Source organism: Melospiza georgiana, chromosome 7 (genome assembly GCF_028018845.1).
Source record: "Melospiza georgiana isolate bMelGeo1 chromosome 7, bMelGeo1.pri, whole genome shotgun sequence".
Taxonomy (NCBI): domain Eukaryota; kingdom Metazoa; phylum Chordata; class Aves; order Passeriformes; family Passerellidae; genus Melospiza; species Melospiza georgiana.
This window is the reverse complement of record NC_080436.1, coordinates 778,573-916,994: the sequence shown is the minus strand read 5'-3', so window position 1 is coordinate 916,994 and position 138,422 is coordinate 778,573. Positions and strand designations below refer to the sequence as shown.

At 55.4% G+C, this 138,422-nt stretch overlaps 3 protein-coding genes across 16 annotated transcripts; 2 read left to right on the top strand and 1 right to left on the bottom strand.

Moving 5' to 3' along the window:
• The first annotated feature begins 34,234 nt into the window (after positions 1-34,234).
• Positions 34,235-70,687, top strand: COL18A1 (collagen type XVIII alpha 1 chain). The gene is made up of 43 exons (XM_058028153.1): positions 34,235-34,281; positions 34,706-34,773; positions 56,622-57,166; positions 59,802-59,882; positions 59,975-60,034; positions 60,216-60,354; positions 60,456-60,559; positions 60,647-60,673; positions 60,771-60,941; positions 61,029-61,055; positions 61,147-61,209; positions 61,288-61,374; positions 61,514-61,567; positions 61,646-61,795; positions 61,915-61,977; positions 62,129-62,173; positions 63,084-63,224; positions 63,531-63,593; positions 63,706-63,732; positions 63,826-63,870; positions 63,992-64,054; positions 64,406-64,441; positions 64,512-64,601; positions 64,742-64,771; positions 64,881-64,907; positions 65,068-65,130; positions 65,274-65,348; positions 65,441-65,476; positions 65,595-65,648; positions 65,845-65,910; positions 66,075-66,146; positions 66,343-66,376; positions 66,509-66,571; positions 66,660-66,703; positions 66,798-66,920; positions 67,017-67,161; positions 67,314-67,387; positions 67,467-67,595; positions 67,760-67,795; positions 68,121-68,381; positions 68,465-68,662; positions 68,945-69,060; positions 69,143-70,687. Exons 1-43 carry the CDS (start codon positions 34,271-34,273, stop codon positions 69,354-69,356), a joined length of 4,020 nt encoding a protein of 1,339 aa, XP_057884136.1. The 5' UTR covers positions 34,235-34,270; the 3' UTR covers positions 69,357-70,687.
• Positions 70,302-75,905, bottom strand: SLC19A1 (solute carrier family 19 member 1). Of its 2 annotated transcripts, none has more exons than XM_058028155.1 (6): positions 75,869-75,905; positions 73,194-73,492; positions 71,756-72,503; positions 71,309-71,501; positions 71,084-71,225; positions 70,302-70,984 (listed from the first exon to the last, which is right to left on the bottom strand). In XM_058028155.1, the coding sequence occupies exons 2-6, from the start codon at positions 73,404-73,406 to the stop codon at positions 70,796-70,798; spliced, it is 1,485 nt and encodes a 494-aa protein (XP_057884138.1). In that variant the 5' UTR covers positions 73,407-73,492; positions 75,869-75,905; the 3' UTR covers positions 70,302-70,795. The 2 variants fall into 2 exon arrangements, with proteins under 2 accessions (XP_057884138.1, XP_057884137.1); XM_058028154.1 differs by lacking the exon at positions 75,869-75,905 and adding an exon at positions 75,721-75,813.
• An 11,612-nt stretch (positions 75,906-87,517) lies between these two features.
• Positions 87,518-131,475, top strand: PCBP3 (poly(rC) binding protein 3). Of its 13 annotated transcripts, none has more exons than XM_058028185.1 (15): positions 87,518-87,594; positions 91,870-91,960; positions 103,618-103,759; positions 104,038-104,061; positions 104,867-104,899; positions 105,432-105,548; positions 106,054-106,185; positions 106,457-106,585; positions 108,830-108,904; positions 111,351-111,392; positions 115,327-115,402; positions 116,087-116,146; positions 119,279-119,331; positions 122,017-122,186; positions 131,190-131,475. In XM_058028185.1, the coding sequence occupies exons 3-15, from the start codon at positions 103,691-103,693 to the stop codon at positions 131,233-131,235; spliced, it is 1,026 nt and encodes a 341-aa protein (XP_057884168.1). In that variant the 5' UTR covers positions 87,518-87,594; positions 91,870-91,960; positions 103,618-103,690; the 3' UTR covers positions 131,236-131,475. The 13 variants fall into 13 exon arrangements, with proteins under 13 accessions (XP_057884168.1, XP_057884166.1, XP_057884161.1 ...); XM_058028183.1 differs by having other exon boundaries at positions 115,324-115,402; XM_058028178.1 differs by having other exon boundaries at positions 108,830-108,973.
• Positions 131,476-138,422: the final 6,947 nt, after the last annotated feature.

Below are 138,422 nucleotides of genomic sequence, written 5' to 3'. Positions count from 1 at the left end.
TGCACTGGCAGAATTCCAGCACCATGTCACAGGGGAATGCTGAATGGTGACAATACCTCGACTTCCCTTCTGCCTTTGGTTCTGTACTGGGAGTTCTTCCACTTTCAAGTTCTAGAGAGGAAGGGGACTCAAAGGCACAGTTTTCTCAGCAGTATTTATCAGGGAGTTTGACTGCATTCCCTGTCTTCCCTCTTCCCATGACTCAAAAGGAGCAACCAAACCCTCCATCCTTTCTTCATTCTCTTTATATTTAAACACCTTTGTAATATGGAACATGCAGAACAACACCTTCTTAGTCCTGCCTTTCCTTTTGTTTTGCAATCTTTTTCCAGAGCCAAGGCAGAAGGATCCCTTGGGGCCAAATTAAAGCCACATTCCTGCTGCAATTCAGGGTGATCCTTCAGATAAACAAAACATATTTAGGTACACAGCTTCATCTTCTTTTCATTCTTTCCACAAAAATAATAGTAACCACAACATGGTACAAGAACTCAGGGTTGCGTTTATTGCCTTCTTCTCCCTGTCTTCAAATATATAAAGGGGCCACTATTGATCAGAGTATTTATTGAGTGTTTTCTTAGTCTCTATGCCCGCAGGGCCTCTCTTACCTTCTTCCATTGTTTCAATAGGCATCCCAGGGGGTTTGGATTTATTGGCTTGCTGGCTGACACCCTCTCTTGGACACCCACCCTGGTCCTTTCTTTATCTCCTCTTACACTCTGTTGATTTTTAATGATATTTCAATTCCCAAACTGAAATGTTATTTTTTTCTCTCCTCTCCTTGCTCTTATTATTTTTACATCAGAATTGGTACACACAGGGCGTCTTTGGGCTCCCCTGCACCAATATTCTCTCCTGCAGCTGTGGCAATGTATATAAACAAAAGGACTACACCCCTACACAAGAAACAAGGGATCAGAGTCCTTGCAGTCCTGCAGCCTTCCTGAGGCTTCTGTGTCACAGGTGCCTTCAAGGCCCAACTGCAGGACTTGTTAACTTGGCGCTTTCCTGAGGCATCTCTCTTTAGGGTGCCCTCGAGGCCAGACTCTGGCATTGTTGTGGTGTGCTTTGTGTCTTTACTTGTTGAGTTAGTTACTGTACTGGATTTTCTAAGTTTGAATAGGTTCATTCTATGTGGCCCCATATTATTTCCCAAATGGTTTCCCCCTAAGTTTTATACTCCCCCTTTCCCTATCAATCACCCTTGTGCCTACCCCTATTTCCAGACCCTTCTCTGTCACTCCAGTTCTTAGCCTGTCCCTTTCTCAAGCTGGTACTGGCCATGTGTGGGAGACAGCCATAGAGAAGACGAATCTGGAATTCCATGGGAGGACACCACTGTTTAAGTTACACTGAGAGACTGGCACAATTCCCCATGGTTCTTTGCTTGTTAATGTTAATGTGCTGTTGTCAATTGACTGCTGTTCATTCCCCAGTTACAGAAAGTTCTGTACTCCCCCTTCCTCCATTGGCTTTCTCTGAGAGACCCCTGCCACTCCACTCCCCCATTGGTGTATCCTGTGTCACCTCACCTCAACTCCACCCCTGATTCCCTTCCCCATTGGATAATTTGTACCCTGACCTCTCCTACCTTCCCCCAGTTATATACCCTGGCCCCCCTGCTCCTGGCTCTTCTCCCCTGGTTCCCTTCAGTGGAGGTTGTGTTCCTTCTTGTTCCTGTTTCTCTCCTCACCTTTGCCCCACCCGGACCTCTGGATCTTCCCCCAATAAACCCTGCTGGATCTGCCATGCAAAGAGTCCTCTCATTTTCTCTGGTGAGGCTTTGATTACACCATCCGGGCTCAGGCATCTGGTGGGTTGGGGGAATTGTCGAGGCAGCCCGAAATGGAAACGCTTTTGGTACTGCAGGCACCCCGACAGCACCTTCCTGGGGAAGCTACTCTGGCCACCCACAGCCATGTCAGGCTGGGCTCGAACCAAACCCCAATATTTACACTGCTTTATCCTGAACTACCATTAACTTCTATTGGACAAGATGGCACGGGCCACATGGCCGGATCTCTCATTTTGAATGCTGCGGTGCGAGATTCTCCTGCCTTGGCCACTCAAAAAGGCATCTGGGATGGTCCTCCTCCATTCCTTTCCTCACCCCAACCTCCAAGCCCTACCCCTGCAGTGGGTGCTGCCTCTGCGTGTCACAGACATCTTTTCATGAAAATCCTTTCCTTAGGATTTTTCCTCCTGAGAAGCTGTGAGGCCTCAGGAACAAAATGTAAATAGTGGTTATCTGCTGCTGTGGAATGCAACAGGCGGGTCTGTGATTGGTCTCATGTGGATGTTTGGAATTAATGGCCAATCACAGCCCAGCTGGCTCAGACTCTCTGTCCCAGCCACAAACCTTTGTTATTCATTCCATTCTATTCTTAGCTTAGCTGGCCTTCTGAGATGAAACCTTTTCTTCTATCCTTTTAGTATAGTTTTAATGTAATATATATAATAAAATAATAAATCAAGCCTTCTGAAATATGGAGTCAAATCCTCGTCTCTTCCTTCAACAGAACACCCCCGTGACCACCGTCACATCCGCGCTCTCCAGGCCTTCTGGGAAATGTTGCACTGTTCAGCCAGATTCCTGCACAGGAGGGATCTCCAAAGGAAGCTGCGGCTGGATCAGACCTGGAGGTTCCGTGTTGTAAGGACGGCCTGCAAGCCCCAGCCTCAGGCTGGAGCAGCCCCCTGAACGCGCTGCTCATTGTGTGTGGCCGGCAGCTGCAGCCCCACCCAAGCCGTTCTCTTCCCTGGGCCACGCGGGCTCTGCTCCAGGCTCCTGTGGGCCCCAGCTGGATGCCCATGGAGCCCTGGCCAGCAGGTGCCACACGGGGATTTTGTCAGTGAAAATGTTCATTGGCAAGTGAATGGAAAAGAGGTTTGGCAAAGGGAAGATTTGAATGGTTGTTTTTACAAACTCAGTCCTAACAAATCCGTGTAGGATGGGTTAAAAGCCATGTGCACTATCAGATTTTTTAAATACCGTAGAATGATAAAGTGGAGCAGCTGACAAAAGTCAGAAGGATAAAAATTGATCCATAGCACAGAATTTGATCCATGGTTACATTGTGAATTAGGGCACAATGGAAATTCTTTTTTGCAGCACAAACCTGAGGCTGGCAATTGCCCTGAAAGACGTGGAACGGTATTTTCACACAGTGTTCCCTGTGCCAGCTGAGGCTTAAACAAAACCATCCTGGCCTGACATGATCCCTACGTGTCAAAAGTAACAAAACACTCTGGTCAACTGATCAGAAACTAAATAAGCTTAGCTGCAACCTGGGGAGTAACAGCTCTATACTTTTACCATCAATGTTTTTGGCTGAGGTATCAGTGAACGGGACATCTCCAGGTTCAGAGATGGCAGTAAATGCAGGGTTATTTCTTATAGGGTTAGCTTTTGTAATGTTAACGTGCCTGGAGTGGGGAGAGGGATGAGTGTGTGTTCTTCCCTACCCTCCTCCCCATTTGTTCTTTCCCACAGGTGTTCAGTGGGGTTTCTTCCAATAGATTGGTCAGCAGAGGGAGTGAGACTGCTTTTAAAATGTTTTGCAAGAGTTGCAATCCAAATTAAGGAGTTGAGTTGCTTTTAGTTCAGGGTTTTAGCAGGCTTTTGCTACTCACCCTGGAGCAGTTCACCTTAGCAGTTTGCTCCTTTTTTTTCCAGTGATTTTCCTTTTGGACATGATCAAGTTCTGCAGCAAGCAATGCCACTGCCTAGAGCCTTTCTTAACAAGAAATCACTTTTTTAATAACCAATCATCTTTTTAGTGGCTAATTTCTCCTTATCCTTTTTTTTTTTCATCAAGTGCACCCCAGAGGTAGGGAGGCAACTACTAGATTAACCGAGGAAGAATACCAAAATATCTTCCCCAAAGTTTTCCTATAGCCCCCAGAGAGGAAGCTGCATGATAAATACCTAGGCTTGCATAGGGACAACGCCATCTCCACAAGGCAGCCGCTGCAGAATTGGCCTCATGATTAAAACTGCCAATTCTAGTTCTCCACAACAGACCACAGACTGGTGGAGCTGCAGAATTGGTTTCAGGACTGAAACCCGCCATGTCTGGCTTTTAACAACAAAACACACAAAGCACGGGGGCATGGGTCCCCTCCAAACAGGAGCTTTTCAGCTTTGCACAAAACCCCACATAGACAAAGAATTAAATCCCTAAACCCATTACCCATGATATCCACAATTCCTTCAGAGAAAGATGCTCTCAGACTTCCAAGCCTACAGAATAAACTGCAGTTCCCACAACTCCTTGAATAATTGAAGATATTTTTGACAATTCTCCCATCTTAGGGATAAAATGTAAGGTGGATGGAGAGGCCCTGTGTTTAATAGGAAACACACCTCCTCTCCATCTGAACTCACCTGAAAAGTTAACAAGGGCTCCGGTGTGGTGTGGTGTGTCCCTGCTGCAATGGGAGCCCCTGACACATCTAATAGTCCATCTCCATTATCCCCTGGACTTCCTCCTCCTGAGGGTCCAGCTGTTTTTGTGAACATTCCCACTTCCAGTGTCCCTCTGCCCGGCACAGAGCACACTGATTGTTTCCCAGCTGCTGTTTGGCTTGGCTCTCCCCTGCTGCGGAGGGAATGCTTCTGCCACTTCCTTGTAGCCGACCCTGTCCCTTCTATTATGGGGGACCACTTGGGTCCTGGGGCCCTCGGGGGCTGTAAAAATTCTGCCATCGCCTTTGTCTTTGCTTTCTCCCTTTCAGCATCCCTTTTTACATACCCTTGTTGTATCTTTCTAAGCACTTCATCCAGGGACATATTCTGCCCTTCCTCTAGTCCTCCCTGATACTGCCAGGGGGTACTCATTTTCTGCAGCTCAAAGCCATTCGTCTTTCCAGTGAACCAAAGAAAATCCTTAAAAGAACATCCTAATCTTTCCACCAACAATCTGCATTTCCTGGGTCTTCTTTCCTCCTTGTTCTCAGTCTCTTTATTACACACCTTATACCAGAGCCAGTCCTTGTCCTGCCAAAGGGTCCAAACGTGGCCCCCAGGTCGTGATTCTCCTGCAGGGAACAAGAGGGCAGAGCTGTTCTTTATTGGCCACTAAGTTATCTCTGCCAGGGGGAGGACTGACCTTTTTGGAATCTACTCATTTGTTCAGTTTCCTTTTGTAACACTGACTGGACTTTGATTCCATGAGGGCTTTTATTCCTTTAGAATTAGGGTGTTATCATCCATTCACAGAAAAACATTTGCAAACCAACGGATGGCCATTTTTTTGCTTCTGTGTTACGTTTTCTAAAGTGACTCTCAGTGGTTAGTGGTTGACATTAAGGCAAATGAGTTACTGCTTTGAGTTGGAAGCAAACTTGAAAATCTTTCAGGTTGTTATAAATGAAGAAGGGGATAGTTGGCTCTCACAATTAAGAGATGAATATTATGTGTATGTTAAGAGAATTTTTATAGCTGTATAGTTGTGTTATTTTTGTGAGTTCTCTCCATAGTACTCTTTCTCTTCCCCCATTATTGCTGTCACTGGTTGGGCACTTAGGGGAGGGAGAGCTTGATACCAGGAGGCAGAGCATGGCAACACCTGACCTCCAATCAAAATGTAAGAAAGTGACTTCCACCATTGGATGGCAGAGAAAGAGTTGACTGACAAAACTTTGGGAGGGGCTAAGGGTATAAAAGGCAGAGCATCCACTTTGTAGATGAGCACGTGGGCTTTTGGCCATGGAGACTCTCAGTCCTGTAATTTTTCCTTATTCATTCTTTGATGTATTTTTGTTAAGGTTTAATAAGCCTTTGAAATTTTAAAAGTGAGCCTGATTTCTCACAATGTTCTTAGGGCATCTCAATTAATTTGGGAATTATGCAGCTTTTTTGAACCGACTCGAGTTGAGCAATGAGAGGTAAAGGTTTCCTGAAGTGAGGATACTTTATTGCCTGATTCTTCTGTGTTTTCAAGGTAAAGATGTTTTTGTGCTGCGGCAAATTCCTTCAATGAGAAAATCATTCCAGCATTGGGGAAGAGCTTCTGACAGAGACCAAGTGTTGCCAGCAGTTGCTCCAGGTGCTCCGGCCATCAGCCCCTGCAGGAAGGAGCACAGCCCCCAATGCACGTGGGCTTTGGCTCCCTGTGGCATAGAAGCCCCCCGGGGGCACAGGTCTCTGGGGCAGGAGACGGGCACCAGCGCTGCCAGGGCTCGGGGGGTGGCAGCTCTGCTTGGGCAGGGACTCTGCCCCAGCTGCTGATGGCAGCGCTGCCCGGGCCCCAGGGCTCAGAGCAGCATTGGTGCCCGGGCCCACACGTTCCTTGTGCGAGTCACACCCGCGGGTTTAGGACGGCCACGGGCCGGGACGTGTCCCAAGGAGGCCGTGCCAGCGTCCCTGGAAGGGCCCGTGCCCTTCCCAGCGCGGCTGCGTCGGCAGCCCTGGGGGCTCCTTCTGCTGCCCTGAGCCCGCAGAGCAGGGCAGCGTTTGCTGATGCTCTGAGCCCTTCCTAAAGATCCTGTGGGGCTGCCTTAGACACCTGGGGCCAGGCATTCCTTCCAGCCTGGGCCGCTTTGGCTGGGCTGGGGGCGGCCCCAGGGAGGGCGGCAGTGTGTGCAAGGGCCCTTGGTGACAGGGTGCAGCACGGTCACCGTGGCATGGAATGGAACCCGGTGTCCAAGGGCCCTTTGTGACACGTGGGAAATAGAAGCTTGCCCGGGTGCTTGGAGGACACAACGAAACAGGATGGGACAGAGCAGTGCCGTGAGGAGCCCCCGCACAGCACCCTTGTTCCCGTCTCCTCCGGAGCTTTTCCGTGGCGTTATTCCTGCAGCTGACCTAGAGGCCAGACTGCAGGACTTGGACACTCGGAACTTTTCCAGGCATCTCCCTTTACTGCGGCCAGTGCCATCAAGTCCAGACCGTGGGATTTGGTCACCTGAATCGTTAATGAAGAGGCTCCTGTGATTTTGGCAGGAGTCCTCAACACCAGAGTGCAGGACTTACTGTCCTGCAGCCTTTCTGGTGCTTCTTTGTTGCAGGTGCCTTGAAGGCACAACTGCAATTGTTGACTTGGCGATATCCTGGGGCATCTCTCTAGAAGGTACCGTCAAGGCCGAGTGGTGGAATGGCGGGCAGATTCCTTGGCCTGTTCAAAGTTTCAAGAGGGAACAAAAAGAAAGACCGTGGAGCTGCCCCAGCACAACAGACTGAAGATCCGGAGCAGATCCAGACACTACAGGATGGTGAGTGTCAGCGCTGGGCCACAGGGCTGATGGCTGTAGCCAGCTTGGCCGCATCCCATCCCATCCCATCCTATCCCATCCCGTCCCCTGGGCACATGCCCATGGACAGGATGGAACAGGGGCAGGGCAGACACACCGCAGGGGCCGTGCTCCATCCCCTGGGCCATCCCGGGGCTCTCCCTGCCTGGGCAGCACAGGGCTGGGCTGTGCTCTCCGGCCTCTCCCGCAGCCCCTCAGCTCTGGCCGCGCTCGCTCTTTGCCAGGTGCAGCCCTGGACAAGACACAAGAGCAGGAACCCGGCCGTGGCCGCTTGCGCAAAACCCTGAAGGTACCTGCAGCCACCCTGACCTGGGCTGGGCCTGCTGTCCCTGCTCAGCCCAGCACCATGCTTGGAGCATGCCATGGAGCATCCCTGCCTTCTCTGTGCTTTGTTGTCCTGCAGAGATTCCTGAAATTCCTGCGCATTCGGCGCACAAAGACCAGCACTGCAGCAGCTGAGGGCACAGCCGAGCCTGACTCGGGGCTGACCAAGCTCCAGGCAGAGCCTGATGATGTCAGCCCAGATTTGGTGGAGCATTCTCAAGACTTTGACACCTCAGTGACTGAAAACTGGGCAAAGGCTCTTCTCACAGCAATGACCGAGGATGTGGTCATCAGAAACACTGGCAATGAAGAGACTGAGGACATCTCAAAAACTGACAGCACACCCACTCCCACTGGGATTCCTGCTCCCACTATGGATTTTTGTGACGACAGTGCTGTTCCTTCTCCGCAGCAGGTAAGCAGCCTGGGGCCAGGCCTGGGGGATTACCAGGATTGTGTGTCCCCTCAAGCCATGGTCACTGGGGAGCCTCAGCCATTGAGGCCAGCACAGTGTGGGGGCAAGGGAAGCAGTTCCTGGGGGAAGCTGGGGAAGTTGCTCCCTTGGACAGCACTCGAAATCTCCCCCATGGCTCCTCCAGGTGCCAGCCATTGTAAGGAGCATCCACCAGAGTCTACTGTCCAATGTCACTGTGGATGCCAGGCTGCAAAGTGACATTCTGAGGATGGCTGAAGAACACCCTTCTGATGTGGTGCTGACCCTCCTGCGCTGTGCCCCAACATGTGACAGGTACCGGGCCCACGTGCCTGCACGGCTCAGGGCCCACCAGCATTTGGGGCCCATGGCCCTGCGCAGGCTGTGCTATGGGCTCTGCCAGACAGACACAGAGGTCCAGGACCCTGGGGCCCCTCTGTTCCCCAAGCCTGCTGCCAATGCTCCCTCCCTGCCCCTCAGGGCACCGGGGTCTGTCACCTGGGCCCCCACAGCTGCACAGGGCATGGTCCAGGGACTGAGATGCCCCTGACACAGAGCTCTGATCCCACAGAGCTGCTGCAATGATTTGGAGAACCATAAAGTCATCGGGACCAGCCATGGAGAAAGTGCTGCCAACACTGCTCTGCGTGATGGAGGACTGGCCACTGCACAGCGCATGCACCTCTGATGGGGACAACAAGGACGTTTTTTCCCTGGCTGTGAGTTTCTGGATTTGGCCTCTGCTTTTCCCTCGGTCACTTCACCGGCAGCTCTCCATCCTCTCCATGCCTCAGGCGCTGAGCTGAACCCTGGGCTAGGGGCAGGCTCAGGGGGCACCAGGCCCGCTGCTCCTCCTGCATCTGCCCTTGGGCCCTGCCCCACAGACACCTCGGCACTGAGCGCTGTCTTGGGCTGCTTCTTTTGCAGGCAACTCTGGTGATCTGGGTCATTGTGCCTGTGTGCCACAAGTCAATGATTCCTTATTCTGGGCACCTCTTTGTGGCTCTGCTTTTCCATGTTGTCATCACCACACAGCAGATGCCACCAGAGGAAGTTGATCACTTCTGGAGAGCATGCCAGGAGGAACACCGCCTTCCCAGCAAGCCCAACAGGTCCCAGTCCTCCTGTCCTTCCCATGCCCCTGTGGCCAGTGCCAGCGCTCCCAGTGTGACCTGGGCTTTGCTCTGCACACAGGTTTGCAGTGCAGGCCATGAAGGCTCTGCTCTGCCGACTGCGATGTTACAATGAGGTGGTGGCTATGGAGCGCAAGCGTGGCTGGGACACGATGCTGTGTGCTGACACCCAGCACTATGCCATGGGTCTGCTGGCCAGGTGAGACCCCCTTCTCCCCACTGCCCCCGGCATTTGTGCCCTGTGCCCCACTCAGTCCGTGTAGTCCTGGGCCAGAGAGCCTTGTCACTGAGGGACAGCCAAGGAGACTGGAAAAGTCTGGGAGGGGAAGGTGCCCAGACTGAGCTGCCTCATAAAGGGCCAACATGCCTTCCAGGGATGCTGGGGAAAGACCAGAAATCTGGGAGTCATTCCTGCGAGAGGTTTAGCACCCTCACCTCAGGGTCTTGGTGTCTTTTTTTCCCCCTTCCAGGGAGATGTTCCGTATCTTTATCCCGTTGTGTTCCCTCATTGCAATCCATCTAGTCAAGCAGCTGCACAGGGAGGAGCCACATTGGGATCTGCCCTTTCTGGCATTCCTTGTGGAGGTGAGCCTGGTTCCAGGGCTGCCTGGCTGAGCTGCCTCCCAGCTCCCTGCCCTCTCACAGCCACAGCTGCCTGGGACGGTGCCCACGCCCTGTGCTGCTGCCTGGGCCCAGCCCTGTGCGCTTCTGGGCTCCTGCTGGCCGGCTCCCCTGTCACTGCCCTGTGCCTTTCAGGTCTTTCAGAGCCTAGATTTGATGAAATGTGGTGACAGCATACTGGAGATCATGTCAAGGTACCTGCAGAGTGAGTGCAGGGAGCGGCGTCGCCTGGCGCTCAGAGGCCTCATGGTGCTCAGCAAGGATCCCTTGAGGGTGAGAAGGGGGCAGTGGCTGAAGTTGTATGAGCAGTATGGGGTTGGGGAATGCAGTTCATTTGCCTTGGCTGGGCTTAAGGAGCTGAGGCAGCTGCTCCCAGCTCTCCGGCCTCACCTGCCCCAGTGCTTTGGGGCAGGCCTGTTGGCCTGTGGGCCCTGCAGCAGCAGGGTGGCCTTGCAGTGCCAGGGCGGTGTTGGCAGTGCAGCCGTCCACGGCTTCCCAGCACAGCCTTGTGTTCCACACAGGCCAGAAGAATGTGCAGTCTGTCTAAAAACCTTGTGGAGCTGCTGGGTGATGCCGATATTTATGTTGTCACCATGACTCTCTCTGTGCTCACAAATATACTTGAGAACGAACATATCCTGATATCCTGCACCACTGCCCTGAAGCTGGCTGAGGCACTCCTGCCGCTCTTTGACTGCGTAAGGCTCTGTGCCCCCCGCCATGGGCACTGGTTGCTGCCCAGAAATTTTGTGGACTTTTAGGATTTGCCCAGATGGGCTTGGAGAAATTGGTGCTGAGGTATTTTCCTTTTTTCCAGGACGACATCCATATGCAGCTGCTCTCCCTGAATCTCTTCTTCAAGGTGATGGACTTGGTAGTCAATACAGGACAAAAATCTCTGAAGAAGATTGTGAGCCAGAGCCTTCTGCCACTCTTCTTTCATTGCCATGATGAGAACAAGCGTGTGGCAATGGTGAGGTTTTGAGTTACACTGGTGCCCCCCTGGAAAGGGTCTCAGATATCTCCTGGTTGGCTTCTCCCAGGCTCCAGCCTCTGGCTCCTGGCCTTGGCACAGGGACGCAAGTCCTTTTCTTTGGGCTGTGGTAGCAGCTCCGCATCTGTGCATCTGTTCCCCTTCAGGCCTCTCGGGAAACGCTGCTTCGTGTGGTAAAGTTCCTGAGGAGAAGGAAGCTCAAGCAGCTACTTGAGAGGGAGAAGATGTTGAAGTTTGCCAACTGCCTGGTAAGGAGGGCCTGAAGCCCCAGGCTCAGGCCGGAGAAGGCCCCTGAGGGCGGTGCTCAGTGTGCGGGCCGGGCAGCTGTGCCCCTGCCCGCTGCTGCAGCCAGAGGCCGCCCGGGCTCTTCTCCAGGCTCCCGTGGGCCCGAGCCGGGTGCCCACGGAGCCCCGGCCCGGTGGGGCTTCGGGCCGGCACCGTGGCTCCCCGGGCAGCAGCCGGCCATCTGCCCCCTGCCCTCGGGAGCCCTTGGCCAGCGGCTGCTGGCCGCGCCTCAGGGCTGTGCGGCCAGGGGAGGCCGGGGCTGGGCGCAGGCAGCGCCCGGCCCAGGGGCTGAGCCCGCGCCAACCCTTCCCTCCTGCCGCTCTCTGCAGCTGGCAGAGGACAGGAGCAGAGCGGCCGAGCACCTGCGCCAGGCCCTGCGCTACCTGCAGAGCCCACAGGGGCCCCTGCGAGAGGCGGCCATCACGTTCATGGGTGAGCCCCGAGCCCTGGCTCCCTCCTCGGCCCGGCCCGACGCAGCTCGGCCCCAGCCCCGCCTGCTGCCCCGGCAGTGCCGCCGGCACGGAGCTGTGCCGCTGGGGCCGTGACAGGCTCTGTGTTCACAGGATCCGCCCAGGTACTCATGAGAGGCCAGAAGGAAGAGCTCGAGGTCCTCAGGGAGGGTGAGTGTCGGAGCGGGCTGACAGCGGCGGCTGGCGAGGGGGCTGCAAGCCCTTGCCCGGCTGCGGCAGGCTTTGCTCCCTGTACGGACGAGGGGTGGCATGGGCAGAGCACACAGAGGTTTCAGGGACACGGGCCAGGGACTTTGTGGGCAGCCCTTTGCTGCTGATCCTGCTGGCCCCTCTTCTCTTGTGGCCGATCCAAGAGCTGCCTTGGACAATCTTGGCGTGAGGTTCTCCTAGAATTCCTGCAGATGGGGGCCCTGACTGTGGCCATCCTCCTCTCTGTTCCAGCCATTCACACCCAGAAGAAAGGCAGTTTATCCCATAGTAGCAGGAATATTCAAGCCCAGTTTACTAGCCGAGCTGAAGAATTAACTTCAGCTTAAGGATCCAGGGAATCAGTGACCTAAGAACAGCACCAGAAGACACTGAAGAGGACGTCATCTCCCATTGCCACTGGAGTTCCAGACACAGCTGACGATTGGCAGAGCTGAGCTTGTGGGACACTTGTGTGGCTTCAGCCCTCCCCCTGCCTCTAGATAGCTCCCTCCCTCCAGCTCTCACACCATGTCCATCCCCTTTTGTTCCATTCTAGTTCATCCCTTTGCTTCGCCTTCCATTAATAAACAGTTTGGCTTCTTCACTTTGCCTGCATCCTGTGTGTCAGGACCAGAGTCGTGTCTAAGGCCCTGCCGTATTTGGTCCCCTGTTGTGCACATCAACAAGATAATGAATAAAACCAGGTTCAAAAACGCTCCCGGAAATGCGAGATCCCAATTTTAGCAGCTTTTTTCAACTCCACGTTGCAGGAATTCATGGGTCTGCTGGACAGGGAGTGTTCATTCCAAATTTTCTGCCCACTTGTGTAGGAACACTCTAGTGACAGTGCTGATGTGGTGATTCAGTCTTGTGAGGTTTTTTGGGATATTTTTGGGGGGTTTCAGGGGGCTGGGACGGGAGGAGAGAACAGGACACAATCCAGATCCGGAAAATCCATATAGCACTGGAAATGAGGAGAACTCAGTGGAAAGAAGCACAAAGGAACTGGAAGAAAAAGAGTTTTTAAGAAGGAAAAATGGGAAAAATAAGGATAACATTCTAAATGAATCCACTTGTTAAGAATAACCTCAAGGTGCAATAGGAGAAATTCCAACACAACAGGTTACCAGGGCCTGGGAGGGCCCAACTTTTTTTATTTAATTTAGGAACATTTTAGAGGTGTTTTTTAAATGATACTGAATTTTTTTCTAAGAGAATCCTACTTTTCCTTTCTGTGGAGAGTTAGGGATATGCGTGCAGAAGAAATCGGGCTGGACGGTCCGTCAGGACATCCTCCCCCTGCAGTCAGAGCTTTGCTCCGTACCTGGCTGCACCCAGCCGGACGTGAGCAGAAGGAAATGACACTGACTGCCCAAGCTATAAAAACCCTTGTGACCCCTCACAAGGGGTGACGCCACTTGCTGCTCACCACGTTGGTGTCAGGAGTGCCCTGGGGTTAGGGCCACCGTGCCAGACTAAGAACCAGGTCGCCATGCCTTGAGAAGGCAACACTTTCTGAATGGACTGGAAGTTGCCTCCTGTTTATGCTGTGCTGGTTTTGCCCATCTTCATTTCTGAAATAAAAAAAAAAAAAAAAAAAAACAGGTAAAGGATTTTTTAAAAAAGAGAAATATTAATAATATTATCAATAATATTAAAAATATTATTAACAATAAAATAGTAATAACAATTGTAATAAATAAGTTTTAAAGAATCTGAATATTTCTTCTTTGTAGATTTTTTGGTGAATAGAAGTTTAGGGTTTTTCTTTACAACCCAAGAGATGTTATTTTGCTATGCGTTATCCTGGAGAAAAAAACTGTTTGGTTTCTTGGGTTCTTTGGGTTTGTTCCCTTGAGTTGCTGGGAATTTTTCTGGTTGAAAATTAAAAGGTGTAGAAAGCTTTTATAAAAGGGGGAGAGAAAGAAAAAAAGGCGGAAAAGCAGGGAATAAAGTAAAAAACAAGGGGAAAATCTCTTAAAAATATAAAAAGCAAACAAAAGAAAGAACACTTTGTTTCCAATGTGTGCCTGAGTGCCTTGATTTTTCCATGTTTTTTGGTGTAGTCCTGAGTTGTAAAGTTCTCCAGGCAGGATGCTGAGCTTGGTGGAGATTGCGGAGCCGCCGGAGGCATTCCCGGTTTTCCTTGCCACCTGTAGTATCCGATGTCATCACACGTGTGTCCATCTTGGAGCACCAAAGATGCCATTTTAATAAATTCCCAATGCCCAGAACAACATGATTCCATGGGAATTTATGACGAGAACTGGAAGATTTGATCTTCCCCATGCCCGGAATGCTGTTATTCCATGGATTGCCAGTGTTGATGGGAAGTTGTGAGGGGAAGCAGATGATTCTAAACTCCCAAACCCTAGAGTGTTGTTATTCCATGGTATTCCAGTGTTGCCCACCACATGCAACCGTGGATCATGAAATCGAACTTTTCATCAATAAATCCAATTGTTTACCACCAAATCCAACCTTGGACCTTCAAGTCCAAACTGGTCAAATTCAAACTTTGACCACCAGGGATGGGATGGGATGGGATGGGATGGGATGGGATGGGATGGGATGGGATGGGATGGGATGGGATGGGATGGGATGGGATGGGACCAAGCTGGCTGCAGCCATCAGCCCCTTGGCCCAGCTCTGCCACTCACCATCCTGCAGTGGCTCAATGGCACCACCTCTTCAGTCTCCAGTTCTGGGTCATGTTCAGGCTCTTCTTCCTGCTCCTCCACCCAGGCCAACTTGGGCACTCTCAGGGGACTCTGCTTCCTGACTTTTTAATCGCTGTTCCATTCTGTCGATGGGAATGTCCCTAGGGGATGGGAAGGGATAGGTCTCAGTAGGTGTCAATGGCACTAAACTGGCTGCAGGCACCAGCCCTGTGGCCAAGCCCTGCCACTCACGGTCCTGCAGCAGCTGGATTGGCACAACCTCCTCGGTCTGCAGTGCTGCGTCAGGGTCAGGCTCTTCTTCCTCCTCCTCCACCCAGGCCAACTTGAAACCTCAGGAGTCTCTGCTCCATGTCACTGCTTGGGATAATGGCTAATTGCAAGACAAATGCCTCTGGAAGTTGACAAGACACCAAGGCCTGCAATCTTGCCATGAGATCACCTGTAGGAATAACGTCTTGGAACAACTCCAGGTAGGACATGAACGAGCGCGCTGTGCGGGGGCTCCTCACGGCACCGCTCTGTCCTGTCCTGTCCTGTCGCGTGCTCCGAGTACTGTGGCCTGCTCCTGTCACCGCCAGCTCCTTTGTCACCACGTGTCACAAAGGGCCCTTGGACACCCGTGCCATGTCACGGTGACTGTGCGGCACCGTGTCACCCAGGGCCCTTGCACACACTGCCGCCCTCGCTGGGGCCGCCCCCAGCTCAGCCAAAGCGGCCCAGGCTGGAAGGAATGCCTGGCCCCAGGTGTCCAGGGCAGCCCCACAGGATCTTTAGGAAGGGCTCAGAGCATCAGCAAACGCTGCCCTGCTCTGCGGGCTCAGGGCAGCAGAAGGAGCCCCCAGGGCTGCCGACGCAGCCGCGCTGGGAAGGGCACGGGCCCTTCCAGGGACGCTGGCATGGCCTCCTTGGGACACGTCCCGGCCCGTGGCCATCCTAAACCCGCGGGTGTGACTCACACAAGGAACGTGTGGGCCCGGGCACCAATGCTGCTCTGAGCCCTGGGGCCCGGGCAGCGCTGCCATCAGCAGCTGGGGCAGAGTCCCTGCCCAAGCAGAGCTGCCACCCCCCGAGCCCTGGCAGCGCTGGTGCCCGTCTCCTGCCCCAGAGACCTGTGCCCCCGGGGGGCTTCTGTGCCACAGGGAGCCAAAGCCCACGTGCATTGGGGGCTGTGCTCCTTCCTGCAGGGGCTGATGGCCGGAGCACCTGGAGCAACTGCTGGCAGCACTTGGTCTCTGTCAGCGGGCAGAAGCTGTTAGTCAGTCCTGAAAGGATTTTCACATGGAAGGGATTGGCAGTAGCACCACAACACCATCAGCTGCTGAGTTTCCCTGGACGATTTGATTGCACAGAGGCACTGTCATGTTTCATGTGATCTTCTGTCAGTTCTTCTGGGAACAACACTAGCCCAGTCTGCGATGTTCAACGCTCCAGTTGCTGCCCTTCTATCTGTGTCGTAGCTGATGCAAGGCAATTATTTCCTCCAGACCCAAAGAGTTGGGCGTGAAAAGTCACAGGGCTACATCTCTTTTTGATTTTTTATTTAATGTTTTCCAGAGCCTGCTGAGCGTTTTCGAGGAGTTCTCCCTATCCCTAGGGCACCTTCTCCAGAAGTTCTGCTGTTCCATCCTTTTGCATTTAGTGAAAGCTACCTGCAGTGACCAGTCCATCAAAGCCCTGGGAATACCTGAACTCCTGGGTGAAGCCGGGCAAAACATTTTTCTCCCAGATCTGAAGCCATTAAGTGCCAAACACTGTCCCCAGTGTCATACCCTGTCCCTTGGAAGTGTGCTGCTGCCATTTAAGTGGGGGTGCCAATGAAAACTACTTGTAACAGTTTTGTCATTTCTGCATAAGCATTCAAATCCTTGACCAGATGAATCACATGTCAACGTTTTTGAGGCTGCCAGCCCTGCCATTTCTGGGATTCTTAAATATCAAAGCTGTCATTTTTACATTGGATTTCGGAGTCTCTGAACAGTCACATAAGGCTTTAGTTTTAAACAATACCGAAAAATTCCCTGGTGTTCAGCTATAATTTTTACATTGGAAATATACACCTTATGACTACTTTAGGCAAGAGCAGCAATCGCAAGAGTAAGCCAAAGAGGCGATTCCTGTGTTCTAATGTGCTGCACAGAGCTAACAGGGAATTCAAGAATGGATTTGTGACACTGTTGAGTATGGCACGGATAAACAAGTGACACACTCCATGCATTTTAAGATGGCATAAATGCTTCCTTTATTACAATCTCCCGATACTTATAACCAACATTGTTCACCCAGAAGCTGATTGGCTCTTAACCTGTCACCCGTTGATTTATTAGGGACCACCCTTTGGTAAACCATCTGATGAGAAAACAACTGTTTCAAACTGCAGCTGCAAGATTGTTCTCATTCTTTCTCTCCGCCTTCTCAAAACTTGCTAGAACCATTTCTGGGAAAGTTTATCTGGCTTTTGCTCTGACCAGGCTTTCAGCCTCCACAGGATTCAGGAGTCTCAGGGTGCACAGGAAGCCCCAAAGACTTTGGGATGCTGAAATGGACCAGCCTGCTGCCTGTGCCTGGGCTGCACAGGGCTGAGCTCCATCTGGATGTTCTAACAAAGGCTGAATGGACATACCATGGCCCACTGGAGAATCCAGATCCTGTGAGCTGCATAATTCAGCTGTAACCAGCTGAACTTTTCATGTTAGCTTGAAATCCAGGGTAGAAAAAGGTAAACATGGAAAAGTGTTCTTGCAGTTCTAGTGACAGCTGTGCCTGCACAGCACCTGTGCCCACGGCAGGGTGGTGGTGGGAACCGCAAAGTATCTTTGTGATACTTTCCCATGCAAAGTGTTCTTGCATTCTGTGACTCCCCAAGTGGAGAGGAAAAGTGACCCATGGAAGTGCCAGGTTTTCCCCAGCACCTCTTTTGTTCCAGGCAAGTCCAGGATTTCATTTCAGAGCTGATGCATGTGTCTTTAAGGTGCCTGCACAGAGGAGAGGGAGGGCAGGTGCAGTGCAGGGCTGGTGCCCCATCAGAGTGTCTCTCTGCCCATGGCACCAATGCCGCTGCCTTGGGACGCCGCCTATGGGAGGCGAGTCTGCCCTCATGCTCTGCCACGGAAGTCATTCAGGGGCACAGGCAGCAGCTGAAGCAGCCAAGCGTTGCTGTGAGGATGGCAAGTCAAGAGAGAGCCATTGTGGCCAACTCTGCTGAGCCTTTTGCCAAAGCAGGGCCCATTGTGCCCCCGGGCTCCCCCCGTCTGGCATCCCGGCGGGTGCGGACGCCTGGCAAGCAGGTGCCGCCGTTCGGGGTGCTGCTGTTGCTGAGCCTGCTCTGGTGCTGTTTCTGTGGGGCCCAGAGCCACCGGGGCAGCAGCCACTGCGCAGCCCTGCTGGAGGAGACGCGGCCGCCCTCCCCATGGTGGCAGCAGCTCTGCGGGCCCAGAGCTCTGGGTCAGGGGGGCCTCGGTCACGGCACTGTGGCCTGGGCAGCCGCCAGGGCCCGGGATGGCCGCCAGCCCTGCCTCTGCCCCCGGCCCCTTATTGGCAGCACCCAGTGGCCGTGCCCTGGCAGCAGCCCCCTGCCGTCCCTGTGCCCAGCCAGCCCAGCCTGGGCACCTCAGGGGTGCCCCCACCCTCCTGCTGAGGCCCGGCCTTGAGGGCTTCTGCCGCAGGCCTGGGAGATGCTCTGGGGAAGCGCCAGAGCAGCCGGATGCCAGGGACAAGGCGGCTGCCTGGGGGCTGCTTGTGCCCTCTGACACCCAATTCCTCAGGCATTCCCAGCACCCTGGCTCCTCAGGGGCCTCCTGCCCCCTTGGAGCTTCCTGCCACCCACTCCCTCACACATGCCCCTTGTTCCTTCCCACTGCCTCATCCTGTCAGGCCTTCCGCAGCACCGCATCCCTTTGTGGCCCCATCCCCTCAGGGGCTGCCCCAGCCCGGCCAAGCTGCCCGGCAGCAGCGCTGCAGCCCCACAGCAGCTCCAGAGCAGCCCCATCCAGAGGCACCTGGGAGCCCTCAGCAATCCAGCCAGCAGCACATGGGCAGGAGGACACGGATGGCGCTTCCTGCCTGGCACAGGGCTTGTGGCCATCTCCAGGCTCCGCTCTCTCAGGGATCCCTGCAGCTCCGGCCCCTGCCCAGCCGCTCTGTGGGCAGCCCAAAGGCTTCAGCAGAATCACCAAAGGCCAAGGGGCTTCTGGCCATTTCCCCTGCAGCACTGCACGCCTGGGCAGTTGGCTGAGCACATGCACCCTCCCCCCTGCCTTCCCTGATGCCCAGTGGCCACTGGGCAGCAAAAGAAAGATCCTGGACTTCTGTGCATGACAACAAAGATTTCCTATTTCCTTGTTGAGCTGAGGTCTTCTCTGCAGCTCAGGTGTCCTGAGCAGATGGTTCTCCTGAGATTAGTTGCTCATAGGCTTCCACATGCTGCCCTACAGAGGTGGCTTCCTACCCCTCACCCTTCTGGAAATGGTCTTGCACCTTCTGAAACCTGGAGAATATGGAGCTCTCTGTGCAGCTCTTAAGAGTTGCAGGGTTTGAGCTGCCAAGCTCGAGATGGCAGGGCTGATGTCATCAGTCATGTCCTTAAGGGCTGAAACAGAGGAACAGAGCCATCTGCCACCAGGTGTCAGACCCTAGGTCTGCAGGGCCCTGAGGAGGCCTCTCCTGCAAGGGCCATCCCAGCCGGCTCTTGCCATGGCCAGGAGGGAGCAGGGAGCAAGGGGATCAGCCTGAAGCTGCTGGCCACCAATGGCCCACGTGGCCCTGAAATGTCAGTGCGCTCTGCCCACGGGAGCAGAGCCCTCCACAGCCGGGGCAGGGCTTGCAGCTCTCCCTGGCAGCCCCTGCTGTCAGCCCTCACCCTTGCAGATGAGCTCGGTCTCTTCCTGCTGCCTCCTCAAGTACCGGCCTGCAACCCCTATGAACACAGAGCCTGTTGTGGACCCTGCCCCAGATCCTGCTATGACAGGACAGGGAAGCGAGCCCAGGCTCGTGGCTCACCCATGAACCTGACGGCTGCCTCTCGCAGGGGCTCCTGTGGGCTCTCCACGTAGCGCAGGGCCCGGTGCAGGTGCTCGGCCGCTCTGCTCCGGTCCTCTGCCAGCTGCAGAGAGTGGCAGGAGGGAAGGGTTGGTGTGGGCACACTGAGCACCACCCTCACAGGCCTTCTCCAGGCTCATGCTGGGGCTTGCAGGCCGTCCTTACCAGGCACTCACCAAACCTCCATGGCTGCTCCTTCTTCACCAGCTGCTTCAGACGCCTTCTCTTCAGGAACTTCACCGCACAAAGCAGCGTTTCCTGAGAAGCCTGCAGAGCAGCAGAGACATGGAGATGGCCCCGCAGCCCAGGGCACAGGACCCGTGTCCCTGTGCCAAGGCCTGGAGGAGGCTGCAGTCCAGCAGGCACAGGGCAGGAGGCAGTCAAGCCCCCTGCCAGCAGGACAGCAGCAGCCCACAAGTCCTCACCTCTGCCACACGCTGATTCTCATCATGACAGTGGAAGAAGAGTGGGAGAAGGCTGTTGCTCACATGTTTCTTCAGGGGCTTTTTTCCATTGTCCATTACTAGCTCAATCACCTCTTGGAAGAGGCGAGTCGAGAGCAGCTGCACATGGCTGTTGTCCTGTTGGAAAAGAAGAGGAAAAGAACCAGCAATGGTTTCTCTGGGCCCACTGGGCACAGGCCTGAAAATCCTATGGGTGCAAAGTGTCTGGGCAGCAGCCACTGCCCATGGCTGGGGGCACAGAGCCTTACATTGTCAATGAGTGGCTGAAGCACCTCGGCCAGCTGCAGGGCGGTGGGACTGGATATTAGGGTGGCTCTGTCCTGGAGCTCATTCAGGAATACAGAGAGGATCAATGTAACCACTTCTCCATCTGCATCCTGCAGTAGGTCCATGAGGCTCTGTGTCAGACTCCGGATGCCTTCAGCCTGTGCAGGACACAATGCTGCACTGTGACAACCATGAACTGTGGAATCATAGCATACCCTGAGTTGGAAGGGACCCACAAGGATTATCCAGTCCAACGCTTGGCCCTGCACACACAATCTCAGTCTGTGCCTGAGAGTGCTGTCCAAACACTCCTGGAACTCTGGCAGCCTTGGGGCTGTGCCCATTCCCTGGGGACCCTGTTCAGTGCTCCACCATCCTCTGGGGGAAGTACCTTTGTCTAATATCCAGCCTCAACCTCTCCTGACAGAGCTCCAGCTGTTCCCTTGAGTGCTGTCACTGGTCACCAGAGAGCAGAGATTGGTGGTGCCCTTCCACTTCCCTTGCAGGGAAGCTGCAGACTGCAGTGAGGTCTCCCCTCAGTCTCCTCCAGGCAGAACAGGTCAAATGCACTCAGTCACACCACCTATGGCTTCCCCTGTAGACCCTTCACTATTTTTAATATCCTCCTTTGGACAAACTCTAATAGTTTCATAGGTTTTTTATATGATGGTGCCCAAAATTGCACTCAGCACTTGAGGAGAGGGCATGCCAGCCCAGAGCAGATCAGGACATTCCTATCTGTTGCCCAGCTGAAGATCCTGTGCCTGATGCATTCCAGATATCCTTCCTGGCTACCAGGGCACTGATGACTCCTACTCGCCATCACAGGATCCCCACATGTCTCTTTCCACAGTTCTCCAGTCTCTCATTCCCTGCTCTAGCCACACAGCCATGCGGCCCATGCCAGATGCAGCATCTGGCACCTGCCCTTGTTCAGCTTCGTATGGTTGGTGATTGTCCAGCCTGCAAATCTGTCTCTACAGGCCCTCTACCCTCAAGGAAGTCAACAGGTCCTCCCAATGTAGTATTGTCAGCAAACTTATTTAGTATTTCTTCCAGTGCTGTGTCCAAGTCATTTATGAATGGCTGCACCACCAATGCCACTCTGGCGCTGCAACCCCACCCTGCTGCCACAGGGCCAGAGGCCAAAGACCTGTCCCGAAGCACGGGGGCAGCTGAAGCGGGAGGCAGGAGAGCTGGGAGCAGCTGCTCCGGTGCCCGAAGCCCCACGCTGACTGCACGGCTTCAGCCACTGCCCCCTTCTCACCACTGAGGGATCTTTGCTGAGAACCACAAGGCCTCTGAGTGCCAAGCGACGCTTTTCCCTGGATTTGCTCTGCAGGCGCCTTGAAATGATCTCCAGGGCACTGTCACTCCATTCCCTCATGTCAGGGCACTCGAGGACCTGCAAGGCACAGGGCAGTGACAGGGAGCCGGCCGGCAGGAGCCCGGAGCCGCACAGGGCCGGGCCCAGGCAGCAGCACAGGGCACGGGCACCGTCCCAGGCAGCTGTGGCTGTGAGAGGGCAGAGAGCTGGGAGGCAGCTCAGCCAGGCAGCGCTGGCCTTGAGGCTCACCTCCACAAGGAATGCCAGGGCAGGGAGATCCCAGTGTGGCTCCTGTGTGCTGAGCAGCCCCAGCAAGCGGAGTGCAATGCAGGAACACAAGGGGTTCAAAGTACGGTGCAACTCCCTGGAAGGTGGAAAAGCCACCAAAACCCTGAGCCAGCAGGAGGAAGCCTCTCCCAGCACTGACTCACACAGTTCTTGTCTTTCCCTACCACCCTGCAAGGAGACCCGTGCCCTTTGGGAGGCAGCTACTCTTGGGCGCCCTCCTCTCCCAGCCTTTTCCAGTGTGTTTGGCCGTCCCTCAGTGACAACCTCCTCAGGCCCCTGGCCACAGGGACTTTGTGGGACACCCTGGGCAGAGAGCACAAATGTCAGAGGCAGTGGGGAGAAGGGGGTCTCACCTGGCCAGCAGAGCCACGGCATAGTGGTGGGTGTCAGCACACAGCAGTTCGTCCCAGCCACGCTTGCGTTCCATTGACACCAGTAAATCCAGATACCGCAGATGGCGGAACAGAGCCTTCATAGTCTGCACTGCAAACCTGTGTGCACAGCAAAGCCCAGGTCACACTGGGAATGATGGTGCCTGCCCTGAGGACATGAAGAAATGGGATGGAGCACCTGTTGGGGCTGGTGGGAATGCTGACTTGCTCCTCACATTCCTTCCAGAAGGTGTTGACCTCCTCTGGCATCCCTTTTGTGCTGAAGAACACTTGGAGGAGCAGAGCCACAAGGAGGCGGGGAGAATATTCCATAAATGGTGCTGGGCACCAGGGCAGGCGGAGAATCTCCCAAACCACCCTCGTTGCCTGCAAAGGACAAAGCCCCCCGAGACAGCGCTCTGTGCCAAGGTGTCCGTGTGGCAGGGCCCGAGCGTGGCAGGGAGAGGCCGGCAGAGAGGCAGGGGGAGCACGGGGCCTGGTGGGCCTGAAGCTGCCCCTGGGCACGGTTTCAGGGCAGCGCCTGAGGCAGGCAGATGCAGTGGGGGAAGGAGGATGGAGAGCTGCTGGAGGGGCGGCCTTGGGGCCAGCAAAGGCCAGTTGCAGAAACTCACAGCCAGGGCAAAGACACTCGTTTCATCCCCATCAGAGGTGGACACTCTATGCAGCGGCCAGTCCTCCAGCACACTGAGCAGTGTTGGCAGCACCTTGTCCACTGCCATTCCTGATGAAGCTATGGTCCTCCACATGATTTTAGCAGCCCTGTGCGATCAGAGCTGTGTGTCAGGAGGATCTTAGCCACAGCATCATGGACTGAGCAGCTGTGGGCGCCCAGGTGACAGAGCCCTGGAGGGAGCACGGCAGCAGACTGGGTGGCTGACATGGCATGACTGGGAAACAGAGAGCCTGGTGGGTCCTGGAACTCTCTGCCTGTCTGTCAGAACCACTGGACTGTCTGTACAGGGTGATGGGCCCTAAGGGCCAGTGAGCCCTGAGACCAGAAGGAAGGTGGCTCCCGTACCTGTCACATGATGGGGCACAGCGCAGGAGGGTGACTGCGACATCTGTGGGGTGGGCCTCGGTCAGCCTCAGGATGTCCATGAACGGCTTGTCATCTGGAGGTGCACTGGACACAAATCTCTGGTGCATGTTCCTCACGAAATCTGGCACCTGGAGGAGGCACAGGGAGAGCTGCCAGAACAGCAACTTCCCCAGCTTCCTCTGAGAAGTGGTTCCCTTTTCCACCACACTCTGATGGCTTCAAAAGCTGAGGGGGGCCCAGCAGACCCGGCTTGAGGAGCCCCCAGTTCCTGGGGACATCCAGCCCTGGCCACAGGCTGCTTACTTCATTTGGGTGGGAAACAATTCTCTCCCCAAAAATGTCCAGGTCGGGAGCAGAAGCCTTCATGTTTGCCATGCTCTGAGTCGCTGTGATATCAGTGTTGGCCGTGTGGTCAGTGTAATGTCAGGGTTGCAACTTCCTCCTTCTCCTTCCTTGTCCCAGCGAGATCTGTCCCTAAGGGCACATGGAAAAAAAGTTGTTAAAACCTGGGGACAACAAGGAACAAGCTGGCTGCACAGAGCCTCCCTGCAGCACCACTCTGTACCATTGCCTCCTCTGAACACTGGCCACCAGCAGCCACGTGTCCAAGGGCCCTGTGACACACAGCCACATTCCTTCCACAGTGACCACCGTCATAAAGGGCCCTTGCACACAGTGCCCTGGGGCCTCCCCCAGCCCAGCCAACTCGCCTTGCTGTGGGGCAGCTCCAAAGGAGCTCCACATGAATAAAAGACACGCTGATGTCTCCTGAGCCCACTGGGATGCACGACTGGCACAGATGGTCTTCTTACCCTCCATTACCTTGGGGGACATATGGGAGCCCCAAAATCAGAGTGTTCTGCCTTAACAGATTCCAAAGGGTGATGATTCTGTACCAAGCAATGAAAAGGATCCACTGTCACTGAGGTTGCCCACAGGCCAACCCATCTTGGTGTTGTGCCCATGACCTAGGCAGATCTAGTGTTGGTTATTACTGCCTGCTTGTTTGCCCTTGTTGTTGATTGGTACATCTCTTTGTCTCTTTCTGCTGGAGAGAGGTTGCAGTCTGACCCTTGGGGACAAAAATAAAACCCTGAAGAAGAGTAGACTGAGGGGAGACCTCATCGGGGTCTGCATTCTCTCCTCATAAAGAGCAGTGAAGGGACAGCTCCAAGCTCTGCTCTCTGACCAGTGACAGCACCCAAGTGAATGCCTGGATGTGTGCCAGGGGAGGTTTAGGATGGATATCAAGAAAAGGTTGTTCCCCCAGAGGGTGGTAGGGCACTGAACAGGCTCCCCAGGGAATGGGCACAGCCCCAAGGGTGCCAGAGCTCAGGGATTATTTGGACAGTGCTCTCAGACACAGGGTGAGATGGTTGGGGTGTCTGTGCAGGGCCATCCTCAAAACAATGCATCCCCACAATCCACATTCCTTTGGATAAACATGATCTCTCCATCAGTAAACTCATGTTCATGGCCACTGCCTCTCCAGGACCAGACTCTGACTTTTCAGTCTTATTAAAATTCACATAAAGTTTTGCTATGGATATTTTCCCCCTCCTTTTAAATCACAAACGGACACTCCCCACAGTGTGCCTCAGTGCTGGCTCCAGGTGAGCACTGACAACACTACAGATGCAGCTCATTAGAGCACGGGCAGCAGGGTGATGATCCCGCTGTGCATTCTACTGGGAAAATCTCCTATTTTACAGCTTAGACTGGCTTTCAAACAAGCGGGGCGTGCTCTGGATCCAGTCCTGACTCCAGACTATGCCAACGAGGTTGTCTGTGTGAGGATCCCTGGGAAACTCGTCCTTGGAGATGGCCACATTCTCCCAGCCAGGGACCGCCGTCTCTGTCCTGCCTATGTGTTGAAAGATCGGCAGAGGGCAGGGCAATCCCACCGAAAGATGGATGAGGACAATTCCCAGGAGGCGGTATTCTACTGCAATGCTGTGGGCGGCGCATACGATGAAGAGGAGGCCTGGGCGTCCAGTCGACCTCCTCCCCAGGGAGGGTGCAGAGAGCTGGGCAGGGTCCCTGGCAGAAGATAGCCAGGGTACCAGTGAAAGTGCTCTCGGAGGTGCCAGAGTTCTTCTCTCGGCATCCTTTGGGAGACGGGGAGCAAGCTGTCTACCGCAGCAGTGTGAGGCCCAGCCAGGAAGCAGCAGCTGAGATAAGCTACCTGTTGCCCAGGTGCAAGGTCCACCTGAGACACAGCCATCAAAACACACCCTCCCAGAGCTCAGCCGGGACTCAGCCTGGGGCTGCTGTGACTGGAGGATGTGTGGGTGGGGACCCCAGGTGAGGCCAGCGAGACCCCTTAGTGCTCTCAGGGGTCCAGCACATGGGGCAGCCCAGGGTTTGAGAGGGGAGCAATGAGTGCCTTGAGGGCACAGCTCTGCTGGGGGCTGCTCCTCGGGATGGGGGCTGAGGGGAGCTGCATGGTGGTGCCCATCCCCATGGTTGGTCGTGATCAGCTTCCCGTAATCTTTTCCTGTGTAGATGGGAGTTTACAGATTCTTTTGGGGGTGACCTGCTGGTTCAGAAAAGCGGAAAGAGCTGGGCACTGTGTTTGTAAAGAGGTTCTGCCAGAGCCCAGAGTACCCCCAACAGTTGGTACCTTTGCTTCTGTGAAATCGCAGGAGCACCTGGGTCATTGAGCTTTGCAAAGGGTCACTGGCTGCCCAAGGCTGACTTGCTCGTGTTCTCCTGGGCACTTGGCTTTCAGGAGTCCTCCTTGGCACTTGGAATGTGAATGTGTGCGGAGCGGCCTCATCCCCTGGAGATGCTCTTTGCCCTTCCCAGCAGATGGGCAGCAGAGAAAAGCCCCAACTTTCCTGTCCAAGAATTGTAGGCAGAGAAATGAAGCACATGAGCATCCAGCTGTGCTGCTGTGGTGATGCGCCTGAAAGCTAATTTCTGCCAGGGGCTGGGGGCCAGACAGGGGTGGAGGAGCTGCACCTTCTGCAGCAGCCTTGGGGAAGGGGAGTGGAAGGCAGAAGCATTGTGAACCCACAGCCCAGATCAGCAGCCTCCTTCCTGCAGCAACAGCCGTGCTCGTACATAGCAGGAAGTATGGAGAAGCAATGAAAAAATACATAACTCACAGGAGGCCACTGGCCAAGAATCGCCAGCCCTGTGGAGCACATCGGGAGCAGAGAGGTGCCCACTGCCCAGCAAGCACTGTGAGAGGAGCACAGGGAGCTGCAAACCCACACCCGTGTTTCCTACCTGCTGCATTTGGACAGAACTCTGACACCTTGAGTTCTCTTTGGCACAGAACCAGCCCTTTCCCTTCTACACTCAACCACAGCATGGGAGGGGAGTGGAGAGGGCCCCTTCCTCCCCACCTCCAGCAGACAGCAAGGGCAGAAGTGGAAGAGAACAGAAAGCCTCCAGGGGCCAAATTTGCACCTTGTTTCGCTGCTGGGGGCTTGGGGGGGGTGGGAATTTGGCAGCTTTCCTTCTTTGGAAAGGGTCCAGCTGCCTTAGGAGAGAAATTCCTTGCATAGCTTTGCTGTGAAGAAAGTGCTGACCTGTTCGGGGGCGTTTGCTGAGCAAGTGAAGACGAGCCAAAGGCAGCTTGTAAGTGCTGGAAGAAAATGGCCCAGTTTGCTCATCCCCGGGGTGAGGCAGCAGGTCAGGCTCTCTGGGGGGAGCGGTGCCTGGGGACAGCAGCTTTGTGCGCCTAAGGGAGCCCAGGAGGGTGTCCCAATGCCCACTGGCTCCACACACCTGCAGAGAGATGACCCGACTGCAGCACAGCGCCTGCAGTGCCACGCCATGTGAGCATCGGAGGTGACATGGCAGCTACATCCAGACACTGGGGCCCAGGAAAACCCCACCATTCCCAGGGGTGAGACCCAGGGGACACCTGGAGAGCTGGAATCTCAGGGTGGGGATGAGACAATGGGTCAGGGAGGGGGCATTTAGCTACGGTTTGGCTCAGAGTACATCTGGGGATGCAAGGGACTCGTACAGGACACTGATCACTGCGGTGTCAAAGGGGATTTAAACTAGCAGCAGATGGCTGGGGGAGAGGGCATGGACAGACTGGGGTGGGAAATGCACCTCACATTCACTTCTGAAAATGCCAGCAGGAAAACGGTGTAACTGCTATAAATATGGGAAGCAAATCCAACCTCTTGCAGTACCAGGAGAGCGCTAAAGTGCATAACTAAAAGAGCGTCAATTTAGTTAAGAAGTAAGGCAGCATCTTTTTAGGATGAGGGTGGTGGAACACTGGCACAACTTGCCCGGGGAGGTGGTGGATGCTCTATCCCTGGGGACATTGAAGGTTGGGATGGACAGGGCTCTGAGAAACCTGGTCCAGGGAAAGGTTCCCCTGCCCATGAGATGCTGTTTAAATGTCCCTGCTAACACAAACCATTCTGGAATTCTATGATTCCATTACTCCATGCTCCTTTGCCTGGACAAGAGAGCAAGGGCAAACCTAAATGTGCTTCCACATCAACATCAGACACCTAAACCAGCTACTCACAGATTTTAGGGGAGGCTGTAATAAGGGGACACTTCAACTTGCAGACCGGATTGAAATGTTGGGGATAAGACATAGGGATATAAGTTTTGAATGCAGTACATGGCGCCCTTCCCCCAGAAACAGTCTGAGAGCCACCAGGAAAAGGTGCTACTCTGGATCTGCTCTGAAAATGAGGAAATGTGTCCCAAAAATACCCCTAAAAACAACAAACCCGGCCAATCCCAGACAAAAAGAAAAAAAAAATAAGAGTACAAGGAAAACTGATGCTGGGGAGTAGAAGGACTCCCAGAAGAACAGGAAATCTGAAAAAAACACATCAAGTCAGATATAAATAGGGAAGAAAGACGACTAGGAGCAAGCCGGAGGCTTGTCCTGCTAAGTGTGCTCAAACCAGTGGTGACCAGCTCAGCCAGTCTTCTGCAGGGACTGGGAGGTGGGAAGGGTGCACAAGGATGAGATGGACACAGTGACAGGGCTTTCCCCTGGGAGCATTCACACTCCCACCCATTTTTTTCCCTCAGGGTGGGAAAGTCTCTTAAATTGGAATAAAAATCCTGGTGGGGTTATCCTGGAGAGACAAGCTAAATGTCCTGGACAGTTTGGAAGTGGCCAGCACCAGGATGGGGACACGGATGGGTCAGCAGGAGCACGGTCAGCTCCTCCTGACCTAGGGGACCACGAGGATTCTCACAGGAGCAGTCCTTCCTTGGGGACACTCCCCCTCCCTAGGAGGGAGCCTGTGCATCCCAGCACACGGAACTGGGGCAGAACCTCGGCGTATCCAGCTGCTGAGGAGCCTCGAGCAGCCCAGTTCTCAGTGGGGAGCTGCAAGTTTCCTTTTCCCAGGAAGGAAACAGCTCCTATTTTGAGTCTTGCTAGAGCAAAAGGCATTGATTTCTTTTTTTCTCTTTTAATTTTTTTTCTCTTTCTTTTTTCTCTTTTTTTTTTCCCAAATGAGTCAAAATTGACCATTCTTCTGCAGAGGAGATGCCGAGTGCAGCCTGGGAGAGAAGAAGTGACAGCCTTGAGGCTGCTGGGACAATCCCCAAGGAAGCAGCGAGAACATGCCAGGATCTTTCATTTTGGGGCTGTTTCCTCTGTGTTACCTGCACACTGGGAAAGCATCCCTAGGGCGCTGCTGCTCCCTCGTGTGCAGCCACCACCCTGCACTGCAGCCTGTATCCTGTCCACATCCAGCTCCCTGTGCGGCCAGAGACAGCCACATCAGCGCTGTGCCTGCCGAGGGGACAGGGATGCTTTCAGGTGACAGCCTGGGCTCAGGCCCATTACTCTCTCCTGGAGGTCCTTGTCTTGCCTGGCTGGGTTTCAGAGCTCTCCCTTGACCAAACACCTGTCTGGCAAGGTAGGAAGGAAGGGGAACATGTTCTTTTGCTCCAGCTAAAAATGAACTGCTTTTCAAGTGGTCCCTCTGGAAGGGCTGGTGAGGGGAAGCAGGAATCCAGATGAGTTTCCTTGCTTTGTGGCTGCTGGCCTCAGTTCACACCCAGCAGGGAAGGCAGTCAGCGATGATTTGAATTGAGTTGAATTGAATTGAATTGAATTGAATTGAACTGAATTGAACTGAATTGAATTGAACTGCACTTCGTGGAGAAAACAGGAAGGGGCACAGTCTGCGGAAAGGAGGGAGATCCTGGGAAACCCATCCCAGCCAGGACTTGGAGGCTGTGGATAGCTCCCACTGGCCGTAGGAGGGATGTGGAGGGGTTGGAGATGGCAGCCGGGATGTTCTAGTGTGGGAGGAGGACTCCTCCCTTGGATGAGCAATTCAGGCATCACAGAAGGTTTTGGGACCTCTCCCAGCCTTCCTGAGTTTGGCAGAGGTGCGGAACAGCTCTTGTTAGCAGCGAGCCCCAGCCCTGCAGAGGGATGGGAGGTTTGGGCAGGATGTGCAGTGGGATGGGGGAAAGGGGCGATCTCTCCATTCTCTCCAATGGATCCCTCGGAAGCTTTGGGGGGACTAAACCCAGCCCCTGCACCTGTGGCGTGGATGCCCCGAGGTCTGAGGTGGCTGCAGAGCTCTGCCCTCCTCCTGTTGCGGTGCTGGCCCGCGCCTGCAGAGCGGGAAGGGAAACAAGTGCCATTTCCCACAGCCAGCCGAGAGGCAGGGACCCGAGGGCGAGCCGCTGGGATGAGGCATGCGAGAAGCATCCGCCGCGTCCCCTTTCCCATGGAATGCTTCTCCCGGTCCTTGCTGTGATGTGTGCTGAAGGATTGGTTTTCCTCTGGAGCGGATGAGTCACGGAGAAAGTCGGGAGGGAGCGGGGGCCGCCCGGACATCCCAGGTGCCCTGTCCGGCTGTGTGGGAGGCAGTAGGCGCTGCCCAGGGGTGTGGGCAGAGGGCACGAAACATGCGTGTGAACCGAGAAGCTGGGGCTGGCTCTGTCTCTGCGGACACCACACAGGGCTCCCCGGTTCTGGGAAAGGAAGGGGGATCCCTCCTTTGTCCCTCTCACCCTTCCCCGGGGAGGAGGTCACTGTGCGTAGGGGTGAGCTCCCAGCTGTCCCTCTGCTGAGGGAGTGGCTGTGTCTCTGCTGGCTTCTCAGAGCTCTCGCTTGCCCTTCTCTCGCAGCAATTTCATTGACAATGTCCAGCTTGGGAACGCGCCAGGCTAGCTCTGTCACGTTAGGATTCCGCCAGATGGGAGCTCTCCGCAGCGGCTGCAGGACGTGGCCAGGCCTGGGGTGCCCTGCCCAGCAGCTCTATGTGCAGGGCTCAGGGCTGTGCCGCCTGGAACCTGTGCAGCCCCTGCTGCGCCAGGAGCTGATGGTGTGCTGGTTCCCTGGCCCCGCTCACCTCCCTGCAGAGCCTCAGCAATCCGTGCTGTCCCATCCCATCCTCTTCCCATCCATGGGTGGGCTCCAGATGCCGCAGCATTTCTGCTGCCAGCAGGTCTGCAGCCGCCCCTGGAACACCTCGTGCTCTCTGCAGCCCCTCTCTGAAACACTCACCAGCTCCGGCTGCCGGGGCCAGGCGTGGCGCTGCCGCACTCCCAGCCCCAGCAACCCGGCCCGGCTGAGCTCATCCTCCGCCTACATGGGCAGGTAGCTGTGCTCCCGACTCAGCCAAGCCCTTGCGCCCGCCAACTTTCCTCACTGAGGGATTATCGGGATTTCCAGTTGTTTCCACGCCCTGCCTGCACTGCCTGGGTCCTTCCCAAACGCCCACCTTTGTGGCTGTGCGTGCTTCACCTCTGGAAAGGAGGAATGGTTTTCACTCGCCACATCCTCTCCAGAGGTGTCAGCTGAAGGCAGGGCATGATGCTGCCCTTTCCTGAGGACATCCTGGCAGGTCCTGGGCCATCAGCAGACACCGAGCTCCGAGCCAGAGCAACAGATGTGGCAGCAAGACTCAAAACCAGCAGTTCCCAGTGGTGCCGAGCGCCCACACCCGGAGGCTGCCCCGGGAGGAAGCGGCTTTAACACGGACAAATGGCACATCAAAGTGGCAGCACCAGCCACAGCTTCCCCATGGGGGTTGGCCCAGATGGGACAGCCCTGCCTGGCGGTGGTTTTCTGCTTCCTCTCTCTGCTTCAGCCTTTGTTTTTCTGCGGGGACACTCGCCAAATATTGTCCTCCGCCTTCTTGTCCTTTATTGCCCCCCTGACCCAATTCCTATGTCCCCCCACTGCTCCCCAGCCTCCTCACTCGGCGTGCTGGCAAGCCGGACTGAGCAGGTCGAAGGAGCCTCCGAAGACAGCCGTGTACGAGCCGCGTTTCTGGGCCCCGGGGTCGCTCTCGGTGCCCGCTGGCAGCCCCGCCGCCCCCGCGGCTCCCGGGACACGCCACCCCCCCAGCGCCGGAGCAGCCGGGAGGGGGACACGGGCCCTGGGAACGCATGCCAGCCCCGGAGCCGCTGCCGGGGACGCGCCTGGGCCGCAGCAGACGGGTTTCCAACCCCTCCTCTTTGCCCGAAGGAGGGAAAACAGGCCAGTGTCCCGCGAGGGTGCCGGGGTGACATTTCTTGGCGGCCGCGCTGTCGCGGTTGCGGAGCTGGCAGGGGCTGTGCGCTGGGAGCTGGGGCAGCGCCTCTGTCCTCGCACCGGGGTGACCGTGCCCGGGGCCACCCAGCACGGGATGCGGGACCACCGGCCGCGGGATGCAGGTGGGAGCCAGGCACAGGGGTGGGGCGACAGCGGGACGCTGTGGGATCCACACAGAGATGAAAAAATGCCAAAGCTTTGCTGGAGCTGGCAGCCTGCGGGGTAGGAGAGCCTTTTTGGCTGGGGCTTGGGAAGTCTGGTCTGCAAGAGCCACCATCGGAGCATCGCTGTTTTCCATTTGGTCGGCTTTCGAAAGAGCTGCCTCCACTGGCAGCGTGGGTGTCCCTCCTCCCGCGGCGGGCAGTGTTTGTTTGCTTGGGAAAAGATGAGCCTCATTATCTGTCCTCCGTGGCTCTTGCACTTTAAAGCTCAGCAGGAGGAGATTTTGCGATGGGAAACTGCCCTGGTGTCAGGGGGGCTTTGCATGGAGCTCTGCTGCGGGGGACCACGGCCCCGCTGGGGCAGTGGGGACAGCACCGGGGCAGTGGGGACAGCACCGGGGCAATGGGGACAGCACCGGGGCAGTGGGGACAGCACCGGGGCAATGGGGACAGCACCGGGGCAGTGGGGACAGCATTGGGGCAGTGGGGACAGCACTGGGGCAGTGGGGACAGCACCGGGGCAATGGGGACAGCACCGGGGCAGTGGGGACAGCACCGGGGCTGAGACACAGGCGAGACAGGAGGGTGGCAGAAGGTGATGCGCTCGAACAAATGCAGCTGGGTCAGGTGGAGTCCGGAGGTGCAGCAAGGAGGAAGTGTGGGATGTAATCCAGCTCCACATTCACCTGCAGCAGCGATAACATCGCTGTGCTCCGCGTGTGGGAAGGTCCGGGCAGGCAGTCAGGGGAGCCCCGAGTGTTTGCACCTCCCGGCCCCGGCAGCGAAGATAACATTGGAAGGGCCAGAATTCCCCCGTGGAGCCAAAGCAGCCTTCCCAGAGCTCCCAACAGGCTCTCCCGCCCCACGGGAGCACTTATCCACTTGTTTTGATCCAGCCCACACAAAGCCAGGTCACTCCAAACAGGTCTCTTCTATCGGGCAGGATTCTTCTCCATTTTCAAGGAGATTTATTTTCCAAGCATCATCCTTGTCCCAGGACTCTCCTCCCCCTTGCTCCAGGCCCTGCAGCCCATCCACCCCTCCAAAATCCCTTTGGGAAATGCAGCCCTGTGACTCAGGACTGCCAACATGTTGCCTTTTGTGCAGCTCAGGTATTCCAACCTCTACCTGGAAGGAAGGAATCCAGCTGTGGGAGAAGAAAGGGCTGGTAAATCACTCAGCATCCAGCTGGTAAAGCATAAATTCCAGAGTCCTGAGCACGTGAAAACATTCTGCAGCCAAACAAGAGGCAGCTTCGGTGTGTGTTCATGGCCCCCAGACGGGGGTTGTGCTGAGGGGCTGCCTGCCTTTGATGCCATTGAAAGATTTATGGCCAAAATTCGGAGAGCGCTAGCGTGCCCCTGTGCGAGCGCAGAGCCGAGCAGCTGGATGTCATGGTTTATCCTGCTAGATCCAAACCCTGCCTTAGACTAAACACGCCTCTGCCATCATTAGTGAATCACTTCTACATCCCCTCGAACCTTCCAGGACTTGGATTTCAGAAGCTTTTTGCTGCCGCGGGGCACTAAAATGCTACGGAAGACAAAGCAAGGTGTGGCAGCAGGTTTTGTGGGGATTATCCCGCTGGGATAATCCTGGGGCTGTAGGAAGATGAAAGCGGGGGTACGGGGAGGAGTGAAAGCGGCAGCAGCCTCAGCTTTAACTCCTTTCCCGCCGCGGGCAGGGTGAGGTGCGGGGCGCTGCCGCCGTGGCTCTGGCATCGCAGCCCGCAGCCAGAGCTGCCCCGGGAGGGTGTCCGGGAACCCCCCGGCTCCACACCCTGCCGGGCCGGGCCGGGCCGGGCTCACGGCACCATGAGGGAGGCAGGACCGTGGAGCTGCCGAGCCCCGTGCACGCAGTGAGGGCGAGCAAAGGGCCAGGAAGGGAGAACGGCGGTGCCATGCCGAGAGCGCCCAGCCCTGCTCCGTGCCCCGGGGCTCGGATAAGTGCTGGGAGAGGCAATGATCTCAGCTCGCTGATTCACTCCCTCCTTCAAGACCAGACCTGGCCTGCAGGCCGAAGCCCAGGGCTTGGTGGAGTAGGAGGTGCCCGGGCAGGTCCTGCGGGCAGTGGGTGCCCTTTGGGGGCGAGGGTGCTCTCCGCGCCCCGGGCAGAGCTGGGATGCTCCTCGGGGAGGGATGTTCCTCGGCAGGGATGCTCCTCGGCGAGAAGAGCTGTGCCTCTCCCACTCATCCATCCCTGGAGAGTGTCCCCGACTCCTGCCGGAGACGCCGGCTGTGAGAGTCCCGGCCCCGGGGGCTGGGGGCGGGCAGAGCCCCGGCCTCGGCTCACCCGCCCGGGGCGGGCCGGCCCTGCCGCCCCTCCCCTCCCCGCCCCCCGGGCCGTGCCGATCCCGCCGCTCCGAGCCGAGGCGAGCCGCGCTGCGCTGCCGGCGCCGAGCGGGCACCATGCGCACGGGGTGAGCGCCGGGGCTGCGGGGGCAGCGGGCCGGTGGAACCAGCGGGGATGGGGAGGGCACAGGTAGTGCGGGAAGCACGGAGCCGCCGTGCAGAGGCGGCGCCGGGAATCGGGAGCCGCCGGGGAGGGAGACACCGGGACCCTGGAGGGCGGGGGCACCTCGGTGTGAGCGTGGCGGGAGCCCAGGGGCAGCGGTACCGCGGGGACCCCGGGGAAGGCCGGCACCAGGCCCGGGAAGCCGCCGGGGGCAGGGGTAGCGCGGGGAGCCGGTGCCCCGACACACGGGCGGCCGGGGGGTACGGGAGCCCCGAGGCCGCCGGGGCTGGGGGTCCCGGCTGTGACCGCGGGCTGGGGCTGGGGGCTGGGGGGCGCCTCGCACCCGGCAGGAGGGTGAGTGACCTCTCTGTGCCCTTCCCTCCCCGCAGGTGCCCCCCGCCGCGGCTGCTGCTCGGGCTCTTTGTCCTGCTGGTCCCCGCTGCTTCCCCGGAGCCGGGTAACGTGCACGGGATGCTGCGGGATGCTGGGGAGGGGAGCGCCTGCCGCCCTGCTCGGGCTCCCATACCTCCTCCCTGTCCTGACGCCCCCCATCGCCTGGGAGGCTCTCCCCAGCAGGAATGGGGGCTGGAGTCTCCCCTCGAGCAAATGCTGCGCCCAGTCGCGCTTCCCGAAGCTGGGGCTGATTCCTTCAATGGCCACGTCCCTTGCGGCTCCCGAGCCCGGGGGTCCCGTGTGCTCCATCCCATCAGCGGCCAGGGATGCTGGGGAAATCCTTGACTGCAGTTCCCTGGGAGGAGAGGTCCGTGCTGGCTGTGGCACAGGCAGGATGGCGTTGCCCCAAAGTGGCCGTGCTCTATGTGTTAGCTTTTCTCCACAAATCCTCCCTGTAGCTGCATGTCCTTGGAAGTGTTGTGAGTGGTCGGGAGCCTCGAGCCTATGCCCTGGGGATGCAACACCTCCCACACGCTTCTGGGCTTTTCCCTGCCTTCGGGGCTCCCTGTAACATCCCAGTTCTCAAGGTACTGGCGCGCCGGGAGAGGGGAATTCAGTGCTGACTCAGCTCGCCAGCCCTTTTTTCCCCAGGAGCCGGTTCTCCCACTGCCTGTGTTCCTGGTGAACTTTACCTCCCCGACAGGGCAGCTTCCTGCCGGCTGCCAGGCGGGATGAAAGCCCTCCTCCCCTCGCAGCCCGTCTCTGGATGTGTGCCCAGTGCCCGGAGGCGGGAACAGCCACGGCTGACACGGGGAGCCCCCGCCTGGATGCCGGGAACCCCAACTGCCAAAGCAGCTGAGCTGCAACTGACGATCCAAAAACAAGGACACGGTGGATTTTCTCTGGGCTAGTGGTCTGGTCTTTGGCTTGTGCCAGCATGGTGTGAAGCATCACTCGTGTCCCTTTCTGCTGTCCCAGGCTAGGCACAACGTTTCTGTTAGTGGCATCCTCAGGTGTAGGCGAACTGGAAGTCAGCCATGAAATTGGTGGATTATTTACTGGGGCAAGGCTTTGTGTCATCTAGGAACAGCTCTGGCACTGCTCTGTGGGCAGCGGGATCAGCTCTGGAGGGGCAGTGGGGATGCCCAGCACTCCCAGAGCACGTCTGGGAACACTGGGAGAAGCTCTCCAAGTGCCCCGGGCTGTATTTATGATGCTGCTTTCAGTGGCGTGGGTGCCTCCCCAGGGGCCAAGGGAACAAAGCTCCCCTTGGAGATCTGCAGAGTTGGGAACATCGTTCCCATGTGAAATCCTGAATTGGCTATTTTAGGTCCCTGGAGACTGTCCAGTGCAGCCAAGCTGAGCTGGAGGGCTGGGCACTGCTCTTACAGTGGGTACTCAGAGTTATCCATGCCCTTCTCATCCTCTGCATCAGCATCCTTGGGCACTCAGGGCTCAGCCTCTGCTGAGCTGCAGGTGCATCCCTCAGCTTTGGGCAGCCGAGCTGGGGCCCCCAGGAGGTTCCCCAGGGCGTGCAGGGGGGATGAGTGCCGGGGGAGTGCGGCCAGCGCTGGTCACCACTGGCAGGAGGCGCCCGTCTCACCCAGCTGACTTGGCCGTCTCCCAAAGGCAGCCTGCAGATCGGGTTTTAAAGGAATTCAGCGAGTTGGTGTGGCTTTTTTTCCTTCTTTTCTTTTTTTCTTCCCCCCCTTCCCTTGGTTCAATGTCCAAGGACTGCAGGGCCTGTTCTGCCAGCCTGCCTTTGTGATGGCTTCTGGGGAATGTTTGCTCCAAAGGCTGTCCTGGCATGGAGATAACCTTTCTGTTTATCTGCCTGCCTTGCAAATTTGGGGGCTTAGCTGCCCCAAGCTGGGCTGGCCTCTTATCACTGGATCTCTGGGATTCCTCAGAAAGGGCACGTAGCCATGAGGAATAGCGTGGGGATGCTGCCACACTGCCACACGTCTGGTCTGGCGAGTGTGGGGGGAATCACAGATAGGGCTGTGAGTGACCTCAAGCATGGGCTGGGTCAGACACTGGGAAAATCCCCATTCCCAGGGGGCAATCCTGTCCCAGGTCCCTGGATGGGGGCGATCTGCTGGCCAGACCACGCCCATCTGGTGGTAGAAACAACCATGCATTGGAACAGACTGCCCAGGGAAGTGATGGAATCACCATCCCTGGAAGTGTTTGAAAAATGTGTAGATGTGGCTCTTTGGGACATGGTTTAATGGTGGAACTGGCTGTGCTGGGTTAGTAGTTGGATGTGATGACCTCGGAGGTCTTTTCCAACTGTAGTGCTTCCATGATTCTGTTATCTTCTCTCACACTGAATTTCTGTGCTTTAGTTTGGGGCTGGGAAGAACCCCAAAAGCAGCCCCAGCTCTCTGCCGTGCTGCTGCTGAGGGTGCAGGCAGCACCTGGGAATCCAAGCTGCCTCCTCCCACTGTTATGGACAACAGGTGCTGGAACTGCAGGTTGAGAGGCTCATTCCTGATAATTTCCATCCCCAGGGGGCTGTGGGTCCTTCTGTCTGGGATTCCTCACATGGAATTGCTGTGCAAAGCGATTTACAGCCTGTGACACAACTGCTCTGCTGTCAGCACCTGGGGGGGGTTTGACAGGGGCATCAGAGCTTCCCTAGCATTATTTTAGGGATGTCCAAAAGACGGGGAATTGGCTGTGGGCAGCACCCAGCATCGTGGGTTTGGCTCACGCAGGGCTGGCGCCTCTTAGCTCTGGCAGCGTCGTTTGACCGCTGAGGTTCCCAGCAGGGGCTGGAGGAACTGGGGAGGATGCTGTGCTCCAGAAGCTCCTCAGGCTCTTCAGCTCCTTATCAGCTGGCAGGACTGCTGTTTGCAAAACCTTATCTGTGCCGTGGGAGCTGCTGGGGAGGGGGAGCTGCCCAGGCTGCCAGCAGCTGGAAGGCAACAAGGCTGCGGGCATCTCCCTGCAGCACCTCTGAGCTCCTGGTCCATCCCCCTGGCAGGCGGGTCCCATCCCTCCTGCCTGTCCCAAGAAGGTGGTGGCAGGGATGAAGTGGCCGTGCTTGGATGGTGCTTTGGGGCTGGAAATTAGGTTTAAAAAGAGACTGAGTATTCCTGCAGAGTGGCTGTGCTCTCTGGCAGGAGTTTGCTTCCATTAAAGCACACAACCTTTTCAAGCCCTAATCCTGATTCTCCCATTACTTCCCCAGCTCTGGACCTGAACTTGGTCCATCCACAGCAACCATTCTCTCAGAGCTCTTGCCTTGGTTTTAGGTTTCCATATGGTGTCTGCTGGCCCAGCAGTGTGAATGCTTGGGAGCTCCCTCCCCACTGCTGCATGTCCCTGGAGGGATGGAGAGCTGCTATTCCCTGTGGCCACTAGAAAACCCTGCCCATACACTTCCATATTCTGGAGAAGCAGGGTTTTATTTTTTTTCTCTGAAGAGCAGCCTCTCAGTAACACTGCTCCCTATTTATTTTGGCTTGCAGCTGGACAAACCTCTCCTTCCAGTGTTTATGGCGACAAAACTTGGGTGCTGTTAAGCAGCAAATCCAAGTCCTTGGAGAAAACATTTTGCAATCCTGCTTCAAGCGTCACCGCCTGGCTTAAAAACTCCCTGAGCAGAAAAAAATGTGCTGCTGGGAAACTGGCTTTGCTCTTGGGAGGATGTCACCACTTCTTTATGAGGAGGCAGGAGCATGCGGGGCCAGGGGCAAGGACTTATCCAAGGCTGAGCCCTCTGATAAAAAAGAGGGAGAGAGACTTTTTACGTGAGCCTGGAGTGACAGGACAAGGGTAAATGTCTTCACACTGATAGAGGGTAGGGTTGGATGGGATTCTTCCCAGTGAGGACCTGGCACAGGGTGCTCAGAGCAGCTGCGGCTGCCTCTGGATCCCTTGGAAGTGTTCTAGGCCGGGTTGGATGGGCTTGGAGCAGCCTGGGAGAGTGAAAGATGTCCCTGTCCATGGCAGGGGGTGGAACAAGGTGACGTTGGGTGTCTCTTCCAACCCACCCCATATTCTGTGACAGGGACACCGAGTCTCTTCTGCACCACTCTGGCCTGTCATAAGTGTCAGGGATGATACTCTAAGCCCTGGAATAACAATCCCAGCAAGTGCGCTGTCTTTTTTCCCTAACTCTTGATAGTTTACCAAGAAAATAATTAATTCTGGCATTTCGGTAGAGAGTTCTAAGTGCTGAAGGAGACATCTGGGATTAAGTATTGATATATATCAGCAGTCCAGAGGTATGGGATTAATAAAACACTCTAGTGATTTTTCTGTTGTATCAGATGACATTTGGGAAAGCATTGGAGAGAAATCCTTTCCAAGAGCATGCTGCAATCGCTCTGTGTGCAAGCCTGGAGGCAGTGTCTTGGATGTTATGAAGAAATTCTTCCCTTTGAAGGTGTCGTGGCACTGGTGCAAGTTGACAAGAGAAGCTGTGGCTGCCCCTGGATTCCTGGAAGTGTCCATGGCCAGGTTGGACAGGGCTTGGAGCAGCCTGGGATGGTGGCAGGTGTCCCTGGCCATGGCAGGGGGTGGGACTTTTGGGTTCCTTCCCACCCAAACCACTCTGTGAGGCTCCGTGACGGACGAGCTCCGCGTCATCCCATGTCCCAGTTTCCTCTCTGCCAGCTGTGGGAGCGCTCTCCCTGGCTCTGGTGTCCTCCAGCCACATTCCTCATCCTTTGGGTGGCCATGTGCGTGGAGCAGCGGTGCTGCTGCCCTCGGGAGGATGTGCCATTTCCTGCTGATAGGTGGAGGTGGTGCAGGGGAAACCTGCTATGATTTCAGCTGGTGCTAAGTCCCCTTAAATCCTGGGGATTGGGAACAAGTCCCTGACTTTGTGGGGGGAGGAAGGCACGTGGTAGCAGCAGTGTGTGTGATTTTAGTGTCAGGCTTGGTTAGCCTGGGAGCTTGTTGCCAAAGATATCATTGAAGCCCAAGGAGCTAGATGGGGTTAGAAAATGGTTTGGAAATTTGTGCAGCTACCCGGGGCTCTGGCATTGCCTTAATATGGATTTGGAACCACTGGGAGAGACAGAGGGAGAGGCTTGAGGGCAAAAACCCTCCACACTCTGGAGTGTGAGCATGGTTAATCAGCCCTGTGGGGGTGAAGGGGTGGTTGCCACCGTGCAGAGGTGGACGGCTCTGGCCTCCCAGGGAGTGTTGGAATGGAGCAGGGCACTGACACCCCCTGGGCTGTGGGCTGGGGCTGCCCCAGGGTCGGGGCTTCAGAGCCTTGCTGTGCCTCTGGCTCCGAGCGGCAGCGACAGCGCTGGCGCTTTCTCAGCAAGCAACATCTGCTCCGGAACATCCCGTGTCTTAAAAGGGTTGCTTTTGCGGAATTTTTATTGCTTTTTTTTTTTTTGGCATGGCCTCCCAGACCTCTTCTAAGATGGAAATTGGTCATTAGTGGATTTTATTGTGGTTTTATTTTATTCCCAAGCTCAGTCTGCTAGTTTCCTGCTCCCCTGGGGACTGTAAGGTCTGGCTGTTCCTCTGACCCTGTCCTCAGGTTGTGGGAGTCTGCTCCAACAGCCCAGGGTGGGAATAGGAGCTGGGGCACCTGGAACCCAGCATTACCATCCCCATGCTCTTCCCACTGTCACCAGTGGCATAAATCTCTGAGAGCCCAATGGTCCTTGAAGCTACCTCTGAGTTCATCATTCCTAAATTAGCCACCTGCCTTCCCTCTGGAAGACACAGTAATCAAACCAATTTATTCTTTTCCACCCTCCTTGTTAGTCTGTAACTTAATTGAGTTGGAGATTGTTGACATTTGGATAAACAGCAACTTTTTGATAATCCCCAGATAAGCTGGTGGTGCTCACTTGTGGCATGATGGGAAGGCCTCTGTACAGCTTATTCCTTCCCCTGGGACACCAAAATGCTTCCCAGAGGAGCCAGGAGCCTTGTCCTGGAGACCCAGGACATGTGGAAGACAGGGAACCCCTGGACACATCGTGTGACCCTATCAGTGATGCCAGCATCTCCCCAGCTGGGTTCCAAAGCTGGAGAAGTGCCCTGTCGTGCTGGGAGCTGGGGCTCAGGGGGTGCTGACGGGTGGGAGTGGGTGGAGTAGAAACCTGCAATGATTCCAGGTGGCACTAAATCCCCCTGGATATCAGGGTGCAAGAGAAAGTCCCAGCCCGTGGCACTGTGGGCAGAGAGAGGTGTGTGACAGCAGCCTCTGATTTTTGGCTTTTACTGTAGACTCTTTGAATGGTTTGGCTTGGAAGGGACCTCAAAGCCCATCTTGTTCCACCCCCTGCCATGGGCAGGAGCACCTTCCACTATCCCAGGTAGCTCAGACTTCAGGGTTTGAGTAACCAGTTGTTACTTCTGCAGCTGCTCTGGGCTCGTCTCTTTGGTGGAGAGACAGTGATGTCAGGCCATGAAGATGGAGGGTGTGTGGGTGTCCTGGCATCCCCATGCCCGTGCGTGGTACCCCGTGGGCTGGGTTCCTGATCAGAGTCTAATCCCACCAGGATTCTCCTGGTGCTGGGCTGGATGGAGATATCAGACAGTTCCCTCCCAGCCAGGATGCAGTGGGGCTGTGGGCCTGGCTCTCTCTGGGTGCCAGGGGGATGGGAATCCTCATGACACCCTTCAAGGCTGGGCTGCCAGCCTGGCTCCAGCCAGCCCTTGGCCGATGGCTCCTTTCCCACCTTCTCCTTGGGCTCAGCTGAAAGAGTTAAGGAAGCCACCGGAGAGGGGCCTCCAGAGGCAACTGCTGGAGGTAATAATCTTCCTTCGGCTCTTTTCTCTTTTCCCCCGCTAATTGCAGAGTTGACATCGTCCCCTCTCATGAAAGGCTCTTTTGTCAGCCGAGTTGCTGGGCAAAGCCCGGGCTTGGCAGCAGGTTTCGAGCCCCGGGCCGTCTCCTGCACATCCCTCTCCGGCTCAGGTACTGAAATGACTCTTTCAGCGACAGCGATGTCCCTCCCTCTTTGGCTCCCATCTGAAACAAAACCAAACACCTAAACGGCGACAAAAATCCCTCCTTTTAGCCAACGGGGCCAGATTTTCGGCCGGTTTCGGAGGGAAAGGTCAGCCCGTCTAGACTCTAATCCGACAAGTGTTGTATTTCTTCCCCCGCGGGTGTCCTAGCAACGGGATTAACCCGCGGTGCGGGCGGACACTGGCGGGATCCCGCTCCATCCCGGCTCTGGATGTGTCGCTTCGCATGGCCGGGCAGCCCCAGGGGTGGGCTGGGCTCTGGCCCCGCTCCCTGCGCCTGCCCCGGGCTCTGCCAGCGGCTCCTGGTGCCAAACATCAGCCCAGCGGCAGGGCAATTGAGAACACCGGTGGTGGAGCAGGCTTGTGGATGCTTGACCCACCCCAGGCAGCTGGTGAAGCACCTCTGCCCCAGGAAGGACACACCAGGCCTGGTTTGGGGACCGAACTGGAGTGGGACAGCCTGTGTCACTGTAAATGTGACTCTCACAGTGGAAATGGGTCTCCCAGTGCATCCCCTGATCCCAATGCTCTGATCTCCCTCCCAGGACATTCCTTGCCTCTCAGCGCCCTGGCCTCCCACTACATCCCCTGTATCCCAGCACCTGGGTCTCCCAGGACGTCCCTCCCTCTGTTCCAGCTGTGCAGGGGTGGCTGTTAACCCCTGGCATCCCTCTGGCCTCGGGGTCAGCCTCGGTGGCAGCAACACCAGTAAAAATGTGTCTGTTGGGGTCGGGAGAAAAACCACTTCCCATTTCCTTCATTCAGCTGTTTAATCATTTTATCTCCCTGCTGCTGTTCAATCACCTGAGAGCCCAGTTTGCCTCCAGGTGTTGCTGGTGGGGCCTCCCTGCCCATCCGTGTGCAGCTGGTGCCGGAGCTCAGTGCCCAAACATGCGATGGGTGGCTCCCAGTGAGTGCTGTGCCTCCGGAGCCCCCACACCCGTGGCACAGCTGCCTGATAACATTGTTCCATTTCATTCTTTTTCAGCCTTTACTCTGCTTTCCCAGCAGCCCCTTTCCGGGCTTTCTTCTGCCTTCTTTCCCTGTGGAGTGGCCAGCCAGGGTTTCTCCCCAGAGCCGTGCAAGCTTTGCTGTTCTCCCCATGCCGCTGAGCTCTGATGTCCCCGAGCGCGGGGTGCAGAGGAGCCAGAAGGGGTTTGGGGAGCACAGTCTTGGTTTGATCCTCGCTGTTACGCGGAGAGGAGCCAGGAGCTGGCTCCCAGCGCAGCCCCAGGAGCTCCCGCAGGCTGCAGCATCCTCCCCAGCGCGGTGCTGCTCCCAGGGCAAGGCTGTGCGGGCTCTGCGCCCTGCAAACGGCCCCGCGCTAATGAGGAGCTGCTGAGGCTGTGGGCCTGGCAGAAGGGGGGGTCCGTTCCCCCAAATCCCAGCTGGGTGCTCCAGAGACAGGCTGCAGCTTGCCCGGAGTCCCAGAGCGCAGCTCCTGCCTACGTGGGATTTTTTTTCCCCTGCAGCTGGAGCGGGTTAAGTGGGGTTTTAGAAGCATTTTCTTTTCTCCTGGGTGCTTAAAACAACAATAAATAAAGTCCCAGCCCTGCGAGTGACACTGCTGTTGCTGCTGCGAGGAAGGGAAGATTTATGGGGATTTTTTTTTTTAACTTTACAGGTCACTGCTAGTATTTGTGGAATTGGCTTTGCTGCAGGAAAAACTGGTTTCCCGCATTCCCATTAGGAAGAAACTTCTGTGATCGTGTAATTCAAATGCAGAAAAAAAATAAAATAGCAATATTTAAGTAGATATCAGAGGAGCTGGTGCTCATAGCTGGGTCCTTTGGAGGCCGTGTGTGTCCTCTGCCTTGTTCTGACCTTGGCTATGCTGCTTGCAGCCTGTGGCAGGAAAAAAAAGGGGCTTTTTTTGCACTTTTTCTGGGCTTTCTGGCTCCTGTACCAGCCTGCAAAAGCAGGAAAAAAATATCTACATTTTGACCATGGGAATGCTTTAATCCATCTTGAGGCAGTTTCCAGAGTTTTTTTATCACCTTATCTGAGCTGGGGCTGGCACCAAGATGAACTCCTGTTAGGCAGGGAATGTTGGGACTATGACTCCTCCATGCTGTAAATGAAAAATTATGGATTTGACTCACCCTCATCCTCTTGCAGTTGGACAGCCGCAGCCTGCAGGTCTCATCCTGGGGGTCCCAGCTTTTGTTGGGTTTTTTGTTTGGTTGGTTCATTTGGTTTTGGGTTTGGGCCTTTTTTGGGGGGGGTTTTGGTTTTTTTGGGTTTTTTGGGGTTTTTTTGTGGGTTTTTTTTGTTGTTGTTTGTTTGTTTCTTTGTTTGGTGGTGGGAATTATTTTTTTGTTTTGTTTTGTTTTTGTTTTGTTTTGGTTTTTTTTTTTTGGTTTTTTGGTTTTTTTTTGTTTTTTGGGGTTTTCTTTTTGTTTTTTTTGTTTTTTATTTCCAGAAAAGATTCACTGCTTAGACTTGGATGCTTGGGATGTGAACATTTTTTCATCTGGGATGGTGATATGAGAAAAGACCCCCTGACTTTAGGGACACCTTGAACCCAAAGCGTGGCCATCAGTAACAAAACCGTCCCAAATCCCAGAATGCCAGGTTTGGGTTGGAAGGGACCCTAAGGTTCATCCAGTGCCAGCCCTGCCATGGCAGGGACACCTTCCACTGTCCCAGGCTGCTCCCAGCCCCATCCAGCCTGGCCTTGGGCACTGCCAGGGATCCAGGGGCAGCCACAGCTGTGCCAGGGCCTCACTGCCCTCACAGGGAACAATTCCCAATTCCCAATATCCCATCCATCCCTGCCCTCTGGCGCTGGGAGCCATTCCCTGGCTCCTGTCCCTCCATCCTTGTGCCCAGTCCCTCTGCAGCGCTCCTGGAGCCCCTTCAGGCTCTGAGCTCTCCTTCTCTGACGGTGCTCCAGCAGCACCTGGACACAGTGCTGTGCTCCCGGCAGGTGAGCCTGCTCCAGCAGGGCTTGGATTTGCCCATCTCCAGAGGTGCCTTCCCAGCCCCAGCCCTCCGGGACCCTGGGAATGACGATCCCCACAAGGCTGCCCGGCCTTCCCAGCCCGCCCCCCCTTTGAACTCTCTGGTATGCGAATTTTTGCTGGTGTCAGAGGGTCGGCGGCTGCAAAATCCCTCCCGGTTAAAGGGTGGGAATACCAGTGTGTGCAGCTTGGGATAATTACCAGTTGTCAGCAAAACAATAGTGACATTGTAGGGCAGGAGTAAAGGGAAAGGGCCCCTGTCTTGAGAGTAATGTTACTTTTCTATTTAGGTTGCCATAGTCTTTGCTGAGAAATGGCCCTATTCTCTCTAATCCTCCCCTTCAGGCATGCCTGCTGAGCTTTTTTTGTGTGGTTTGGGTTTTTTTTTTAACCCCTTATCATCCCAGGAAATAGCTTATGGGTACCCATCTCCGTAGTGCTGTGCTGCAGGGATGCCCTTGGCTCATGGCATTGTGCCCGTGGGGGATGCTGAAGCCTGGGATCGTGCCTGGCTGTGGCATCATCCCTGCGCTCAGGAGGGGGCAAACCTGATCGGGAATCTCTGTCTTCATGCAAGCAGGGACACAAAATACACCCTTCCTTGTTCTTGGCAACTGTCCTGTTACAGGTGGTGAACTTCAGTGCATTAAAGCTGTTTATTGCATTGTATTTTGCTTTAAAACCAAGTGACTTGTAGAAAGAAGGAATAGTTGAAAGGAATAATCAAATACTGGCTCTGGTTGTTGGTTGGAAAGGGATGATGTGAGTTCTGGCCTCATCCAGCTCCTGCTGGCTTTCCCCAGCACTTGCGTGGAGCAGCAAAGGATCACCCACCTGTTTGACCCCTTTACTATCCATCTCCAAGGCTGTTTGGACTTCCTCAAAAGCTCTAAGTTTTTCTTCTTAAATACCTGTGGAGACACGGCAGGGAAAGAGGGATTTCAGCCTTGGCTGATATCCGGTTGTCATCGCTCAACTTGATTTCAAGGCGTTCAATTGATTGATTTCTCACTACGGCGTTGGGATGTGCGCATCTGGGTGGGTTCAAGGCCTGGGTGATGCTTTCCCTTTTCCAGTTGCCCCCTATCCAGGCTGTTCATGACCCCAGCATCCATCCTCAAAGGGCCTGCCAGCCATCTCTCCGTGTCATGTCCCCAGTTTGGGGGCCCAAAAGCTCCAGCACGGAGCACAGAGCCCCGCAGGGAGCAGAGAGCCCAGGATGGGATGCAACGGGATGTGACAACAAAGCACGATGGCCAAGGTTGGCTGCCTGGTGCAGGGGAAACTTTGGAAGGAGCCAAAACTTTGGAAATGCTGCCAAAGTCAGCAGCACAGGCGAACTATTGTCTGAGGAGTGCAGAGAGGTGGAAGGACCGCAGAGCGGACACGGAGTCTTATTACGGGCACAGCTGGGGGCTTCCAAGCCAAACAAAGTCCCCTGCGCTGCAGGAGGGCAGCGCTGACAAGAGCCAGGCTGGTTGGATGAGCTGCAGATTGCAGCTGAAATCCCAAAACAAACCCCCCTCGCCGATCCCCCTTTTCCTGTCCATTCCCTAAGAAAATAGCATTCCTTGCCACCTGGCTCCACAGCAAGCGTGTGAGCTTGGATTCCGTTTGCTGCACACTGTGTTGAGGATGAGGTTAATGACCTGCCAGGTGGTTTTCCTCCCTGAAAATCCATGGTGAGGCTCTATGAAGCACGAGCTGTGGCATTGCCTCCTGCAGCAGCACGGACCAGCTGGCACCCAGCAGCCCTGGATGCTGTTCTGTGGGATGGAGGCAGTGATGCTCTGTTATAGCTTCAGGTACATCGCTTGGTAGCTCTTCTGTATTTTGTTTGGTGAATTGAGGTTTCTAAGCTGTGCTGGTGTTTTCTTTGCTTCTGAAGTCCTGGAAAACAGCTGGGGATAGGCAGCTCCCAGTTTTTGTTGTGTAGGCTTCAAAGCTGGTGCTGGGTTATCCACTGACAGTGCTTTGTTTCTTCATCACATTGGAGGGTTAAAATCCTGGCATGGTTAGGGGACATCATTGGCTTGGAAAGGTTTGTTTCAACTCTGGGGACATGTACCCACCTGGGTGCCTTGTCCTCCTCTGATTCTCTGGTTGGGATCAGGTTGGATGGCATCAGGTTGGATCACAAACCCTCCATCCCATCCCTCATCTCCCCTCGTCCTGCTACTGCAGAATCTGTCTACAATGCTAACTGGGGTGCCAGGTGTATTGATCTCCCTGTATCCTCTGGGAAAGAAATGCCTGGGAATGGGAACGCACTTCCTCCTTGTCCCTCAGGGAGACTGCAGCCAACACCCTCCGCCAGCTGCCTGTCCTGAGTGAGCCAGAACCTTGGTAGGGGGTGAGGAGCAGAGTTTTCTCCTGTCCAGGGAGCAATCAGTCAGCAAGACGATTTATGAATGTGGAGGAGGATGATCCAGGGGGTCGCATTCCTTCCCTTGCCTTCCCTGCCTTATCTCCAGGCTGTCAGTGGGCTCGGGGGGCAGGTGAGTGATTGGAAGCAGAGACATGGCCCCAGTGGAGGCAGGATGGGGGGGACAGGGAGCTACAGCTCACCCCAAACTCACCTTGAGTTTTACACACCTCCTTTGGGTTTGGCTATGCCCAAATATTGATGGTCCCTCTCCACCATCCATTCTCCCCAGGAAACCTCACGGAGTGGCCAAAGTCACTCCAGCACCAAGTCTCTGCTGCCCTGTCCACTTGTCCATGTGGGTGGGGCAGAGTAGGACACCAGCACCTCTTGGCTGTGCCTTTTCCAGCCCTACTCAGTTCAGGAGCAGGAGGAGGATGCAGGTAATGACAGGGGTCTGGGCACGAGCACCCTTCTTCCCCTCCTGGGGCTATTTGATGGCTCCCGCAGGCTGTCGTGGCATTTTCACAGTTTATCTTATCGAGGGATTTGCCGGGAGGATGTTTCTGGCTCTCCATGAGTAAATGTTTAGGAACGCTGCGCGCCCGGGGGCTCCGTGGTGTTGCACAGCCAGAGGCAGGGGGGACACTGTCCCGGAGGCACAGCAGAGCCTGGCAGAGCGGCACCTGTGTCATTGCTGGCGCTGGGCTGGCTGCTGTCACCGCGCCAGCTCCGCTCCTGGGCACCCCTGTGCCTCCCCCTGTCCCTGGATGGGCGTCCACCCGCGGCCTGGGTGCCTCCATCTCCAGGAGGGCCTTCCAGCTGCTGCGTGTGTGGGGCTTCCAGATGGAGAACGGAGTAGAATCCCAAACGTCGGTAGGATTTATGGATACCTGCTGACAGTCCTTGAATTTTCCTGCTGAGTCCAAGAGTGCTCCCACCTCTGGCTTTCTGCCTGTGCTCCTATCAGGGTTTCCTCCCTTCCCCTTCCCCTTCCCCTTCCCCTTCCCCTTCCCCTTCCCCTTCCCCTTCCCCTTCCCCTTCCCCTTCCCCTTCCCCTTCCCCTTCCCCTTCCCCTTCCCTTTCCCCTGCCCGGAGCTCTGTGACCTCAGGGCTGTGTCCAGCCAAGCGGGCTCTCCCGAGGAAGCGTCTGCGCTCTGCTCAGCCTGAGGCTCCCTCTGCTGTCCATCCCTCCGTCCGTCTCTCTGCCTGTCCGTCCGTCTGGCCGGCTCTCGCTGGGGGATCCTTGGCGTGTGCGGGACGAATTGCTGAGCTGGGCAGCAGCAGGCTCCCTGTCCTCTCCCAAAATCCTGCAGGGAGAGCAATCCTCCCTGGAGAGAAACATCGGTGTGCTTTCACCACGGGTAAAAGGCTGCAGGTCTGGATGACAGGCTCTTTTTTCCTGTTTTTATCTATTTTCCCCTTCTCCCCCACCTTTTTTTCTCCTTTTTCACTCTCTTTTTCTCTTTTTTCTTCCATATCTTCTTTTCTTTCTCTTCCCCTCCCCTTCCCTCCTCTTGCCTTGTCCTCCTCTCTTTTCCTCCTTCTCATTCCCTTCTTCTCTTCTTTCTGTTATTTTCCCCCTCTTCTTTTTCCCTCTCTTTTGTCCTTTCTCCCCTCTTTTCTCTTTCCTTCTCTCTCCTTTCCTACTGTCATTTTCCACTTCTTCCACTTCCTCCAAGCACTTCCCTCCCCTTCCCACTCTTTCCTTGACTTCCCCAATCTCTTTTTTTCTCTTTTCTTCTTTCCCTCTTCCTCCCCTCTCATTTTCCCCTTCTTTCCCCCCACCCTCTTCCCCCAATCTCCTTTCTTCCCATCTCCACTCTTTTCCCCCAACTGTGATTTTTTCTCTCTTTTCCCTTTTCCCCCTTTCTCCCCTCTCCCCCCGCTATTCTTCTGGCCCAGGACTGAGCCCTCAGTGCCTTCTTAGGACAGCCCAATCCCCCTTTTCCTGAGGAACTATGTTGCAGCAGCAGATGCCAGACAGTTTTGGGAAGATGCAGTCAGCCTCTTTGGGAGCGAACTGGGACCAGGATGAGGGTCCAGTTCTGCTGTTCAAGAAGTCCAAGGCTATGGCAAGCTGGCAGCAGCATCTCATGGAGTGTGCAAAACGCTTTTTGCGAGCTTTTAGCCTGGAGCAGGCAAAAGCAAGGGGTTTTCCCTGCTCTGCCAGCAAGCCAGCTGCCATGGCTTCTCCCTGGGGGAATGCTTCTCCCAAATATTTCACCAGCTGCTGCCTTCCCAGTCCCTGCCTGGCTGCTTGGTCAGTGGCAGAGCTGGTTGCACTGGACTAAGATGCTCTAGTGCCACCAGTCCACCCTCAGGGCGCCTAATTTGGAAATCCCTTTTTTGGGGATGCCCCAGCCCTGGCTCCTTCCCGGGGAGCTTCCAGTGAGGAGGTGTGCAATGAAATGATCATTGACTTAACGAGGGTGTCTCACGGGGCTCAGCTCCACTCTGCTGTCCTGAGCCGCCTAATTCCAGCAGAAGGGAGAAGCGGGAATTTCTCTGGCTGGGCGTCCTGTCTGCACATGCTTGGGCTACCCCAGCAGGGTGCTGCTCTCCAAATCCTCCTGGCAGAGGCCAGGCAGCTCATGGGGGCATGTGATGCTCCCCACGCAGGAGCCGCACGGCTCTGGGGCGGGGAGAGGCTCCGGGAGCGCCGAGGTTTTCCATCCCACCGCTGGGAATGGAAGCAGCAGTCGCTCCGATCCCTCTCCATGTGCCAAGGAGTTCTGCACCGCACCCTGGCCCCAGGGCAGCCAAGCCCGTCAGGACACGCCAGAGAAGGCTGGCAGGCACCTGCCTCCTTCCCCAGGCTGATGGAAGCGCCGGAGCTCCGGGAGGGGCCCTGTGGAAGCTCTGCCATCGGGACAAACCCGCGTCCCGTGCGGATTGGTGGGGGCTGTTCCGCAGCGGGCGCCCCTAACAGCATCGGTCACGGGGAGAGCTGCTGGCAGCAGCAGCCAGCTCCCATTTTCAGGGGAAAACGCGCCTGTTTTGCTTCAAAAGTACTGTGGGAAATGTTGCATAAAGCAGAATGAACATCTGAGCATTTGTCTCGGTGATTTTCCTGAATATTTTTAAATTGGAGCATCAGCTCCGGCATGTGGAGATCTCTGCTCCGTAGGACCATGGTCTGGCACGCTCTGACCTGCCTGGTCACACACAGCCAAGGGGAGCCAAAATTGTCACCTCCCCTTCAAAACCCTGTCTCAGGGACACTTGTTGAGCCATGCAGGTGAGTTGCCTGGTGTCACCATGGTAGTGTAGGCCCGGGGAATGCTCCATCTCTGCTTGGCCATCCCTAGGAATGAGAGGCACCGTCACCCGAGCTGGATAAGTGGATTTGAGGGTAACTTTTTTAAGCAGAGGCAAAGAACAATCAAAATTTTTGGGGCGTGGGAGAGTGCCAGTACCGCCCATGGAAGATTTTCATCCCGAGCTCCAGGAAAACTTGTGATTGGGAAACTTGTGATTGCTCAGACCTGGCTTTGAGGCGTTGCTGGCGCGTGATGCCTGGGGGGGGGCAGGAAAGCTGCAGTGCTCCCCTGGCCTTCCTGCGACAGCACCTGGGGGGTCCTGGCCCTGTAAGCGAGCCGGGGAAGCGGCTTTAAGCACTTGGCTTTGGGGACTTGTTTTGTTTCCGGCCGGTGGAAATGTTGGAAATGTTTTCTGGGATTTGTTTCCCTCCTCGTTCAGTTTTGCTCTGAGATTATAACCTTTTCCCGAGGCCTGACGCGGGGTGTCCCACCAAAGCTGGGCACCCCATGAGGACCATGTCTGTGCACGACCCCACCTTGTACAGCTCTGCATGCTGGTGATTTAACCAGAGCCATGGAGCAGGGAGAGACGGTTTGGGATGTTCCGGGCAGGAAGGAGTTAAACATCAGGCGGCAGCAGCTGGGACGGGCGGTGGGGTGGGTCTGAAAGCTGGCTGGGCTGCCGGAGGTTTTGGGGGGCTCAGGTGAACCCCAGGCAGGCTCAGGGGTCCCCGAGGGGCTGTGCCAGCAGCGGGAGGCTGGCGCTGGCGAGAGGAAGGCTTGGCAGGGCCGGCCACTCCTCCCCCTGCTCTGCTCCGGTTTGAAGGGTCGAGCGCCGGAGCTTGGGAGGAGAGAGTGATGTGAGTGCTCCGAGAGTCTGGCCGGGACAGAGCTCCTGCCTCTTCCCTCCTTTCCTCCCTCCAGCCTCTCTGCTCCGCTCTCGGGAGCAACGGAGCTCGTTTTCCCTTTCCGATGGCCCCACCTCGCTTGGGGGTTCTGCTCCTCCTGGCTTGCTGCTTCTCCTGCTCCGAAACACAGCTCCTGGACTGGGTTTGGGACAGCACGAAGACCACAGGAAGCCCAGCACTACCCAGTGAGGGAATCCCAGAGTCGGAACCGCCAACCTCAGCGGTGGCTCCGGCTCCCAGCCCGTCCCCAGGGATGTGGGGCAGCGAGGTGGCAGGAAATGTCACCACCCCACGGCAGCAGGAGCCAGATCCTGCTACAGCAGCACCTGTGAGTGAGGGAGCCTCAGCCAAAACCACGGAGCAGTGGGACAGGAATGCCACAGGGTCAGTGGAGAGCACGGCGTGGCCGAGCGTCGCTCCTCTCCACAGCGTGTCACCTGCCCCAGGACAGCAGGCGGCCAGCAGCCCCACTGACGACCCCCAGCTCCTGGGGACAGGGACCCACAAGGACACCCAGCTCCTGGGGTCAGGGACCACTGAGGACCTGCAGTTCTTGGGATCAGGGAACACTGAGGACCCCCAGCTCTTGTGGTCGGGAACCACCGAGGACCTGCAGCTGCTGGAGACAGGAACCACCGAGCACCTGCTACGCCTGAGAATGGGCACCACCGAAGACCCCCAGTTCCTGGGGTCAGTGACCCCGAAGGATCCGCAGCTCTTGGGGACAGGGACTACTGAGGACCTGAAGCTGCTGGGGTCAGGGACCACTGAGAACCCGCAGCTCCCGAGGATGGCAACCACCAAGGACTCCCAGCTCCTGGGGTCAGGGACTACTGAGGACCTGCAGCTGCTGGGGTTGGGCACCACTGAGGACCCACAGCTCCTGGGGATGATGAGTGCCACAGACCTGCAGCTTCTGGTGGCAGGGCACACCGAGGACCCACAGCCCTTGGGGACAGGGCCCACTGAGGACCCACAGCCCTTGGGGACAGAGACCACCAAAGACCCAGAGCTCCCAGGCATGAGGACCACTGAGAATCTGCAGCTCCTGGTGATGAGAAACACTGAGCTCCTGAGGACAGTGACCACCGAGAACCCAGAGTTCCTGGGGACGGGAACTCCTACAATGGAGTCACAGGTGTCCTCGCAGAGACCAGCGGGTCTCCAGCCAGGTAGTGCCCCTTTTCCTTTCTCACCAGGTGACAGTACCCGTGAGCAGGCGGTGCCTGTCCAGGACCCCTTGGCACAACCTCCCCGTTACTTCCCCGCAGCATCGCAGAACCCATGGCATGGCCCTGGCCACCCAGGGCTGGCTCTGGCCAGCAGGAGCGGGAGCCAGAGCCCCCCTTGGCCTGACCAGAGGGTGGATAAGGGTGTGGATTCTCCTGCTGCTGATAGCTCTGTCCCTCTGGAGTTTGATTTACTGAGCGCTACCATGCAGCTCTACAGGAGTGACGGCGCGGGGCTCACATCCTTCTTTCCAGGACTGATGCCAGTGGCCGGCCGTTGCCAGCCCGTCCCGACCCACCTGCCCTTCTGCAGCGTGCTGGGCACCAGCCATGTCCGAGTGCCAAATTACCTTCAGCATGGCAGCGAGGAGGAAATTCGGGCGGCTTTGCATGAGTGGGAGGGGCTGCTTGAGTCGCGGTGCCATCGCTACCTGGAGTGGTTCCTCTGCTTGCTGCTGCTCCCCGGCTGTAGCCCCTCGGTCCCCATAACCCCCCCGCCGTGCCAGGGCTTCTGCGAGGCCGTCAGAGACCTGTGTTGGACTCCCTTGGCTGGCAGGCGCCTGCCTCTGCCTTGCGATGCTCTCCCTGAGGAGGATGAAGGGGTTTCTTGCGTCTTTATTAATGCTTCTGCAGGTAATGTGGCTGGGCAATGTCCCTGCGTTGTGTCTCCCCTGCCCAGACTCCCCCAGGCGCTGGGGGATGCTTCTGCCTTGTGCCCATGGGATGCTGCCGAATCCAAAATCACTTTCTATCCAGCCTTGGCTTTTCCAAGCAGAACCAGTGAGTTTTGGCTCCCTTCGCAAGACTGGGCATCGCTCCCGGTGAATCACAGTGGCCAGCGCAGGGGATGCTCCCCAAGCGCATCGTGCTGGCCTTCAGGGCCAGTTCCCAGGTGCCACAGGGCTTTGGGCTGTCCTGGCTGGGATCGGAGCACGTGGAGAGCTGGCAGCTCCCTGCAGGAGCAGGGCAAGGACGCAGACCCTGTGCCCATCCAGCCGCAGCACCGTGGTGCCGAGGAGGTTTCAAGGTGACCCTCAGCCATGCCCACACGCTCCCCTCTCCCCGAGCAGCCCTTCGGGGTTAATGATTCACTCGATGGCGGCTAATGTTTGATCCCTGCTGCTTGGAAAAGAGGGAGAGGTTACTTCACCCCCAGCTTCATCAATCGGTGGCTGTGACCTTCTAGGGACCCAGACAGGGCAGGGGGTGAGAGAAGGGAGTGGGGACGGGGGTTGACTGGTGCTTGGAGAAATGCAGTTGGGATGAAAGCTGGAGCTCCCCCCGCCTGCCAAAGCCTCTGAATGAGGCTGTGTTCCCGTGCCGACCCCTGCGCCCTCGGGGGATGGCCGGGAGATGCCAAGGAGGAATGCCGAGACTGGGGGCTGGCAAACCAGGGTCGAGGACAGGGTCCCCTCAGTGTCAAAGAGGCTCTGTTTGTGGGGGGATGCACTGGGATCAAGGGGATGCTTGCAGAGGAGGTGCATTCCTATCTGGGACTGCACTGTGGTTGCTTGGATGGGCAGTGTCAGGAATGAGTGAGGAATGTGGGGGCTGTGGTGCACCCCATGGCGTGACTTGATGTGCTGTCGTGTGCTGGGGGTCCCCTGAATCCCACTCTGGCAGCCTGGGCTCAGGAAGGTCATGGCAGAGGGGAAAGGTGGCTTGGAGCATCCTGGGGACATTCCCAATGGCAGATTCACTGTGCCCAGAGACATCCCCACAGCCATCCCGTGCCAGCGCCAAACTCACTGCGGTCCCCACCAACTCTTCATGTTCCCTGGTGCATCCCCAGTTTGCCACAGGGATGATGGGCTGTGATGTTTGGGTTCTGGATGCCCTCTGGAAAAAGCAGGTGTGGCCTGAAAGCTCTGGGAATGAGAAGGGCCCCTTGGCTTTTGTAGGAGAGCAGACATTTGAAGGGGTCTCCCCTTACCCCTCTGCTCCCCAGTCCCCATCCAGCTTCTGTCACACACAAAGAAAGTTCATTTGCTTTGGGAAGTGCTAGCATCCAGCTCCCACCCTGGACTCGGGGGCGAGTGGCATGTTTGAGGAGGAGGGAGACTCCCAGAGCCGGCTGCAGCTCCAAGGGGAGAATGGTTGCAAGTTGCCCTGCTAACAAAAGCCTCTTTCAGCGTGTCCCGTCATCCTGAGCCCTGGGGGGGACACAGTGACTTGTCTGGCTGCAGGAATTGCAGCACTGGCTCTTACACCCGTGTAGACCCCTGGGAGGAAGCTCTGGTTTCCTTTTTCCTTAAAGCTGCCATGAATTTGACTTCCTCCAACCCCAGATAAAGGCAGTCCCTGCATCCTGGCATTTGCAGTTGGAATGAGCTTGTGAGGTGCTGAGCATGGCGTGGCTCAAGGGTGGGTGGCAGGCTGAGAGTCTGGGGCAGCCCCACTCACTGACCCCATCGGGTTTGGTGTGGGGCTGTGCACATCTGGGAGTGAAAGGTGCTGGACCCCAGGATCCAGAGGTTCTCCTCTCAGCAGGCTGGGGATGCCCCATGGGGAAGCCTGATCCCAGTGCAGGGCACATGGAGGGGCTAGAACTGGTGGAAAGACTGGGAAGGAGATTTTCTCCCAGTCAGGTGTTCAGTTTTGGGATGCCGAGGTTGGGAGGGACTGGGGGCTTGGGGAGCAGGGTGGACACGGAGCAGTTTCAGAGACAGAGTTTCAGAGCATCAGTGTGTCTGGCTCTGACAGAGCAAAAGTTTGCCCCCACCTTTAGTTGGTGGCAGTTCTTATGTGCCCACTGCTGGGTCCCTGTCACGGGTCTGTTGCTGGCATTGGGGCTTGGCAGTAGGGGAGCCTGGAATGTTCCATGTCTCAGGCTTTGGAAGAGGCACCCAGGTTTTCATCACCATCCCAAGAGATGTGTTTTCCTTTTGGGCTGGGCAAGGCTGGGCTGATTCTTTTTCTTTTTCTTTTTCTTTTTCTTTTTCTTTTTCTTTTTCTTTTTCTTTTTCTTTTTCTTTTTCTTTTTCTTTTTCTTTTTCTTTTTCTTTTTCTTTTTCTTTTTCTTTTTCTTTTTCTTTTTCTTTTTCTTTTTCTTTTTCTTTTTCTTTCTTTTTCTTTCTTTTTTTTTTCTTTTTTTTGAAGAGCTTTGGAGGAAAATGCCTGGCTCCAGAGTTGGGTGGAGGTTCCTGGCTGATCCTCCTGGGTTCAGCCCAGGTTACCTCTGGATACACCTCTGATTTCCCCCACTCCCCGTTGCTCACATGAAAATCAGCGATGGAACTGGGGACACTGAATTGTGTCAGCTCTTGCTCCTGGCTCGGGATGGGGCCAAAACTCAGCACTGAACATCCATTCCCAGTGCAGATCCTTCAGCTGTTTCGGAGCCAGGGTAGTTGGGTTTCCTCCCTCCCAGGAAAGGAGAGGTTAAAAAGCCTCTCCTTTGGAGCTGGCACTGGCCCCAAGCAGTTGACATAGGAGAGGAGGAATCCAGCGCCCGGTGTGTGGGCGATGAGGATGTGCTGGCTGCCAGAACAACGGGAGCTGGCGGACACAGCGCTGGCTCACCCTCACCAGATGTTCAGCTGTGCTGGGCAGGAGAGACTCTCTTCAGCAGAACTTCCCCAATTCCCTAATTCTCAGTAGGAGTTGGGAAAGGAGGCGACCTCCAAATTGAGAGCATCTGGGAAGCTGAGCTGGCCTGAGCTGCGTTCCCAGGGTGTTGTGAGGGGATGGCTCTGATTTATTCCCAGCTGGAGTGACTGCTGGATCTTGTCCTGGGATGATGCGAGGGGTCACTGTGGTCCTGGGATGAGTATGGATGCAACACACTGCCCCAGGGCTCCATGGTGGTTCAGCATCCTGGTGCTCCAGCAGCATCTCCCGACCATGGGCAAGACCCTTTTGGTTTTATCCCATCTCAGAGAATCTGAGCAACCTGGTCTAGTGGATTGTGTCCTTGCTCATGGCAGGGGGATTGGAATGAGATGGTCTTTAAGGTCCCTTCCCACCCAAGTCATACTATGATTCTGTGATGTCCCAGCTGTGGTTGGAGGGCCAGCAGCTGGGAATGGGGAGCATTTTGGGAGATGTATCTGAATGATGTAGTGGGAGCAGCTGAAGGTCACTGTCTCGGCCAACACACAAATCTTGGGGTCGGTGAGTGGAGGGAGCCACTGAAGGACAGTGTATTTGGGAGGCACGGGCAGGGGTGTCCTTGCTGAGTGACCATCCTTGGCTGGACCTGAGACCATCCCCTGTCCTTCCTCCTTGCAGAGAGCCTGAGTGCTGAGATCAGCCTGCTGGAGCTGATTGGGGACCCACCGACGGAGGAGATCCACAGAATTTATGGCCCCGACAACAACCCTGGCTACGTCTTTGGTCCCAATGCCAACACGGGCCAGGTGGCTCGGTACCACCTGCCGAGCCCTTTCTACCGAGACTTCTCGCTGCTGTTCCACATCCAGCCCACCACGCCCCGGGCCGGCGTGCTCTTCGCCGTCACGGACTCCTCGCAGAGCATCATCTACGTGGGCGTCAAGCTCTCGGAGCTGCGCGCGGGCCAGCAGCAGATCATCTTCTACTACACGGAGCCAGGCTCGCCCAGCTCCTACCCGGCCGCCACCTTCACCGTGCCCACCCTGCTAAACCAGTGGACGCGCTTCGCCATCAGCGTGGAGGAGGAGGAGGTTGTCCTCTACCTGGACTGTGAGGAGCACGAGCGTGTCCACTTTGAGCGCTCCCCAGATGAGATGGAGTTGGAAGAGGGCTCCGGGCTCTTTGTTGCTCAGGCTGGAGGGGCTGACCCAGATAAATACCAGGTAAGAGCTTGGGTCACCCCAGGGAGTATCTCCCAAAAGCCTGGAGAGATGTGACACTGCCCATGCCCAGAAGACAGGCAGCTCCATGTGTGTCCCTGGGAAGGGGAACACGTGACATGGAGGTGGCTTGAGATGCCACTGATTTACTGTCTTGGGGCTCACCAAGGCAAAGCTCTCGAGCTGGGCTGGCAGGAGGACATGGGGTTGCCATGCAGCTCCCACCATTGCCTTTTCCCAGCAAACACATAGAGCCTCTTCAGATCTTCCCATTCCTAAAAATACCCAGCTCCTTTGGTGGAGAAGCTGGTTTGTCTGAGAAAATGTCTCCCTTACATGGAAAAAATGCTTGGGCTGGAGCATATCTTTGCTGGCTGATGTTGGGCGGTATCTCCAGGAAGACTTTGGAGGGTGAGGAAGGATGTGATAGCTCAGCCAGTGCTTTGAGCAGGACTCGTGTTCCAGATAAGGATTGTGGAAAGTGTGGGGAAAATGCCCAGCTGACATGGAAATTCCCTGCTGGACTTGAGGAGAGGAATGTTTAGGTTTATCCTGGGCTGAGTAGGATTTGCCCAGCAACAGAGGCTCTGCTGAGGGGAGCAATGTTTTTCCTGTGGAGTTCTGCAAAGCACGTTTCTGAGCTTAAACATCATCCTGACTGTACTGCCACATTCCCCCTGGAATGGCTTTGGGCAGGGAAAGCTCCCCCAGGAAGGGGTTAATCATTGATGGGCTACAAACTGGTTTGCACTGGGATTCCGATTGCTCCCTTGAAGAGCAACTCTTTGCTCTTGAAGAGCAATTTCTTTGCTCTTGAACGTGCTGGGAGGGCCAGGTCATGGCTGCGGAGGAGCTCCTCTGCCCAGCCTGAGGGGTTTGGCACCACATGGAAGGCACGGCAGCAGCCTGGAGCAGAGCAGACCCTTCTAGCAGGTGATGCTCCCAGGCCTGCCAACCCCTGATCCCACTGCCCGCCCCCGGTTTTCCCGTGGGGAATAGCTGGCCGAGGAGGGAAGGAGGCCTTGGCTGGACGAGAGGGGAGTGGCATCTGACTGCCTCGTGGTGTTTCCATCACTGTCCAGCCCTGCCTCCCGTTATCTGGAACTAATGGGGCATCAAGTGGATTAAAGCCTGGCCCTGGGTCAGGCCTCAGGATGAACTTGCTGGGAGGCAGCTGGAGGAGTGTCCTGGCACCTCTGCTCCTTCCCGAGTCGCCTTTGTGGCCATGGCAGGAAACCTGGAGGGGCAAAGCCTGCAGGTGACGCAGAAGCCCCTGGGACAGCAGCTCTCATGGGGGCAAACGGGGTCTCAGCCAGGGCCCGGCAGGAGGATTTGTTTGCAGCTGGAAGTGGCACTTGGGGGCATGGTTGCCTGGGGGACCCGGCAGCACTGGTTAATGGTGGAACTCAATGGTCCTTGTGGGCTTTTCCAGCCTAAACGATTCCATGATTCTATGGATCTACTATAAGATCTTTGGTGCTGCTGCTCCCTTTATCAGAGCAAAGAGGCTGCAAAGGTCCCCTATCGCCATCTCTTGTGGGACTGCCTCGCTTCAGGGCTTGGAAGTGGCTTTTTTGCCATGCCTTTGGAAAGCCCCAGATTTCAACCTTGCAGCCACTGCCCAGCACCACCAGCATGGCTGGACAAGCCGCGTGCCAGAGCTGGCATCACGTGGGCTGAGCAGAGGTAGCAGCCAGGACCCGGCCAGACACCCAGCAGAGCTTTTACAGGGATCTTTTGGCCGTGCTCTTTGTTTTTCCTCTGCTGAGGGCTCCCTGGCCACAGCTGACTGCCCTGCCCCACGCAAGGACAGCTGGCATGTTCTGCAGCCCACGTGTTGTATTTCCTGGGATAATCTGCACTTCCTTACTATTTATTTGTGTTTTGCAAGCACCGTGTGCATCCAGGCCACTTGTTTATAAAAGAAACCACCACAAATCCCTTCCTAAGGATGCTGCCTCCAGCCAAACCTCTGTAGCATCCGGGACTCAGCAGGAGAGGTGGTGCGGGTACCAGCCTGGACCCCACAGCTCCCACTGCAAGCGGGGTCCCCCAGCACATCCCAGAGCCCAGCCTGGGTCCTCGCTGCAGGGTGGCACGCAGGGATGCTCTCGGGATGGGAGTCTGCCAAGCTGGGATGCTGCCCATCGCTCTGATCTCAGTGGGGAGGAGCAGGGGACCATGCTGGGAAGTGAACTCTGAGAGAGGAGATACCTCCCCCTTGGTGTCTCTTCTTTGGGCAAGACAAATAAAATAATATTTGAGCTGGCCTGAAAGCACAGGGCACCACATCCGGGCAAGGAAATGCGATGGACTTAGGAAAACAGGGATCAGGGCAGTCGCAGTTCAGCTAGGCTGGCTGTGACGTAATACTAATGAATTACAACTAGATTTAGTTATATAATAAATATATTATAAATACATAGTTTATATATAATTAAAAAATTATAACATTTCCTCTCACAAGCAAATGCCCCCAGCTGGGTGGTGACCTTTTCCAGCTGCTCGCAGTGCGGACAGCAGATCTCATCCATCCTTTGTCTCCTGCCCGAGGATGTGGTGGCCGAGGGGCACAGCAGCTCACGTCACGGCCGGGTGGCTCGTCCGTGTCCCCCACCCACGCACGGTCTCCTTGCAGGGGGTCATTGCAGATCTGAAGCTCCGGGGGGACCCTCGGGCGGCCGAGCGCCAGTGCGAGGAAGAGGAGGATGACACAGAGGTGAGCACTGGCAGCATGGCCGGGGAGGGCTCGGGGGTGCCCCCACCATGCTCCCAGCTCAGCTCTCACCCCTTCTCCACGGGCAAATGCAGGTCTCTGGGGATTTTGGCAGCGGGATGGAAGGCGGACAGCAGCCCTCAGGCAAGGTCGAGGTGAGTTGCTGCCCGCAGGTGTGGCACTCAGGGCAGGACCCCAAAATTGTCACCATGCGGAGAGCTGAGTGCCTTGCATGGCTGAGGTCATGGCACGTTTGATGCTGTCCCAGCTCCTGTCCCTTATGGGAAGGCACTGGGAGGTGAAGGGTGTCACGGTGTCCCCTCGCTGTTGGTGCAGGCTGTCCCAGGGCTGCTGGACGCTGTCCCCGTGACCTCCCCGCCCGTGGCGGGGGGCAGTGGCCCCAGGAGTGCCGGGGGGGCCCCGCAGCAAGCCGAGAGAACCAGAGCAGAGGAGACACTGCGGGTCTCCACGGGAGGTAATTCCAGCGGCTTTCCCCTTGCCCAGGGTGCACAGGTGGGGACAGGGTGGTGGTGTGGCCATCCTCAGCCCCGACTGGGTCCTTTCCCTTTTCCACAGGCGCCGGTTGGAAAGGCGAAAAGGGAGAGAAGGGGGAACGTGGCTTGAAAGGGGACTCAGGGACCAATGGCATTGTAGGGCCAGGCAGTGTCAAGGGTCAAAAGGTGGGTGAGAGCTGGTCCCTAGGGGCTTGAGGGTGCCAGTGACATGTCTGTGTTTGACACACACTTCTCTCTATTTCTGATCTTCAGGGGGAGAAAGGAGACCTGGGTGTCAAGGTGAGCATCACTGGGGGGAGCTGGCACAGAGCCATGCCCTACCCAGGCTGCCAGCTCAGAGACCTGCCACCCTTTCCCATCTCCCTCCCCTCCCTAGGGCAGTGCTGGATTTGGCTACCCTGGCTCTAAAGGCCAGAAAGGAGAACCAGGTGACCCTGGACTCCCCGGGACCGTCTCTCGGCATGCCGATGGCTCGGTGCTGGAGCAGGTCACTGGCCCTCCGGGGGCACCGGGGAAGGACGGAGCCCCTGGCAGGGATGGCGAGCCTGTGAGTCAATTCCCCCCACACAGGCTGTGCCTGTGCCCCTACTCTACCCACCTGCACACTGACCTGTCCCCTCTCTGCCATCCCTAGGGAGATCCTGGCGAGGACGGCAAACCCGTAAGTGGGGTGGAGGGGGTGCAGCAGGGTGATGGGGCACAGCCACCCCCTTGCCTTGCCACCTGCTGACCCCCACTGCTCCCCTTTGCAGGGTGAAATGGGGCCCCCGGGGTTCCCTGGCATGCCGGGGGAGCCGGGCCTGAAGGGGGACAAGGTGAGTGCCAGTGTTGCCCCCCTTCCTCTCGTCCCAGCTCAGCTGCACCCCCAAACTGCACTCTCTCCTCTGTGCTAGGGTGACCCAGGCGTGGGGCCGAGGGGACCCCCTGGACCACCTGGCCCTCCGGGACCACCGGGACCCTCCTCCAAGAATGACAAGCTGGTGGGTGCCCCCTGGGACACAGGGATTTGAGGGATGGGGGGTCCACCAAGCCACAGAGGTGCGGAGTGATCCCACCAGGCCCCGGGCGAGCCCCAGTGCCACCGGGTGCCCTGACATCCCCCTTGTGCTTCTCTCCCAGACCTTCATCGACATGGAGGGCTCTGGCTTCGCTGGTGACCTGGAGAGCCTGCGGGTGAGTGGGGCTGAGTGCCTGTCTTGCCAGCTGGGAGCGGGGGACACCCTCAGCCATGGCCCTCCACGTCTCTTCTAGGGTCCACGAGGGCCACCTGGTCCCCCAGGGCCGCCTGGCGTGCCTGGTTTGCCCGGGGAGCCAGGACGGTTTGGGACGAACCGCACGGAGCTGCTGGGACCGCCGGGGCTGCCGGGCAGGGACGGGACCCCCGGGCCCCCGGGGCCAGCGGTACGTCTGGGCGTGGCCAGGGACACCCAGCCAGGGCCACTCTGTGGCGGTGGGGGGCTCGGTGCCCACCAGCCCCACGGGGTTTTCCTGTGCTGGAACCAACTCCTGGGATCTTACAGGGTCCTCAGGGTCCTCCAGGAAGAGATGGGGAGGATGGGCAGCCGGGGCCCAAAGGAGAGCGGGTGAGTGGCAGGTTGGCCCTGTCCCGTGTGCCCCAGGAGCGTGTCACGGCCGTCCCACATCTCTGGGAGGCACCAGTTCCTGGGCTGGGGAGCGCCATTCTGCTCCTGCCTGGCGCTGAGCAGCTTCTCCACACCCTCTTCTCCTTCCCAGGGTGATGTGGGCGACCTTGGCCTCCCTGGCCTACCAGGACCCAAGGTACTGTGCCTGGGGTGGGGTTTTTTGGATTCTCCATTGCAGACTGGAGGCAGGGATGTTGCCTGGGGGAGCCGTCTTGCACAGGAATGGGGAGGGGGTGCTGCTACTTGTGTTCCTCCCAGATCAGGGCCGTATCCCAAAGGTGCATGGAGCTGCTGAGCCCACAAAGGATGCTCACTGGGCTCCTGCCACCCTGCCTCGACTTTGCTCCAGGCACTGCCACATCAGGAAGCGGGCAGGAAAACCAAGGAGGGGTGTTTCAAGACACAGAGGAGACTTTGCTTGGGGGACGCCCACACCCCACTGGAAAACACGCCATCTTCTGTGCATCACTCTCTCCTGCCTGCTTGCTCCAGCTTCTTGCCACCCTGCATCCCCAAAGGCGTGCTGGGATGGGACCCCCTTAGAGTTGGGATGCTGTCCCTTGTGATGACCATCCACTACAACTGAACTGTGGGCAAAAAACCTCAAAAATTGAGGTTTCTTAGCCTTAATTCTAACTTTCTGCACTTCTGCAGCACCCAGAGGGCAGATGGGGTGGCAGCATGTGTAAGGTTCAAGCCCGTTGCTTCCAGAGCCATTGCAATCCCTGGAATGCCTGTGAGCATTCCTTCATGGCACTGAGCTCTGCTGCAGCAGTGGAGCCAGCCCCACGTGCAAAGACATTCCCATTTTATGAATTTAGACGAGCCTCTGGTGGCCACTGAGGACATTGCAAGAGGAGCTGGTGGGACGAAGGGTGCCCAAGCTGGGCGATGCCCCCTCCCACAAAGCCCCTAGACAGGGAACATCAGGGAGATCCTCCATGTCCTGTCCCAGAGGAGATTTGTGAGGGGATGCTCTGCCTCCTGCCTGTGGGCTCCAGGCAGTGACCACTGCCACTTTCCATCCCTTTTTGTCTCCTTTGCAGGGCAACAAAGGAGAAACGGGACCAGCAGGGCCCCCAGGAGAAATGGGCTTAGCCGGCCTTCCCGGGCCCGTGGGACCCCGAGGGCAGCCAGGGCCCCCCGGCCCCCCGGGACCACCGGGGCCGGGCTACGAGGCTGGATTTGTGAGTGGTCACTGCAGGGATGGGCTGGGCTGGGATGGGATGGGATGGGATGGGATGGGATGGGATGGGCTGGGATGGGATGGGATGGGATGGGATGGGTTGGGCTGGGCTGGGCTGGGCTGGGCTGGGCTGGGCTGGGCTGGGCTGGGCTGGGCTGGGCTGGGCTGGGATGGGATGGGCTGGGCTGGGATGGGATGGGATGGGATGGGATGGGATGGGATGGGATGGGATGGGATGGGATGGGATGGGATGGGATGGGATGGGGCCGGAGACAGACATGGCTCAGCCCCTTCTCCCTGCATTTAGGGTGACATGGAGGGCTCGGGGCTGTCATTCACCCCTGGACCGCCTGGGCCTGAAGGACCACAGGTAGGGCCGGTCCTGCCCTTTCCCTCCTCTCCATCCTGGGCTCCCTGAGGAATTCCTGGCCATCATGTCCCCTGCCATCACCCAGTGCTCATGGTCCCCTTGTTGCTTGCAGGGCGTGCCAGGACTGCCGGGGCTGAAGGTGAGGAACCCTTACAACATGCTCCTGGCTCCATCCACGTGGGATCCCTGCAGGCAGCCTGTAGGGATGCCTCTGACACCTCTTTCCTTGCAGGGAGAGGTCGGCAGTCCCGGACAGCCTGGCTTGCCGGGACCAAAGGTAGGAGCACTGGGAGATTGGGATGGCTTTGTGCCAGCACCCGGGTGTGCAGGGCAGTGGGCAGGACCCCTGTGCTCTGCCAGCTGCGACTGCATCCTGCCCTTTCCTGCTCCCATTGCAGGGAGATGCTGGCATGCCTGGCTTGGATGGCCGCCCTGGCCTGGAGGGCTTCCCTGGACCACAGGTAGGAGCTTCAGCCCCCAGCTCCAGGAGACCTCCTCCACTCCAGGCAGGACACCTTTGATGGCAGCTGCTCCATCCACAGCAGCCCAAATTCCCCCTCCCTGCTGTGGGACCTGGCTCACCACATGTCAGGGGTGCCCACACCCCCTAGGATCCTGTTCCCCCCCACCTTGTCACCGCACTGGCCCCCACCTCCACCCAAAATCATTGCAGTTCGGCCCATTGCCTGGAGCTGGAGGCAGAGGTGAGGCTGCCTGAAGGATTGTTTGAGCCAGAGGTGGGAGGGGGTCTGCACTGGTGAGGCAGAGTCCCTCTCCATTTGGCGCTCACTCCCTCCTGCTCCTCTTTGCAGGGACCCAAAGGTGACAAAGGCAGTACCGGTGAGAAGGTAGGTGCCACCAGGCTGGGGACGGGGACCAGCCACTGGTGTCCCTGGGCTGATGGCTTGTGTTTTCCAGGGAGAGCGAGGCCAAGATGGAGTGGGGCTGCCTGGCCCCCCTGGTCCGCCTGGTCCCCCCGGACAGGTCATCGGTGTCTCCAGTGAAGATGTAAGTGATGGCACCTGGCTTCAGCACAGGGCAGGGGAAGGGGTATTCCAGCAGCCATCGTGAGGGAGACCTTGCCAGCAGCTCTGACCCTCAGAGCCAAGATCAGGGGGAAAAAAACCTCATTTTGTCTCTTTTTGCAGAAGTCCTTGGTGGCTTTTCCTGGTCCAGAGGTAGGTGCCCTCCTGCCACCTGTGCCCACTCCTCAGCAGTGCCAGGAGGGCAGCCTGTTTTTGGAAAGATGGGGTTTGCTCTTAGGAGCATCTCTGCTTCTCTCTGCAGGGCAGACCAGGCCGCGCTGGCTTCCCGGTGAGTTGGTGACACATCTGGGGACCACGGGGTGGCCCTGGTGACAGCTGTGGTCGCCAGTCCTGCTGTGCTTTGCTGCAGAGTGGTGGTGATGGAGGGGGAGTTTGGAGCCTGCCTTTGTTGAGCTGGGAATGACATGGACTCTGTGTCCTTTCTGCAGGGCCCGGTGGGACCGAAAGGAGACCAGGGGTCACCTGGTCCCCAGGGTGCCCCAGGGTTGAAGGTAATTGCTCCAGGTCACCTGCATCCCATTGAGTGGTCACATTCCTGGTCCCCCATCCTACCTGGCCATCAGGTGACACCAGCTCTGTCATGGGAGGGAGCTTGGTCCCTGCGTGTCCCCTCCCACCTCCTCTTCTCTTGCAGGGGGAGAAGGGGGAGCCCGGCGTCATCATCAGCCCTGACGGGACCGTGGTCACTGCCAAGGTGAAAGGAGAAAAGGTGAGTTCCTGGCAGGAATGGGGGGCACTTCCCCCTGGGATAGTGCCAACTGGGCCCAGTGGTGATGCCCTGTCCCTCTCCATTATTTGCAGGGGGAGCCAGGGCTGCGGGGCCCAATGGGACCATCGGTAAGTCACCCTCACCATCCCCTTCCTTGTGTCCCATGGGGAGGGACGGAGATGATCCTAGGCAGAGGGGATGCCTCCATACTGAGCATCTCTCACCCTCATCTTCTTTCCCTTCCAGGGTCCCCCAGGACGAGCAGGGACCAAGGGAGAGATTGGCTTTCCGGGCAGACCCGTAAGACCTGCTCCCGGTTTGTTTGTGTCCACCGCGTCCCCCTCTGCGTCCGCACGCGCGGCACGCACTGAGCCCCTCGCCTCGCCATGTCCCTGAGGGATGGGGCGGTGCTGGGGGGGCAGAGGTGACTCTGGAGCCCCAGACGTGACACCAGGGGCTGGCAGGGGACAAGGCTCATTGCGCTGCTCATCCGCAGGGACGTCCTGGCATGAACGGGCTGAAGGGCGAGAAGGGCGACCCCGCAGACGTGCGGGGCTTGCGGGTGAGCACTGCTGTGACCCCCCAGCTGCTGGCCCTGCAGGCCGGGGCACACACCCCGAGGGTCTCCCCAAGGACCCCAATCCCTCAGGCAAAGGTGCTTGTCCCCCTCCATGGTGGGGACTGTCCGCTTTGCAGGACTTTGACAAATCCTCTCGGCCCCCACAGGGTCCCCCAGGCCCCCCAGGACCCCCTGGGCCCCCTGGGCCACCTGGCAGCATAGTCTACAACAACGGCAATGTGAGTATCACCACGGTCACCGTGATGGACATGCTGGTGACTGGGCCCCCAGTGTCCCCTGCCTGCCTGGAGGAGACTGAGAATGCTCTGGTGACATCTCCTGGCTGGAGCTGGCATGTGGGACTGTCACCAGCATTGGGGGGGGGTCCCCAAGGATGCTGCTGTCTCTGCAGCCACTTCCTTTGCATCTCCACAGACTTTCAGTGACCCCAGCCACCCAGCGTTCCCTGGTAAGTGGGTGTCCCTCTCCCCACCCCCTCTGGGCATTTTGGGGAACCTTGGCAAAGCAGGGCTGGGGAGGAACCCTCTCCCATCCCTTATAGCTGCAACTCTTGAGATGGCATCTCTGCTGCTCCCCACAGGTTTCCACCAGTTCTCAGGACAAAAGGGAGAGAAAGGTGACACCGGACCCCCAGGACCGCCAGGTAGGTGACTGGTCCCTGCTGGCAGAGGCAGGCAGGGGGTGCTCATGCCCATCCTGACTCCTCTCCCCTCCTCTCCCTCTCTCCACAGGCCAGTTCCCCTACGACGTGAGTCACTTTGGTACCAGCCTGCGGGTAAGCTCTTTGCACACTGGCAGCTGGAACCCAGCACCACTTGGGGTGCCCAGCGCATCCCAGCTGCTCACCCTAAGACTGTGCCATCCCACAGGGTGACAAGGGGGATGCAGGTCCCAAGGGTGAGAAGGGCGAGCCAGGCAGCACCCCACTCTACAGTTCTGGAGTCTCTGGACTTCCAGGGCCTCCAGGGCCCCAGGGATACCCCGGGCTGCCGGTGAGTACCTCATAGGGTGGAGAGTGAAGGGGGGCACAGTGGGAGGTGGCATCCCTGGGGGCTTTGCTCCAACAGATTCTCTCTCACACTGCCTAGGGTCCCAAGGGGGACAGTATTGTTGGGCCACCGGGGCCTCCAGGACCTCAGGGTCCCCCTGGTATCGGATACGAGGGGCGGCAGGGCCCCCCTGGCCCTCCTGGTCCACCCGGGCCACCCTCCTTCCCAGGTCCCCACAGACAAGGTGAGTATCTGCTGTGCTGCATTCCACCCTGCACCCCCACATCCCTCCCTGCCCCCCCAGCATTCCCGATTGTATCCCATGCATCCCTCCTTGCAGCTCTGCATTCCTCCCCATGCTGCACCTCTCTCCATCTCACCCTCCTTCTCCCATAGCTGTCAGCATCCCTGGACCCCCGGGACCACCAGGACCCCCTGGACCACCAGGCACTAGCGGGATATCCCTGGGGGTGAGTCAGGGCTCTGGGCAGGGGTTGCCCATGGTGCAGGCAGCCGGTCCCTGAGCCCTGCCCCGGGCTGTGCCCACAGCTCCAGGCCATGCCCACGTACCAGGCAATGCTGAGTGCAGCGCACGAGCTGCCCGAGGGCGGCCTTGTCTTCCTGACGGACCGGCAGGAGCTGTACGTGCGCCTCCGCGGGGGCTTCCGCAGGGTGCTGGTGAGTGGGGGGCAGAGGGCTGCACTGCCCGGCTGGAGGGGGGCACGCACAGCACCACCCTGGGGGCTCGCTGGGGACTCTTGGTGATGCTGGGGGCCCCCCACCCGTGCGTGAGGAAGAGGAGAGGGGGGGCAGCTGGGATCTGATGTGCCATGCCCTTGCAGCTGGAGGAGCACAACCTGATCCCCAGTTCGGCTCTGGTGAGTCCTCTATTTCCCATGCACATCCTCATTCCTATCCTCCTTCCCAATCCCATCCCTATCCTCCATCCTCATCTATCCTCATCCCATCCACAACCAGCTCTATCCATCATCAATCAACTTCATCTCCTTCTCCATTCATCCCCAACCATATCAATCCCCATTCCCAACCATCTCCATTCCCAGCGCCATATCCATCCAACCCTGACCATCTCCATGCCCATCTTCATGCAACCACAACCATCTCCATCCATCCCCAACATTCTCCATCCCCATCCCCACCTGGGGCACCACACCCCCCCTCATACTGTGTCCCCCTCCCCAGGACAACGAGGTGTACGACAAGCCACCCACCCTCCACTACGCCGGCCCCCAGCCTCGCGGGCCCCTGCACCCGCTCCGCAACCACGTCCCCTCGGCCACCGCCCGTCCCTGGCGTGGGGACGAGGTGGTGGCCAACCAGCACCGCCTGCCCGAGCAGCCCCTGCTCCACCACCAGCACGAGCTCATCAACGGGTACTACATCCACCGCCGGCCGGAGCCCGCCCCTGTGGCCGCCCACGTGCACCAGGACTTCCAGCCTGCCGTGAGTGCCACATGCCCGCTGAGGGGAGCTGATGCTGGTGGCCAAAGCTGTGTCCCTCAAGCCCCGTTGCCCCCTCTTGGCAGCTTCACCTGGTGGCCCTGAACACCCCACTGAGCGGCGGCATGCGTGGCATCCGGGGCGCCGATTTCCAGTGCTTCCAGCAAGCCCGACAGGTTGGGCTGGCCGGCACCTTCCGCGCCTTCCTGTCCTCGCGCCTGCAGGATCTCTACAGCATCGTGCGCAGGGCCGACCGCGCCGCCGTCCCCATCGTCAACCTCCGGGTATGCTTGTCCCATCCCCTTCTCAACACTCTCTGAGCTCTCATTGGGTCACAGAATAGGATCACAGAGTCGTTATGGTTGGGAAAGATCTCTTTAAGATCAGCAAGTCCAGCTATTAACCCAGCACCACCAAGGTCTGGGATGCAGAGCATAGCAAAGCTGCCATCCATTATGAAGCATCTCCTTCCCAGAGGCTGCTGGGGCTTGGAGCTTCCGGGCTGCTCCTGGGGTGCAGGCAGTGCTAAACCCCCTCCTCCTCCATTTTCCCACCCTTCCCACCAGGATGAAGTGCTCTTCAATAACTGGGAAGCCCTTTTCACGGGCAGCGGGGCCCCACTGAGAACCGGCGCCCGCATCCTCTCCTTTGATGGCCGGGATGTCCTGCGAGATGCGGGATGGTGAGTGCAGGACTGAGTGATGGGGAATTGGGGTTTGGAGCATGGCAGGGCAGCAGCAGTCCCCCACCCTTCACCCTTCCAGGCCGCAGAAGAGCGTGTGGCACGGCTCAGATGCCAAGGGTCGGCGCCTGCCCGAGAGCTACTGCGAGACATGGCGGACAGAGGAGCGCGCAGTCACCGGCCAGGCTTCCTCCTTGGCCTCTGGAAAACTGCTGGAGCAGGCAGCCAGCAGCTGCCAGCAAGCCTTCATTGTCCTCTGCATCGAGAACAGCTTCATGACCGCCACCAAAAAGTGATACCCACCCTGGCACCCCTGAGTACCCCCATGTCCCTGGGGAGGGTTGGGCAAGCCTGCACCCCAGCACCCCTGGGCCCCTCAGCCCCCTCCACGCGCCCTCTCTTGCCCCGCAGGGTTTTGTTCTCCTGCAGACCTGAAGCCAAAGAGTATTGCCATGGCCCCTGCCCTGGGTTGGCAGGGGCTCAGGTCCCACCTGGGGCAGGGCAGCCATGGGCTGGTGGCCTTCCTCCTCCTCCTCCTCTTCTAACTCCTAATATTTAACCACTTCAGCTTGTTCCCCTCCCTGCTCGGTTGCTGTTTCTGGGATGGCTGGGTGGGAGGATGCTCGGCAGGGAGATTTCAATGCTGCCATGTGGGCTGTTCCCCGCAAAAGCCTGTAGGGCCTCTCTCACCCCAGCCCCCAGCCCCGCGCTGTCCTCACCAGGAGCTTTGGGTTGGAACCAAATCCCTGCTGCTGAGGCCATAGGGTCTTCTCCAGCCAAGACACCAGCATCCCACCCAAGGGATTGTCCTGTGGTGACACTGGGGCTCTCCCAGATGGTCTCCATCCTCCCAGGTAAGGACCATCCCATCATCATTCTCACCTCCACCTCCCAGCCAGCAGAGCTCTGGTGGGGGTCTGGTCTCCCCCATCCCATCCATGCACCCTGGGGACCCCCGGCTGTGCCCCCACAGCCCAGGTACAGCCCCAGCCAGCCCAGGTACTGGGGTGACAGCGTGGCCCCAAGGTGTGGCCAGCTGTGCCCCTGGCACGTGTTTCTCTGTGTGTGCGTGTTGAGCACGTGTGGTACCGAGGGCAGGCACTGCCAATTCCCCCTCCCCGTGCCATCTTTGCTGGGCTCGAATGGCAAAGGCACAGCAAAGCTGGTTGGAATTGGTGGGGGCAAATCCAAGGTGCTAAAAAAAAAAACCAAAAAAAAAAAAAGAAAAGAAAAAAGAGGAATTTGTAACTAGCTTTTTTGTTATTCTATGGAAATTATTACCATAAAAGCTGTGCGAGTCACACGGTTTCTATTTCTTACAGTCTACTGTATTTTGTGTAATTAATGCAATTTAAAGCATGTGGATCTTTATTTTTTTTTTGTCATCAGTTGTGTCCTATAAACCATTTTCTAAAGGCACTGAATAAAGAAACATTCTCTTGTAGCCTGGCTCTGTGCCATGATGGGGATGCAGCGGGACGGGGTCCCCATCCATACCCCGTGTGTGTGTGACACATGGCGGTGGCACCATGGGAATCTTGCCCCCACTCTGTGTGTGGGGACAGGGAAGGGGCACAGCCCTGTCCTCACAGAGCAGAAAACATGTCCCAGCGGTTACATCCTTGACAGAACAGCAGCCAGGACCAGCAGTGGGACAGGACGCCGAGCACACGGTGGCGATGACAATGCTCACGTGGGGAGCCAAGAGCCGGCCACAGTGTCGTGGCACCGGCGCTCAGGCCCGTACGGTGCCCGCCTCCGGGCTTTTCTCCTGTGCTGGAATTTCCACTGGGAGCTGGCACGGCTCCTTGGCCAGGGCCAGCTCCACCGGCTGCCTGCGGTGGCTGTGCTGGACACCCACTCTGATGGCCGCCAGCAGGTAGACCACGGCCAGCAGGGTGAAGTAGCCAAAATACACATAAAACTGCAAAAGAGGAGAGAGGGGAGAAGAGCACTTGGAGCCCTCCCTTCATCCCGCATCATTCAGGGACCACCTCCATCCTAGGTGTGACCCCACCCCTACCTGGGGATGCACGGATAAGCCCAAGCCCCTCTTGTCAGCCACGATGATGGTGATGATGGTCTTCAGCACTGTGGCAAAGAAGGTGTTGACCCCGAAGACCAGAGCACAGAGCTCTTTGGAGAGGGAGGTAGCAATCTGGAAACTGGGAAAAATGGGAGCACTGGTGAACCCCTGGCATCAACCTGGCTGCCGGGGTGGGAGTGGGTCCCCAGGAACACCACGCACATGGCAATGGGCACCAGGAACTGGTGGGAGCCACGGAAGAGGATGTAGGCAGCATAGCACAGCCAGATATTGGTGGTGGAGTTCATAAGCAGGAGCAATCCCGCCTGGAATGCCGTAACCACTCCAATCACCAGCTCTGACCACAGCTTCCAGCGGATCTTCACGTAGCCAGCAGCGAAGGAGGCGACAGCTCCTGAGGAGGGATGAAGGATGCTGTGAACAGCTCAAGGATCCCCCGCCATACCTAGGCTGGGACCCAGCCCAGTAACCATAATGTCATCCCCAATGCCAAACCACCAAAAATACCGCAAGGACCACCATTCCCAAGGGGTGCAGCAGGACAGCAGTGACCCCCTGCCTCTCTGGTGTCCCCAGCCATTCCCACAGGAGGCAGCAGGATGTGAGTGTCCCCCCACACCCCCAGTGTCCCAATCCCAGGCGAGTTACCCAGCAGAGTGGAGGCAGCATCCACGCCTCCGTTGTACACCCGGCGGTTGTCCGTGGGGGGAGAGATCTCGTTCCAGAGGATGTGAGCATAGTACAGCATCAGGTAGTACCCAGCCGAGTTGAAGACCCACCACAGGGACCAGAGGCGGAGCTGGGGCTGCCTGGCCAGCGCTCCCAACTCCTGCAGCATCCGGCAGAGCACCATGTCCCGCCAGCCCCGTGTCCCCCTCCCGCCGTCCCCCCCGGCCATCCTGTCCAGCTCGGTGGGCACAGCGGCGTCACCAGCCCCCCCGGGACGATTGAAGAAGAGGCTGCGCCGGGGCCGCTCGAGGAAGAGGGTGAGGATGAGGCCGAAGCTGACGAAGCCCAAGGAGACGTAGTTAAGGGTGAGGAAGCGGACACCACCCAAGGTGACGCAGAGCTGGCCCAACACGGAGCTGGTGAAAACCCCCAGGAGCACAGCGGAGCGGGAATAACTGGCCATTCGCTGGTAGCGGGACGGGGCGACCAGGGAGAAGATGTAGGAAGAGTAGGCAATGCGGGCAGCCATGGTGATGCCGTAGAAGAACTCCATCAGCTGCATGGCCAGGACAGAAGTGCCCAGCACCAGCAGCAGCCAGATGGAGATGTGGCTCAGGCTCTGCAGCACCAGCACGGGCTTGTAGCGCAGGTAGTCTGTCAGCAGGAAGATGGGCACCAGCACGGCCATGTAGGAGTAGGACAGCACCGGTGTGATCGCATTGGTCACCTGCCATGAGGGCAAGGAGGGGCTGAGCGCTGGGCACATCCCTGGCAATGCCCCCCAACCTGCAGGTGGTATGGGCACTGGCTGCCGACCCCCATGGCAGCGCCTCCTCGGGGAGGGCTGTGACCAGCAGCATGCTCAGCTGGGGATCTGGCTGAGCCTTGGCCCCTTCCCGTGCCGGGAATGCAGCGTTCCCACAGCGCAGCGGCCAGCTGGGATTGAGGCCAGCATCCCTTGGTTGGGAGATGAAGACATTGTGGCCCCTCCTTGTCTAACCCCATCGTTGCCAGCGGCCTAGCAGTGCACTATGCCATCATGGAAAAGTCTCCCCAGTGGGATGGGGCATGACTTCTCCCAGCCCAGCACTCTCCAACAGGCTGCTAAGGTGGGCAGCAGTCACACACTGCCCCCAAAATCAGTTGCCAGCCTGGGCACGAGGTTTTATGCCAGGGCAAGTTGAGCCTGGGACTCAGGGGATAGGGTGACCTCACAGCCAAGTGAGACAAGGCCCCCCAACACCCCACCTTCCCTGCCCAGAAAGCACCACCATGAGTCACCACACGCTGCCATGCCCAGGACACGACACCCCTGTGCACCCCAGAAGCACCGAGGGATGCTCTGTACAGCCCCAGGACGGTGACCATGGCCATAAAGGGGGACACCGGGGTGGGGGACGAGATGCCCACAGCTCACCTCTGCCTTTGTGAAGTTCTTGTCGGTCCCCAGCAGATAGGGGGTGATGAAGCTCTCCCCGGGCCGGATCTGTGTCATGAAGCCATAGAAGCAGAGGTAGCAGACTTGCAGCTTCCAGCGCTGGTCCGGCGCCTTCTCCGGCACCGGCTTTTTGGCGCCATCATTCTTGGGCATGGCTCTGCAGCAGGACAGCAGCATTATCCTGGGAGCCATCAGCTACACAGGCTCTGCTGGACCACGCAGCCCCTCTCTGTCCGCAGGCGCTCTCGGACGCATGGAAAACCAGGGCGCTGCAGTTTCTGTGGAAAAAGCAGCATTTGGCACAGGCTCAAAATTCCTCAAGAATCGCAAGGCAAATAAATACCACTACCTTCTCCCCAGGAGATGTTCTGGGAAGAAGAAAAGCAGCCGTGCATCTTGCTGTGCAGAAGCGGGGGGGGGGTCATTTCGGGCAGCATTCGTACATCACGTGCATCCGGAGCCTGGATGCACGGAGCATCTGGATCCACAGTGGGGCATCCTCAGCTCCCAACACCTCCTTTTCCTCCCCTTTAAGACTCAGTGGGGTTTTGTTGCTTCTTGGAGCAACACTTCCTCTGGGCTGCAGAGGCAGAGGGATGCAGACGCCCTGCACTGGGAATGCTCTGGAGGGGATGGCACAAGAATGTGCTGGCTGTGGAAATGAGTTAATGTGCACACCGGGCATGGGGCCACCCATGTTACTCAGTAGCGGGATGGCTGGCAGGACTTCAGCTGAGCCGCAGGCAAGCGGCAGCCCCTTGGCTCTTCCCAGGGGGACACAATGCCCAGCCGGGGGAAATGCAAAATGCCACGAGATTCATGGTCCAGAGAGGGATTAAAAGCTCAAATCCTGAGGTTTGGCTGCAGGAAAGCTGGCAGTGCCAGGAGACCTGATTAGCAGTCATGGGATGAGGGCAGGGACAGGAGAAGGCCTGGACCGATGTCCTCCCAGCACTCCCCACTCCCACAAGAAGTCACCTAGGTGACTTTTCATGCCACATGATTCCTCGTATTCCAACACACGCCACAGGAGCAAGGTTTAGAAACCTGATTACCCAGATAACCACAGAACAACTTATCACAGTCATTAAAAAGTAAGTTCATGGTCCTAGTCTGTGTCCCACTGCATCCTGCACGGTGAAACTGGGGGATAACCCCCCCCCTGCTGCCAGATAACACAGGATAAAACAGGGACATGAGCCAGCACCAGTGGTGGCAGAGGAAGCTGGTGGTGACCTAAACCTACAGGATGCCGAGTGTCCATCTGTCCCAGTGAGGACCCACCACTCCAGCAGCATTCCCATGGGATTTCAGCACTGGTGCCTGAGTATCACCAAAACATGTGTGTGCCAGAGCTCACGGCTGGGGCAGCCCCTAAAAAGATCCCTGGGGATCAAAGAGGCACTCGCTTGCTCCCTCGCTGCCTGTCCGGCACCAGCTGGAGCACCGGCCCCTGCGGTGGCAGGAAGGGCAAGGAGCAAGGAGCAAGGGCTAACCCCCGGCAAACACCCAGCCCAGCACCGTGCCGGGGCCACTGCCAGCTGCGAGAGCCTGGACTCTGCTCCATCACTTTCTTGTCCCCAGGCTGGGCTGTAGATGTCACCTGCAGCAGCTGCTTGCCGCCACGTGCACCACAACCCCTGTGGGATGTTTGCCACCCTCCGCTCCCCATTCCTGCCCTGTCCATCCAGGAGGGATATATACATGGATCCCTGGCCCACAGAACACCATCCACACTAAATCCAGGACAAAGCTGCTCCATTCCCAGGAGCACTGGCTCCTACCCTCCAGCATGTGTGTCCCCACACACTAAGGGACTCCAGACCAGAACCCACCTAGCTGCACCCAATCTCCCTTGTCCAGAACATCCATGGAGCTACTTAGCTCGAAGTGAGCGGGCATGAGTACCTGGCGCAAGCCAGGGAGTTGAGGAAAGAGGAAAAAGGAGAAGAGAGAGGGAGGGAGAGGGAGCAGAGCCGGTCCGTTATCACCGTGTGAACCTATTTATCACCGAGTTACCTGGGTGTGACCTTGACATGGATCACTGTCACGTCACACACCGCTGCCACCCCGGGGTCAGAGGCGACACGGGCGGAGGGGACAGCCCTGGGGCACACGAGGGACACTGCCAAGGCGTCACGTGCTGTGTGCGGAGCTGCCGCGCCGAACGGGGCGCGCGAATCCCTGGGGTACCCTCCCTAAAACAAGGGCTGGGAAGCTCCTGAGAATGCACCCTCGCCCACCGTACGGGCACCTCTCTGCCTCCCACCGCCCAGCACCAAGGGATGGGCGCTGCGGGGCGGTGCGGGGTGCGCTTGGCAGAGGAGGGTGTTGAGGGTACGCGGCACCCGCTCACCCCGAAACAACGGCGGGGGAACCAACAGAGCGGGGGGAAACAACACAGCACGCGGCACACATGCCCAGCATCCGGGGGAAACAACACTGCCGGCATCCCAGGGACCGCGCCCGGGCACGGCACCCGCACCCCGCAGCCCGCACCCCGTACCTGCGGGCATGGGCACTGCGGGCCGCGGCCAGGCGGGATCCGCGGCTCCCCGCTGCCACCCGAGCCCGGTCGGCGGCGAGCCCGGGACAGCGACAGCAGCAGCAGGAGGAGGAGGAGGAAGAGGAGGAGGAGGAGAATGTAGGAGTACCTCGGGAAATGTAGTCGCTGTCCAGGTGCGGGGCGGCGTGGGGACTCCAAAGCCCACAGTGCAGCGGGCGGGAGGAAGGGGAGGAGGAGGAACAGGAAAAGCCCGGCCACGCCGGAACAGAGCCGTGCCGGCCCCTGAGTCCCGTATAGGGACAAATCCCCCTCCGAAGGCGTCGGCAGGGCGTGAAGGACCCCCTTTTCCACTGCCCTCAGCCGGGCTCCGCTCCTTGCCCATCTGCCGTGGCCGCTGGGCTGCGGGCCCTGGGGGACGCTGCCCCCGCCTTGGCTGCCTCCGCTGATTTATGATATCCATGGCTGCTTGGATTTATTTCTGCAGCCCGTTTGTTTCCTGGGGGTGGATTTGTTCCAGTCTACGCAGTTGTACCGTATCCCAGAGGGTCCCGAACAGTTCCCCGCTGTGCTCCAAGCAGAGCTTCCGAAACTTCACGTCCCCTCACCCAGCCTGGCAGCGACCCCCGAGAGTTGCTTATGGGGTGAGTCCGACCTTCAGGACCTGGAGGGACTGAAGCATGGCCGTGCACTTCTTCTGGAGGGAAGAGCATCCCTAGAGGAGCTGGAGCCCGCCGGGAATCGGGCCTCGGAGCTAGTGCCCCATCTCCCGGGAGATGATGCATCTTCAGAGTGCATCTTCCGAGGGCATCTTTTCTCCCCGCCTTTCCTCCCCCTTTCCCAGCGCTCACCCTGCCAGAAGCAAATGCAAGCTGACAGGGCTCGGCTATTCCGCTGAAATATTTATGTCTCCCCGCCTGGAAGTGCGGCAGCAGGATCCCAGACGTCCGGGGACTGGGGGACTGTCTCTCTCTCTCTCTCTCTCTCACACACACACACACACACACACACACACACACACTCTCAAGCCAGCCTGTAAGGTCCAGGCAGCCCTGGATATTCCAACCCAGAGGCTTCCAGCTCAACTGAGCCCCCCAGCTGGTCCTGGGGAGGGTGGCCAGACCACAGCAGACGTGTCTGTCAGCTCCCTGTGTGCACGCTGTCCCTCCCGCGGGCAGGTGGGACCTGTCTGTCGCTCGCTGGTGGCCAGGATGGAGGCAGGGTTGGCTCCCTCCCGTACACGCAGCCGGCTCCGGGTGCAGGAGCTCCGCAGGGTGTGGGTCCGGGGCGGTGTTGGGCACCCGAGAAATGCCAGCATCCTGGGGCAGAGCCACCCTGGGACAGAGTCACCGTGAGCGGTGTCACCGGGGACTGGCCCCAGCGCCACAGGGCAGCGGCAGGGACTGGGTAGGGGCAGAGCTGCTTTAGGGACAGGAACAGGGGCTGCAGTAGGGCGAGGACAGTGAAGGGCGGGGGAAGGAGTAGGGACTGAGTAGGGTGGAAAGCAGGAGCTAGGACAGGAGGAGCCGGTTTAGGGGCAGGAACAGGGGCAGGGGCTGTATTAGCGAGAGGGCAATGACGGGGCGGGGGCAGGAGCAGAGACTGAGTAGGGGGAAGAGCAGTAGTAGGGGCAGGGGAGGAGCAGGTACAGGGGCTGCGGCAGGGGCTGAATTAGGGAGAGGGCAGTGGAGGGGCTGGGGCAGGAGCAGGGGCTAGAGGAGGAGTTGGGGCAGGGGAGGAGCAGGTTTAGAGACGGCAACAGGGGCAGGGACTGGCTCTGGGACGGGAAGGGCCGGGGCAGGGGCAGGAAGTCGGGGGGCCGGGCAGGGCTGGGCCGGGCAGGGCTGGGCGCTCCCGCTCGGCTCCGGCTGCCGCCGCCCCTGGGTCAGCCCCGCCGCTCCCCGCCCTGCCCCAGCCGTCCCTCGCTCCGTCCGTCCGTCCGGACACAGGTAGGACTTTGCCTTCTCTGAGGGGCGCGTTCTGGGCCTGGGGGGCCGGGACCCGGAGCGGGGAAGGAGGGTCCCGGTGCGGGGCCGCCGATGCGTGTGGGGGCGGCAGCACCGGGGCTGGGCGGCTCCCGGCGCTCCCCATCGCTCCGGGGAGCGGAGGGCGTGCGCCCACCGACCCTGTCCCCGTGTCCCCCCCGTCCCCAAGAGGTGCCCGCGTGTGCTGCCGCCTTCCCGGCTGCTGGGAGTCTGCGGTCCCTGGCTCCCATCCCTGGGAGGCTCCCGGGCTCTGCTGAAACAATCCGAAAGTGCTGTCCCCGCGTGGGGGTAAGTGGGGATCCCCAAAGGGAACGGCTTTCCAATCCCACCCCCACTCGCTAGCACAGGGAGAAGGGTGCATAGGGCTGGGTGACGGCGGGGATACTTCATGACTTTGGCTGGGAATATCCTGAGGGGTCCCACGGTGCTTTTCTGAGCCCTGGCTGCTGTTTTGGGTGCCAGCACCCGTGGCGTCTCAAGAGTGTCAGGCTGGTGGTCATTTATGAGCCGTGCTCCAGGTGTGGTGATTACCAAGTGGTGCAAATGCAGCCTTAGCATCAGCACTGGGGGGAGAAAAAGGGTCCCAGGCCTCAAAACTTCTGCTGTATTTGGGTAGATATCTCTTGGGAACCCATTTCCCCAGGCAGAACTTTCTGTCCTTCCTCCGAAGTCAGAATCATCATAGAATCGCAGAATGATTTGGGTTGGAAAGGACCTTAGAGACCATCTAATTTTAACCCCCTGCCACAGACAGGGCTGTCACCCACTGTGTCACTGAGCGGGTTCTTCAGCATGTGCCTTGAGGGACATCAAGGGAGCAGTGGGTGCCCTGTGCTCCCCACTGGAGCCACCACCTCTCATCGCACGGAGCAGGCTCAGGTGGGGCCAGTTTATTCAGCTCTGGCTCCCAGGGCTGTGTCTTTTGCTGACCTCCTTTCAGCAGGTCCTCCCGGGGCCTGGGTGACCCCCGTTCTGGGGAGGGCTCTGTGCAGCATCCCGGCCAGTGCAGCGTGCTCCAGCAGGCGCTGCAGAGATCCCTACGCCATGCGGGTGCTGCGTGGCTCCCCGGGAATCACTGCAGGCACGCAGGGGCAGCTCGGGGCCCCATCTGGGTGCTGGGGGTGTTGGGGAATGCCCACTGCTGCTGTGGCACAGGTTGGGTGTTCCAGGCTTTCCAGGCCTGGTTCATGCTGCCCATCCTCGGGAGAGCCGAGAGCGTCGGTGCGTCACAAGGGATGCGGTACCAGGGAGCGGGTGGTCCTGGTGGCTCTGGGTGGGGTGGCAGGGGCACAGGGATCCCCCAGCGTTGAGGGGATGCTCAGCAGCCCCCGCTGCAGACTGTAAGGAAGCAAACTGGGGATGGAGAGCCCTGGGCAATCTCAAGCTCATCAAAATCTCCACGACCTGATCCGTGCTTTCAAGGAGCATTTGCGTAGCGGCCTGTGGGAGAATGCGAGAGGGAAATCTCTGTCTTGCTTTAAATGCCCTGGGCGAGTCCTTGCAGGTACCAAAGCACTGCCAGACTGCTGAAGTGGGTCGAGTGATGCTTGGGTCCATGGGGCCATGGCAGGAGGCCCCAGCCCAGCTTAGTACCAGTGTAACCCCCAGCGCCTTTCCCTTCTCTTTTTGACGGCCCCAGGAGAGGCTGGGCTTGTTTTGGGGCCCGGTACAGCAAGGCTGCAGTGCAGCAGCCACTCCTGGGTGGAGCCTTCACTCCCAGCCCTGGGAGCTGGGAGCATCACCCTCCATCTTCCTGCCCTGTCCCAGCTCAGCGATGCTCGTGCCCACTGCCACGGTCATGGTTTGAAGCTCCCACCTTTCCACACTGCAGGAATAGGTCCATTGTCATCAGGTTGGTAGGAAAGCTGGGTGCTGCCACCTCTCTGCCTGCCTGTAGGGAGGAAAACCTCCTTTTAACACAGAAATTCCCACTTGTCCCTAAGGGGCACTTTTCCATCAGGGAGGGAATATGGGATTCTCCAGCAGGCTAGTTCCCCCTATTTGGGGAAAGCTCATCAAGTCTTGGCACACCAAACAGTGAGGATCCCATCAGAACTACGGATGGTTGGTGGGTTCCTAAATGAAGCAAGGACTCAGGACGGCAGGGATCAAGAGCCTTCCCCTCAAAGCAATGGAAATAGAGAGCTTTAAATTTTCCACTTTATTTTTTTGAGTTGTGTTTTCACTTTGGTGGACCCCAAACATTGTCCTGTTTGCTGGGCAGGCTTTGTGGTGAGACATGTGGAAGAGAAATGATGTTCCCCACTTGAGGGGCCTGTGTTTCCAGCCCCATTTGGTCTGGCAGCAGCCCAGGTCTGGGGTCTCACGGCATGTTTCCCCCTGCCCTTGCCAGGGCAGTGTTGGCACCTGGTGGTGCACACAGTGGGAAAACCTAGCACTGAGCAGAGGAGGAGAAAGGGTCTGCATGGCAGGGCAGCCGGCCAGCTTCTGCCAGGAAAGAGTTAATGCTGGAACTCCAGCTCTGGTATCCTATTGCTGGCTACTTTGGATAAAAGCTTTTTTGGCTCTGTTTCAAGGGCATCAGGCTGGAGGATGACTCATGCATCCCTGCCACCCAGGAGCAAACCCTCTTGTCCCTACTTTCTCAGCACAAGGTGATGATTTCCTGAAAATCCAAGTGCCCCAGAGGCCTCTGATCATGCCTTATAGGACTCTGCTCTGCTGGGCTGGGGAAAGCTAGGACTTGCTTGTCCTGAGAGAGCTGTGGTGGTGACATCTCTGGCACGGGTTCAGACGCTTGTGTGGCTGTCCCCACGATGGGGACCTGTGGGGGCCACGTTGTTGGAGGATGCTTTTGCTCCATAACTGACTCTCCTCCCTTTATTCCGCAGGGAAGGAGCCGCCCATCCAGCTGCAGCACCAGCCTTCCAGATGTGCCTCCAGGTTGTGCTGCGCCTGCAGCCCGCTTCAGAGGTGAGGGGGCTGGAACAGCCCCACCCCGGGCCTGGGGCTGTCCAGGGGACCCTTGGGGTGATGGTGGCACGTTCCCCCCGGCACAGGTCACGCAGGCTGGTGGCCATTCCAGGCTGGACACTGCTGTGGGCATGGGGTCACAACCGTGGGTATGGGGACGTCACCACTGTGGGCACCACCGTGGATTGGTCCCCTTTTATCCAGGTGATGATGTCCCTGCTGTCCAGTGTGCTCAGAAAAGGATAAAAATGAGACCTTTGGGCAATGGCAGTGGCTGAGGAGCATCCAGGGAACATCTCCTTTTGTGCAGGCAGAAAATGGAGGGCTTGGAAGAAGTTTTGAGGTTTCAGGGTGGAGTAATTTCATACCAGGCAGCCTAATCCATCTCTGGAGTGACCCTGCTCGGGGTGGGAGCTGGGCCAGAGACCTCCAGAGATGCTCACTCACTCTGTGCCTCTAAACTTTCCTTAAAATGTAGAAACAATTTCCTATTTAAAGGCTTTTATTGGACTGATAACATGAAGGCAGGCATGACAACATGAGCCCAGGGTATCTGGGAAATGAAGCCCTTCCCTGGCGCTGTGTGGCTCCATGGGACAGGCAAGCCTGTCCATGGTGGTTTCCTCTGTGACTCAGTTTCCCCAGCTGGAAAACAGGTTTTTCTGGGGTTCCCTCAGGGAAATTTTGGGATTTTCCCCAAATCTCCCCTCCAGGACAACGGGATGGATTTGTGGGGGACTTGAAATTGCCTATTTTGACTGCATAGCTTGAGTGGCCATGATCCCCAGGGACACAGCAATGGCTTACCCTCTGTTCCAGGCCATTCCTTTGGATGTGCAGTGGCACTGGTGCTGTGCTGCACTCATGGGTATCACACCTCATCAGGGCTTCCCCAGGCTCTGCTGGCCGTTCCTGATCCTCCACCTGAGGGGCAGGGTGCAATCCAAACCCAGATGGCGCACAGCCCAGCCTGTACCTTGTCCATCCTCTCCCTGGGCTGCAGCCTCCTCCTCCCAAGCGTTTCTGAGAGCTCTCGTGCCTGTCCTCATCAGCGCTCCTGCCTTGGAGTTTTCTGAGCAGGGCCGACAATATCTGGCGAGACATTTGTCCCTTGCAAGCACACAGGAGGAATTTTCCAGCCCTTAGGCAAGGGAAGAGGGAGCACAAGAAAGAAAAGAACACAACCCAGAAGAATGAAGGGTGGCACAAAATTTGCTGGCCTTCTTACTTTCTGGCCTCTGGAGCAGAAGGAAAATGAGTTGGAGAGGGTTGGCGCTTGTGGATGGCCCCAGGGACCAGGCTGTGCGTCCTTGGGCTGACCTGTGGTTTGGGGTCTTCGGGGCAGAAACACCTTTCTGAAGGACATGGGGTGAGCATGGCTGTGGGTGATGTCCATGGTGAGATCTGCTGTGGGGCTTTGGCATCGGCACGTTGTCATTCCCAGTCCTTCTGGGCATATCTGTGTTTTGGAGAGAGCGTGTTTGGCTCTCTGGATCTCATCCTGTGAACCTGGACTAACCCTCTCCAGTGGACGTAATCCTCCTCCAACAGTGAGGAAGGACCAGGGATTCCACTGTGGGTAATCCACCTCATCCCAGTGGCGGCTCCTCTGGCTTTCCACACGCACCAAGGACCTCTCAGTCTTGAAGAAGCCTCAGCCCGTCATGGCTGGAGAGCATTTTGGAAGTTTTAAGAGCTCACCAGATGTGGTTTTCCGCAGAGACACAGCCAGCTGCTGCCCCTGTCTGCACAGGGCATGTACGGCTTAGCTCACTGTGACCTGAATGTCTGCCTGTCCCCAGACTGGGTCTCCACCAGGTACCCAAACTCCTGGTGCCTCCTCTGCCCTCAGGAGTGCTGTGATCCCTCTGGGTGTGCTGGGTGCTGCTGGGTTTGCCAGAGGAGGGAGAAAAAGGTGGAATGTTGAGGTTCCCCCCCCTCACCAACCGATTTGTCCTCTAGAAGATTAGTCCCTTCCCTGGCTTACAGGGGGATTTGTGGCTGCTCCATCTGCTCGAGCCCAGCAGGTGAGCGGGCTGCTGAACCCAGCTGCTGTTTGTACTCCCAGGCATCCCAGGGAAAGGGTTGCACCCTTCTTTTGGTTATTTCTGGCTATATTTGTTGGAAAGGAGCAAAAATCCCTGGAGCCAGGAAGGTGAAAGTCATGCTTGTAATGGGGTTTAGACCTGAGACTGTTCGCTGATGGAGGTGGTGAAAACCATGTGAAGTAATGTCAGTGTTTTTTTAAGCTGCTTTTTAGGCTGGTGGAAAGCCTTGAGGATGCTCCAGGGTCTCCCCTTTCAGCCAGGATACTTGCAGAGAGGTGTTTTCTCTGTAAATCCACTTGGCCTTTAGGAAAGCAGGCAGGCAGGTGGGGAGAAGAGCATTTCACTGTGGGTTTTGGGGGGAATGGGGCTGTTTGCTGGCTGACAAGTACTTTTAGACCCAGGTTTTCCTGAGGAGAAAGCTGGGAGGCGGTTGGAGTGATACAGGGCTCTCCCTTCTCCTGCTCCATCGCTCCTGTCTTGTCACCAGTGGAAGGTGGTGGGTAGGGAAGAGGCTGGAGGTGAGTTACAGAAGAGCTTGTGACAAGTGGGCTTAGGGAGGCTGGATTTATAGGCACTGACAGAACTGGGTTTGTGGAAGCGTGGGGGGCTGCTGGGCATTGCCGAGTGCCATCCTGCTCCTGGGATGTGGAGACCACAGGACACAGGGAGCCTTTGCCTGTGCCCAGATCCCAGCCTAGAGCAGGTCTGGCGTGCTGCTAGACCCAGGAATGTGCTCCCTGCCGCGCTGCTGCCTTTTCCTGGGGTATGGGGTGGCATGGGACCCTGCCAGACCGCACCACCCCAGCTCCCATAAAGCACCAGTTTCTCTTTTAAGGTGACAGAAAAACACAAGCAGGGGAGATTTGGGCAGCGTGGATGAGCTGCTGAGATGTCAACCCCACGGCCATGGAGCTCACCCAGCCCTGCAGCGCCGGGGGGCGACCGCTGTTCTCCTTGCCCTGCTGTGTGGTCAGGAGCACCGATGGAGGCTGCCAGGTGTCAGCTTGGAAATCTTTTAACTTTTCCTCATCTCCACAAATGGACAGTGTCTCCGCTCATTAGGTACCCACCCAGGGGGCAGATGTCAGCTCTGCTCATGGCTTTTCTCAGCTCATCTCTGCCCATGCTCCTGACGGCTCTGCAGCGCTCAGGTTCCATCACGTCACGGGGCTCTGCCCGTGGGGCTGCCCCTCTGCCAGCTGGGCAGCACCTCCCCTCCGACCCCCGCCCCGGGCCCGCTGCCTCCCCCTCCTCGTGGGCAAGTTTTGCAAGGATTTTTAGCTGAAAGGCTGGAAAACCTCAGGCACTGGTGACGCGGTGTGTGTGTGTGTGCGCGTGTGTGTGCGTGCTCGGAGCTGGATTTCGTTTTCCTCGCCCAGGCAGCGCAGGGGAGGAGAAGGCAGCTCTGAAGGCTGCTCTTTGAGGCTGATGCATCCCGACAGCTTGTTCACTGGGACATCACAATCGTTGCCTCTGTCTGCGTGGAGCACCCGGGCGGGCGGGTGATGGGAACACGGGTCAGGGCAGGATCCCTCTCTCCCTGCGCAGGGAGCCCAGAACCCCAGAGCCGCACAGATCCCGGCAGTGTGGGGGCTGCTGCATCCCCAGGAGAGAGAAGGGGAGTTCCCTCCAGCACAGAAGGGGCTGGCAGCTTGGGGGTCAATGCAGATGGAGCCACCTCACTGGTATTCCTGCCTTTGGGGTGTACTGTGGATCAGGGTTTGGTGGTGTGGTGGGAGAACATCCCCATCCCATCCTGTCCCATCTCCATTCCCATCCCATCCCATCCCATCTCCATTCCCATCCCATCCCATCCCATCCCATCCCATCCCATCCCATCCCATCCCATCCCATCCCATCCCATCCCATCCCATCCCTCCCTCACCATTGCACGGCATGCCTTCCAAAAGACCTTGAATTTTCCCTGGAGGGTCACACCAAAGCTATACGACCTCTCCAAGCTCTCCACGCTCTCTGCAGAGCTTGGACCTTGCACATGTGCCCCATGGTCCCAAACATCCCAAGGAAGGTTCCTGATGGTCACAAAAATCCAGGGACTCACCACCGAGGGGAAGCTGAAGTCCTGAGTTTGCAGGGGAGGCAGGGTGGGTGTCACAGCAGGCTTTAGTGTTTTTGGGGAAGGGGAGTGGTGTGGAGTAGGAGATGTGGTATTTGGGGTGGTAGGAGAGCAGGGAGTTTTCACAACCCTGTGGAACCAGGCATGGGAGCTGCCCCCACATGGAAGTGCCACCAGCTCACCTTGGAAGATGGGCATGAGCAAGGAGCCACCCTCAGTCCTTCTCCTTGGCATTCTGCTGATGGCCCCAGATTTGTCCACGTGTTTGTGTTTCCTCTGTTCCCATCCCAGACCAAATTTCGAGCCCCCTGGAATGGAGTGGCCGAGGGCTCCAGTGCAGGGGGCGTCATCAAGCTGCAGGTGCTGCCCAGCCCCTGGGTCCCTGTGGCCTCCCTGGAATGAGCCAAGGGCAGTGAAATCCTGTAGTCTCCAGAGGCTGATTTTTGGGATTGGTCACATCTCAATGCATTGGAATTCCTTGCATCCTCAGGTGCTTTTATATGGGAGCAGGAGGCGGGATTTTGCTGAGATGTGGGCACTCTGCTGTTGAGAAATGACTCCTTCAGCATCCTGAGTGATGCTTTTGAACATTCCTGACCAAATTTCCTGACATAGTCCATGAGAGCTAGCAGGCGAGCTGGCCGTGTAGGGATGGAGCTGTGCTCTCCACTGCCATGGGTCAGCAGATGGAAAGGTTTTGGTGGGAGAAGCCTACTGCTGCCTCTCCTGGAAATGCATGCTTCACTGGAGAGAGCAACCAGGAAAAAAAATTCAGTTGGTTCCTTGGCTTTTACTGTCAGGGCAGCCACAAGGTGCAGGGCCTTCAGCCATGCTGGAGAGAGGATTTGGGAGATGGCAAGGGTGATAGTCCCCCAGCAGCCCAAATGTTGTTTATCCATCTCAGGATACCTTTTAAGACAATTCCTGAGTGCCTTGGACTGGTCAGTGATGAGGAAGGAGCTACTGTGGTGTTATGTGGCAGGTGCTGGATGGGACATAACAAGGAGTAGAGCTGCTGAAAGATGGACCCATTTTTGTTTAAGAAAACTGCGAAAAAATTCCTTAATGCTGAGTTCGCTGGATGCTAAGCCTTGCCTTGGGAAAAACTCAAACCTAGGACCCAGGAGATAAGTACAAGTCTCTTCCCCCATGAATTTATGGGATGCAGGTTGATTTGTGCCCACACTGGCTTTGGGAAGAAGGATTGGGGTTTCCTTGCAACCCCTTGTCCTTTCAGCATTGCTAAATGCTTACCTGAGCTCCCTTTTCATGGATATGTAGATGAGACTGGTGCCGTGATGAGGATTTTCCCTTCTTGTTATCAGTCCTGGAATCAGTGACCAGCAATTGGTACTGATTGGAATAAAACAATTACCAAGGACTCCTGATTTGGCCCTGGGCTTCCCTGTTCCCTGTCTTGCCCTTGGCCACGGCAGCAGGGCTGGGAGGATGCTCTGTGGATTCCAGGTGGGCTCCTCAGCATGTGCTGTCTTCCAGATCCTTCCCTGCCTCCTGCACTGCTGACCACCAACTCCACGGGGTCCCTGACCTGGCCCTGCGGGTCCTCCAACGGTGAGTCACACTTTGAGATTTCCATCCTTTCCAGGCTTTTCCTTTTGGCCAGAGCCCATGGGACTGGATGTTGCGATTGCAGAAGTTACTGGGATTTAAAATTTATCTGGCTGGTGTAGGCTCAGTGGAGAGCAGGGAAATCCCTCAGAGTCCATCCTGGCACCTGTGCTGCTTGTAGGTGACACTAGCTGGGGACATAGCCAGTACCTTGGAGGACATGGAGAGAACTGTTGAGAGAAAAAACATGAATTCTGAGGACAGCTGGTTCCTGAGAGAGGCTGTGTATGCTCCATCCTTGGAGGTTTTCAGCCCCAAAGGGATAAAGCCCTGGGCAACCTGGTCTGACCTTAGTGCTGATGCTGTTGTGAGCATCAGCAGGGCTGAAGACTGACCTCAGGAGGTCCCATGGGCTCCCCCTCCACTGACAAGCTCCTTCCCATGGCAGGGAAGTGCTGGGGTCACTGGGGATGAGCACGGAGGTTGCTGAGTCACCGGGAGAGGCAGGTTTTCCCTTGTTAACACATAAGGTGCCCCAGCACGTTAAGAGCAGCACCAAGTTCAACCAAGGGATCTGCAGCTCACTCACCCTGCTGCCTGGGGAATATTCTGGGCAGTGGAGAGGTTTTCCAGCCCTCTGGCACTCAGTTTATTAGTGGCTGAGGCTGCTCCATCGATTGTATTGACGGGTAGTGCATGCCCCAGTTAACTTACTGGGAGCAGCAGCAAAAATCCAGCTGGCACCTGGAACTCATGGTGCTGAAACGTGCTGGATCCTTTCCACCACTGCTGGATTTCTGCAGGAAGCAGGCTCCTGGCTCCACAGCTGGGCACAGCCACAGGGAGGTGACCACAGAGGAGGTCTGCTGGGCTGTGAGCACCGCGGGGTCTCTCTGGCATTCCAGGGATCTCCTCCTCCACAGGATGATTTCGTGTGGTTGGTGGATGCTGAGGGTCTGCCCAAACCTCTTTGCAATGTAGGAAAAAAAAAATCTGCTTGCCTACCTAAACACAACCTGGAGGTGATGCTCTTGATCATTCTCCCCTGACCCCCAACCCAGTCTGTGTTTTACTTCTCTGTCAAGTTCATATTAAGCAGCTTTGGTCTTTCCTCTGTGCTGTGCCTTAACCTCTGCTGTGTCCTTGTCTGCAGGCTTGTGCCGTGGACTGCTGGGCTCCCCCCCACACTCAGCATGCCCTTTTCTGGTGCAGCCAGACCTTCCCAGGAATCACTCTGGAGCTTGAGGCCATCCTCTAGGGTAAGGTAAGGTCCTTTCCAAGTCATACAATCCCAGAATGGCTCAGATTGGAAGGGGCGTTAAAGCTCATCTTGTTCCATGGGGACACTTCCACAGGCCCCGTCCAACCTCGCCCAGAATACTTCAGGGACAGGGCAGCAACAGCTTCTCTGGGCAAATCTTGGGAGGAGTGATCTTTGCAGGTCCCTCAGGCTGTAAAGCACCTGCAAGGAGGGTGCTGGGGCCTCTCTCCTGCATCTGTGCAGGTCTCTCAATCCGCCGTCTCTGCCCTCGCCGCCTGCTTTCCGCCACGCTGGCCATTCCATTAAAACCAGCGAAAGATCTTAGCTGGGAAGTGCAGAGACGGAGTGATTTTCATCAGCCACTCTGCTTTTGTGACTAAAATAGATCCGGAGTGGCCCTAGGCCATCGTGTTGTCCCAGGCATTGACTGGCACGAATGGATGGCAGGGCAGCGTTTCCATTAGTGGAGGGGAGGATGCGTGTCTCCGAGGGAGAAGACAGCTCCATAAAGCAGAAATGTACCGACAGACAAACCCATTTCTCTTTTCTCCCATTCCTTTTATGAGTGTCGCTTATCCCTGTTTTCCGCCCGGAAAACATTGGGAGAGACTGGCCAGAGCAAACAGCCTGCACCTGCAGCACAAGGTGGGTTTTGGATAGGGGGATGGAGGCTTCCCAGTGGAGCCGCAGGTGACCCAGTGAGGTGCAGCAAGGATGGAACTTGCCAAAGAAAACTGTGAGGAGGTTTACCCATGGCCTCTGTTGATGTGGTGGGTACTGGTTGTGTTTGGTCTGAGTTTCCACCATCACCTGTCCAGCAAGTGTGTTTTGTTCTCTGGCTTTAGTGAATACACTTTCCTACAATATAAGGTGGAGTTTTGGTGAACATCACAACATCTCATAGCTCCCATCTCCCTCTGCTAAGGCCTCTGACATAACTTTTCTGCCTTCTCATGCTCCCTGCCCACCATCCTATCCCTTCTCCCAGGTCTGTGTCCCAGCCCCTCTCCCACATCCACAGGAGGGAGAGGAGCCTGGTGCTTGTCCCTGTCCAAGCCCTCCCCAAGGCTGTGTCTTGGACCTCTTGCCCCATGGGATTCCATCGTCGGAACTCCAGGTGGATCCTGTGTGTGTGTGGTACCGTGATGTTTTTATAGCAAAGCTACAGCTGGGAGAGACACCTGGAAGAGCACAAGGTGGGATTGTGGGCATTGTCCTGTGCAGGGCCAGGACCTGGCCTCGATGATCCTTGTGGATCCTTTCCAACTCAGGATATTCTGGTACTTCACTCTGAAAAAGCTGCTGCTCCATCTCCCATCCAGGTGATGGGTTGAGTGGTCACTGCTGATGCTGGAAGATGGAGACTCTACGGGGTTAGCAATGTGCTCAGGTGGGAATGCTGATTCTGGAGATGCTGTCGGGTGGGAGTTGTCCATTCCAGCAAGGCAAACAGCTGTGACATGAGGCTGCAGGGTGGTGATGGGGACGTGCCTGCCAGTGCCAAACCATTTCCCAGTTTGACCCTTCTGCTCAATCTGAACTTGAAGGTGAATCACCCATCGATCCAAACTGGGCTGATGAGCGCCATGCCCTGCGGAGAGCTCAGCCCCCAGCACCACCTCCCTCTCTCCCCCTCTTGTTCCTGCCTCCCCTTCACGCCTTTCCAAAGCCATCAGTCAGAGCATAGCACCCCGGGCCGCTGACCTTGCTGGGGGCTAGGGGGACAACATATAGGTCCCTGTGGAGAGCCATCCCACTGTCTGATGGGCTTCTCCCAGTTGCCACTGCCACCTCTGCACTGCTGGTAAGCCTGGCAAGCGCCTGCCATCAGCTCGGGGCTGTGGGGAGGCATGGGGCAAGGGAAAGGGGTTGGTGCCCATCTTGCCAGGAGCCACATTTTTCATAGGCAGTGACGTTATCTGCCTAGCCATGCGCTGGTTCTCCTGAGTTAAGGGCTCTGATGGCTTCACGTGGGCAAAATACAACTTGAAGCATGTCTTAATCTTTAGCTAAAAAGTCATATGAACTGGCAAAGTGCATATTTTACCTGTTGGGAAGCAAAACCTGATTTGAGGTTGGAAACTCAGAACTTGTCTTGGCAAATCCGTAAAAAGGTCAGGTTTTGGGGGGAAAGAAGATGATGCGCCTTTGCTTCACGTCTTCTGTGCTTTGGCCACAGATTTTTTCCTGCAGCTGAAAATAACAAACCATTTTAATCTAAGTATTTGCTTGTTCTGATCTTTTAATCCAGCTTGCTTTCTGTCGGCACAGTGGCCTGAAATGATTTATCCACTGCCTCTCTATTATATAATTATTGGGAAGATTACTGGGGACCCAGCTTTAGCTTTGCTGGGGAAGGAGGAAGGGGCTGAAAGATGGGGAGGAGGTTCATGGAACCACAGAATCATGGAATGCTTTGGGTTGGAAGGGACCTTGAAGGTCATCTCGTTCCAAACCCCTGTCATGGGTAGGGACACCTTCCACTATCCCAGGGTGCTCAGGTTTCTTCTCTGTGGCCATCAGAAAACATGGGAGGGGCAAGCAATGAGCTGGGTGCTTTGGGCTGTGGCCATAGTTTGCATTTGAAAATTCTAGTGTGGGAAGTTTCTCCCTCAGTGTGTAGTTATTGGAATTGAGCGTCCATAATCTGGCTGCAGCGTGACCCTCCGAGTCAGAGAGGATTTGGGTGAAACCCTGCACTTTTCTACACTGTTTGAGGCCTTTTATGGCTGTACTTGTGGTTTTGGTAACAGCATGGTGAGACAGTCTGGCCTCAGGAAGAATCTGGAATTAGGGGCTGTGCTTCTGATGCTTCCAGTCTCTGTGCAGAGCCGTGGAAGGGGAACATCTGCAAGGAAGAACCAGCATTTGGAGCATGGTGGTGATGCCAAGAAGGGCTGGAGGTGGCCACGGCTGCTTCACCAAGCTCAGCTGGTCCTCCCAGGAGCCTTAGGTGCCCCCCCTGGATAAAAGGTCTTGAGCCCTTGGGTGATGGGGTGGCTGGGGACAGCTGCTCTGCAGAAGGGCTCTGCCAAGGGTAGATGCCCAAGGTGGATTTGGCCATAGCTTTCAGGTGAACAGGTGTGGCATGGAAAGATGGCACAGTCAAGAGTTGGCACAGACCAGTGGAGACTTGGGTTGCCAGAAAAATGCCTCTTCTGGCTGGTCCAACTGGCTTGAGCTCTGATGGACAAAACATGAGGCTATCTGGGGACTCCAAAAATTCCTTTTCCCTTCCCCAAATGGAATGTCCGGACACCAAAGGGCTGGTACCTGCCCTGGCTACTTAGGGAAGGACAGGAGATGCTTGGCCTGTGGACCATGGCCAGCTGGGATATGGTGGCTCAGAGCTGGGACAAGGGGACACCTCCAGCACCCATCAAAATCGGACACTGAGAGCAGTGGCTTGGCTTTCTTTGCTCCACAGAGTCTTGGGGATCTTTTTGGGATGCCCAGAATTGTGCTGCATTTTGGGCTGGGTGAGTGTCTGTGGGGCGGGACACTGAAACACCTTTTGGGCCTGGTGTGGCCAGGGGCTGGTGGGAGCGGGCAGTGTGCCACGCTCCCTCCCTGCTTGTGCTCCAGCTTCCCAGAAAGCTGTTCCAGCAGCTTCCGAAGGAGATTGTCATCTTTTGGAGCAGTTGTTGGAGGAGGGCAGCAGAGGATGGGCACAGCTGAGGAGGGGTCAGGAGCAGCATCGGGGCACGAGATCGTCTGGTTTGGGTGATGGAGCAGTTGTAACAAACCCGCTTCCTGCAGGGAGCCAGCTGAACTCTGGGATGTGCAGGCAGGGCTTCAGCCTGCTCCTTCCCACCGTGCTGCTGCCTCTGAGATGGAGGGTCTGGCACAGCCCTCCTGTCCCTCCTGGAGGCTCTGGCCCTGCACTGGGAGGGTAGGCACCCTCTAAAACATGCCTAAAATTCCCCCTGCACACAGGCAGTGCACCAGAGCTCATCTGATGCTGAGATCCTTTCTCCTTCGTGTTGGAAGTGTTGGCTGGTTCGCCTTCATCACCTCAGGGCATCCAGATTTGCTCAGTGGCCTTAAAAAAAAAAAAATAAATAAATAAATAAATCAAAGTCCATGAAATGACAAGAGCATCAGCAGTGGGTGCATCCCCCTTTCCAGCAAACCCAGGGATTTGGGAGAAAATAGGTCACGTGCCCTTCATCCCATGCCACGTGGTGGATCTCCCAGGGCCAATGAGGTTGGGAGCCCTTCTGCGCTGAACAGCGGAATAAGAAAAAAATCACTGGGATTTTTTCTTCCCCCCTGTAGCATTTTTCATCCTTTCCAAACGTGAAAAGACTGGCCATCTGTCTGGATCCCCCTCCCGCCAAAGCGGCACGAGAGCGGTTCTTTGGGAAAGGTAAGGAGATTTAACAGATTGTCTTGGTGGAGGACCACCCGCCGCGGGCAACTTTTCCCACCAGTGTAAGTCAGGGAAGAGTCCTGGAATGAGCCGGGTCCTGGGCTCTGGTTGGGTTGGAAGAGCTTTGAATGCTTAGGAGCAGTTTGAAGGGGATCTCTCCTGGAGGAAATTTACATCTGTGGCAGTGCGAGGTGGGATTGTGGGAGACATCGGCACGCAGGCAATGGGATTCCCTTAAGTTAGCGGCTGCTCCCCAAGTCTCTCCTAGGAGAAATTTCCAAAATATTTGTGGGAAATTATTTTGCCAAATATCTTTTTGGTTTTGTTTTTGCAAAAAAAAAAAAAAAAAAATTCCAAATATTTTTTGTGAGTTCAATTTGGCAAATCTTGCTGCAACTTTGTTTTGCAAAATCATCGTTCTCGAAGCGTGCGCTTTAGTTAAATAGTTATTAAATAGTTAAATTAGTTATTTTAGTTAAATTCCATTTTACCCATGCCCAGCAGCCAGTGCCGCCGTGGGTAGGGAGGCATCCATCTCTTCCTTAACCAGAATATCCAGCTCTTCCTAAATTCTGTGATTTGCAGGTCAGGCTTTGGACAGTGTCACTTGTGTGTGCTCTTGGGTGGGAATGGCACAAATGGAATTGCCTTCAAGGAATGGACACTAAAATAACAGGGATGCTAATCATGTATTAGTGTGGCTACATAATAAAACCCCCAACCCCGATTAATTTGATTTTTACCTTCTGTTATTTTGTTTTGTTTGGTTTTAGGTATTTCTACTTTTTAGTTCCAGTATATTTCCAAACTTAAAATATTTTTATTTTGAATTCCATTCTAGTTCCAGTATTTTTAAAAAATATTTCTATTTCCATTCCACATCCATTAATTTTTAATGGTGTAAATATTCTTATTATTTAATTCCATCCTATTTTCATTTGTTTTCTTTCCTTTTGCTGGGGAAATTTGATTCAGAGAGAGGAATCCCTTTTATTATGATGCTCGCTTTGTTTTCTGTTTGCCCTCAGATACCCATTTTCCTCAAAAAGGGTGTCAAAATTCTTCCTGAAACCGTCATGTTTCTGTTGTATTTTCCTTGGTTTCATGATCTCTTTGTAAGTAGAAAAGTGAAATATTAGTGGCAAATGTTGTAGAGTACTTAAAAGCTTTTTGAAATCAACCCCAAATTATCATCTCTATAGTATAAAGGAAAAATATTCTCAGATATGTTTTTCTCATAATCTGAGATTTCTGGGATAATGTGATTTGAATGAGAACCATTTTAAAAAGTCTGATTTTATTAACTGGAAGTCACGTCCAGCTTAAAAATAAACAAGAAAAAACCAGTAGCTCAAGGACATTGTGTTTAAGTTTCCATAAAATGATTGACCTTTGTTTTGACAGATGCAAGGACAGATGCTAGGCTGCATTTTGATACAGAAACCCAACCCTGAATTAAAAAAAAAAAAACAACAGGCATTCTTTCCTAATAGCTGGCATTTTGCTCTTAATACAGAATTCTAGAATAACTTGGTAATATTTCCAAAGCACTTAATCTCAGACTTCCCCCTTTTAGGGATTTGTTTATATAAATATTTTCAGCGTTCTCAGACACAAAAGCAAATTTTTCTTCTTGGAAAACAACTGCAGGAAATGTTCTTTTAATCTTGCTGCATCAAGAGGACGTTTGTTCCATCAAAGAAAAATGGTCATTTTGAGGTGGGGACAAAAGGCTGCTGGGACAAATCTCTTTATAAGTGCCTCCAACATTATTTCAATACTTTCAAAATAGCATTGGTGAAGCTGCGGGAATGTGGCGTGGGATGCGGGAAGAGGAATGCCGTTGGGATCGCTGAGCAAATCCCTCAGTGGTGGACCAGGGGGCATGGGGGGCTGCTCACCGCCCACCTTGAGGGATACTCCCCTGGGTGCCAGCCAGCCATGCTGCTTTGGTGGTCCCAGGATTGCTTTTCCCAGGGGATCAGTTGCTTTTTCTAGACTCCCTCTTGGAAAATGGGTGTTTGTTGCGGAGCAGGCGGAGAGGGCACCTTGCTGGCGGCATGGCTCTCCGTGCTGGGGGCGGAACATGCCTGGCACACTGGGATGAGCTTGGTCCCAGTGGTAGTGGAGCCCTGGGAGCCCTGACTGCAGGCTTTGTGTGCCTTTGGAGAGCAGGGGACGGTCCCCAAACCCGCAGGGTGGCACCTCTGCCCTTGAGCCCCCCAGTCCTGCAGCGTGAGGATGGGTGACAGCCCCCACGGCGGGAGTCCGATGGTTCTCCGCAGCTGCTTTGTGGCCAGCTCAGTTGGAAAGGGAATCTGAAAGCTTCCCCAGTCGATGAGGGCTGTCTCCATCCGCTGAGCGTTTCCCAGCTTTCTGCTGAACACATCCATCCTGGTGCTGTGGTCGCATGCATACACACAGATCTGGTTTAATTTATTTATTTAATTTGGGGGTTGCTAAGTGAGCTGGCAGCAGGCAGTGGGGGCACCCTACTGCCACCAAACCCCCTCCATCCCATGGATGCAACCTTGGAGCTGGATAACATCCATGGCAGAGGCAGGTTGTGGCTTTGGTGATATCGGAGGTGCATCCCCCATGGATTTTGACAGACCCATGGCCCTGCAGGGATACAACCACTGCAGTGGCTGTGCCCTCACTTCCAGGGCCAGGCTTGGGGACAGGGGCAGTCGTGACCCCATCTCCAGCAGCCCCATTTCCCAGCAGAGCCAGTTCACCCATTCCCTGGCTGGGGTTTGGCTCAGCATTGAGACCCGAGGTTACAGAGGACCTACCACAGGGAGAAGGGGAGAGGAGAGGCGGCTCTCCTTGATTGTAATCGGGGCTGAGGTTTAGCTGAAGTGAAAACAGATCGGGAGTGACAGTTTTGGAGCCTGCTGTCAGGGTCTGAGCGCAGCACACTGGCGATCCACCCCCGGATGCCGAGGGCCCCCATCCTCCTCCTTGCCAGCTGGAGCGGGGAGAGCCAGCGCTGCGCAGGATGGGGACAGCGCAGCCCAGCACGGCCACCACGCAGCCCTGTCACACATGGCCCTGCAGCCCCTTCCTTTGGGCTGGGGACAGTGTCCGGTGGGACACGGCCCTGTGGTGGCCGTGGCTGTGGGATCCCCTGCTCCTGCCTCCTCCAGCCCTGCGCCAGTGGGGGCTTGGCAAAGGAGGGACGGGGTCAGTCTGCATCCCAACCGAGCCCCTCAGGGTGCTGGGTCGCTACTCCAGGGAAGGCAGAAATGAGAGTCCCATTTCCCACTGATCAGTCTACCATTCCCAAAGAGCATCCATGGCCAGGAGGAAGGTCATGGGTTTGGGATTGCAGACAAGGAGCACTGGATTCGACCGGGATTGATGGGACCAGGATATTTTTAACTCCCCCCATCACCCTTGATTGATCCCCACATGTTTCTGTGCTGCACCTAATCTGTCCCTTACGTCCCCAGCACGGCAGCTGGGCAGAGTGGGAAGACCTATTCCCCCATCCCTGGATCAGGAGGGGCTCGGAACTTCCCCAGGTGCTTTGGGAAGTTGGGTGGCATTCATGAGAGTAGCCCCAGCCCCGCATGTTTCTGTCCAGCAGTGCCTGGACAGACTGCTCCGGGGCAGCCCACGTGCTCTGAACCTCATTCCTGTTTCCAGGGATTAGAGAAATGGAGATGGGATGAGATGAAGCAGTAGATTGCTTCACTCTCAGGATGAAGGGATTTGTGGACTGCCCCCAGATCAGTGGATTGAAAATGGAGGGAAGTAGATTGAAAATGGAGGAAATTATTGGGATGATGCTGCCTGTGGGATTAAAGCCAGGGCAGCCAGCAGGGTCTGGAGGAGGTGAATGAGGGGGGTTGTGGGATGGCTGCTGCTGGGCGCTGTGGAGAGATGCTTCTGGTTGCATCCTTATCTGTTTTGCAGGGTGCCCTGGAAGGTGGGCACTTTCTGCTTTCCCAGGTCCATGGAGGGATTCTCCTGTCAGCTGTCCCCCAGCTGCAAGGATGTTGGGAATGTGCCTGGAGCTTTTTGCAGTGCTGTGCCTCTCATTTCCATAATGCTGGGGAACAAGCTGCTTGTCTCTGGAGGTCCACACACCTCCCTGTGCTCTCTCCTTTGCTGGCATCCAGCACGGGTCTGTGGCCGTGAGCATCCTTTTTGGGCAGTCCTTTGGGTTCCCCTGAAAAATGACATTTAAAATCTGGCATTTAGGGGGCTCATATTTGACTGTCTCATCCCTTGGGGCATGTTTCCAACTGCCCTGGCTCCTTTGGGACAAGATATGGGTCCTTTGGGGCTGATGCTAAACCCTGGCAGGGCATCCCTGGGGCATCTGTGGAGGCATCTCCTGCTGCAAGGTGGTACCTCCTGACTTCCATTTCTTGGCCTTTGGCTGGGAGGAAATAACTCTGAATTGGGTGCATCTGGCTTGGTGCCAAGGTTGTAAATGTGGTTGTTGAACAGAGATGAGCTTTATTTGCCAACACATGAATGTTTGGAAGATTTAAAGAAGGATAACTGGCAGCATGGCATGGCTGTGGAGAAGCTCTTTTCCTGGTTCTTCTTCAGTGTAGCTTTAAGCCCCTCGCTCAAGGCCCTGTGTCCCTCTGCCCTCCTGTGCTGCAGAGCCCTGGTTCCTCCAGCCCTTGCCTGTGGGTCCGTGTTTGCTGGCCCCAGGGCTGTGGGGCTGCTCTCTGCTGCCTGGATCTCCTTGGAAGAGCCAGTTCACCATTCCTGGTTTCCTTCTCCTGGTCTTGCGATTCAGCGTGTCACTCCCAGCCACTTTCAGGTGGATGGAGAGCATTTCCTGTGTTCCTGCGCACTTAATTGCACACAGTTAAGTTGCAAAATTCTATCTTATTTTCTTCACATTGCTGCACTCATTTTGGCTTCTTGCTCTGCTCGCCAAGAGCTTCTCCCACCTGGGTTGTCACCTGGCGTTTTAACAGGAGTGTCCCTGAGCAGTGTTTTGGGGGGTTTTAGAGCATTTCCCAGCCATTTTCCAGTGGTTTCGCCCACCCCAGCTCCCTGCACACGCCACAGTTACTCCGCTCTCCGGTGGGCTCGGTCTGGCTGCAGCGCTGCTCGTGGTGCTCCCCAGGTCCCACTGGCGGTCAGGGACGCGGACGCAGAGCGTGGTGCCGAAGCAGTCCCTTCCCTGCTCTCTGCAGTGCCGGGCGGTGATGCTGGGGATGCTTTCCTCTGGCTGGGCTCCTGCAGCAGAGCCCGCCCCGCTCTGCAGTGCCGAGCCCCGTGGCAGCACGCTGCCGCGGGCTCTGCCTCCCTCGGCCCACCGGGGCGCCTGGCGTCAGCCACGACCCAGCCAGTGCTTGATCCTCGCTGCACCATCAGCAGCTCCCATGGATGCTCCAAAATAATGGCTTGATCTTGGGGGGACAGCTGATATTTCAGGAAAAAAATGTAATTCCTTTTATATATCCTTTAATCTGCTGGCTGACAAAAGGAGAAAGAGTTGATGTTCCTTATCCCGGGAAATGTTATTTCCTTGGCACTCGGGGTCTTGCCAAAAGCTTACAGACACGTGCCGGTGCTTCTGGTCACCGAGTCATGGAGGACCCAGCTGCAATGAGCACTGGCTTTCATCACCTCATATGGGGAAGTTTCTGATGCACTTACGCAGTGTGACATTCACTGAAAATACTGTTCTCATTGGCGAGTTGTTCCAGAAGTAATTAAAAGAGTGATTTGGAAGTGGCTGAATTAGAGCACGCTGTTCCCATCCCCTCCCTGCTCACCCCAACCTTCCAAAATTAGCTTTAATTAAACAAATTAAGTTATTCTTTGAATAACTCTTAATAATTCTAATAACGTTGTTGAGGTAGTGGTTAAAGGTGTTCAAGGTCTCACAATCAAAAAGCCCTGAAAACAGCCCAAACAAGGTTTTCTGGCTTTCCTAAGGACATCTAACATCCTGCTGCTACTACATTGCATTTCCCTCACTCTGTGTCTGACCTCTGCTTGCAACACTGCAGCAGCTCATGTGAGCAAATGGGAATTCTGCATCCTAGATCTCTGCAGAGGCATCTCTTAAGGTACCTGAATTTCCTCTAAGCCTGCAATTAACACAAACCTCAAGGTTTTATCTCCCACAAATGTATCAGGGCACAGAGATAGGTACTGTCATCCTGCAGTCCTGTTGCAGTGGGGAAAATTATGTTCCAAACCATCATCCTGGGGAGGTTGGCAGGGAAAGGCTACAGTTTCATCCAGTGATCTTGATAAAAAAGATTGCAGTAGCGGTTCTGCCATCGCAACAAAACAAGTCATTCTCCCTGGACTGAGCTTGCTTTGTTGGAGGCTAATGCCTGAGCCTATAAGTGAGGTTCACCAGATAAAGGAGAAAACCAGGAAATTGGCTGGGAATCTCCTGGAGGGGAGGGCAGGTGTTTGGCTGGGATGTGGCTGTGCCCACTGCAGTGTGACTGCGCTGGAGCTCTGCACCATTGTATCAGCACAGACATTCAGAACAAGAGGAAATGGCCCCAGGATGTGCTCCAGGAGGTTTAGATTGGACATTGGGAAAAGTTTCTTCATGGAAAGGGTGGTCAGCCACTGGCACAGGCGGTCCAGGACAGTGGTGGTGTCCCCATCCCAGGAACTGCTAAAAAGGCGCATTGACGTGGCACTTGGGGACAGGGTTTGCTTTGACAGTGCTGGGGAAGCAGTTGGGCTCGGCGTTCATAGAGGTCTTTTCCAACCTAAATGATTCTGTCGGGCTGTGATCTCAGCTGGAGGGAAGCAGGGAAATGGGAGCAGGTGACTGAGAAAGAAGCCTCCAGAGATGCCTGCTGTGGGGGCCAGAGCAGGACGTTCATCTCCTGTGCTGCTTTTAATGGTTATAGGCAGGGGAGAGGCAGGAATATCCTGCTGGCTGACATACTAGGACGGCACAGGGCATCTTTTTTGGTAAAATGTTTCCACCGAAGCTGGAGAGTGGAGAGGAGGAAAAGTCAACCAAAATGACTACAGCTATGGAAAATGGCAGCAGCTGGAATTGCATCTTTGTTCCCAAGTGGCTTTTGGTGTCACTCATGTAGATGGTGCTACTTCCCTCCCACAGCTTCATCTCCCAGCAGCTGAAGCTCGTTGGTGGCTGATGCATTTCTGTGTGGTTTAAGGTTTTTCCTCCTTCCAACCCTGTCTTGACCTTGCCAGACTGTGCCGTCGTCATAATCCTGAGCTGGCTGCATTGCCAAGCTTCCCAGCCTCTAAAACACCGCGCTGGAAATCTCCGGATTAGGTCTTAATGGCAAGATCAAGTCAGCGGGAGATGAGTGGGGAGAAAGCTCCTCTGCTTACGCAGATGGGCAGGCAGCCCTTCTTGAGAAAACAGGCTAGAGAGCCTGAAATGTCAGAAAAACATCCTCTTTCCTGGCCTCTCTGGCTTTTCTCTACTTTCAACACATCCATAGTTTTCCAAGGGTCAGAAAACCCTGGTCTGAGTTTTGTGAAGACGCCCTCACAGAGGAAAATGCTGTCTTGAGTGTTGGATGTTCTGTCCCAGATGTTAATTCCCAACACTAAATTCTGCCACCTCTGTTTGAAATCCTGGCTGTGGGACATTGCAGTGTGCTGGAGGATGCCAAGGGTTTGTGGCTGTCTTTAACATCTGTGCTGGTGGGGTTTGTGGAGCACCAGAGAGTGTGGGAAGTGTGGTGGATGTTTTCCAGGATGGCATTACCACTGAGCACCCAAGATGCTCCAGGGCAGGATTTTGGGTGTAGTCCTTCGGGAAGGTAGCACAGCAGGGATTGCACAGACCAAGCCCTGCCCACCCTGCTCTTTACCTGCACGGGTCATCAAGGGCTCTTGGTCAGCAAGGCTCTGAGGTGTTGGATTTTATCAGCCTGCACTGACCAGGAGAAGCTGTGGCTGCCCCATCCCTGGCAGTGTCCAATGCCAGGTTGGACAGGGCTTGGAGGAGCCTGGGATAGTGGAAGGTGTCCTTGCCCACAGCAGGGGTGGAACAAGATGAGCATTAAGGTCCCTTCCAACCCAAACCATTTTGTGATTCTGTGATATGCCTACAAGAAAGTGGGATTTTCTAGAGGCCCTGTGATGGGTGTAGGGGGGTGATGGAGACTTTTTCCTTTGCATTGGCTTGGTGGTGCCTGTGAACTTTCCACTCAAGCGTTTTAGGGAGGGGGTGAGTTATGCCAGTGGGGCATCTTTGCACAGAGTTGTCCTCTCTCTGTTTGTTTTCAGACAGCTTGAACAAAATACTCCTGTGCCCCCCAAAAACAACTCTAGGAAGCAAAGGTTGCTTGCATGGCACTCGTGCACCCAGCGAGCCCTAGGAATGCATGGCAGGAGGAAGAGCAAGTGGAGGACAAGGGCAGAGCCAGCAATGTTCCCCAGCCCCCCTGCAGGGATTTGGGCTCTGCTCAAGCTCAGCTGAGCCTCCTGCCATCAGGGATAGCATCCCTGATAGGATATCAGAGGCATGATTCCCTGGCTCCCAGCTTCTGCTTTTTCCAGCTCCTGTATGGAAGCTAGGCTGGAGAGCAACATCCAGCCCAGAGCTCCATTTCCCTTCTCCTGTTCTGCTTCATGTGCCTCCTCCTGTATGATGATTGTGATGATTGTGTTATAAAATTAATTCAAAACACAGTGTTCAGATTTCCCCTAATTGGAAGGGAATTGCTCCTATTTTGGGGATGTCTTGGTATTTGTGAAGTATCAGCAAGCATAAACACAAGAGCCCCAGCTGAGGCAATTTTTCCAAATTCTCTAAAAAATGAGAAAAGAGAAAAATTGGAATGCGTACGTTTGCACGTGGGGAAGAGGAATCTTCCTGCTGGTCTGGGCTCTCATTTTCCCTCCTATGCCTTGTTCTTGGATTCCTGAGTTGCTTTTTCAGACATAAGGGTTTCCTGATAGAATAAGGAAATTTCCCAGAATTTAATATATTTGAACCAAGGAAGAACCAGATTGCTCTGAGAACTGATGATGTCTGCTCTAGGCACTTGTGCAAAGGCAGCTGCAATTAACAGGCCTATTTATTGTGGCATGGGATCATCCTTTGGAAGTACATTGTCCTGCTTTGGGGCAGATCTCCCCTTGCTGTGGTGCAATACCTTTTGGCTGCTCCTCATACGTGGAAGAAGGATGCTCCAGTCCTCCACCTGTGGTTGCCCAGGTGTGATGCTTGGCAGAGCCTCGCTTGACTCGCTGTGCAGCTTCCCTTCTGGGGCCTAGCCTGACACTTCTGTCTCCCAATTCCATGTCTTTGGCCTCTGTGGGGCTGCACCTGCTTGGCACTGGGCTGGAGCAGGGCTCTGTGTCTCCTCTGTCCATTGGGCTGCATGTAATGGTGTCCTCGGGGCTTTCAAGTGGGGGACAAAGGAGACATTTCAGAGCTGTGGTGAACAAGGCAGAATGCGATGGTGGAGAGGAAGGGGCTGAGATTATTCTCTCCAGGCAGGGAATGCTCTGAAATGCCCAAAATGACATTCTGGGGGATAATTTTCCCAGCCCTTTGTCCATGTAGAATGAGGGCTGTTGGGGGAGGCCTGTGCCCAGAGTAAATGCTTCGGATCTATTGTTGCCATGCCTTCCATTGAGCCCATGAGCCCCCTATAAAACACTTACCTTTCACTAGTATGATTAAGAAAAGGCCAATATAGCTTTCCTGCTCACTGGAGCATGAAGCGTGTTTAATTTAATAATGCTGATAAATCTTAAAGCCAGGAGCATTTGGCTAACACATGACCCACTTTTTCAATCAATTGGAAGCATTTACGTAACAGCCTGATGCAGGGTTCCTCCTGCAAGGGGTGTGGAGCTGGAGATGGCAAACACTCTCCCTGCCACAGGACCAGGGCGAATGGCTTTGGACTGAAAGAAGGGAGGATTAGATGAGATTTTAGGAAGAAATTCTTCCTTGTGAGGGTGGAGAGGCCCTGGCACAGGGTGCCTGGAGAAGCTGGATCCCTGGAAGTGTCCAAGGCGAGGTTGGACTCCAGGGCTTGGAGCAGCCTGGGATAGTGGAAGGTGTTGCTGCCCATGGCAGGGCAGTGGAATGGGATATCTTAAGCTCCCTTCCAACCCAAACCATTTTATGATTCTGTGATGTCTCTGGTGAACAGCATATCTCCTGGCACATTGTGAGCACTGGAAATGCTGACCTCCACCTGTCTGCTTATTGACCCTTTCTGGCACTGCCTCCCATGCACAGGAGTCGGCCTGGGGTTAACCAACACAGCCAGTTACTATTTTCCTTCATTGTACACCTTACAGTAGGCTCAGTCCTGAAAATTCCTGATCTTGCCTGTTCTGTTAGTCTCTCAGCCCATTCCTGTTACTTTAGTCTCCAATGTCATCACCTTTTTCCTTGGAAATATTCTCCTTCTCCTCACCCTTAAAAGCACCTTTTGTCTTGACATAGAACCAGATGGTTTGGGTTGGAAGGGACCTTAAAGCTCATCTCATTTCACCCCCACCATAGGCAGGGACACCTTCCACTCTCCCAGGTTGCTCCAAGCCCTGTCCAACCTGGCCTTGGGCACTGTCAGGGATTGGGACCCCACAGCCTCTCTGGGCAGCCTGTGCCAGTGAATCTGTTTTGGCGTTCAGCACGTTTCATTTCTTATCTTCTTGTGAAGATTCCGTCTTTTTTTTCCATTTGTAAGATGCAGCAGCCTCAAGCCCCATGTTTGCATGTAGGTCATAAGCAGCCTCATTCCCAGTGAGCCAGTGTCCTTTAGCTTCAGGGAATTCTATCCCCCTGCAAACCACGTGGGTTTATCCATTTTGGGTTTCATAATAACCTCTGGGAAGAGGTTTTGCATCAAACCCACATCCCAGGTCTGTGCATTGCTGCTGCTTATTCATCCTGACTTGCATTAAAGCAGTACTTGAGAACTTGTTTATCTTCTGCTGTTTTTGCTCAATAAGTCCCTGTCTGAGCAAAGGGAAATGCCAGATGCTTGTGAGCAGGATGAAAAATCTCCCATCTGATACAGACTGAGGGATTAAATAATGTGAGGGAGGATTGCTCTGTATCCCTCAGCACTGCATGTAGAAGAATGCTGGCACCTCCCTCTGGGATGGGACTGCTCTCCCCATGCAGTGGGCTGCGGGGACATTTCATATGCCACGTCCTCATGCAGAGATGCTCCTAAAGAGGCATCAGGCGTGAAAAATGAAGGATTTGTTGCCATTCTGTGGTTTTTATTTATTTCACCCTCTTGACTTCAAAACATCAGTGACCCTCTAGAGGGCAGAGGAGGAAAGAGAGAAAACGGAAAGGGAAAACAGCATGGTTTCCTTAGATATTTGTGACATGAGTGGCTGGAAGGGGTGTGGTCCACAGTCTGCCCAGCTGGGAGCTCTCAGGTCAGGATGCGTGGCAACCAGGATGCCAGTTCTGTCCTTCCCATTCAGTGCTCCTCAAGTCAGATGGACAATCCTGACCACAGGAAAGGTGCCTTGTGGTTTTCTTTATGATGGAAATGGTGAACTTTGGTTTGCTAGACAGGTGCTGTGGTCGCTTTAAAGCCCCACTGCAGCCGCTGGCCCTTGGCCAGGCTGCTCATCTGATGCCTGGCTCCAGAGTTGTTTTTTAGCTACTCTGTGGGGTCTGTCCCACCCCCAGGAACCCATTCTGAGAGCCAGCCTTCCCCGCTGTGTCCCAGGTGATCCCGCCAAGGTGCTGCCTGTGCCGGGCTGCTCTCCCAGCTAGCGCACGTCTCCTGTTCCCGGTAGGAAATGGAGTCCAAGGTCTCCGAGGGCGGCCTCAACGTCACCCTCACCATCCGGCTGCTGATGCACGGCAAGGTAAGGGGCTCCCACAGTGGGGGTGTCTTCACAGGCCCCTGTCCCACCTGCCCAGCCCCACACACAGCTCTGTCCAGCTGTCCCAGCCCCAGGAATAGCTGTCCTGCCAGTGGGGAGGGCGGCATGGTGCTCCCGCTCCCTCTCGTTCCTGCCCCTCAGCCCTGTCCCTCTGCTGGGAACTATGTCCACCAGGTCTTCACTTGGTTATGGGGTTGGGTTGGATTCTCATTATCTTTTCTAATGTCATTTCCTCTGGTTTTGGCTTTTTCTCTGTGTAGGAAGTTGGAAGCATCATTGGGAAGGTAAGGATGCCTTTTAATGTACCTTTGATGCTGTTCCTGCACCTGTGGTGTGACATATGCCACAGTCACCTCTTCCCTGTGATGTCCTGAAAAGTGTTGGGTGCCTGAGCTAGGTGCTGCATTTGTGAGCCAGAAATTAGGAGAAACCCACAAAGGGGTCAAAAGACCATTCCCCTAAAAACCTCACCAACCACCAAAAGACCATTCCCACCAAACCTCACCAAACTCACCTGTTTCCAGCTGCTTCAGTGGGTGATGGCTGGGAGTTTACAGTCACGTTGCTCTGGTGTTTTCATCAAATAACTTCATTAAGAGATACTAAAAATGTCACACAGATACATTTAAATTATATTTTAAGTAATTCTATAGCCCCTGTCTCTGAGGCCAGAGGACTCCATTTACCTTGTCCAAAAAAGCTTCCTGAGTTGCCCTGGTGTTTCCACAGTATTTTGGAAAGTCCTGGCTATACAGGATTAGGGGTTTTTTTGGGTGGTTTTAAAAGAAAGGTTTATGGTGGCAAACATTTTCAGCATGAACCCGTTTCCCTGTATGCTTGTGCCTTACTTTTCCATTTTGTCCAACTCTGGAAAGATTCACAGTTGTGAATTTGTATATACATATTTGATCATTTACATGCTCAGCTCTTCAGCTGACCGTCACGTGTGAATGCAGGGCCAGGCAAGACAGCCCCCATGTGTTTGGCTACACATTGGCATGTATTAGGGAGATGCATTTTTGGTAGGGTTCTTTTAAAGGTAGAAGTGGTGAATTTTCTGTAATGGCTTGGTTTTCCCTCTTGTTTCAGAAAGGAGAGACCGTGAAGAAGATGCGTGAGGAGGTGAGCAGCCTGCTCTGTGGATGATTTGTAGGAGAAAGGGAGTGCAGAATGGCCAGAGCTGCATATCGCCCTGTGTGATATGTGCAGTAATTCCCAGGGTCAGGACAAGCAAGCCAGCTGTCCCCAGAGCTCTTTGAACCAGTTTTTTCCCTTCACACTCAAACTCCTGTCACATTTTCCAGAGTCAAGTATTTAATGAAACATTGAAATTAAGTCACTTGTAAGATGCTTTGAGTTTTTCCAGGGTCTTTGTGCCTGCAGCTCCTGGGAAATTGTCAGGACAGTGAGCAAAACACTTCACAGGCAATGACCCTGTGAGCTGGTCTTACCTCGATCCCATGGGTTTGCTTTGTGATAAAACATTGGAAACCCTTTCTAAGGGCTGGGATAAGGCGGGGCTGAAATCACTGCAGAGGAGAATGTGAGTTGGGAAGGGTAGCTGGAATGCTGTGAGGCTGGCACAGGTATCAGGCTGAGAGAGGACCCAACCTGCTTGGCCGTGGCTATTCCAGGACTCCTCTTCTCTTTCCAGAGTGGGGCAAGGATCAACATCTCGGAGGGGAACTGCCCTGAGCGGATTGTGACCATCACTGGCCCCACTGATGCCATCTTCAAGGCTTTTGCCATGATCGCCTACAAATTTGAGGAGGTGAGAAATGTGAGGCAGCCCATGGCTGGGGACAGCAGTGCCTGCTTGGGTTTTACTAACTGGGACATGGCCTCAGCACAGAACCTTTCACACATCTCTGAGTAGGGTGGGTCTGGAGCACGAGTCTGATGGGGAGTAGCTCAGGGGGCTGGGAGACTCAGCCTGGAGAAAAGGAGGCTCCAGGGGGACCTTCTCACTCTCTACAACTACTTGGAAGGAGAGTGTAGCCATTTAGGGGTTGGTCTTTTCTCCCAGGTAACAAGTGACAGGACCAGAGGAAATAACCTCAGGTTTGGGTTGGATATTAGGGAAGATTTCTTCACTGGAAGGTCTGTCAGGCCTGGGAACAGGCTGCCCAGGGCAGTAGTGGTCACCATCCCTGGAAGTGTTTAAGAGGGAACACTTTAGTCACCTGACCACGATGTGTGTAGATGTGCCACCTGGGCACTGGAGGTGGCTCTGGTCAGGTACCAAGGGCTGATGTGCTGCACTTTTCCTTCCCAAGGACATAACCAACTCCATGAGCAACAGCACCGCTACCAGCAAGCCTCCAGTGACACTGCGGCTCGTGGTGCCAGCGAGTCAGTGCGGGTCCCTCATCGGCAAGGGGGGCTCCAAGATCAAGGAAATCCGAGAGGTAAGGCAGATTCTGTTTCATTATTGCCCTTCAGTGCAGCTCCTTGGAGCTCATCTGCATCCAAAGGGGAGCTGCCTTGGAAAAGGGGATCCCTGTGCTGCATCACGGATCACATTGCTTCCCGGAATGGTGTGGCTGATGTAGGAGCAGCATCCCACGGGATGCCCCGGTGCCGGGCCCTCGGGAGGCGCATGGTGTCGGGGCTGGAGCTGGCTCTGAGTGAAGGCGTTCAGCTGTGGGATTTCTCCTTCCTCTCTCTTTCTGTCTCCAGTCCACAGGTGCTCAGGTCCAAGTGGCGGGGGACATGCTGCCCAACTCCACGGAGCGGGCGGTGACAATCTCGGGGACACCCGACGCAATTATCCAGTGTGTCAAACAGATCTGTGTGGTGATGCTGGAGGTACAGTCTGTAACAAAGAGGGTAAAGTACATATGGAAAAAAAATCCCAGCTGGCCCCACCAGAGTGCTGGGAGCTGTAGAGCGTGTCTCTCTTGTCCCCTTGACCACGCGTTGTCAGACCACTCTCATTTCCTGGTACCTCTGCTGGAAATACACCCCGTGTCTTTTCCCCACCATTGTCCGTAGTTTCTAGAGTCCCACACTGGAAGCCTGTCTGGTTGGGTGCCCCAAAGGAGGTGGTTTGTGTCAGAGCAGGGGGTGGCTTTAGGGCAGAGGGGTGCCAGCAAGCTGGGACAGCCTGGCCTGGCGTCCCAGCAGCACTCAGGGTGCTGTGAGAAGGATATGGGGGCTACAGACAGCCACTGCTCCAAGAACCTGGTCTGCCTCACAAGGACCACAACCAGGAGGAGGAGGCCAGAGCATCCCATGCACTGGGGGAGCTGCAACTGGGAGCACAAGGCTGTGTTCCAGTGAGGCACAGTGGGAATGGTAGGGAGGAAGGCTGGTGGAGAGCAGGGACTGTAGGCACATGGATATATGTCCAAGGTGCCCTTTTCTGGGATAAATGGTGACAAGCAGAGCTGGAAGATCTCTGCCATGGAGAAATGCTGCTGTACCAGTTGCTGGAGATGACCTCAGCCACATGCCTCATGTCCACACCTGCCACCTCAGATGGGAGAAGCTCCAGGAGGAAAGCCCCTGGGACACAGGATGGTGACACATTCCACTTCTGGTGCATCCCAGAGACAGACAAAACAAGGACCAATGTGAGGCGCTCTTGCATTGTTTCCCACTGGAAAAGCTTCAGATGTGGATGGCAAGGCTTGGTGAAGGTGATGCAAAGCCAGATGGAAACATCTTCAGCTTGGCAGCAGCACATCTCAGCAGGGATAGCCGGGAGCCACATTTCCCATGCCTGCTGGCTGTGATGCTCAGGCAGCTGCACTGCTGCCCTAGGAATTTTGGATGACCAGGTCGCAGACTGCAGCACCCAATGACATCTGGGTCATCATCAGACTGCAGTAGAGATGAGCCTGAGATGATGCTTGCCAGGTGTATTAAAAAGTTTTTCTCACAAAGCAAGATGAGCTGCTCCTCTGTACAGAGAGGAAAGAGAAAAACCCACAAGTCTTCTTGCAGTCTGAAATCTGGAAAGTGTCCTGGCTTTAATGGCTCATAGAGATGTTCCATATCACCTTTCAATCTTAAACAGATAATCCCATCTCGTCCCCTCCAAGATTTGTAATGCAATAAAAGAACAAATGGGTTTGGGATGCTGGAGATGTACTTTGATCAGCTTTCCCACAGAGAGGTGCTTAGCAGCAGGATTTAGATAATGTTGCTTTCCTACAAGTGGATATCCAAAGAATGTACAGGATTTTTTTTTTTTTCCATGAGATTGTGTAATTTCTATTGCCTGTCCTTATATAGCAGTCACTGAGTTGTTTTAACTTTGGGTAGAAAGGAAGAAGAGAGCTGAAATCTCTCCTGATCCCTAGAAACTTCCATGTTTCCTATAGTCCGTAAGTTGTTCAGGAGAAAACCAGAGGAAGAACTTGGGTGAGCAGCTCCTGCGCATCACACCTGCGGCTCGTTCACTGCAGCTCTGCTCAGACCTACCCAGGGAGGAAACAGAGCAGCAAGACCACAGAATCATGGAATCACAGAATGTGTGGGTTGGAAAGGACCTTAAAGGCCATCTAATTCCAGCCCGCTGCCATGTGCAGGGACACCTCTCAGCTGACCACAGGTGCCTTGCAGCGCCCACGTCACAGCTCAGATGGCGATGACCGCACCAAGGCCTGAAGGTAACCCTTTTCAGGCAGTGAGGAAGATGAGGGCAGCCAAAGAGCTTGAGCATGGTGCTGGGTTGCTCAGATGGGCTGTACCTCCCCATCTTGCTGTTTGAGGCTCTCCTCAGGGCATTCTGAGGAGGATTCCCGGAGCCTGGAGCAGGCGAGCAGAGCAGAGCAAAGCTGAGGCAAGCAGCGGAGGTCCAGGAGGCCATTTAGGGGCCCGTTCCTTGGCAGGGGATCTCCCATGCCCCAGGTTGTCCTTGTTGCCCATGGAACCCCTCTTTCCCCTGTGTGCTCCTGTCCAGAAACGCGGTGTTGCCTGCTGCGGGTGTTGCCGTGGCGGCCCCGGGGGCCGTGCTCCGTTAGGTGCTTTCTAACACTCTTTTTGCCGCCGTTTCAGGAAAGCTGTTCTAATGTTCTCTCTCCCTCTCCTTATCCCTTTTCCTAGTCCCCACCAAAAGGTGCCACCATTCCCTACCGCCCAAAGCCCGCCTCCACCCCTGTCATTTTTGCAGGTGGTCAGGTAAGAGCCGACCCGCTTGCAGCCTCCACTGCCAACCTCAGCCTTTTACTGCAGCACCAGCCGCTGCCCGTTAGTGCACTCAGGTTTCTTGCCTTCTGACTTGCATGGTGTCATCCCATCCATTGTGTGCCATGGCAGCTGGACTGAAAGCTCTTGGCTTAGCTCCTGTGATGGATGCTGGACAATGAGCAGAAGGGAACAGCCAGCCTGGGGAGACACAAAGGAAAGGCTAGAATTTACTTCACCAGACCCAAGTTCAGTATTTGTCAGTGGTTGAGAAGGAGAGGATTAGAAAAGCATTGTTGAACAAGAGGATGTCGCTGCTCTCTGGCACCTCCAGCTCAATTAGAAATACCTTTGTGTAGCTGTAATTGATCCATCGTAGGAAGGGCTTGTCACAGCTCCTTCTCTGTTCAGGCCAGCCACCATGGGAGAGCTGTGTCCCCCTCCTTGGCGCTCAGCTGGTTTGGGGTATTGCTTCCCCCTGTGCCAGAGCCTGCACTGTGTCACCCCAGTGACACTGCAGCCTTGCAGACATCTCGTGCTATTTCCAGCCATGAGCTTTGGGGTGGTTTTTCCTTTGTGGGATGACCATCACCCGGGTGAGCTGGAGGTTATTCCAAAAACAAAAATCAGCAGAAACAAGAGCAACTGAGCCCATGGCTGTTTCTAAAGAGGGAACTTGCGCTGTTGCTTTCTCCACCTCATCCCATCACCTCACCTGGTGACTGAGGGCCTGCCTGTAGATGCCACTCTGCTGAGGTGCATGACATCCAGCAGGGGATGTACCTTCCCAAGAGCTCCAGCATCCAGGCAGGGCCAGCACCACAAAACCACAGCTTATGCCACCCAGAGCAGCTCCACACAAGTCACTTAATTTCCCTCCAATCATAATAAATAGAAGGACAAACTAAGAACAGGAGCAGAGTCCAGAGCACAGGCTATTTTAGGCTGAATTAGTCAATCATTGGGATCAGGAGTATGTCACTCCATCTGAGCAGCCGTCCTGGAAAAGAACTTCGAGTCCAGCTGCCTGGTCTGTTCAAAAGGGAGAGTGAGATGGAGGCAGCAGTTCTTCTGCTGTGAATGGCTGGTTTCTTGGACAGAAGTAACATCATGGGAGGAAGCAACTTTCTCTGAAGTGAGAGTTCTTCCCAATGTTGGGAGCCCTTTGGCTCTGCCCGAGGGGTGGCACGGGGCGGGTGGGTCAAGGACAGCTGGTGACAGCTGGTGACAGCTGGTGACAGGTGTTTGGGGTGGGATGAGCCTCCAGGAGCTCAGCAGGCTGAGTGATGTAGCAGCCAGCGGCTGCTGCCAAAGGGACCAGCCCTCAAAGGTCAGAGTTGAGTTGCATCTGTCCAAGACACCTTCCTGCCCTTGATTACCTTTTTCGACTCAGTTTTTCTAATGAAAAACCAATGGCCAAATTAAACCACCAGGACAGGCAACTTTTCAGCCTCTGTCACGTCCCCGTTGTGCTGGGTTGCTGGTGGGCACTGGGACAGCCATTTTCCCTTTTCCTCCTGCATGATTTTGGGGATTTCCTTTACACAAAGCACTTTGCTCTTTGCAAACAATGCAGCGAATTTGCAGGTGGTTCCAAAGTTTTTTCCTTTCATTTTTCTTGGCAATCTTTACTCTCCCTTTTCAAAGTGTTCTCCATCTCTTTTGCCATTTCTTTCAGAATCATCTGAATAATGTGTCAACAAGTGAGATATGTTTTGCTTGCTGGTTAAGTCCTAAATATTGGGCTCTCTAGTGTCTGGCTCTTCACCCACATTGGTACTTATTTTGAGGTTATTTACAAACAAAAAGAGAAAGGATTGCTATAAAGGATGGGAAAAACACACAAACCCATTTGCCTGGCAGATACTTGCATGGATTTATCAATTACAGCTGGTGAAAGGCATTGCAGTGCAGGCTGCCCTCGCCTCCATGCCTTTCCAATGCCCCAGCAGAGCACTGGAATATACTGGGTGGATGTAAAGCATCCACTGGGACTTGTGCACCTGGAAATATGGAGAGGCTCACGGAGCTGGCTTGCTTTTTGGGATCACGCTTGGGCAGCGATGTCACTGTGCACCTGCTACACAGGTTCTGGTTGTTAGAGGGGCACTAAAGATCATCCACTTTCAACCCCCATGCAACTGATCCTTATTTTTTGTACAGCAAAGACCAGCCACAGCCTGATATTCCTGCTCCATGCAATGCTGGCACCTATAAAGAGCTGTTTCTTTCCCTCTGAAAAAGCCGAACTGAGCCTGAGCCCTTGAAGTCAGATAGCTCAGCATGCTCTAGGTTGAATGGGAGGTGGAACATCTCTCTCCTGCCCCAAGGATTTGGTGCCCTAGGGAATTTAATGTGATACAGGGGGTCCCAACAGAGGGATGGAGTTCTCTCCTCATGTCCTGCCAGCCCTAGTAACATCTTTGCTTTTCCTTTACAGGCCTATACAATTCAGGGACAATACGCTATTCCACACCCAGATGTGAGTTTTACCCTAATTTTTCTTATACCCTTTTCTGTCACCTGCATGCTACTGTCAATTCACATAATATTAATATTAGCCAATAATATTAATAGTGTATTTTCAAAGTAACTGGCCATGTGTAGTATCTGTAATACCTTGAGTAGCCTTTTAACCTGTAAGCACTAAACTTTATTACTTCTGAGGACTTGGCCTGATGCTAAAATGTTTGCATTATTCAGTGCTATCCCTTTGTTCTGAGAGAAACCTGTGCATTTTGTGCCTCAAAATGATCAAAACAGGAGGAAAAAAACCCCAAAAATTTCCCTTCTATTTTCCCCTTGTCTTTAAAATTTTGGTAAGCCAAGGTCATATTTAGCTGCTGAGTGCCTTGGTGGGGTGGGAAAAAGCCAGAGCTCTGGCTTCTTCCAAGCCTGGGTAGGTATGTGCCTTTCTGAAGGGGCGCTTCTTTGGGTGACATGGAAATTGGACAAACCCCCCACCGTGTCTCCCAGAGGGACGGGGCAGGTGTTGATGCTGGATCTCACCTTGCTGAGGGCCCCCAGCCCAACGTGGTCACCCCAGGTTTGGTGGCTGTCTCACTGCTGTGGGTGGCAGGGCAGCATGGGGACAGCCCCCACTTCACCTCGGGCTCCTTGGGGCAGAGACAGGAGCTGCTCTGAGCTGCTCTCACTGAGGCTTGGGCTCATCCCCTGGGCTCCCATGCCTGTGGGGGGACATGGAGGGATCGACAGCTGGAATGTATGCACCTGAAATTACCAAGGGAAATAGAAAATCAGTCCGTTTGGAGGATTTCTTTGAGGAAAGCAGTGAAGCTCAGCTTCTGAGGTGGTCATGGCTTTTAGAAAAGGCAGGGACTTTCTAAATGTGTTTCCAAGGGGATAAAATACCCATCAGGTCCCATTGCAGATGGTCTTTCCTGCTGTGAGGCAGGGTTCTGCAGTGGGGCTGAGGATGTAGCAGTAGGTGGAAAGCCTTCTCCAGTCATCCGCCCGTGGCACGGGGTTGATGCAGCTCAGAGTTCCCTTTTCCAGTGAGTGAGTTGGGTACTGAATAATGGAATTACTTTTCCCGTGGTTGAGAAGGTGGCAAGGCTGTTTGATACCATGAATGCCTGCCCCACATGGGAACATTAGGGAGCTACAGGCTGGATTTTCATCCTAGGAGAAATGTTTTTGCTGGAATTAAAGGAATCCAGGCTTTGGCTTGTGACACCAGTATGTGTGTACTCTGAAGAGCCTGCTGTGATGGTTGATAAGAAATATTCCTAATTATGTACTCTTTGCTTTTCCTCCAAAAGCAGAATATAACTAAATAACCTGTATAGTTAGGATAGATCAATGCAGTCTTTATCCCAGTTTTTCTTTGCAAGTGGTGCCAACAGCTCAGTGTTTTCCTTGTTCCTGTATTCCTCTGATTGTCAGGATTAAAATACATTTGCTGACTGCACTGTGCCCCACTCCCAGCAAATTTCCTGAATAAAGCTGTTGGTACAGGGGCTACTCACATCCTTACTCTCAGGTTGTTCTTTCAATGACTGGTCATTTCAAACAATGTTCAGTGCAGAACCCAGTCTTGAATGTGCTTTTAGGGCATTTTAAACACATTTTAGGTGTCTGTTTTTAGTGGCTGCCCTTTGCAAAACGGGCAGAATTTTGAATGCCCAGTGTGTTCTCCTGCCATGATTTTGTCCCTGGAGAAGCTCCAGGACAGGGGAAGCTTTGGCTCATAAGGGGCTTCAGCATTGCCTGGGTGTTTTTGGCTGTTTGGGATGTGATGGGTAGCTGCCTGCTGTCCCAAAAGCTGAGGGATCATAGAGTCAGAGACTGGCTTGGTTTGGAAGGACCCTTAAAACTCATCTCACTCCAAACCCCTGCCATGGGCAGGGACACCTTCCACTGTCCCAGGCTGCTCCAAGCCCTGTCCAACTCGGCCTTGGGCACTGCCAGGGATCCAGGGGCAGCCACCGCTTCTCTGGGAACTCTGTGCCAGGGCCTCAGCTCCCTACAGGGAACAATTTCTTCCCAGAATCCCATCTAACCCTGCCCTCTGTCAATGTGAAGCCACCTTGTCCTGTAACTCTGGGCCCTTGTCCAAAGTCCCTCTCCAGCTCTCTTGGACCCCCTTTAGCCCCTTGGAGCATCTCCATGACCTCCTCTGGACTCGCTCCAACAGATCCATGTCCTTCCTGTGCTGGAGACCCCAGAGCTGGATGCAGTACCTCAGGTACAGTCTCACCAGAGCAGAGGGGATGAGCTGGAAGAGATGGACGCAGCAGCTTTTTCCATGACACCTGGATGCAGCCATCTTCTCCTCTCCTAGACTTGTTTATTGCTCTAATTGCAGGGGCTGCATAAATACCACTATCTGAACTATGTCTGGAAGATCTACTAGGTCAGTGTTAGAAAAGATTTTGGTCTCCCCCACATGGCAAAGCAGGACCCCTGTCCCAGGGCATGGCTGGAGCCCACTGGGCAAAGAGATTTCATCTGGAGTCCTGCCAGTGGGACAAGGTGTCACAAGGAATTCCAGAAACAGGGTGCAGCTCCAGGATAGTTCTGAAGTTAAAAAGCATTAGATGCTGATGTCCTTGCTCCCTGCAGGAGCAGTAGCATGCCCAGTGTTATCTGGAGACAGCTGTGTTGTGGCAGGAGCCCGTCATATCACACCTTTGGCTAAAGTAAGCCAAAGACAGCCAAAATAGGCACAGAGATGTGCAGACACTTCTTTTTGTGGAGTGGTGAGACCTCTCCCCTGAGGCAGCAGAGGCTGGGTGTCCTCATGCCTCTCCAGACAGGACAGGGATCCCACAGGTAACCTGTCCAGGAATTTTCAGGTGTTTCACTCCTTCCTGCTGCTTCCCTCCAGCCTCCCCCAATGTGCTCAGGCCCCCAGGTCAGCTCTTCCCAGCATTTCCCCCTCACTGCTGCCAGCCGGACCTCCTCACTCTCCCTCCCTAGCCCTGCTGCAGCAGCAAGGAGACATTTGAGTCTTGTTGCCCCCCAAAACATTGAAACTATAACTCCTGCCTCCCCATTGCCAGGGATGATGGGCAAAAGAAGCAGTTTAAAGTTAGGGAGTGATATGGTGCTGAAAACTCCCAGAGCACCTGTGAAAGTGGGAGGTTGTAAAGAGTCTCCCCCACTGCTCACTGCCAGTCTTCAGCCCAGTTTGGTTTGTTTTCTTTTCTTTTCCTGTCTTTTTGGTTTTTTGTTTTATTTGGTGATTTTTTTTTTGTTTGTTTGTTTGTTTTTTTTTTAAATTTGGAGCAGTAAAACTGAGCACAAAATGTATTCCAAACAAACACCTCTCTCTCTATGAAACTCCCTGACCAGGCAGCCAAACCTCCTCAGCACAACATGGGATACAAGGATCTGAAATACCTACTGGTCATGACTGAAGCCCTTAATTCCCCATATTTCTAATGAGCTGGCATTTAGAAATGCGGTTTATCCATCTCCCAGAGGCCGTTCCAATTGGAGGCACAGCACAGGAATGTGTGCTGCAGGGACAAGCAGTGACAATGTGGCTCTGGTGGCACAAAGAGGGTTCCTGGGTGCTGGCTGTGACGCCCACCAGCTGGCTCTGCACGGAGGCAGAGGAGTTGAACTGACACTAAGAATGGGCTTCTTGCTGGTATCGTACTTCAGACCCTGACCAAGCACTTCTGCCAAAGATTTGGGCTTTATTGCACTATACCCAGGCCAAGTCCTTTCTGCTAATGTTTTTGCCATGTCTCACCATGGCTTCCTGGTTTGGTTTTGTTTTTTTTGTTTTGTTTGTTTTTTTGGGTTTTTTTAATTTTTATTTTTCAGTCTGTTTTCCTTTTCCCCCACCCGCCCCGTTATAATTTTGTTCTTGCTTTTTGGTGTGACTTGTTGTACTCTATGACAATAACCTTCTTAGCTCTAATGTCCCTCCTACCCCTCAGCAGTTGACCAAGCTCCACCAGTTGGCTATGCAGCAAACCCCCTTTACTCCCCTTGGACAGACCACCCCCGCTTTCCCTGGTACGTACCCACACGCCCTTTCAAGATATCCTTCTCTTACCTGTAGACTTTCTCTCTCTTTCTAAACTCTTGTTGTTTAATGGAAATGAGCAGGGCAAGTAAAAAGCGGCAATATCCATGGGGAGAGGTTAAGGAGAGGCTTGACGGATGTTGTGGGGGCTGTGGTGCTCAAGGCGAGCTCTCAGCCTGGGCTTTCCCAGCAGAGGCCGTGAGCACCATCCCTCCCTCCCTCCCTCCACGGAGGAGCGGCATCCTCTGCCCCACGCCGCTCCGGATTCTGGCAGGACACGCGCGCTTTCCCGGCACAGCGCCCGAGCTCTCCCGGCGGGACACCCGCACCCTCCCAGCAGGAGCGGCTCGGGCCGGCCGGGCGTGCTGCCGCGGGAGCGGTGCTGAGCCAGGCAGGATGGAGCTGCCGCGGTGGGAAGGAGGCATGGCCGGAGGGGGCTGCGCTGATGGGAGGACAGCCAGCCCCAGCATGGCCCGAGCCTTGTCCTCAAGGCCGGCATGTTCCCGGTGACCTGGGAAGCAGATAGAGCACAGGGGATGGAGGTACATAAAGTACTGCTTGGAAATTACTGTTCTGACAGTATGTTCATCATATTTTGAGCTTCCTAGATGAAGTGACATTGCTTATCTCCTCGAAGGGAAAAGCATTAAACCTGTTTCTTCTTTGCTCTTCAGGAGAAAAGCTGCCCTTACATTCCTCCGAAGAAGCTCAAAATCTGATGGGCCAGTCATCAGGTAAAACACAAAGCTAGAAGGAAGTAAGCAGGCTTTGGTTGAAATGTATTCCGTAAATAGGACTGTGCCGTTGTTGTGCTCCGAGAGGAATCATGGTATTCATGGAGAAGACAGCAGATTGTCTTGGTGTGCAGGAAGAGATCAGGCAGCACCCTTCTCCTTGTTCAGCATGTCAAAGCAAAAGTGCCTGGGCTTTATTACCTGGGTCTGTGATGTTTTTGTGCAATTGCCATAGAACCACAGAACATCTTGAGTTGGAAGGGACCCACAGGGATCATCCAGTCCAGCCCCTGGCCTTGCACAGACACCTCAACAATCCCACCGTGTGCCTGGGAGTATTGTTCAAATGCTCCTTGGGCTCTGGCGGCCTTGATGCCGTGCCCATTCCCTGGGGAGCCTGGTTAGTGCCCCTGCACCCTCTGGGGAAAGAACCTTTTCCTGATGTCCAGCCTGACCCTCCCCTGGCACAGCTTCATGCTGTTCCCTCGGGTTCTGTCCCTGGCCACAGAGAGCAGAGATCTGTGCTGCCCCTCAGGTGTGGTGAGGTCTCCCTCAATGCTGTCTGTGTACCAGGAAGATACCGGAGTCATCACCCTTATTCCTGCATTTAATTTTGCATAAACTTTGCTCAGAAACAACAGAACAGTGCTGATGGGAACAGCAGTGACAGGCAGCTCCGAGCCATTCAGGGTGAGTTGCAATTTTAGTGGGACAGGACCCTGAGGACCCACCCGAAGCATGGCTGCAGCCTTGGAGAAATTTTGCTGTCAGATGTGCCACATTCATCCATATGCGAGAAAAAGATTTGTCTTTTGTTTCCTACCATTGCATAGAGGAGCTATCTTGAGACCTGGAGGCTCACAGGCAGGATGAGCCAGACCTAGGGCACACAGCCATCCCATGCATGCCTGAAAGGTTTGGTGACAGCACCTAATTATGAAAGCAAGCGTAGCTCGAGCAAATAGACCCCACAAGATTGCAGAAATACAGATTTCATGACACCAACCTGTTCAGCCATGTTTTCTGCATGCCCCCTTTGCCCTTTGCACTCACCCAAGGCATTAATCCTGCCCTGACACCCTTGTTACAGCCTCAAGGACTGCTTGTAGATATCAGAAAAGGAGGATCTGGAGTGATGAAATAAACAGTCTCCAGATCATGGAGAAGAATGTAGCCATTCCTCAAAGGATGGAGGGATGGTGCAGTGCCATGGCACCAGGTGTCGCAAGGGCTTTCAGCATCATCCATGTCATCTGAGTGCGGGATGGAGGATGCTGCCTAGGAGTCTGAGGAGCTTAGTTTCTGTTCCCTAAGATCCCTGGATGCCTCAGTGCTGCTCAGAGCCCTCATTGGTGCTCTGCTCCCTTTAGAAGACATTTTCTGCCACACCCAGGCTGCTGCTGAACTGAGCCTTGTAACGCATGGCCAAAGGAGAGGGATACCCTCACCAGAGGGATATGTCTGTGATGGGTGCAGTCCACCTTGCCCCACACTGTGAGGAGGCTCAGTACCGGCCGGTCCCGGTGAAGTGTGTGCTGTAAAGTCAGCATTGAGCATTGACTGTGGTGTAATACCTGGGCAGGAGATGTTTTGTGCAGGCTTTGGCATTAGTACCCCTGGCGGGGGTGAATGACAGCAGAGGGCTGCCAGCTGGAGGATTTGCATCCTCATTCTCTGCAATTCCTCTCCTCTCTGTGGTCCCAAGTGAAAAGTCAGGTGAGGAAGCCTCCTGCAGGCAAATGTCAGCAATGTGTATCTGGGAAGATGCATTCAGGAAAGCACAGGAAGTACATTGTCACACAATCATGGAATGGTTTGGATTGGAAGGGCCCTTACAGCCCATCTTGTTCTACCCCCGTGCCATGGGCAGTGACACCTTCCATTAGAGCAGGTTCTAAATCCCATCATCCCTGGCCGTGAACACTTCCAGGGATGGAGCCGCCACAGCTTCTCTGGACAACTGGTGCCAGGGCCTCCTCACCCTCACTTCCTAACATCCTAAGATCATGCATGAGCACATCAGAGATAACCAGAGCTCCTCTTCCTCTGTGCTGAGGCCCTCCATGGAAATATGTGAGGAATTGGGTGCTGCTGCTGTCTTGTTTTGCAGGAGCCCTGCAGTTCCAGTCTCTTTGTGCTTCTTCATTCTGCACCTCCTTAACCACCCTCTTTCCATGGATGCAGATCTGGCAGTCTCTTCTGCTCTTACAAGCTTTCATCAGTGGTTTATATCATAAGGATAAGGGGTTTTTTTCCAGTTACTGCAAATTCCTGTCAGGCACCATACAGCTTCTTTCTTGCAGATTTCACACAGGACGTCCCTGCTTCGGCACTGAGGTGATTTAATATGGGAAACCTAGGAGCACTATGGCATGGTGTCCTCTTACTTCTGGAGCTGCATTCACAGGGTATCCTGCTGGCTCCAGCCATTCCCACCATGGAGTAGAGAGCTCTCCCTGACCCAGGGGAGGGTGGGAGAAAGCATGCCCCTGCTTTTTTTCCTCACTGTGTGATTTTGGAGGGAAGCAGGATCTAAATCTCCATACTGTTCATCTTGCTTTCTCTTAGGAATAAGAGGGACAGGTGGTCCTGGTCCAGTTAGGTTGCATGTCTTAACAGTCTGGCTCAAACTCAGCATGAGAGTCTGTGGGACTTAACTTGCAGAGGACTTGTGCTGCCGGATCCCGCAGGGACACTGGTTTTGGGGCACCAAGCTGCTGTCATATGCCAGCAGCTCAATGCTGCTCCATCCAGAGGGGCTGGAGGGTGCATGGACAGCATTATTGTGGAGCAGGTGGGTGTCCCAGCCGGCATGCTCTCTGCTGCTTTGTGGGAGGTGCTTAACCCACCTCTCTTCGCTGATGCTGGAACCTTGCACCCTCCTCTGAAGCCATTTCCAGTGGATAGGATGAAGGGTGGGAAGCGAGGCACTCGTGGGATGCAGGGAAGGTGACACCCAGCTCCAGCAGAGTCACGTAGCAACTGTCTTCCTCCTCCTTGTCCCGGAGTGTGTGATCCCCTTCCCCTCCCAGCCCGGAGCAGGACGCAGCCTTGGCAGTGTTGCGGGAAAGCAGCGGAGCTTCATCGCGTTGCCTCTGCCAGCTCTAACCATGTTCCCTTGCATCTGCCCAGGTTTGGATGCCAGTCCCCCGGCCAGTACTCATGAACTCACCATTCCCAATGATGTAAGTAAATCCAAGTGCTTCCTTGGCATGTCCGTGTGTGTGTGTGTGTGTGTATACACATACAAATATATACATACATGTATCTATGTATAATGTGCAGCCATTTGGCTTTGTTAAATATATTTAGAGATATCCCTTCCCCATGTTCCCTCATCCTTGTGCAGTCGGTTGGGGATCAATCTGCAGCACAAAGCACCAGTTGGACTTTACTCCGACGGTAGCTTGCCCAGGTACAATCCTTAATGCTCCATTTTCCTTTCCAAGTGAACTCAGTGCTCATGAAACATGCCCAGTTGACAGCATTGGGAAAGGGAGAGAGCTCCCATGCCAGCTCTGATTAAACTCTTAATTGCTTAATCAGGCCGTGGCGGGTCTGAGATGATGTTCCAGCTCAAGGGTAGTGATGGGGTGGGGTGGTGGGGGAGAGGAGGTAAGTAAGTGACATTTCTGATGCCACAAAGTGCCACATGAGTGTCTGAAGGGCAGTGTGTTCCAGTACTGCTGGCAGGCAGCTGTGGGGTCTGATAGGTGGGAGCTTTGTGGTAACATGGGTGCTGGACTGGGATATTTGCTGGGAGGAGGCTGGAGCCATGTTGGGCCAGGAGGCGGTGGGATGGAGAGCATGACACAGCCACCACCTGGATCCATGAGCCTCACTTGCTTCTGGACTGGTTTCTATGGATTAAGACCCAGTCTGTGCTCAGATCGGGATGAGGGCAAGTGGAGGCATGACATCCAGCCTCCGTTCCCATGTCCATCACTAACAAGCACCTTTAGCCCATCCTCATCAGGAGTCTCTGGATAGGGCCTGGCAGCAGTTGCTCTTTCTTCCTGCTGTTCAGCAGCAGCTGGCAGTGCCCTGGAAGGTCAGCAATCCCAGCTGCAGCTGCCAGGCACCTCTGCCAAGACTTGTGTCCACCCAAGAGACATGCAGTGCAAGAGCCTGTGAGTACCTGCTGACTGAAACCCTTGGAGATGCTTCACCCTCGGTCAGATCACCACGGGAGGGATCTGCAGAGCAGACAGTGGGGGCTGATCCCAGATCTTCTCCACCCAGCAAGGATCCCTGTCCAGGAAGCTGCAGAGAGCTCTCTAAGCGCTCCTGAGGTTCCAGCAGCCATGTCTGCTGAGCATGCAGGACTGTAGCAGTGAAGGTATCTTCAGAAATATGAAGAGACCCCTTGCAAAAGAACTCACATGGGAGGAAAGGATGCCAGGAGACCTCTGAGAACTCAGGAGCACTTTGGTCGTTCACTCACCAGAGGCCGAGCTCTCACCAGACCTGGGAGATATTAGATGTTATCACCTGGACCTTGAAAAACTGCTCCTTAACTCTCCCTATTGTTGTTTCAAAGGCTTTTAAACACCCACTGACACCCTCTCAGGAAGCAGAGGACAGGTTTGTGTTCCTTTAAGAGTCACCAGGTGTGTTTTAGTGGTGTAGCTTGGAGTTGTGCTACAGCGGAATGAAATCGGATGATACCCATCTTGCTGCTCCTCTGACAGTCAGAAACTTGAACGTTGTTCAGCTTGGGTGTAGCTGAGCATCTGCCTAAATAAAACCTGCTCCTCAAGTCTCTCCAGCAGATTTTCATTTGCTGAACCAGCTCGGAGTTATTTCTGTGATGTGAAGACCAGGATGGGCTGAACATCCTCCCACAGACCCTGGGACAATGTATATTGACAATGGGACAATATACACCTTTCCAGTGTATATTCAGGTCCATATGGGATAAACCACCATGGCAGCCCCATGGTCTGATCAAAGGATCAGGGAGTATTTGGAGGAGTAATCATCTTTACTTGTACTGTACAGAAATCCAGCAGCTGCCAAGATGAACATCCCGTGTATAAAATGCCCTTGGAAAAGAGCTTAGACGGCCTGAAAGGGCATGCAGAGCACTTCATGCCTGTATTGGTCAAGCTGGATATCCCCGTATGTGTTACCAAGCTTTGGAGATGATTTGAGGAAGTTGCACAAATGAGCAAAGACCATTGAAGAAATTCAAAACACTGAGGATCACGGAGGAAATTCAAGGGATGAACAGTTGAGGAAATTCAAGTCTCCATCTGGCTCTCATTTTTTCAGAAGAGTATGAAAGACGTGTTTTTACGCAGAGTCCACCTTTTCTGTGGGTGTCACTTGTGCCTGCTGACGAGCCACTGGATTGCACCAAAAGAGCTGGAGGGGGTAGCAGAGGCACTGAGGGTGTCTCAGTGGGATAGAAGAAATGTGGGATGGGGTCACTGCACCAGCTGATGAGGGGACTCCTGGGGTTGGCCTGTCCCCAATGAAGGCAGCAGGCTTGTTTCCTTCTAGTAATGTGTCCAAACCACCTTTGGGTTTGCTTTGAGTGGGAAGGGGATAAGTACTTGCAAAACATTGACCATTCATTAAACCATGAAAATTATTATTACTGAAATGAGCCCTCTTTGAAGCCCTCTGAGGTGCTGGGCATCATGTGCAGATAATGGAGATTCTTCCCCACAAGGAGCAGAGCAGGGCAGGACTCTGGATGTGTCCTTGGAGGACCGTGCTCACGTGCTGGTAGGAATCACCCTGGGCTGTCCCTCTCCCATTTTCATGAGCATTAAGGTCACTCTTGTCCCAGGCGTGCTCACGTCCTGCTGGTGACTGCCAGAGCTGCTGCTTCTCAGACATTGCCTCCGTGCTTTCTTTCCTAGCTAATAGGCTGCATAATCGGACGCCAAGGGACCAAAATCAATGAAATTCGGCAGATGTCGGGAGCGCAGATCAAAATTGCCAACGCCACGGAAGGGTCATCGGAGCGCCAAATTACCATCACAGGAACCCCTGCAAACATCAGCCTTGCGCAGTACCTCATCAACGCCAGGTGAGACCCCCCGCCGACCTCCACCGCCTCCCACCACGGCCCATCCCGTCCTGCCGGCTCGCTGGGAGCACCCCACGCTCCATCCCGGTGCCATGGGCCAGCAGGGGCTTCCTGAGGCCGGCTGGGATGGATGGTGTCTTGCTAAGACCTCTGGGCAGGGACCAGACATTGCCAGCAGGACATCCGGCCTCAGCTGGCACTTTGGCTGGGGACCAGGAGCCACCATGCTGCTGGCGGAGCGGCCACAGGTCGTGCCGGGCGCCTGCCTTCCCTCCACCCTCGCTCAAGGATTTTGCTCGTGGGTGGGCAAAGTTGCCGCTGTCTGTCCTGTGAATGAGGCAGGGGACGGGGACAGGAATGGAGCTGAGACACTGGCAGGGAGGCGTCACTTGGGACCTGCTTGCTGGGATCCCAGCATCGCTTACTGCCTCTTCCACGTGCTTCCAGGCCTGCAAAAGGCTTTCCTCCATTCAGTGACAACAATCAGTCCAGTAAACGCAAGACATGGGAATGGCCTGACTGCTTCCTTTTCATCATGAAAAGCTTGGCACTGCAGGACTTCACAGGGGCCAAGGGTTCCCAGCGCTGCTGCTGTCTGGGGAGAGACGCAGCCTGTGCCATGGTGAGGCGTAGCCGCAGAGATGAGATGGGGACCTGTTCCATGCAGGCAGGGAGCTGTGTCCAGGGTGCTCACTCAGACCTGTTTGCCTGTGTCTGTGGACTTGTGGGAAGTGAGTTTAAGGGGATACAGGACCTTTCTGGTATCTTTGCACCCACCTGGCAGAGCCACTCAAATGGGCCCATCCGCCTGGGCAGGATTGATGCCGTGCCAGCCCGCTGCCAGCCCTGGATGCGCGCAGGACGGAGGCTGCTGGCAGGGCCCCGAGGACGGGGGGCTGCTGGCGGTGACGGACACTTGTTGGGGTGTGGGCTGGGAGCACCGGTGAGGTCTGTATGTGCTTTCTCCTCCTTGCACCCAACCCACTCGAGCCCCGACCCGTAGCAGACCCCCGCGATCCCATCCTGCCCTGCTACCCCGCTGCCCATGCCCGTGGCACCCCTCGCCCTGCTTGGGTGAGGGACGGGGCCAGCCCCCCACCCGCGGGCATGGCTGAGTGGCTTCCCTGCAGATCCTTGCCAGTCTCCCCCCACCCTCCCTGAGACAGGAAAGAGAAAGAAAAGAAAAAGAAGTGGCTCTTAGTTGCTGGGAAGGGCTGGCTGAGCTGCCCCTGTGCAGAGGTGACCTGGTGGGGCAGCACAACAGGGCTCAGCCTCTCTCAACCAGAGCAAAACAAAGCAGCCCGGGGAGCTGGCACAGCTGCCTGTCCCCCATGAAGGGATGCTGCTGGAAAAGAAGCTGTGCTCTGGGATGACTCCTGCCAGCACCTCTGGTGGGTGACACCCCTGCCGCGGCCTGGCTGCAGTGAGGAGAGGGAAAGCCAGCCAGCCATCGTGCTGGCTCTGTGCTCCAGCCCCCCATGCCCTCCTCGGGGGACCGCCAGGCCACCCAGTGATGCTCTGCCCACTCCATCTACGCGGGGTCTGGGCAAGAGGAGGAGCGCTGCCCCGCAGGGTCTTCGTTTTCTTTTCTGCTCTGGTGATTAAGCGCTTGTTTTTTGTCTCCCCCCCACCCCTCTCTCTGCCCCTGTCTATTCTAGGCTGACGTCTGAGGTCACTGGAATGGGCGCACTCTAATTTCCACCCACCATCCTCCACTCCGCACCACCCGACCCTCTCCAGCCACCGGCACTCCACCCAGCCTGTACTGCCTGTACATTTACCGTCTTCCCTTTGCCTCCACAGATACTCTTTTCTTTACTAACGTATATATATATATATATATATAAACACACGGGCGCGTATGCACACACTGGAACGTTTCTTTACAAGCTCTTTAATCTGTGCTCCCGAAGCTGCTCCCAAACTCTTTGGTTATGGTCCTTGTTTTCAGCGTTAGGGTGTTAATTCTTCATCTGCTTCATCTGCTTCTTGGGGACAGCGGGGCGGGGGAGGGGGGGGGGCCGTTGTTTATTTTCTCTCACTTGGCGACACTTCAGGAGCTGGCGGGGTCTCTAGTGTCGGTCTAGCATAGCTACCTGTACATTGAGTTGATGTTGGCGGTACTTTCTGTAGCGTATGGACATAATGATGCCACCCAGAGCTGTGCATGTTTCAGGCGAATTAATTTTTCTCACCCTCCTTCCTTTGGTGCTCCCCCTTGCTTGTCCTGGCTCACCTTCGCCGCCTCACGCCCCTGCCCTTAGGGTAAGGGCATACTTTTCACCCTGTGTTATTTGGGAAGCAGAAGCCAAGGACGGGTTCAGCCTGCAGGCTTCTCTCTTGGAACATGGCATGGTCCAGACAAGCCCATTTTCCTGCTAGGCTAAGGGAATCACACACACACAGATACACACAAATGCTCTTTTCTTTTTTAACTAACAAGCACCTGGAAGTGGGAAGAACTCAGCTGTATGGGACTCACACCCCCAGGGGCCTTTGAAAGCACTCTTTTGGCAATCCCCCACAAGCAAAACCTCAGGAAGCTCTGTGAGCCAGCTGTGTTTGTCGTTGTTTGTGTTCAATAAATGTCTGTGCAGCTCTGGTACTGATGGGCTCCGATTGTTCTTCTCCTGGGTCGCCCCAACAATGCCAGCCCCATCCTTCCCTCTGCATCCTTCCACACCTTTTTAGCTACTTGGAGGGAAGGTGGGGGTTGTATGCAAGAGTTCTCAATTTTTTTATTATTATCATTATTATTACTATTATTACTATTATTATTTCTCATCAGCATCATAATTTTTTTTTGTTTTCATTTTTTTAGAGAAATGACCAAGGCACTTCCTGAGTGATTCCATGCTTTCTGTTTTTTCTTTTTTTTTTCCAAAGGGAGAGTATTTGGCTTGCATAATCCTTTGGTTTTCCCTGAGATTAATTCATAAGTTATGGTGTGACAACCATCATCTTTCACTGCCCCCTTGTCTGGACAGATCTGCCATGTGTGTCTCCCACACCCTTCCCCAAGACCCTCTCTGCCCAGCCCTGCCTTCTGCTTCCCAGCTTTTCTCTCTCCTGCCTCTCCAGCAGGGAAATGTACATTTTTCATTTCTTAATTCCTGACTGTCCCTTTTCCCAGATTGCACATGAGGGGACCATGATGCACTGTGTCCCCAGACAGCTGAGGCAGCCACACAGTACATATTTGCACTGTACCACATGGAAAATGCATTGTTTTTTGAGGTGAGCCCCAAGACTTCCTGGGCCTTTCTCTGTCTTCAGCCCTCAGTACCACTGAGCAGGCACCACTGGCAGTTTCCCACCCTTCCCCTGCCAGGATGCTGGGCCACTTCTCCTCCTGTCTCCCGCACTGCCTGCTCAGCACTCAGGCTGTGTCAGGGATCCCGGGTGATGCCACTGCATCCGTGGGGCCAAGGATGGGCAGGGGGCTGTGGGCTCCAGCAGGGAGCTGGTGAGGATGAGAGCCGGCCCAGGAGCCTAGAAAGGTGAAGGTGGTGCCGCTGAGCATCAGGGTTTGCTCTGCCCAGGTATCCTGAAACCTGTTCATGCTCAGCTGTCTGCAACATTCCAAGCTTCTGTGGCTGAAAGGTGCTCCCAGGTGCTCCCAGATCCTCCATGAGGTGCTTTGCTGCCTGTCTCCAACTGCTTGCGCTGCTCTCCCTGGCACTTTGTGTTCAGCTGTGTATTTTGGGTGGCCCAGCAGCCACACAGGCTCAAGAGCATCCCCTGGTCCCCATCCAGAGGAGCACAGGTGCTGTGGGGAGTGCTGAGGGGCTCAGGTGGAGCTGGCAGCCTTTGCTGTTGCCTCCCCCATGTGTTTGTGCTGATGCTGAGGATGGAGGGAGGGAGGCAGGCACCAAACAGGGCCTCCTCCAAGTCACCAACTGGCCAGCAAAGCACAGACCCACCTGCCAAGGTGGTGAGTCAGCTGTTGGCAAGGGGCACTCCTCATTTTCTCCTGTTCCTCATTCTGCTTTAGAACAAGTGTTTTATCTGTTGGAAGAATGAAATATCTGTGTGTGAGACCCAGTGAAAACAACCACCCCGGTGGCCTGGGGGATGAGCCAGGGCAAAAGCTTCCCATCCGTCCCACTTCCACCACACTCCATGGCAGCCTGCCCGTGGGGTGCTGTCTCCTCAGAGGGGGATGCTGTATGGAGGAAGCCAGCCCATCCTGCCGCTCTTAGCTCCTCTGTGGAGCTGCAGGACAAGCTGGAGCACGAGGAGAGCTTCTTCATGAGGAGAAGACGGAGGCACAGCAGCAGCAGAATCACGTTGACCAAGACTGAGAAATCCATCCCAGGCTGACAAGGCTGTGGGTTCAGACACCTGGGGAAGGCCGGGGAGTGTGACAGCATCCTGGACACAAATGGCTTTGCACAGTGCCTGCAGATCACGTCTGCCCTGAATTCCCCTGCTCTCTGTGTGTGTGTGTGTGCTTCCTGTGCCGTTCCCCACCTCCACAGAGAGATTGCTGCCAAAAATAGCAAATGCCAGGTTGGGTCTGCCAGATGCAGCTGAGCTCAGAGGCTGCTGGAGAGGGGGAGCAGACTGCAGCAATACCTCTGCACCCATCCCCATGGACAGCACCCCTTCTGGGTACCGTCCCCATCCCAGCCCACTGCCAGGCATCCATCACCCAGCCAGGCTGCAGGAAGGCCACCCCAGGAATCAGGGCTGAGGCAGAAGAGGCTGGATGTGAGTGTTGCTCTGGCGCCAGGCAGGTGTCCGAGGCGCTGTGTCAAGGCTTGTGCTGCCACGAGGATCTGTGCTCATGGGAGTGCTCCAGGGAATGCTGGATGTGGCCACAGGGGGATAAGGGACAGTCCGAGCAGCAGCAGTCACTGGGTCACCTCACAGGAGCACTGCACAGTCACAGAATCCAGGAATATCCTCAGCTGGACGGGATCCACAAAGATCATCGAGTCCAGCTCTTGATACTGTACAGGACAACCTGAAGCATCCCTCCTCCTGGCACTCTCCTTGACTTCACAACTTTTCTTTGGGGGTCACATTGCCAAGCTTATTTTGCAAATTTAAAAAGGAAAAAAAAAAAGATGAAACTGCAGTGTTATGTGGGAATCAGCTTATCCTTCATCATCTGGGCTTGTGCTAACTTTGGAGAAAGAGGTGTTGAAACCATTGCAGCATCTCCTGGGAGCATGTTGATATCAACAAGAATAACAACAAAATTACAAAGAATGTATCAAACTCAGCTTTGATTTCCTTGGGATAACTCAAAAGGAGATTTGCTGTTTTCTTTGGAAGGAGCCTCAGTGTTTTGCTTTGATTTGTGATAGGTCTTGGGTTTCCATTTTATATTAACTTAAAATACTGTGATGATGCGTCCACAGCCATGCCACTGGGAAAAAAACTCGAATATTGCAGTGAATATTCAGTACAAGGTGAATGTCCCAGTTAATCAACTGAATAGCTTTAGTACATTGCTTTTCTCTCCCAAAACAATGCAGTGTTATCCAGCCAGAAAGATTTAACATTTCTGGAAGCAACCAACTCAGTCAAACTCTTTAGAAATGAGTTATTTAGGGGGATATTTTGACTTTGACTGGAAAGTATTGGTCCAATGCCTCCTCCTGTCTCTGGAGTGTGGGGGTCTCCATCAGAGAGGCGGCTGTTGAGGTCTGTGCTCAGCCCTTTAGCCTCAGATGAAGGTCCCCACTCCCCCTGCATATCCTTATTGTGCTCCAAAATTGTTTGGAATATTGTTCTGTGCATTTTTTCCCTCTAGTACAGAATAAGGCTGAGAAAAAATAGACTGTTTCCCCTAAGGGAAAGTGACTTTCACCGGGGAGACTCTTTAGATTTCATACTCTCTTTGAACTGTTATTCCAGCATTTGTTACTGTATCCATGCTAGTCACTTTTAATTATATTAATTATATTAATTCCCATTACCAAGGGTGATTTCCAGCCTCCTGTACGGGCAGAGGTAGAGTTTCTGGGGATCTCTGTGTGGTGCAGCAGGGATGAATGAATGCTTAATCCCATTTGCTCCCTGGCCGCAGGGATGGAAGGCATCTCCCCCAGCCCTGCCTGGCTGCAGCCCCCGCCTCCGGCTGGTCACTAGATGTCCCCCTTGCCCAGCTTTTCGCGGATCCTCCGCAGCCGCGCCGGGGTGCGGGCGGCGCTGCGGTGTCCGTGCTTCCAGCCGCCGCTCCGCTGCGTGCCGGGACAGACAGACACCCGGCGCTGCGGTGTCCGTGCTTCCAGCCGCCGCTCCGCTGCCGGGTGCCGGGGACAGACGGACACGCAGCGCTGCGGGCAGGGAGCGGGTTTGGTGTGTGTGTGTGTGTGTTCCGTGACACCGGTGACGGCAGCGACATCCCGCGCCGTGCCCCTCGGCAGGAACGGCCCCGCCGGTGCTGGAGCCAGCCCGCACGGGCAGGGACGTGTGTCGAGCGCCTCCCTGGCCGTGGGTGGCCCGAGCCCCTCTGGCTGACACAAGGACAAGGTCTTGCCGGGGAGGCCACACGGGTCTGAGGGCCCCAGGGAGGCATTCCCAAGCCGGCTGCTCTGTGCCTTGGCTGGCAGCAGGAGCCCCTGCAGCTGCCGGAATGGCTTGCGGAAAGGTCGTGGTCTCCATGCAGTCCCCCTGCTCCCATGCTGGATGTTACAGGGAGCTGGGACTCTGCTGAGAGGGATATTTTTGCTTTCCCTTCAGAAGGAATGCAGCTGCAGATCCTGATCTGCTGTGCTATGCAGCGAGCCCCAGGCCCCTGTCCAAAGGGTAACGTGGCAGTGACTTTTAGGAAGTACTGAATGTACCAGATGTGCAACTCCCTCCACCCAGATGTGCAGCCGTCCTCCGACTGCCCCAGCGCCCTTGTCCTGCAAAGAGGAAGATGACACTCCAGATTGCTCCAAAAGCATCCCAGAGATCAAATACTGCCAGGTTCAAAGCCAGGCTGGCTCTGGATTCCCACACTTGTGTTTAGGCAGTTTAACCACAGTGATGTCTCTTCCCAGAAATGATGATCAAGTCCACTCTGCACAACAGGAAGAAAATCAGCCAGGAGATGGGGATGAGGACGGAGCAGTGGGAGGAGGCTTTGTGTGTGAGCCCTGTGCTGAACAGCAGAACTGTGGCTGATTTAGGACACACGTGCTGTTTGGGATCAAAGAATTGCTTTGATCCCAAAAGGATAGGCTGGGATGTGCATGAGGACTGGAATATTTGAAGCACACTAGGAGTGCCGTGTCCTGGTTGTCTGCAGGCAGTGTCACTGTTTGTCCCTGGAGAAAGCCTGTGTCTGAGAGGATTTGTGTCTGGATCAAATGGGATGAGTGGCACTTGTCTCTTCAGCTTCTCTGGGTTTTCTTGTGTCCAATGGAACTGGGTAGCACAGGATGCCCCATGGGAGCGTGGGCACGTGGAGGGTGTGAGATGCTCTGTGGGCACAGTGGTGATGGGCCAGCAGCCAGCTGGCAGCGTGGCCAGGCCCACAGAGCCCCGAGGGATGGGGCAGCATCGCCCCGGAGCTGAGGGCTGCCTGCACAGCTTGGGATCAAACCACAGCCGATATCCTACAGGATTTCCCAGTGCAAAGAGGAGCAGGCCATAATGTGCTCACTCTAAACCAGTCAGCTAGCGGTGTGGAGGGTTTTTTGGTGGGAGGACATTGCAGTGATGTAACCTGACACTGCTGCTACCGCTGGTGATGTGGTTTTCTCAAGGGATGCTGCCCCGTGCAGCACGCAGCCATGCTCCCAAATCTCTTACAGGAGCACTGCAAAGGAGCTGTCAGTAAAAAGCCAGTTAAAAATGCAAACCCAGAGAAACTGCCATTTCTATGCTTAAAACAATTTTTCAGTTGCAGAGTAAAATTTATTCTTGTTGCAAGTAGATCTCCCCTCAACATATTTTGGGCTGAAGTGTGATTTTCAGAGGCAGGGCGGTGCATTGCAGCACCAGGCAGAGGTTGTAGGGAATGTGTGCCCCTCCCCAGTGCTCCTCTCTCAGCTGCCCATCATCCCCAGCACAGCTGTGCCCTTGCTCATCACCCCCAAGCCTTGCTGATGGGGTCCAGCAGAACCAGCTCTCCACGGTCACCATCCCTGCAGCCATGGGTTTGTAGGGCAGAGAAAGGGCAGATCCTCAGCCCAAGCAACAGCCTCAGTGTGTTCAGATGGCTTCTCTGAAGCTCCCAAAAGGCCACTCTCAGCCCTCAGTGAGAACCCATGAGGCAAATGCAGCATGCCGTGCAACCACCTGGGCTTACCTGGCAGCCCAGCTCATGCTGGATGTGAGCTCCCATGGAAGAAAAGGGAGATTTGTTGTGCTGTAGCAGAGCTCTGTGTGGGCATGGCTCCTCCAGCTTGGCTTTTTTGGGGTGTGGGTGATTTCAGCATCACACTGATCTGCCAGAGGCCCTCAGCTGTGCTAATGCAGCAAAACTTCTGCTTGAGGTTGTGGGGGCCTCTCACTGGTGACCCCGAGAAATGTCAGAAAGTCTCTTTTCCCAGCCTGGTGCTTGAAGAAGGAGTCAGAGCTCTTCAGTTCTCGGTCTCAAGGTTGTTTATTGCTCCTTATCTATAAATTTTTTTCTCCTGTCCAGCTGAGGTCAGTTCAGCAAGACAGTCCAGGCACTCTGCCTGCCCCCAGGGTGGAGTTATGTCTTTATACTAAAAACTACATATAAAACATTTACAAATATTTTCCAATACCTATCATCTGTGTTAGATAGTGAGCGTCTACTCTAAACCAATCTGAAAGTACCAACATCACAGCAGAAGATGGAGGCCAAGAAGAATAAGGAGAAAGGCTGGACACGCCCAGATCCCTCCATCTTGCCCCCTGAATCCCCATTCTAGAAACCCCAAGATCTACTTTTCCACCACAAGATAAATTCACTATCATTCTTCTTAATTTGTCATGGTTGCTCAGGGTGTTGAAGCAGCCTGAGAGGCCAGGAGGTGCCGGTGCGGGAGCCTTGGCCGAGCCCTGACCATCTCCCTTGCTTGCCCCCAGCTCTGCAGACCCTGACCCCCACGGGAGGAACACCTTCACCGCCTGACCTGGTGCCAATGGCTGATGCTTGAGCCCCCTCTGAAGATGCTGCCGGCGTCCTGCGAGCTTCTCCCACTCCTTCGTGGCACCCTTGGGGCCGCTGCCCGAGCCCCCGCCCGCGGCTGTCCAGACCCTGCTCCCTCGACCGGGGCGCGGGGCAGCAGCGGGCTCGGGGGCTGGGGCAGCGGGTCTCAGGAGGAGAGCAGCGTGCAGCCAGCGTGCAGCGGTTCCCAGTGCGAGCCCCTGCTCCCCACCGCCCTCATCTGCGCTTCCTCATCGCCCCTCACGCCCCGATGCTTTGCGATGTATTTCGTGGCTTATCCCTGTCATTGCAATAAAGCTTTTGTTGCTTGAAGTGCCCTCCGTGGTGAGTGGAATGAGGCTGGGGAGCAAGCCGGGGTTTGGGCAGTGGGGCACCCACAAGGAGGGACGTGGGGTGCTGGGGTGTCCCCGCAGCACAAAAGCCTCGGTGCCCCCAGAATGGGTAATGGGGAAACTCAGCCCCTGAAGCAAAACGTGGTTTGGGAAATGGGCCTCAGAGCCCTGGCTCCACTCAGCATCAGGAAATGATCCCACATGGGAGCAGGGCTGCCAGGAGGGAGGGGGAATGGGGGAGCACTGCACAGAGAATCCAGAGTGTTCCTGAAAGGCGGCGACGACTGGGATTCATTATCCATCAGGGGACGTGTTTATGGCAGGCGTGAGTCACTGCCGGGCCCTGGGAGCAGCCCAGCAATCCAGGGGCTGCTAGCGATCCAGATGGTGTACAGGCTCCCCATCCAGCCCCACACAATGGCAGCTCTCAAACACACCCCACCAGCCCGCCATGTGCCAGCCCTACTGGACCTTGGAGTAGCCCTAGTGCTATTTTTGGACACATTGGGGCATGGTTTTCCTCTGGGATGCTTCCTTTCTACTCGAGAAGGGAAGCCAGAGTGCTGCCCCAGCTCTGCATGTTGCCCTGGTGCAGTGAGGGTCTCCATCTCCAACCCATCCAGCCCTGGGCTTGACACACATCTAGGAGAGGCCAGCACTGCCTGCCCAGACCTCTGTCTTATGTGGAAACAAAGGCAAAAAAGCTATATTAACCTTTTTTCTCCACCTGGAATTATATTTTCCAAGTGCATATCACCCCTTCTCCCATTTGGCCCTGCAAAGGGGTTGTGGCAGGCAGGCAGGGCAGTTCACCCTTCTCTACATCCTTGCTCAAACCCAGGGAGCAGCAGCTCCAGATCTCTGTGGAATCTGGAAGTCATCCTCCCCTTGTTTGTGCCACCTCTGACATGCCCTTGGCTGGGGTGCCCAGCCCTGCTCCCTGACAAGCCAACCACAACATGCAGCTCCAGGCCTGGCACCCACTTTTGACTAAAAACCAGGTTTCTTGGGTTTCTCCTGCCCAGGAATTGATTGTATGCTTTCACTTGGAGGAAAGCCCCTGTTGCTGTTCCCATCCCCTTCCCAGAGCAGCAGGGCCATGCAGACCACCCCACAGCGGGGCGTCACCGACAGAGCAGTGCTCTGGGAAATGTGGTTCAGGGCTCCTTTCCCCCCTCCCTGCAAGCCCTGGGCCATCCATGAGGTGCCTTCCGTGGCCTTTGCTGAGCTGGGAGACTTTCCCAGAGTCAGAGCCAGCCCCAGGTGGGAGCAGCCCTGGGGAAGGAGTCGGTGGGGCTGCGTGCGCAAACAACCCCAAAGGTCATTGCGTCCACCCACCCCAGCACGTGGCTTGAATCCCTGCCCAGGCTGGAGAGGTGGGATGCAGAGGGATGTGAACCACCTGGATGCACTGGCTTAACCTCTGCTGGACTCATCAGCTGCAAGAGAAAGCTGCTGTGCCCCACTGAAGGCATTTAAGGGTGCAGAGGCCCCAGAGCCCTGTCCATTGCATCCAGCCCTTTGTGCTGGCTGCAGCTCCGTGGCTTCCTGCTGAGAGGGTGAGTGTTTGGAGATTAAAACAGCCTGTTTACCTTTAGCTGTGCCTTTAAAAAACAATAAACTTGTGGGGGGGAGATGCTTATCTTTACACCCTGCTGGGATTCCGCTGGCTGCAGCTTGTGCTGGAATCTGCTGCATGGAGCAGAGGAAATAGGCTTGAGGGGAGCAACCCTAGAACCATGGGGTGGTTTGGGTTAGAAGGGACCTTATAGACTATCTCATTCCACCCTCTGCCATGGGCAGGGACACCTTCCACCATCCCAGGTTGCTCCAAGCCCCGTCCTGCCTGGCCTTGGGCACTGCCAGGGATCCAGGGGCAGCCACAGCTGCTCTGGGCACCATGTGCCAGGGCCTCACCACCCTCAAAGGGAAGCATTTCTTTCCATATATCCAACAAAAACCTACTTTCAGTGTAAAGTCATTCCCCCTTCTCCATGGCTGGATGGTTTGCATTTGCTCCTCATTGTCTGTGAAAGATCCAAGGAAGATGCTCGACACTGCTTAGAGTGGGCTGGGAAGGCATTCTTGCCAGGAAGGATGGTTGACTTGTTTCATCCTTCTAGGAAAAGGCTGCAGCTGGATCTGACTCTGGTGTGGAGGGAGCCGGGCTGCACGCCTTGCTGCATCACAGCGCTGCTCTGGAAGGGCACAGACACACCCAGAGCCTGGACAGCTGCTGGGGTGGTAAAAATAACGAGTATGAACACGCATGCTTGATAAAAATGGGAGCAGAAACAGCCTGGGAAGGGGCTGCTGGGAACTTCTGGGAGCTTGCCAGATATGTGCAAGCTCCTGGGCTGGGGTGGACAATCCTTGTGGAAAACTATGGAAAGAATCAGGCTGGCTCTGTGCTGCGCTGTGCCAGGAAGCCAGCTGAGATATGCAGAAGGCAGCCAACAAGGAAGATGCTTTTTCTGTCCTTCCCAAGGCTTTGGGATTGATGATTTGGTTTGATGCCTGCATCCGCACGGATGCAGAGGGGGGCTGCAACCCGAGGCAGAGGAGAAGCAGGTTTTCAGCCTGTGTAGCTCGTCCCGAGGCAGTCCAGAGATGCAGGCCGGGCTCTGGGAGCGTGGGGCTGGCTGGAACCAGTGCTTGCAGTGCCCCCAGCCCAGGCAGGGCTGTGTCTGGCGGCTGCTCCGCTTTTCCGTGAGCGCCTGGGGCCTGCCTTCCCCAGGGAACGTGTGCCCAGCCTGGCAGGCGTGCTCTGCTTCCTGGGAATCACCCAAGCCACGCCTTTCATCGCACAAGAGTGGAAAATATTCCCTGCTCAGCTGCTGATGGGGTTAGTGCGTGGTTTTCCATCCCTTTTTCCTGGATGTACTCCACAAGAGGGGGTTCCTACCCCTCCGGTGATGTCCCCAGGGCTGAAGGTGGCATGTCCCAGGGTGCTGCCTTTTCTCCAAGAACAGGAAGACAATGCAGGTGCTGCTGATCTTTCTGATTTGAGCCAGTGTTTTACCCAAACAATGATGCTCCCAACTCCCCAAACCCCATGCTTTGGGCTGTTTCTATTTTCTGAGCGTAAAATAGAGGTGGGGGGAAAGTCCTGGAAGTGAATCTTACTGCCCACCTTCACGCCTCCTCTGTGGGACAGAGGAAGAGAGTGTGGCTCTTAAAATGTGGGGTACCCAAAATGTGTGTCATCCTGGCATCTTGTGGCTCCCCTGTGAGTCGAGAATCCCTGCAAGCACTGGGGTGGCCCAGGAAAAGGATCCTGAAAGCATTATCTCCTCTCCTCCAGCTCCCACGCCGTATCCACAGCGTCCCTCTCATTCGACCCTCTCATCTTCCCTAAGAAGCTGAGCCAAGCTTTCCCACAGACCCAGACAGCTATTAGGGAAATATTATTACCAGATGGTTTGGTTTTTTCCATAAGAACAGAGGCCAGAGTGAAGTAATGGGGAAAACATTAACCCAGCACACACCATCCTGGGTGTGGGGACGTGGATTTGCTGCTGGAGCCGCGCTGTGTCCCGTCTGTGCCAGCGCGGAAGGGGTCTGTAGAGTGGGCTGGAGGGGGACACTCACACCCTCTGTGTGCTGGATGGACGGGAGCTGGAAGTCCCCGCTGGAGTGGTGGTGACCCCCTGAGGTGGCTTGGGAAGGGAAGAGTGTGTCCCCAAGCAGCACGGGAAGGGAGGGAGGGCTCCCCCGGCAGCTCGGACGCAGCTGGCAAGCAGCACAGCAGGCAAGTTCGTGCTGGGTCAGCGCTTCGCAGAGGCACCAATGTCCCAGCTAGACTGTGTCTCCTGGGGTGGCTTCCAGCCCTTAGCAAGGAAAGGGTGCCAAGGGCCGCTTCGTAGGACTGTCAAGGGTTTTGGAAGATGGGTTGTCTCTTCCACGGGGTGTTTTTGCATGTGGGTGGATGCCAGACCCCACTCTGGTGCTGCCTAGGCCTGCTCTGCCATGGTGAGACTCTCCCAAGGCACCTCTGGGAGAGGTGATATTTTCCTGCTCAGAGGGGTTTCTCCGTTGCCTCCTCCTGCAGAGATCCACTGTGGAAAGCTGAATTATCATGAGCAGAAGCACCACAAGCCACACTCTTTCCGGTGGGGTTTGTGGTTGGTGCAGCACAGGGCTCACAGCGCGGTTGCTCCTGTGGTGCAGGACTGGGCACAGAGATGGGGAGGACACTGGGATGGAGGCTGGGACAAACAGCTTGGGGTCCTACAGCCAGTCTGGGGAACCCTGGTAACCAGACACATGGAAATATCCATCATCCCAAACATTTCCATCACTGAGTGCCTACGTCCCCAGGAGTGGGGGGAAGGTGAAAAAGACGTCTCATGCAGTTGGCAGGGCACTGGTGTGTTTTGTGTGGTTACAGCCAGGGAAATTTTGGTGTTCCCTATCTGGGGCATCTTCTAGAACCATCTCAGGGGACAAAGTAGCCTCAAGTGCAACCTGACACTTGGTCCTTCTCTACTTTCCAAAGCACCCTTTGGTTCTGTATGTACTGATGGGTTCAATCCTGGCTTCTCCCATGGGAATTAATTTCAGCTCTTTTCCATGTTTCCTGTGGAAGCACTATTTTCCATTTCCAAGTGGATTTGATTAAAGGGAAGAAAAGGTTATATGGAAGAGTTAATATCAGAAAAACAGGGCAAATTCACTCTTTTCTCAATCTCTGGGAGAAGAAAAAGCAAAAATTCTGTCTCAAGTGTACTTTTTTTCCCAGCACCCAGTTTGGTCTGGAATTGGACTGAAAATTTAGTGCAGTGCTGTGGTCTGAGACAGGGGAAGGAGGACACCCATTCCTTGGGGCACTTAGACACCCTGGAGGGGCTTCACTTGCCCATCTTCATGGCACTCCAAAGGGAGGATGATAGATGGAGGAGGTTCCCTGCTCTTGTCAGGGGGGACAGAGCAATAGGGCTCAATTTCTCTGTCCTCATCTGAAGAGGAAGGGGAGGGGACATCCTTCACAGGCCTGTGTTGTTGGATTTTGAGACACGGTGGCATGCTGCTAGTTCCACTGACTTGGGAGCGGATTTGTTTCCTGCAAAACTAGCTCACACTCTTCCAAAGAAATAGCTATTCAATGTCCTGAGGACACTGCTGGCTGTTGTCCATGGTTCAGCACCACAGACCTGGAAAAGACAATGATTTAAAATGCTTTGGGAGCTGGACACTGCTCCAGTGCAGCGATGTGGTGAGATGCTCCTGGGACATCATGCCTGATGACAGCCCTGGGGGGCCAGGCCTGGGTTCCAGGCGGGCACGGGGGTCCCCAGTGGGGTGGGAAGAGCTCCCCAGGGCACAGGGGCTCTGAGAGGCTGCAGCTGCTCGGGGCTTCGCGCGGCCAGCAGGCGCCTCGCACAGGCCATACCATGATCATTAAGTCTTTGCTGACACAGCCAGCTGGCCTCCAGCTTTCTCCAGCTCTGCAGAGCTGCTCCCAACAGGGGCTGCTTTTCCCTGCCTGCAGGGAGGGGGAGGTCAGCTCTTCTTCTTGGGATAATCCCCTGTGAGGGAAGGGGAGAGAGGAAGGGAGAACACTAAGAGGAAATGGCTCTGGCTGAGCTGATGCATGAAGACAGATCCCTTCCCAGAACCCTTTTCTGGGAGTTGCTGGCTGGTTTTCAAAATCCCAGGAGAGTTCCCTTGTGGGAGCCTGAGGAGGTGTGTTGGAAAGCCAGATCAGGTCTGATCCCCATGAAGTGTCAGGCAGCAGGACTTGTCCCTGGGCATGCTTGCTCTCTGGGAAAGCATCTTCAGTAGGTTTGAGATGTTGTGAAAATTTGCCTTGCAGTGCCCTCATCTCCTGGTGTGCAGCCCAGCAAAGCGCACACACCTCAGTGCCTGGGTGGTTGGCTGGACTCCATGATCCTTGACAGTGCCTTCCAACTCAGCTTATTCTGTGATTCTGTAAATTCATGTTGGAGTGAAAAAAGTGTGCCTGAAGTTTTCTGGGTTCGTGAGGTTTCAGTTCAGCACATTCTGCAGATTATTTTCTGCTGCTTTTGGATGCTGTTTATCCAAAGTGTCATTATTTGATGTATCTGCCTGTGTAGAGTGGACAGGGTCCTCCACTGCTTTAACACGTAATCAGTGGAGCTTCTGGGTTCTTCTGAGTTGTCTCAACTTGGGGCACCTCCAACAGCCAAACCTGCAATGTTTCTGCCTGACCATGCCCACAGAGATGCTGTCAGAGGTGACAGAGGTGGCAGCAGCCCTGCGTGGTCCCCCCGTGTGCCCTGCAGGTCTCCTGCTGCCTCCATGCACCCAGCCTAGGTGCAAACTTTGTGCCAGCTGGGTTTCTGCTGTTGACTCTTCGCTCTTTGGAGCCAACAACGTTTTATTTAATGCTTTATTTTTATTTTATTTAATGCTTTTAAATGTTCTATTTAAAGATTTTGGTGCCCTCCTGTGCTTTTGGGAGCAAGTTACAGCTGCGGCTGTACCAGGGTCAGCCCTCAGATATTTCACCTCTCCCCCCTATCCCTCCATAGCAATTAATGTGGGGTTTGGCAGGACCTGGGACTTCTCCAGGACTATCTCCAGCTCTGGCCATAAAGAGCAGATGGTCAATCCCACCTTGGGGTGCCTTGGTGTAGAGGTCCTCAGGCTCTCCTGCCATCTTACCAAGTGACAAGATGCTCATCTCCATATATCTCTAAGGACTTGTGCTCCTGTTTCTACCACCTAGCCTTGACAGCTCTGACCCTGTTCCCAACTCCCTGCCTTGAGCATGGCCCTGAGGAGAAGGGTTTTTTGAAAACTTGGGTGACCCTGTGGATTTCTTCTCAGTAACAA

Bases quoted from the DNA above. Each gene is read 5' to 3' on its own strand.
- COL18A1 (XM_058028153.1), top strand. The intron at 60,355-60,455 runs GTAATTCCAGCG...CCTTTTCCACAG, and splicing joins ACTGCGGGTCTCCACGGGAG to GCGCCGGTTGGAAAGGCGAA. The intron at 64,908-65,067 runs GTGAGTTGGTGA...TCCTTTCTGCAG, and splicing joins CAGGCCGCGCTGGCTTCCCG to GGCCCGGTGGGACCGAAAGG.
- SLC19A1 (XM_058028155.1), bottom strand. From the start codon at position 73,406: ATGGCTCCCAGGATAATGCTGCTGTCCTGCTGCAGAGCCATGCCCAAG. The intron at 72,504-73,193 runs GTGAGCTGTGGG...CCCTCATGGCAG, and splicing joins AGAACTTCACAAAGGCAGAG to GTGACCAATGCGATCACACC. The intron at 70,985-71,083 runs GTAGGGGTGGGG...CCTCTTTTGCAG, and splicing joins GCTTATCCGTGCATCCCCAG to TTTTATGTGTATTTTGGCTA.
- PCBP3 (XM_058028176.1), top strand. From the start codon at position 103,691: ATGGAGTCCAAGGTCTCCGAGGGCGGCCTCAACGTCACCCTCACCATC. The intron at 104,900-105,431 runs GTGAGCAGCCTG...TTCTCTTTCCAG, and splicing joins TGAAGAAGATGCGTGAGGAG to AGTGGGGCAAGGATCAACAT. The intron at 106,586-108,829 runs GTACAGTCTGTA...CCCTTTTCCTAG, and splicing joins TCTGTGTGGTGATGCTGGAG to TCCCCACCAAAAGGTGCCAC.